Below are 103,479 nucleotides of genomic sequence, written 5' to 3'. Positions count from 1 at the left end.
TAATAATAACGATAAATTTCATGAGAAAAGCCACAAATGACTGATTGTGATAAATATATCAGAAAAGGGAAACAAAGAGGACATACTAGTCGGAAATGCATAAAACAAAAGGCAAGTAACAAATCAGAGAAGTTTTTTCAGAGCCTACAAATTAAATAGTTTGTTTTGGGTTTACGTAACATTATACATTTATGATATATGTTCTTATTTTTGATTGACAAAAAAAAAAGAAATATATTCTTATTTATTTTATGTTTGTTTGTGAAGGGGAGAATGTGAGGAGAGGATTGAAACACGACTGAAGAGAGAAGGAGCAGACAGTTGAAGACAGATCTTATCTCTATCCCTCCCACGACTCTTCTCTTCGGAAACACAAAGCTCCTGTGCCGCTAGATGTAACTTGTTGTTTGAAGTTGAAACACAAAGCTATCTGTTCTTTTATATAAAGTAATTATTATCCTGAACATATTTTATCATTTCACGAAATAAATAGCCAGAGAAACAATTTCGAAATCTTGTGAACTATACGTAGACATTAATGAGATGTGTCATGCACGTGATGGAAAAACTAAATAAGGAAAGGCTGTACATAGAAATCTTCTTGGTTAAGAGACAAAAGATCTTTTCAAGGCTTTGGTCCATGCATGTATCTGCCTTTTTTTCTTCATGATTTTCTACCTTACTATTCGTGGATTTATACATTTCTTCCTACTCTATGAAATTCGTAGGGTCACAAAATTCAAATTACAACGAAAATCAGATAAATAGTATTTAATAAATTTATGTAAAACCAAAAATATAAGAAAACTATATGTAGTTATGCTCAGTTCAAAAAAAAATACTGTATGTAGTTATGCTTACCCCTAATACCAATGTCGGTATGTCAAAATCTAACATATTTAAGAATGAAGTAATTGGATGATTTGTTGGGTGGTGAATGGAATGCACGTGCTTGATAAGTTAAGTTAGTAGTAAGCTAGAAAATGAAGGATAATGCGTTAACATGTGCCTCATCCCGACAAAGAAAATCTCGCAAGTGAATATAGATATGTACCTGCATATATTATAAGAACCAAAATGTGAATCTATACACCTCCCTAGACTACAAGGAAATAGCAATCCCTATATATTAGATTTATAGGTCAAAAGAACACTACAAGAAAACATCGACATACTGAGGGAAAAAATCGTCGGTATGTCGTCGGAATAACGCTATTCCGACGACATACCGACGAAAAAAGTCCTCGGAAATAACTCCTCGGAAATTCATTTTTCCTCGGAAATCCCTCGGAAATTTCCGACGGAATTCCGAGGAAATGAATTTCCGAGGAAATTCTGAGGACCACAAGTTCGTCGGAAAGTCCTCGGAATATTCCGAGGAAGATGTCGTCGGAATATCCCGAGGGATACACTTCCTCGGAATATTTCCAAAATTAAAAAAAAAATATAAATTTATTTTTTTAATTGAAATTCGAAAATATAAAATTTAAATTGAAATAGAAAACATATTTAAAATACAAAAAATAATAAAATAGTTTTTATAAATAAAAAAAATGTTTTATAAATACAAAATTAGTTATAATAAATATAAATATTATTATAAATATGAAATCATCTTTTTATAAATACAAAATAGTTTTATAAATACAAAAAATAATAAAATAGTGTTTATAAATCAAAAAAATGTTTTATAAATACAAAATTAGTTTTAATAAATAGAAATATTTTTATAAATATGAAATCATCTTTTCATAAATACAAAATATTTTTTTTTAAAATACAAAAAATAATAAAATAGTGTTTATAAATAAAAAAATGTTTTATAAATACAAAATTAGTTTTAATAAATATAAATATTTTTATAGATATGAAATCATCTTTTTATAAAAATAAAATAGTTTTTATAAATACAAAAAAATAATAAAATAGTGTTTATAAATCAAAAAATGTTTTATAAATACAAAATTAGTTTTATAGATATAAATATTTTTATAGATATGAAATCATCTTTTTATAAATACAAAATAGCTTTTATAAATACAAAAAATAATAAAATAGTGTTTATAAATCAAAAAAATATTTTATAAATACAAAATTAGTTTTAAAATATGAAATCATCTTTTATAAATCCAAAAATCGAATTTATATACAAAAAACTTTTTTTATATTTAAAAATAGTTTTTATAAATACAAAAATAAAAAAATAGTGTTTATAAATCAAAAAAATGTTTTATAAATACAAAATTAGTTTTAATAAATATAAATATTTTTATAAATATGAAAGCATCTTTTATAAATCCGAAAATCGAATTTATATACAAAAAACGTTTTGTAAAATCGAATTTATATAGAAAAACGTTTTGTAAATACAAAAATAATAAAAAATTTATAAAAAAATTCTAAATCAATTCAACACAACCAAATCACAATTCTAAACCTATTACACAACAAATCACAATCCTACCCAATCACCCTAACAAAATCTATCAAAAAACTTCTAAAATCATCAAATCTACTTAAGAACCTAACAAATAGGACATAAGAGAGTGGGATAAGGTCCTTACATGATTTGTAAGGGAATGGAGAGGATTCGCCGGAGATATCGTCGCGAGAGAAGGTGGAGAACGCCGGAAGGAGAGAGAGATCGCCGGAGAGGAAGAAGAGAGAAATGGGGAAGAAGGTGTGTTTCGAGTTTATAAAACCTAGGGTCCGACGGATATTTTCCGTCGGAATTTCCTCAGTATTTTCAATTTCAATTTTCGCGAAATATTTGGCGGCTTGTTTGCCCGGTTAAATGAAAATATTCCGAGGAAATTCCGACGGCCACTTAAATATCCGTCGGAATTTCCTCGGAATAATTTCATTAATTCGAGGAAAAAGAATATCTTGTGCATGTATTTCTATTAATTTATATTGTTCCTCGGAATTTCCTCGGAATATTCCGAGGAAATTCCGAGGAACACATGTTTGGGGTTTCAAAACATCAAATTTTTTGCCCTATATCATTTCTTATACAAATGCAATGCATACCATTGAGGAATCTTTGTATAGATGATCATAAACCATGAAATAACAAAATTTTAAAACGAATTGTAAGTATTCCCTTTACCGTTCATTAAAGTGTATAAGTGTTTCTCTTATGTTGTGGGGATTTCGTTCATACAATCGGAAAAGTGTTATATAAGTGTTTCACTTAAACAAATTTTGACTTCATAATCAGTCTAAGACACTTAATAGGGGTTATATAAGTGTTATTCAAACCGCAAAACGTTGTTTTCGGTTTAAAAACCCTACTTCCTCGGAAAAGCCTCGGAATATTCCGAGGAAATTCCGAGGAAAAACAAGTGTTCCTCGGAATTGCCTCGGAATATTCCGAGGCTTTTCCGAAGAAACAGAAACCCTAAAAGCAAAGCCCTGAATCGTCGGAAAAGCCTCGGAATATTCCGAGGAAATTCCGAGGAACACCTGTTTTTCCTCGGAATTTCCTCGGAATATTCCGAGGCTTTTCCGAGGAAGTAGGTTTTTAAACCGAAAACAACGTTTTGCGGTTTGAATAACACTTATATAACCCCTATTAAGTGTCTTAGACTGATTATGAAGTCAAAAATTTGTTTAAGTGAAACACTTATATAACACTTTTCCGATTGTATGAACGAAATCCCCACAACATAAGAGAAACACTTATACACTTAATGAACGGTAAAGGGAATACTTACAATTCGTTTTGAAATTTTGTTATTTCATGGTTTATGATCATCTATACAAAGATTCCTCAATGGTATGCATTGCATTTGTATAAGAAATGATATAGGGCAAAAAAATTTGATGTTTTGAAACCCCAAACATGTGTTCCTCGGAATTTCCTCGGAATATTCCGAGGAAATTCCGAGGAACAATATAAATTAATAGAAATTCCGAAAAAATATGATTTCCTCGGTATTTCATCGGTATATTCCGAGGAAATATGATTTCCTCGGTATTTCCTCGGAATATTCTGAGGAAATATGATTTCCTCGGTATTTCATCGGTATATTCCGAGGAAATTCCGAGGAACCCCAAATTTTGGGTTTCCTCGGAATTTCCTCGGAAATTCGTCGGAATATTCCGAGGATCTCATTTTCCGTCAGAATTACGCTGTTTTCTTGTAGTGGAAAAAAACAACCCCCCCCCCCCCCCTTCATATAGTTTGTATGTTTATATTACGGTGAACTTTTTACATTTATATCAGGAATACTAAAATAATTTTCAACGGATGTCACAAATACGTCTAGTTATATACACCATATGGAGTATATCATTGCATATATTACACCAGAAACACACAGATATCAGTAATAGAATGATCGTTCGAAGTAAAACAAAAAAACAAAAAAAAACACACACGCATATCTTACAAATTTACATATATATGATTTATAATAGAATTACGTAAAAAAATTTCTTTGAAACATATTGATACACATATTTGTTCAAAAGACATATATATAGACACATATAAATAGAGGCAGATACATGTAACCTCAGCATTGGTATCTCAAACAAATATATGCCATCTATCTCTCTCTCTCTCATCACTATTCTCCATCTCTTTCTCTCTCATTCAAATGTCAATAAACCAATATTCAAGCGAGTTCTACTACCATTCTCTCATGTGGCAACAACAGCAGCAACACCACCATCAAAACGAAGTCGTGGAGGAAAAAGAAGCTCTTTTCGAGAAACCCTTAACCCCAAGTGACGTCGGAAAACTAAACCGCCTAGTCATCCCTAAACAGCACGCCGAGAGATACTTCCCTCTCGCCGCCGCCGCGGTAGACGCCGTGGAGAAGGGATTACTCCTCTGCTTCGAGGACGAGGAAGGTAAGCCATGGAGATTCAGATACTCTTATTGGAATAGCAGCCAGAGTTACGTCTTGACCAAAGGATGGAGCAGATATGTTAAAGAGAAGCAACTTGACGCCGGCGACGTTGTTCTCTTTCATCGCCACCGTGCTGACGGTGGAAGATTCTTCATTGGCTGGAGAAGACGCGGCGACTCTTCCTCCTCCTCCGACTCTTATCGCTATCTTCAATCTAATGCCTCGCTCCAATATTATCCTCATGCAGGTACCCTTTTTCATTAGTTCTATAGATATGAATTTTTTTTTTCCCTTTAATAACGTAGACTTTTGGACGGAATTCCAGATTATCCCCACAATCTGTGAAAATAGGATATTTTATCACACAAAAAATCAATACCAACTACAGTGCTAATATTAGTGAACCATATAGTTAAATAGTTAACCCACTAGATATTAGCAAGATTTAAGAAAGTCCTTTTTGTCAACGTATAGAGGCATTATCAATGCACATATTGGGTATATAACGAAATTGATAATATTTAACGAATCATGTAATATTTTTTTATTCAAATTAAAAGTAACAAAAAAATCTATTGTGAAAATATTTTTCATGTAATATATGAATTTACGTGAACATTTGAACTACTCTTTTTTACTTGATAAGTTTGTGATGGGCGCGTGAGGGTAGGGGCTCCTTAAAGTAACTAGAAATTTAGAAGAGGAGTACAAATAAAGAAATCATGGAAACCCATAGGAACAGAATCGGATTCGTATTATCAACGCTGCGTGACATCTGTTGCGTATCCTTGCACCTACTCTTTATTCATTTTCATTTTTCATATATATGAGTTATATACTTATACATTCGAACGGTATCTTGGACCAAAACCGGCATGCACTCTCTCGCTACATGTTCCAAATATAACCATTCACTGAAACTCTGTCTAAGACACAAAGTCCAACACCCATCATTACAATAGTCTAGAGTATACATTTATTTGGAAAATATATATACATGTGTGATAACCATCTAAGATACAAATGTAAGTGGATATAAGTATGATGAGTATAAATAAACATGACGTGTCATTGTGATAACGCTTGTCATCTGAGTACCAAATTGGAAAAAAATTCTGATAAAGTCTTGTTCCTTTTGGGAATTACATGTCATAAAGTCTATGTAGTTATCCATTATAGATTCCTAAACCTTTTTTGTTTTAAAAAACCTAAATATATTTTTCTACATTAATTGAGATGTTAATTAACTGGATGGCAGGGGCTCAAGCGGTGGAGAACCAGAGAGGTAACTCCAAGACATTGAGACTTTTTGGAGTGAACATGGAGTGCCAGATAGATTCAGACTGGTCCGAGCCATCCACACCTGACGGTTTTACCACATGTCCAACCAATCAGGACCAGTTTCCTATCTACCCTGAACACTATCCTCCTCCGTACTACATGGTACGTTTCAATTATTATTTTACAATAAACAAATAACTCCATACATTTTCGTTTTGTTAAGAGTCTGAGTAGAGTAGTTATAGATCAAAAGTAAATGTCCAAATCACTCAAACCGACGTTTTATGTTTCTTGTCCACGCGTTTTCATATTGAGATAAAAGTTATTCGAGTTGGTTTGACATTTTCCCATTTATAATTACCATGACGGTACTCTATCTCTCGTCCTTTAATTTATGTGGCCTTATCAAATTAATAAATCAATTTTTGTTTTTTTATACTGAAAGTAAGAAAAGAACAAACGGTATACACAGTTTCTACTTACTGTTAACATATCACGCCGAGTAGTCGTTGTAAACTTATCCTACAAAAAGTTAATAAGCCATTGGTCGAAGAAAAGAAACTTATCCTACAAAAGTGCCGTCCACTATTGTTATAATTATCATGACTATTATTGCTATTACTGTAATAGTTAATTAGTGTTTGTTATTGTTAAGGCACGCACGTTTTACATTTCTGTCATATACTTTTAGTCTTCAAAATAAAAATTTTGACAATTGAAAAATAAAAATTGACAATTCCGTCAATTTTTTCTTCCAAACCGAATTATTCATAAGCAAGCATAATTGACGTGTCGAATTTTCGTGTGTAAGTTGATGAATGATGAACATATAGACATATATGTTTTGATCAAAAAAAAAAAAAATAGACATATGTCTTGTTACCGCATCTATTATTGTTTTGGTACCGTTACCATATATCTACTTTGACAAATAAAATATTTGGATTGGACCCATCCTGCATGAGGTGGTTGCCCCGATAATAAAGACATATCTTTAAGTTGACAACAAAAGTCAAGAAAATGGAAATTATATTTGATACTTTTGCAGGGAATCGTACAGAATTAAGCGTTTTTTATATAATAAGATTTAATGTTATTTTGCAGGACGTAAGTTTCACAGGAGATGTGCACCAGAGCCAACAAGGATAGAACAAATACTTCACATCTGGTCCTTGTGTTTTAGATGTTGATCCAATAAATTAACAAGCTTCATTTTGTATTACTTATAGCAAAATCGTATTGATTCTTCGTTTAACCTTTCTCAGCTTCCACTCTCTTCTTTTTGTCCTTCTCTATGTATTAGATTCTTTCTATTAGTTAACAATTGTACAAAGTTCTGGATATTCCAAAATCATATTTTATATATTAATTCCCAATTATATCGAGGCAAATATCAATAAATTATATCCATATATATCTTGAAATTCGGTAAAACTAGTCTAAAATATCATTGATGTAGCAAAATACACCATGGTTTTAAAATTTGAAGATTATATTTATCTTAAATTAATTGACTGAAGTGTCAGTGATCGACAGAAAAATTAGTACACCTAAGTCAATTTTCTTATAAGAATAAAAAAAGAAACTAAATAGTAGTCAAATTAAACACATTCGCACAACACTCGATTAACAAGTTCCTCTATCTTTCATGGGTACGTCTCGGCGAATTTATAGTTCGCAACATCCAGCTGTGTGATAGTTCTTGTTGCTGGTATAATAGAGGTTACAACAGAATAATTAGAAAGATTTTTAAAAGGTTCGAGAATCCTTTGCTTCTACAACGGCTTCTTACAACTTCTTCGTGGGCGTAGAATTGCATCAAGCCCACTATTCTCTTTAAATATATTATGTCCTTCAAAGCCCATTCTTTACAAAAAAAACCCAGCTAACTGAACAGATTTCAAAAACCGGACTAAACAACTTTAGTTTACAATATTATATATTTTATGCCATGTTAAACTATTGTATATACAAAACACATAGGAAAAATATTCAGGGATAGTACTAAAAAAATTTATGTCACAAATATAGATTTTAAAGATCAAAATATTTTATTAAAGAGGCAAATATACGCTTATACCTATAACGTTAACTAATCTAAATCTTAAGATTTAGAGTTAAAGGAAGAAGATTTGAGATTGAGATTTAAAATTTTATAAAATAAAAATTAAATATTAAAAATTTGAAAATAAAAATTTTAAAAATAGTTTCAAAAAGTATTTTCGAATTAAAAAAAGAAAAATTGAAAAAAATTTAATTTTTTTTATAAAAAAGTTTGAATTTGAAATTTAATTTTTTAAAAAAATTTATTTTATTTTTTATATATCTAGAGTACTATGGTCTTTTACCTATTCAATGAAACATTTCGATCATTGTTCTCCTTGTGGTCTATTTTTGTGACCAAAATTTAAAAATATTCTATTTAGGAGAATTACCCAAACACATATTAATATACTTTTGAAGTTAATATCTCAAATTTACAAAACTAGGGATGAATCAAAAGATTTGAAAACCAATATATTTTGTAATATTTTTATATATTTAAATTTATGTTAAATTACTACATATATATCTTATTTTCTTATATAAAACAAAACCGAATAATATTCTGTTTTTTAGAATCTCTTGTATTTTCATTATTTTATATTGTTGGAAACCGAAGAATCTTTCATTTTGTCTCAAATTTCAACATATAGATTTAGTTTCGCGTGTTAAATGGATCGAATTTGAAATGTTGTTTACCACAAGGACATGGACTTAATTGTCTTTTGTTTTGTTTACATTTTGCTTAGCTTTTACCTAGTTTTCTTTTTGAGAAAAAAGCTTTTAAATATATTCTTGCCAATTTTTTCATTCCTTTTTAAATGCTATATTAGTTATAATGTATTTAATGAGTTGTAGCGATAAATGAGTGTTATCGTATTTATAATAAACACACAATTTAGGGGGCGACTGGTTTTCCCGCTATCACCCGCAAACGCAGTTTTTGCGGTTGGTAGTGGTTGTCGGCGGTTTGCAACAATCACTCAAATCGCTCTAAACCGCTTCAAACCGTTCCGAATCTCATAAATTCAAAAGCTGGCTCCAGCTAGCGTTTGCGGTTGTGGGAGGGTAAATTTTTTTCTTTTTTTAAAACAATATATATACAAAAATAAAAATATTTAATAAAAAATTTAAAATTGAAATTATGAAAATATTAAAATACATCTATTATATTTTAATTAATTTTATAAAATTTTATAATAAAAACAATTTCAATAAATTTTCAAAAATTAAAATTATAACTTTCTAAATATATGTAAATATTGTTAATTTATAAAATGTAAATATCTGTAAATATTGTTAATTTATATATGTAAATATAAAATTTATATTTAGAAAGTTATAATTTTATGATTTTTGATATTTTTATAATTATATTAAATGTAAATATTGTTAATTTATTATTTGACTATTACTGCATTTGGTATTTAACCAGTCATAAGTCACCCGCAAATCACCAATTTTTAACCGCAGTACCAGTCGTACAAATCTCTTAAAACCGCTAGAATCTGCAACCGCCCGCATCCACAAACTCCCGCAACCGCAACCGCTGCGTTTGAATCAGTCAGGCCCAGTGGCGGAGGTACCATACGATCACTTGGGTCAAATGACCCATGTGAATTTTTGAATTTTTTTTTTTGCATGTATTTCCTATAAAAACATATGATTAATTTTGCTTATTGACCCTAGTAAAACTCTTGTATCATCAACTTGACCCCTGTGAAAAACATTTCTCCCTCCGCCACTGGTCAGGCCCTTGGTGTTTTGAATTTTTTTTTACATAATCATCCTGATTTTGTAGAACTATAGGTTTTAAATTTAAAGAAAATGATAAGAGCCACAAATTGAGATAATCTTCTATGTAGTGATCATATTTTAGTTTTTTTTTTTTTTTGCATGTCATTGTTTGTTCCGGTTGAGTCACTCACTGAGCAAATAGAATTCTCACGAATGAATGATTAGAACCACAAATACCTTAGTTAAAATCTTGTAACGACTTTCGATGGGTTACCTAACCACACGGTTCATAAATCGCGCCACCTCATGTCATATCATATATAGAAAGACATTTGATAAAATCATTAGCAACCGATGAATCAATAATATATGATTATCAATTAATAATTTATAAGGAAACATGTAATATAATGCAAGGAATGCATACATACATGACGCAGATGGGTCCATCCCCAAGCCATGCACCCATGTGCTCTTCATTCAACGGAAGGTACGGACGAATTTTGTTTGATTCTTGCTCTGGTAATATGTATCGTTTAAAATATGTAGGTTTTATTCAGAAAGGAATATGCTGGAGTATTCATTTACATGGACGGTTACTACAGAGCAATTAGTAATTACGATTGACTACATTAGTGTGTACTACAGACTGCAATTTTTTTGAGAATTTTTTTTTTGGCATAATTTTTATATTAGAAAATTATCCAACCTAACCCAAATTGTGCTAACTCAAAGGTTTTTAATATTGCTACGTTTTTAATGAAAAACTTAGGATGTCACTTAGATATCATCGGTCTGAGAGAACATTGTATCTCACAAAGTTTTGTTATTAATTATTCCAAGAAACCAAAGATTGGTATTAAAAATCATGCTCAGCTTAGATTTATGAAATGAACAGCGTGAATCATTATGGCCAAAAGCTTAGGGTATAATCGTAACATAACAAATGGACTGGAGTTTAAAACCAGGGTTGTTTCTCTGGAACAGTGGCTAAATTAGATAGCAGCTTAGTTATTTTAGTTAATTTGATTTTCTGCTTAATTACTTAAATTTCTTTGTCTTTTGAAAGATAATTAAATGATGTTTTAATTTGGTGTTCGGACATAATCAAGCTAGATAGATACAAAAAATAATCTTATTTAATTTAACAATATCAAATAATCAATGTTTTCATAAATTTGTTGAGATCTACCGGAAATAAAAGTTAAAAATAGTTTCCTTAGTGTTTATCAATTTTTTAAATAAAATATTAATAATCAATAACAACTTAAATAAAAATAGAGAATATAAAATATATATAATGACTTCTACGACTAGATAAACATTAAGACATTACGAATTTTACGATTTTGCTTCATCTTTTTCTTTTAGGAGATCGTGTTGTTCTTTGAGATCATGTGAGCAGAGGTGTGTAGGTCGGAGGCTCATGTCCAGTTTTCGTATATCATAGATAAAAAGATATCGCATCCAAAAAGGATCCAAAATATTTTTGTCCACAAAGACAAAGGTCCATTATATGTATTTAATTTTCTTAGATTGGTTGTGTGATTCAGTAGATTGTTAGGAGACGCTTGATCAAAACGTCGGTTTCTTGTTACCTCATTATTATGTTTTATATCCCAAATCGAACAAGTTCCGGCTATAGAGGGCATATTGTGAGTGATTTGATCAAGTTTTGTTGATATTATACGGTGCAAGATCCACAACGCATATAGAGCATACTCATCGTCGGATACAGTCGTGTGAAACATTAGTCTTAGCCACCAAAATTTTTGAAATTCTTTTACATGAAAATAGACTCGAAAATTATTTTTAAAAAATGTTGAATTTTTTTAAGAAATATTTATAACCCTGAAATCCCAGATCTGGCACTGGGCACACTTGTTGTTATGAGATGTCTTCGTGATTTTGCCAAAAGCATTTGGGATTGCTTTCATATATTAATCTTAGATTTCTAAAAAAAAACATTCTATATTTTGGTATTTTCATGGATGGAACACTCTCACGAGTGAACTATGTCCATTAGGGCCACTAAAGAGAGACAATAAGTCAATAATGTCCCAAGGAAATAAGGATTAGTTAGATAATGGTCTCTTGAAAGCGATAATCTTAATATTTAATCATTCTTGTATATTAGAAGATCAAAAACATGACATTCTCCAACTTCTGAGCTACAAATATTATATCTTTCCTATTCGTGACACCAACGCACTGTCCCCTCCTCCCCACTTTAGTCACGTCGCTGCAATTTCATGGACCCAAAAACAATAACATTATAGACAATGTCTTAGGATATCTCAATTATTGTTACAACATGTGTGTTCTAGTCATGGATTTGTTTCAGGGTAACTTTTTATGTTAAAACCTCGTTCAAATCCCAAAGATATGTCTGCATGTTATAATGGAGAAGTAATCGGGTTTCGAGCTCGTGTTTTTTTTTTCTAGACCAAAACTATTGATAGAAACACTGGTTTTTGTAAGCATAATATATAATTCGAATTATTTGGAAATAAACTAGTTAATTAACTTATAGAGGAAAACATTTAAATTTAAGTTACAGGATGGAACGAGGTAGTAATTTTTCTGGAGTGTCTTAGAAAACGGTTTTTTTTTTCAAATATATCCAAAATTGGTGAGCTAAGCTGAGAATAATATTACTATATAGGTTTGTAAGTTAGTAGAATCAGAAAGGAATCATGATTTTGATATAGCGATGAAGAGAGAAGGATGATAGATTTCGTAGGAAGTGGACCACATTCTCTCAGCTGGTGCATGCCACCAAATGGTCCATTTCTTCTGCTCGTCTACCACCACCCTCAAACTTTCATAACGAATATTTTCTACTTCCAAACATTTTAATTGTTTACTCTCCTTTTTTTTGTACAAAAAAGGTGGTTTCACCTCTTTTTCGAAAACCTAAACATTGTACATAGATTCTCCCATCGTAAATTGAACCTATATGGTGGTAGTTACGGCCGTAACCCATTTACCACTAGACTACTTCAACGTTGGTTTAATTGTTTACTCTTTGTAAAAGTATGTCGGAACAGTTATGAGTTCACAAAATAAAATAAAAATCAAATCCGAGCATTGATTTTTTTTTTCTCTCTTTCTATTGCCTTCAACCTTATGGACCTAACAAAATGATTTATCTCGAGTCAATTTTTAGGACAATAAAATTATTACAAATCATGATTTATCAGTTTCACTTTTAGGAATTTGAAACTATGATCTTTTTTTTTTTTGAAACTATGATCTTCCGCCACACTATATTCCATAATTATTAAGAACTTAACAAGAGAAATAAAAATACGAAAGTGTAGCCACAAAATTAGCTCATTTACTAGATAACTTTTCTACCAAAAGACAAAACAGAAATCTTCTAAGACATTTAGGATAACAAAACTAATCCGATCATTCTATCCTTCTTGAAAAAAGAGGGTAGCTTTCGTAGAAGCACATCTCATCCTTTTCGAAGGCGTATAAAACATTTCAATCCAAATATATTATAAAAGTGTAGTTTAATAAATACGATGGAAAACATTTTTCTATCAATTACAACACTAATAAATTAAGTATTTAGCAAAAAAAAAGGTAACAAAAGATTCACCTAAAACTTTGCCATTGTACTTCTTTTAGCCTATACGATTCAAATGAAATCCCAACATTTAGCTAATTAGCTCATGGTGAAGAAGAAAGAGATGGGGAGACAGTTTCTTTCGTTGGCACTCAATCTCTTGGCTCTAACAATTTTAGCCTTTATGATGCTTCTCCTGGATTTCATTTAACAAATCGCACTTTTTTAGATAACAGTATTCAGAACTCAATCCCAAGCATAAATGTACATTCGCCACTGGCCTTCCAAGCTTTGTTTTATAGTTACTGTTTCTTTAAGTACTTCACAAACTGTTGAATCCAGAATTTATAGATAAAAAGGAATTTGTTGGTAAATAAATTACAGATTTTAATTAAAAAAAATAATGACAAAACTTTATTAATAAAACGAAATAATATAGTTAAAGCGGGAAATAATGGTTATCTAAAGAAAGTGTGATTTGTTAAATGAAAGCCAGGAGAAGCATCCAAGAAGCCTATGTTATAATTATAATTTATAAGACATACAGCTACGCATCATTATCCTCGTTTTAAGAATCCACATGATTTGTCTAATATCTCAATTATAATTCTATAACTATTTCGAAGCTTCTACTTCTATAATATTAATCGTCTGTTTAGATGGTTTAAACTTTAAAATACAGATATGATCATGATAGAGATATCTATCCTGAGTATCCTCCCGTGTAGCAATCTCCTTTCTAGCGACGCGTGAGAGGCATGTGAGTGAATGGTACGCTCAAAATGGACTTTAGGAGACGCTCACAATCTCACATGGCCCGGCCTTCTATATAATACAACTTCACTGACGAACGATCTATTGTGACTATACCTAATTTTTAGTCATGAATTTTATTTACGTTAACTACTGGCTACTGCATTCTACAGAGAGAAAAAACTAATTCAAATATACTTTTATTATGGAAGGATTAAACCACTGAAAAGACTATCTATTCTAACAATCAATGTAGTTTAGACCATATTCGTTTTGATGCGGCAAATACAATCAGCGATCAAATTTTGTTTTGTTTTTTGCATAGAAAATCTAGTGTTAGTTGATAAATATTTTACTTATCTCCACTTTTGAAGAAGAAATATATGGAAATGCTAAACAAAGTCAGTATGGAAGTAAATAAATTTTTTGAATTGTTCAATATGAAGAAAATTAGAAATTTGAATTGTTTATGGACCAAAATTTAATGTGACCTAATATGTTGTCTTTCCATAGATATACAATTACGTTTCCATGCCCCGTGCAATATAGTATACATTCGTAGCCTCCTACCGAGTACGGAAAGCTTCGATAATCTTTTCGAAACCACGATCATTGACACTTAGCTAACTTTCAAAATAGTTAAAGTACTATTATTTCCATATTTGCCTGTATATTCATCGATAATGTAGCACGGTAAACGATGTTTGGCAAAAATTTACAACATCAAGATTTAGACCCAATAATTTGTACATAATACAATTGAATATGCTAGAATCAACCATGTAGCAACCTTTCAAAAAGCAAAGTTTAAAATATCCAAAAAGAAAGTTAAAATATTTTTAATAAGTCTAAAAGAGTGAAAGCTCTGGAAAAGGATGACGAAAACAAGAAAGTAGTATCATTCATTATAATAAATACGAAAACAACTTAACCGGGGAAAGGTACTGAATTATATTGAATGAACCCCAACCAAACAACATTAAATTTTGAAGACATTAATTTAATACAACCAAATAAAAGAAAGAAAATTAAATAAATTTATAGACGTTAAAATAAGTAAAGAAATAGACCCCACCAAGCCTCTTCCCCTCTTCAAACCCTTAAAATCTTCCCTCCCTCACCCCATTAACTCTCTCAGTTTCTTACTTTGAAACCAATCTCCAAACATACAAAGGAAGAAATAATTTTTTTTCTTGTCCTATTTTTCTTTTATCAAAGAACATAAAAAGAGAAAAAAAAATGAAGCTCCCATTTCTAAACAAGAACAACTCTTCGTTTTCTTGTTCTTCAAATTCAAATTCAGTTTCATCATCAACAAATACCACTTCATGGCCATGGCCTTCTTGTCATCAAAAACCTAAAACCATATCTTTCAGAGCAACCATCACTTTCACCAACCCTATCCATGACCAAGACGAGGATGAGCTCGACCCACCTGAGGGTACTGAGTCGATAGAGAGTGTGATAAAAGGGCTAAGATCATCAGAGAGACTCATCTTCGAAAGTAAAGGAGAATCCAACTCTATACTCGAAGAAGCTACGACTAAGCAAGAAGAAGAAGAAGAAGAAGAAGAAGAGGAAAGTTTCATGCTCTTGTCCTTGGAATCAGACGACCCTTACTCTGATTTCAAGGGATCCATGGAGGAGATGGTTGAGGCACACGCGCTTCACCACGACTGGAAAAGCCTCGAGAAGCTTCTCTTACAGTTCTTGAAAGTCAACGCCAAGACCAGCCATCGATACATTTTCGCCGCTTTTGTCGATCTCCTCTCGAACTTAACACTGCACACGAATGAACCCATCAATATCAACATTTCAAAAGAAGAAGTAGAACGCGCCACCGCCGGAGAAGCAAGCACTTCTTGTTGTAACAGTGTGAGTCTTGGCGAGTCTCCGTTGTCTCCTTTGTCACTCTTCACGTCGTCTTCTTCTTCTTCTTCTTCTTCCTCCGATGAGACTTCCTCGACGTCCGTACGATTCTTGCCGCTGTCTTCTTTGTTAGAGATGGATGAGAAACCTAAAGACATTTTGGTTTAGAATGCTTTTCTTCTTTATTTCTATTTTTTGTATAATTAAAATTTGTGTAGGATCGTAACATTGACTACCCTTAATATTTTATATTGGTATATGTTCTCTTACGTTATAGTTTTTCATTTATGTGGATTTTTGTTTGTTAATGTGAGGATGATGATAGTTGGATCGGACCATTTTATTTGATTCAAACAAAATCAAGTCACTTGAGCGGTAGTTGATATAACTTTTTGACACAATGTGCATAACAAACATATTTATAACATTAGCCTTTATTTTCAATAAGGAAAAAGACAACAAAAGTAATCATAACTATAGCCTAGAGTGAATAACTGTAGTATTAGTTTTTGTTAGTTAATAACTATAGTTGTTGTATTTAACCAATTTCTTAAGACAGTATTTTTCTCCTCTGAGATTTTGGCAATTTTTGGATGAGACCAGACAAAGTTTGATATAATAATAAAAATTTAAAACTTTGTTTGAACGTTTTAGCAAAAAAAAAACTCTGTTTGAACGTTGGATAAGCAAGAACGGAAAACAGCGAAGAGATCTTCGCTTCAACGGCAGGTTGGCCTTTAAGATGAGACATGTGGGACTGTGAACTTGTGACACAATCCTACGAGATTGTCTCCCTAATGTAATTTTATACACACGTAAATAGTGATAACAAATAATGATGATAATAATAGTTGGGATGCTACACTTTAATTAATCTCTGACATCATGTTTTGATAGATCTTATCTGAGCCATTGGTTTTGAATTGTACAGTCGTTTATTTATATGGCAGGGCATTTTTTTGTTTTATAGGAGACTTGGTTCATAGTAAATCCAAAATAATTGTGACTGCAAAGTTACCCAGAAATGGAGAATAATACAAAATATTAGATGCTGTAAGATATACCTGCATCTGTCGTTATAAAAATGGCCCTGCGCATCTCTGGTTCTTTTTAGTTTTAAATCTTCCACGCATGTCTAAAACTTTTAAGAACCCATCGAAGACACTAGTCGGATAGGTAGTTATAGTTTAATTACTATATAATTTTTTTTTGTAACACAATTACTATATAAATAGAATTGAAAAGGTTGTAATGGTTTAGATAACTACCAATTCATCGGTACTTTATATTTGTGTCTGCCTTATTAGTTTTAACCGTTTGTCCCTGCTCCAACTTTTTCAACTCCGTCTACATACCATCTATGAGAAAAAAAAATTAAAACATAAACATAATTTAAGCAAATAAAACTAAACTCGAACTAAAGCGAGAAATGATTCAACACACCATAAATGAGCTGGAGCAGAAGTTCAATTTATGGAAAAAAGGGCATTCTATCTTCGTTTTAAAAGCTCTTTTTAAAATAAAAATAAATCTAACTTTTACCACATCTTGATTCTTGTAGATATCTGTGGACTCACATTAAAGACGTTTATCCACGAAAAAACAGTTTCATAAGTGAAAATATCAAGGTTTAAGTTGCTAAACTTTCTTTTGCATAAAAACAATTTGAAAATTTAAGGCTCGACCCCACGGCTTTTAGTGTTGGAACTATTTTTTGAACATTATGAATAATGTATTCATATGTCAAAAAAGAAGTTTTATTTGAATGAGAAATGGAGGTCTAATGTGTGTGATTTGAAAAACTTGTATAAAGTAGCAAATACACACATTGGATATTTGAAATTGGATTTGGGTTTTTTGATTTGTTAGTTGGACTTCATGTTCATTGACTTAATCTTATAAACCAAATATATGTTGATCTTTTATATTGATAAAATATAAAAAAGAAATCAATTTTAAAGTATATTATTTTGTTTGAATTAGTCAAAACAATAATAATTTTATTCTTTAATTTTTTGGTCAAAATGTGGAATAAATTCACATAATAATGACAAGAATTAAAAACTCCATTAGTGCACTATGGAGGTTTCATTTTTTGTGTTGAAAAATGAAACTTGTGCTTCTCATTATATTTCTATATAAAGGCTTGTGAGCCATTTAGAAAATACACACATTCATACAATCAAGAACATTTCTCCCACTCAGAATAGTTATGCTAGTATTTTTTATTCTTTTGAGTCTGAGAGTACATCACAGAAATATGTTCGATAGATTCTGTTTTTCGGTGATGGTAAACAGAAACAATGCTACAGTTGTATCTTGGGAATCTGAGCGCCATAAAACCGTCACACTACGGGGCGTTTAAAGATTTAAGGAAAGAGATTAACTATCTCGACTCTGCAATTCTTTTTTATTTTTATATTTTGGTATTGAAATTTTAGTTTATGTTCTTATTATTCTTTACAAATATCAGTTGTCCTATGGTAGTAAAATAAGGTTCATACACTCTTAAATCTTTAAATATTGTTTATGCTTTTGCACTAACAATACTGATATTTGTTAAAAGTTATTGTTTTTTTTTTAAGAACAGGTTAATCGACGGTCTCGAAACAAAATCTGGATTTGTGTTTTCTTCAACCAGCTTTTGAGATTGTGTAAAGCTTGTGTTCTTGAGCTAACATTATTTTTTGCAGGATCGGTTGAATTATTTAAAATAATTCTCCTGCACTTACGTGTTTCGGTTGTGATTTGCATGATTTATTGGTTATTAGTTTTATTCCTGTTCAGTCAATAGCAGTGATCGATCTTGTTTTCAGCACTAATGATAGTAACACTGGTTTAAGTTTTATGAAACTAGTCAACAGGTGCTGATCGTGGGTTCTAGCAATCGAACGGGAAGATAAATTGCAGGTTGTGGTGTTTGATTATTGATTATATTAAATTGCAAAATTTGATGATTTAAAAAAAAAAATTATGTCAGTTTTTTATCATTTTCAATATGTTTTTTGAAAAGAAAAAGAGAAAAAAAAAAACTGATGTAGATTTTATATCCAACCGTTACAAATTGCAAAGGAAAAAGGTTTATTGCTTTTGGTCAAAGATATGTTTTAACTATTGATATTTAATTAGTAAAACAATATGTGGAATAAAACGTTTTTCTGGATTACTTATTGTGGAGTTGTTGTTTAAACTTTATTAGTCATATGTTTGGTATTGAGTAGTATATTAATCTGGGTTTGGTTTCTAGTGAACAAACCCATATGACAATATAGCTAAACCAAAGTGATTAATAAAATCTCGATTTTTAAGAGATCGAATGATATATATATGGAAATGGATTTAGTGAGTCGACGCCCCAAATTAAGTTTGGGAGAGGTCTGCCACATATAAATCATTTGCCATAGGAAATAAAATGTTTGTTGATATTGGTCATAAACATTTATATTTCATCAATGCTTAAATGCAAGTTACAAGAAGATTGACCATGCAAAAACAATGATAATTTTCAGACCAATATGATTGAAACTGACATGTGTATTGTAGTTTATAAAGTCAATATGGTTGAAAATAATCATATATAATGGTGGTTTTGATGACACAAATAATATCTTGTGTATATTTGTTAAAAAAGCAAAATATGTGTTTGGAAAAGATCCAAAACATACAAGTTAGATTTATAAATCAACTTGAGAGAACTATGAAAATAGTTGTATGTAAAATGTGAATTTCTAAGAATGAAACACATTTTTTCAAGAAAATTGTAATAATTTTTGAAATTGCTTTTAATTCATTTAAATCTAAAGGAGTTGTAGATTAATTTTCTAAACTCTTAAGAGATGTTAAATGTAATTATGCATGTTTTGAGCTATCTCAAGAAATGTGGGGGAAGGTTTGATTACCATATAAAGTCGTTGGCAAGAGGTCATATGAACTTAGTGATAGTTATCACAATATAATTTTTTTTATTAAAAAAAAAAAACAAGCTAGTGTCATACATTGAGTTTTGTGTATAATGGTTAATTGTATCTTGAATAAAAGATGACAAAAATCATTAGACAATTGATCTCTACTAATCTCAAGAGATTATGTTCACTATGGTGACAACCTAGGATCCTTTAATTAAAGGTGTGTCATGAGATCAAATTGTTATATCATCAAAAGGAATGGGTCGCCTGTGAATTAAGATGAGGTTTCGCGGTAACTCTACCTAACTGACTGGAGATCCCAAGAAATAGGTTCAAGGAGACAACTAAGTGAAACTAAGTCTGTCCAAAGCACTGTAAGACTTCGGTCTATACCCAGTTCCTATGATGATTAAACAGTGCTACATGTAAAGAATACAGGATAAGCATTAGCTTTTAATGATTTGTGTCCATAGCTTTGAGATATGAATGGAGTAGTACATGATACTCCTCTAAACAAAGTTAATGGCAAATCACCTTGTGAGTGTGAAATGGGGCCGTTTCTAGGAGAATGAAGGAAAGGCTATATTCTCCAAGTTCACTCATGATTAACCAAGACTGTTCACGGCCAAAATGAACACAATAGAGAACCTAGTTCTGTGAGAGAATGAAGCTGTGTTATGGCTATTGTCTAGGTTTACACCAAAGCCCGGGAGGTTCAAGACATCATGGCCACCTCCTGGCCGAGTAAATCCGATAGCTATTAACAATGACTGGTTCAAGGCTGAAAAATTGCTACCAACTCATCATGCAGTGGATTTTTCGTTTGTACTCTCAAAAGTCCTTAGTTAGGTCTTGTCGAGTCTTGTCTAGGAAGTTGAATCTTGTCTAGAAAGTCTGTCGAGTCGTCTAGTGTCTAGAGTCATTTCTATTCATGTGGGGGATTGTTGGAACTATTTTTTGAACATTATGAATAATGTATTCATATGTCAAAAAAGAAGTTTTATTTGAATGAGAAATGGAGGTCTAATGTGTGTGATTTGAAAAACTTGTATAAAGTAGCAAATACACACATTGGATATTTGAAATTGGATTTGGGTTTTTTGATTTGTTAGTTGGACTTCATGTTCATTGACTTAATCTTATAAACCAAATATATGTTGATCTTTTATATTGATAAAATATAAAAAAGAAATCCATTTTAAAGTATATTATTTTGTTTGAATTGCTCAAAACAATAATAATTTTATTCTTTAATTTTTTGGTCAAAATGTGGAATAAATTCACATAATAATGACAAGAATTAAAAACTCCATTAGTGCACTATGGAGGTTTCATTTTTTGTGTTGAAAAATGAAACTTGTGCTTCTCATTATATTTCTATATAAAGGCTTGTGAGCCATTTAGAAAATACACACATTCATACAATCAAGAACATTTCTCCCACTCAGAATAGTTATGCTAGTATTTTTTATTCTTTTGAGTCTGAGAGTACATCACAGAAATATGTTCGATAGATTCTGTTTTTCGGTGATGGTAAACAGAAACAATGCTGCAGTTGTATTTTGGGAATCTGAGCGCCATAAAACCGTCACACTACGGGCGTTTAAAGATTTAAGGAAAGAGATTAACTATCTCGACTCTGCAATTCTTCTTTATTTTTATATTTTGGTATTGAAATTTTAGTTTATGTTCTTATTATTCTTTACAAATATCAGTTGTCCTATGGTAGTAAAATAAAGTTCCTACATTTGGTGGATATGTAAGTCACTGGATCTTATAACGAAACTAAAGAGATAATTTTGTAACTTGCTAAACTTGACATCTGCAGTTACCACTAATGGAGCTTCTATATATTGCTTACTATTGACACATGATGCAAATGTGAAGGCACTTTGACTAGTTACCGCAATCCAAGCCTTTTCGGGTGGAAATGCATATGCCATACATAATAGGAAGATCTTGTACATAACTTTCTTTGCTGACTCAATATTTCCACAAGTTATTCTATATATGATCTTAACTTTTTTTTTTATTAATATGATCTTAACTTCTTGTTCTGTTTCATTTACCTCCCATAATAATGTGTATAACACCATAACACATGAAGAGCAGTGATAATTCTAAGTGAGAAAAATGCAAGGGATGTGGTGACATGGTGTTATTGGATGCCGTTGAGATTTTAACGGTGATTCATCAACAATGCCGGTCCAACATTTTCAATTTTTTTCTTAATACTTTACACTCATTTCCAATTTTATGCTTTTAGATATTTGTCTCTAATAGCATTTAGAGGTAAAATCACTCCAACCCTATTCTATTTCTTCCTCTAAAATATAGATTGTTATTTTCATTTTTATATTTAGAGCAAGAAATAACATTCCTCTATAAGTGTATCTCCAACTTCACTCTATTTTCCCCTCTAAAATAGAGTTTAGAGTAAAAATGCTCCAATGATACTCTATTTTCTATTCTATAATAGTGTAAACCTATTTTTTACTCTATATATAGAGTATTTTTTTTTTTGTTCATCACTCTATTTTTCACTCTAAAATAGAGTACCATTGGAGCAACATCCAACTCTATTATAGAGTTACTTTATTTTAGAAGAAAAATAGAGTAACCCCATTACAGATGGTCTAATAGAGGCATACATTTTTATTCACAAAATGATCATTTAACTTTTTACTTTAACAATTATAACCAAAATAAATATTTTTAGTGAAAATATACTGTTTATATAAATATATAATCATCTTTTTTATTTACATAATAGTTTCTATAAAAATATTCAGTGTAAATAATATCATAATTTTATGAATGTTAAACTAAATTGGATTGGTTTTCAAATTTTACAAGTAAAATGTACTATTTGTAAAATTAGAAAAGAATATATTAAGAATATTTCTTTTTAGAGAAAGAAATAGAAGAATACATTGGAGACAAATCCATCTCTATTATAGAGTTTTCCTATTTTAGAGAAAAAAATAGAGAAATACATTAAAGATGGTCTTACTCATGTAATAATTTTATAATGCTTTATTTACAACTAAAATTATCATTTAAAATTATGATGCCCTAAATGGTCCGTTCATTTATCTTATGCTCTGGACCCGCACTACTCATCAATCCTCACTCACTTTGAAAGATCATATACACAGTAGTGGTTTGAATGAAGATGTGTGACAGATGAAAATTATATGTTGGATGAAGAAATTTTTAGGAGTTAAAGAGCGATCAAATGTACATAGTTACAATCTGCACATTCTAATTAGTTTCATAACTTACGGGTTAACGAAAACAAACGGTAAGATAAAGACAAATCATTTGATTGGGGTTTATATTCGATTGGATTGATGTGGAAATAAAATAATATCAACTCTCTACTTTCGAGATTAGTTTTTTCGCAGTAACGATTATTAAAATCTCAACGAAGCTTCGAACTTTTGTATCAGTAGCCATTCTGAACATATTTCTAATGATCCTCATATCAGCCTTCCATTTTAATATTACTTTCACTTTTCTTGGCTTTTTGTTACCATTTCTTAGCATCTGTTAGACTATTAATAGAGACCAAATTTCATTTTTTTTCACATGCATTATACTATTACAGTGTTTAATTAGATGATTCTCGAAGGTTAGGCACCACAAGGAGTAAAATTTTAATTAAGAAGGAATACTGGAAGTAATAAAACTATGAGCGTAATAAATTGATGGGGTCCTAAATTTCAGGCCGTGTTTTGCTCTCTCGAAATATAAAAAGTTGGCATTAATTAGAAAGACCAAATCTCAAGTTAGACATATCACCAAACAACACTCCTTGGTGCTGTGGCTTCTTTTTTTATACTCCACTGTTTCATTAAGATAGAAATTTTAGAAAAAAAAATACAGAAATATATTTTTTATGTTTTTTTATACAAAAATTGTAAAATTCAATAAATTTAATTTAATTTATTAAAAAACTATTGGTTAAAAAGTATTAGAATTTGATAATTTTTAAAAACAATGTATGCTTAATGTGTTTTCTTAATATATGTGAAAACACTAAAACATTTATCTTTAAGAAACAAAAAGAGTACTTCTTTTCTCTTTAGACTATTTCTAACTCAACTCTAAAACATTATTTTAGTGTGATTTTGAAACAAAAATTTTTTTCAACCCAACGCTAAAAATCATACCATTTTAGCGCAACACTGTAATTTCACACCAAATTTGGTGTGACACTATTCACCACACTAAAACACTATTCATCTCACTAAAATACTATTTACTTAATTTTATTAATAAAATAGATAATTAAATAAATGACAAATAAATACATAAATACATATAATATTATAAAAATAGTTTTTAGTGTGAAGTTTGGTGTTATGGTTGGAGAAAAACTTCTTTTAGTGCTGAAATTATATTAAAATAGTGTGGTTTTGATACTAAAATAGTGTTATGGATTGGAGATGCTTTTAGCTCTGAGCTAATGCAAGTAGTTCGTTAGGCCAAACTTACAAAACATAATTTCAGGCTTTTCGGCGACAAATTTTCTTTACATATGGCCCTTTTTGTTTTGTTGTAATTTATCGGATAACGGTAAAACAAATTGGTTTCAACAGAGGCAAACTATTAAACCTTAATTTTCATGATATTTATATCAATGTTATGCTCTTTAACCAAATGATCCTATGGATTTTCTCATTATGTATATACATGCGAACAATTTCCAACTATGATTATCTCAAATATACTTTACTATTTTTGCTTACAAAATATAAAATCTCTATGATAAAAATCGGGTTGTTTCAATCCCCATAATAATATTACTCTAAAATAGAGTAAAAATAAAAATTACTATGTTTTCCTAAATATAAAATAGTTATTTTAATTTTAGAAGAATAAATAGCAAGGAGTATTAAAATAACAGTGGGTTAAAAATACTCTAAATCATGATGGCAATAAGTACATGCAATAATTATAAAATGAATCATACCAAATGATTAAGTAATCATTACTAAATTCTTAAGTGAGCTTTGTTAAATGGCCAGAGACCTTTCTAAACTATTATTCGTTTCGTTTCATAATAAGTGTCATTTAAATTTTTTATATACCGATTAAATTTTTTGTTAGTTTTATATTTCTTATTTAAAACAATTTTTGTTTGATTTTATTAATTAATGAAATTAAAATAAAAGTAAAAATTAAAAAAATTAATATATGCATTCAAAATGTAAAACAACATTTATGATGAAATAGAATTTAAAATCTAAAATGACACTCATATTAAACAAAAGAAGAATTATGTTGTCGGATTTTTCTACCCTTTGAGACAATTAATTACTAACATACAACGATTTATTGAACCAATAAGTTGCATCTTCATTCAAAAAATAAATGGGGATTCATTAACATAAGTTAAATTTCTAGGGAAATGGATAAACAGTGAATGGATTTGTGAGAAAATACGTATTGGGTTTCTCTAAAAGTTTTGGACAAGTAAAAGCCTGCAGTGTGTCTGTTACTTTGTCTGAGCTCCAAATGATCAAATACCAGTAATTTTGAGCTTACCAATGGCCAATGGGAAAGATTTGACTACAACAAGACCAGACCATTAGACGATCTACTTAATTTAAATGGTAATTAAGAAATGCATTCTCGTATATCTTTCTGGACCCGTGGGCTTAAGTACCGGCCGATGTTTCCAAGCCCATAAACAAGTATGAGACTCTCACCGACGAAATACTAGTCCTAATGTTTTATAAATATCTATGATCGAAAGACGCACGACAACATCTATATTAATTATCTCTAGTGTACGAGAAACATATATAATTTAGTGGTATATACAAATATTGCGTGTTATTGATCATCTGTATTATCAAATAACCCAATCTTTTCAAAAATATATTTTGTTTTAGTTAAAATTTTAAAATTATTAAAAACAAATTACAGATTCTAATTTGCTTTATACCATATCATAAAATAAATTATAACATACGATACAACAAATCATATACTTTTATAAAATGAAAAAACTAGAATATGAAATATCATTTATTTTGAGACAATAAAACTCCTAATACATCTCATATTTAAAAATAGAGAGCCTATTTTTCAAACTCTCTATAGTAACATTAATCTTTAAACACATAAACCCATTTGTGAAAAACTATGAACAAAGATGTAGTCCTTATAGTTAGATTTCTAGATTAAGATGTCAGAATTTTTGAGCAATTTGATATCAGAGGCCATTAATGGAGGAGCACAAGAAATCTCATAGCGTTATTCCAGCTTTCATTGTTTTCACTTTTATATTTACAAAATTCTGAGGTTATAATTATTACTAGTTGCGTGTTAGTTTAATCTGAAATTCACTTCAATATTTACTTTTGGTAGTTGGGTCATATATTTATAGCAGCACACATTGATTATTTTGTTCAGCATTAATATGAATGTGGGTGTATTAATACTCATAAACATTATACACATAATATATATATATATATTGGATCAAGTGCAGTGTGCTGATGGAATTATGTATTCCCTCCGTTCTTTAAAGTTATACTTCATCCGTTTTTAATAGATTTATATTCTAGAGAAAAGAATTGTTTCAAAAAAAATACATATTTTATATTTCTAATGTAATTTTTGTCAACTAATAATGAGAAATTATGAAGTTCAAGAACATTAATTGCTTTTCTTAAAATCTTATTGGTTTTAAAATATAGAAAAATATAAAATTACAAAGCTAAGTTTTAATATGTTTTATTAAAAAATGTGAAAATTTTAAAACATAGATCTTTTAGGAACGGAGAAAGTATATTCTAGATTTTTCACACATCTTAATAAAACACATTAAATTTGCATAATTTTTTGTGTTATTTTTTTTCCATAATTTTAAGTCAATAAAAATTTAATTAGTATAATTAAATTTTTTGAAGTTTGCAATTAGTTAATAAAACATGCATTTAAAAAAAGACGAGGGAGTAGTTCAGTTTATGGGATCTTGGTGTTGGACTTGGCTGAAGAACCTGTGTTTCTAAACTGAATCCAACCACCTGTCTAATTCTAATTTTAAAGAATATATGGTTGGGTCCAACTCCACAAATCAATATATCCACGATGCAGAGAAAAACCATAAACATAGCTAGTCGGTTTAAGTTGTGATCCGTAAACATAGTATAACCAAATTAAACAGAAACCGATGATATAAATATAGGTCAAGAAATAAAAATTGCTTAAACAGACACCGATACACATATATAGAACATCAATATACTCAGATATGCATGTCTGTTTTTTTTTTCTTTTTCTTTTTTTCTTTTTCTTTTCTTGATATGCATGTCTTTGGCCTACACAAATGTTGATAAATGATACCCGAAAAAAACTTCTAATCTGAATAATGATCAGAAGTTTGGATTTTGTAGTGGTACCCATCAGGTGATTTAAACAAACAAAGTGACTTTTGAAAGAATGAAAAAAAGGGTGACATATTTGGTTACAAATTAGTATATTTTTAAGCGTGAATATAAAAATAAATGATTCAAAAGACTCTTTTTGTACGCATTAAGTTTAGGAATATCTTAAGTTTGATATGAAATCATTGAATTTTTATTTTTATTTTCAAAATTTGTAAATTTGAAAAGAGCTTCATTACAAGTAGTCAAATACTTACTTATCTAAAGATTTGAATACACGTACACAACAAATTATATTACTAACCAAGTGTCTCATCTACGAGTTTTCATAGTTTTGGTACTTTTCACTTACTAACCATAAAATATTCACTTTTTAATGATGAAAAGCAAACACGGTTATCTGCATAGCGAGATGCAATATTATTTTTTCACAAAAGATTTGAAAATTTCTATTTTTCTTTATATTTGAGATTTACGTGTTGAGATAACGTAATTTAAAATAGATCTGAAATATCATATTAAATAAAAGCTTAAGACAAAAATTTTAACATGGAAAAAGATATATTCTAACTATAACATTAGTATGTAAAATTTTATACATATTCTGCTTACTTGATTAAACAATATTTAATTCGTGACTCACAGAGTTTACTCTTTCAGTGTTTGATTTTGATTCTATAAACACTAGATTTTTTAACCGCGCTACGCGCGGATAAAATATTATATGTATTTCTCAATTCTAAAAAATAATGTATAATATTGTATTATATTATTTAAAGAATATAAAATAAGACTACATAAATATATTTTTTATATTTTCTTTGTGAAAATCATTATGTTGTTTGATTGTTGTACTTAATTCACATATTTGCATAGATATTTGTGATAGATGAATAACTATATTTTTATTATCAGTAAATAATATATATTTATTATATAATATAAGAAAAATGGAATTATTTACTTTTTAACAAACTTGTCTCATGTTGGGGACTCGGTTATAGACATATCATATTCGAACGAAACATTTTTACACTTATCAATCTTCTTAACAATCAAGAAACAAATCTGAATATCAAAACAATATCTCATACGTTCTCTTTGTGGAATAACTGCTCTGAAAAAATTGAATTTATGCATCAAAAAGGACTGGAAACGGATGTGCATATGTGTTATCTAAGTCAGCTTTACAAAAAACTATTTATAGTTCATATATCATTTATGTCCATCCTATTTTTTTGTCCATCATTTCTTAAACATCTTGAAATAAGTAATGCTAATTAATAATAAACTTTTTGCTCACAAAATAAAAATCAAATTTGTCTAATTATCGTTTAATTTTTCTAACTGATATATGTATTTCTCAATTCTAAAAAAATAACGTATAATATTGTATTAAATTATTTAAAGAATATAAAATATGACTACATAACATAAATATATTTTTAAAATTTTCTTTGTGGAAATCATTATGTTGTTTGATTGTTGTACTTGATTCACATATTTGCATAGATATTTGTGATAGATGAATAACTATATTTTTATTATCAGTAAATAATATATATTGGTTATATAATATAAGAAAAATAAAATTATTTACTTTTTAAACAAACTTGTCTCATGTTGGGGACTCGGTTATAGACATATCATATTCGAAAGAGACAGTTTTACAGTTATCAATCTTCTTAACATTGAAAAAACAAATGTACATATCAAAACAATATCTCATACGATCTATTTGTGGAATAACTACTCTGAAGAAATTGAATTTAGGCATCAAAAAGGACTGGAAATGGATGTGCAGATATGTTATCTAAGTCTGCTTCACAAAGTACTATTCATAGTTCATATATCATTAATGTCCATCCTATTTTTTTGTCCACCATTTCTTAAACATCTTGAAATAACTGATGCTAATTAATAATAAACTTTTTGCTGGAAAAAATCAAATTTGTCTAATTATCGCTTAAATATTTTATTAATATGGTCTAAGAAGCTTTTAAGTAATATTTTATTAATATTTTATTAGTTTTTTTGTTAATTTTTAGAGGTTTTTGTATTTAAGATTTTTTTCCATATTAAGCTTCTATTTCTTTCACATAATTGATATATATATATATATCATAAAAATTGCCATCAAATCAGTTTTACTTATTTATTATTTTGTTTTAACGAAAATACACTTTTTAAATAATTTAATTTAAAATAAAATTATATATTAATTTGCTGTATTTTAACAATTTCATTGATTTAATTAATTTGCTTTGGTGGATAACTTAAAAAGTTTTCATATGAATCGGGAAAGCAAGCTTATGTTGTTATATTATATTTATTTTGTGTATATAGAATCTATATACAATGCTAGTGTAATAAAGAAAGAACATTATTTTTTTGTAACTTCAAAAAGATACATTATTACAATTTGAAATGAATCAAAATTGAATAAAATGGTAATTAAATATTTGTAAATCTAATTGTTTAGTTGGATTTTCATGAAAAAAAAATCGATTGGTTAAACAAATGTTTCAAAATTTGTTGTGGTATTGTTTTGTCTATAAATTATAAAATTTATTAAATTAATATATTTAATTATTGCATCCTTAAATAATATTTTATTAAGACATTAGAAAAATATGTTTTGAGTTGTTTTGTCAAATTGTACAAAAATCAATGCTTTTTCATATTTGTAACTTCAAAAAGATACATTATGACAATTTGAAATTAATCAAAATTGAATAAAATGGTAATTAAATATTTGTATATCTAATTATTTTTTATCTTGTTTAGTTGGATTCTCATGAAAAAAAATCGATAGGTTAAACAAATGTTTCAAAATTTGTTGTGTTATTGTTTTGTCTATGAATTACAAAATTAATTGAATTAATATATTTAATTATTACACCCTTAAATAATATTTTATTAAGACATTAGAGAAGTATGTTTTGATTTGTTTTGTCAAAATTTTACAAAAATCTATGTTTTTTCATATTTATCACGAAAATTTATATGTTAAACTTACTTTTACAAAATTCTTAACTTTGTCACGAAAACAAAAATCTATGCTTTTTCATATTTGTCAACGTTCTCACACTTTCTAAGAATATATTAACTTAGTCACTTACTTATTTTTTTTTTACAAAACAAAGTATTGGAGTCTTGAAAGTTGAATTCATATTATTGTAAATGTACATAAGAGTTTGTGATTATATACTTAGTGGTTCTTGTATATGTGTCCAAGAAAGTTTCAATGGCTTAGTGGTAACTGTCCTATATATATCATACTAACCCGGGTTCGATTCTCTCCTTCGCATTGTTTTTTTATTTTTTACGAAAAATAAATGAGATAACATGGCAATTTCGGATTCTATGATTGGTTGATTTTTCTATCCTATGTGGACACCCTCTCCATGGCTTATATCCCCCTTTTAGTATAGTATAGATTGCCTAGTCTTTTTACCAAAAAACTGCCTAGTTTTTCGCTGAGTTTGTCAGTTTGTTAGAAGTTTTCAGCAGTTAAGTTCTTAACATTTTTTAGTTATAGGTGATGATGAACTAGAAAGTAGTGGGGACAGTGAAGACTTAAATAACTTGGGGACCAATCTCAAATCTCAAGAAAGAAATAATGTATTCCCTTCGTTTTTTAATATAAGTCGTTTTACAGCTATGCACGTAGATTAAGAAAACCATTAATTTCTTATATTTTCTAAACAAAAACATCATTAATTATTTACCTAACCACAATTCAACCAATAGAAAAATATAAGATATATTACCATTGGTCATACAACATTAATTATTAATAAATTTTACATAGAAAACCGAAAACGACATATAATTTGGCACAAAAAAATTTCTCTAAAACGACTTATAATAAAAAACGGAGGGAGTAGTTTCTTGTAATGTCTGAAGAATTGAGTGGGACTAGGATCTTTAATTACAAATGTTCAAAACGATGGATCATATCGGAAAATGTAATAAGCGTTCATTCAAAGTAGTATGTATATTCGATCAATAAGAAAAAAGTCATCACGAATAGAAGAAATACACATATACAATACAAGTAATGCTAGTAAGATAAAAATCGTATATTAAAATGTCTGTCTCACTATTTATTCTCTCTTTCTGATTATCACGAATATCAAATCTCAATGCTCACGCATTTCTTTTACCGCCAGAAGCACAGGTTCTCTCATTTTCTGTGACAATGACACTCCTTCCATTTTCTATTATTTAAAGTCTTAAAAAATATTTCTTTTGTTTCAAATTATATGATAATCTTATTTTGATATCAATTTTATCAGTTTTTTTTCTTTATGACCATTTATATTTTAAAATTATTATTATTCTTTAGTTGTATTTAGATAAATAAGTGATAATATTTTTGACTATTAAAACTATTTTTTTATTAATTTGTGTGTTATATTCTAAATCATTAATTAATAAAATTATAAAGAATATTCAACTACTCATTATAGAAATACCCGAAATAATTGAAAATGGTGTAAATAAAGAATAAATTTGGAATAAGTTGTTAGTAATGGACTAGTAGTGAGTGGTAGTGTATTTTCTTTGTATAACATAATAAAAGAAAAATATGAGAAAATGAGTTTCCAAGACATGCACATAGCTGAAGACATATATTTAACATGTTGGATTCTAGTCCTTAATAATACTCTGTCCCTCCGTAAACTACCATTTCAATGGGTTCCCTTTCTAGTTCCCTAGAGACAAAAAAAATATTGGCTACTCCAACAATGCATAACGGCCTATTTGAGAAAAATGAAGTAATGCATTAATACAAGACCATATATTATTTTTGACGTTGCGTACATCCATCATTCTTTGACAGTGTTACGCGATAAATTGTGTGTATTTTTTTTGTAATTTTATCACTACAATCTCAATCTTGTGTTTCCCGCACATCCGTACTTCAGTGATAAATAAACAAAAAGATTTCGCGTGGACTTGATTTCGGAAGCTTCACGTCATCATCGTGATGAGAGAGTCAAGAGTGGCACACGATCTTTGAAATATCTATTGTATTTCTATTTGATTTTGGCCGATTACAACTAAAAAATCAACATAGAAACATGATACTATTATTCTTTTTTTTTTAAATATGATATTGATATTATAATTTATAAATACTCATTCTATGATAATTAACTGTATATCGGTTATTCCAAGAAATTTGCTGTCATATAAGTATCGAAGCATATAATTAAAATGCATTATGTGTATATGTGAATTTGGAAACGACCAAAGACACCTACGTACAGATCTTTTTACTTCGCATTTTCAGTGATATTTTTTCCCAACTTTTTGACAGAATATGTTCACTATATCTTACTTGATAGACTATTAAAAACTGAGTCAAGAAAAAAATTGTTGATTCCTTTTTATCAACCTTTTTAAAATATTTAAGCTAAATCATATATATAACTTAACTATATAAATACGTTAATATATATTATATCATTACCAAAGTCTTATATGTTAAGTATACAAGTTTCAAAATATATGAATCTCATATTAACATATATACACAACTTTTCTTTATGTTGCAAGCAATTATATTCTAAGATAAGTATTTATCCTCTTTTTTTTTATCAACGATAAGTATTTATCCCAAAACGAAAAAATTGTCAGATAATTTGACTAATTCAAATATGCATAATATACGTATATATCTCTAATAATTGAACATAAAGAGTTGTGATATCCGAATAAATATTTTATAATTTAAATAACGAAACATCATTTCACATAACATTCTTACATTGTTGTTGTTACACTTGGTTCAAAGACAAACAAGAAAATCCCAAAGCTAAGAAAAGTAGTTAAAAAAACACAAACCCAATAATATATTGACACGTCGTAGTGGGTGAAATGGATAGTCAACGTGTCAATACATTATTAGTCACGTAGTATGATACTTATTTAAAAGAGTTATTACTAACAACCCGAGTTACATTTTACATCGATCGGTGGTAGAGATTATGGTAACCACGTGACGCACGTGACGTCCCATGATGACGGACGAGCGGAGATTCTTGGACGGCGCCACGGCGTTTGACGGCGGCGGAGAAAACACCTTCCCATATTTCGGAGAAAGCGCGGATGATGATGCCGTGGTAGTAAGGCTCGTTGAGTGAGAGAAAGCAGTTGAGAAGCTCTCTGAGATCGTCTTTGGAGTAAATCTCGTTCTCGAGAATCATCTGGAGCATAGACTGACGGAAGTCAAGGTAAGGGTCGTCGGAGTCTTTCTCGACGGCGACGGCTGCGTGGGAGGGTGTAGCGGAGGAGGAAGAGGTGTTGTCGGAGAACCAATGGGTGGTGGAGGGAATAGCGGAGGAGGAGGCGGTGGTGGTGGTGGAAGAGTGGTAGTGGCCGTAGTTAGAAGAGTAGCGGCGGGGCTTTTTGGAGAAACGGTTGAAAAAAGATGACAAGGTTGGGAACTTACAGTTGCCGCATCCGATGTCTACTACAGAGACTGTCTTAGGAACCATCTTCTTCTTCTTGCTTTTGCTCGCCATTGTTGTATCTTTTGTCACTCTCTGACTCGGACCGCAAAGGTAAAATAGATTTTAGAGTGAGTCTACTTGGGACTGGTATTTAAGGATGCATGTGGGGACTGTGATCGGTAATGAGAAGTAAACTCTTTGCAGTTGGCATTAATGTTTTATTTAATCTTCATAAACAATTGGATACTATTTCTTTTGGACTCGTTTGAACGTTTTAAAACACAGTTATATGTATGTATATGCATGACAGCATGAGTCATGAGTGCATTAATTGGTTAATTATCTTTGCAACATAAATTATATGTCTATATATGCATGACAGCATAACTCATGACTGCATTAGTTAGACATCTACTGATAATTGATTCTATAAAAAGAAGATTCGATTAATTGGTTAATTATTTGCGTTAACTTTACTCTTATCGTATCAAACATTTGATAATTTATTATGTGTCTAAAAACTAAAGTTCAATTATGGTTGGCTAACATGCACTTTTTAAGTAGGTGATGATAAGCCGTGTGAGCGGTTAGGCGTAGCTGATTAAGAGTAGCTTGTTGCTCATCTATCTTTAATCAATTCATCTTATGAATTTTTTGTCCATAGAAGATATATAACATATACTGCCTACATATAATATTTCAACTTGTTTCTCAATTTTGATGAAAAATGTCAAAATATTGAAACAGAAAAATCACTAACATGTTTCCTAAAACGATTAATTTGGAAACTAATAACCTTCCTATTTGAGTAACAAAATCAAAGAGGTGCAAATAATCTGGCACAGACTTTCAGCAAAATAGGTTAATTTCACTTTTTTCCGAAACCATGTCTATAAAGTACAAACGAAGTTATCAATTAAAGTTAGATCTAAAATACCTTCTCGGTAATACTTGTTTCAGTGGACTTGTTCCAGGCCTTTTACGAGCTTGATAAATAGCATTTAGATGACCTCATTTATTTGCTAGTCAGTCCGATTTAAGCCCAAAGGCCATAGTTCCTCTTACACCTTCCAGTTTTTAAGATAGTTGGAGCATTTCCAAATTCCAGTCTATTTTAGAGAGTAAAATATAAAATGTGATTAAAGATATCCTTAAAAATTAGGATTTCACCTTTTTCTTTGTCTAGTTGAGTTGATTAATATTTAATTATAATTTTTTTATTTGTTATTTTCTAATTTTATAATTAAAAAAATAAATTTGAAAATAACAACACAATATATAAGAATTTTTATATTTAAAAAATTTAATATTATGAATAAAAATTCGTTTTTAATTATATAATTTATTATATATAAAATTCATTAAGGGTAACAATGATTTTAATCTCTTAATTATTATAAATAATTTTATATCTTATTTTAAATTTTATAACTGAAAAAATTGTGTTAAGATAACAACACATATCTTTTTGAAAAAAATTATTAATATTATAAACAAAAATTCGTATTTGATTATATAGTTAATTATATATATATTTATTAAGGGTAATAAAGATATTAACCGCTCTAACTTTTAACGTGAGAGCTCTGTTGCTAAAATTCGTTGAAAAAAATATTGTTCGGCAATCTAAATTACGAGAATAACCTTGTAAACAAATATCAGAGATAACGGTCAAACGGTAAACCCGTTCCTCGTACCCCCAAGATTCGAGTAGCGTATGTGGCAAGAAACTACAAACCGTTTACTTTTTTTCTCTCTTTGATTTGTTCTAAACGAATTTTGAGACAATCAAACCACGATTTATTCCAATTATAGAACTCACGCGTTTCATAAGCATCTCATATATATAAAAAACATAGTTTGATCTCATTTGCAGCTTTGATCCTTCTGGGTTCCTCGGGGAAAAAAAAACAAGTCCATTCATTCTTCTTCAGACGTTCAAGAATCCATACGAGGACGAGATCTTCCTAACGTCTTTGATCTTCTTCAACAGGTTCGTAAGCATTTATCTATTATGTCCTAAAATAAATCATCCATCTGGTTTATATAAGAACGCTGAACCAGTTCTGTCATGTTTGCGATGTTGTATAAGCAGGATATAATTCTTGATTTGGTCGAAGATGTTGGGAGATTTCATCATCAGGCTCCTTGTGTATGTCCTGGCCTACCATACTTGTTCTTTGTTATCCATTTCATTCATCATACTTTGTTGTTTTAAATAGGTTAATGTATGTATGTATGTATCTTATTATAAAAGTGGTGATGCTTGCAGATTGATATTAGGGTACACATACCCAGCTTTTGAATGCTACAAAACGGTGGAGAAGAACAAAGTTGATATCGAGGAACTCAGATTCTGGTGTCAATACTGGTATTTTAAAATATCATCCTTTAACATTCATATAATTGATTTTATGTTAACCTTTAAAAAATCTAAAGACCGAAACATAAAAAATCTAAAGACCGAAATCAAGCTTAATGTTGTTTGAAATCAAATACCCAAGCAAAACCTTTTTCAAAAAATGTATTTGGTCGCGAACTAGTATTATATATATAATTTGGGAAGCAATGCTACAATTTTATTAGGATATATATGATTGAGATCTCAATATATGGTATGCACGTCTTAATGTATGATTTAATATAATAATATCAATATCTACTTGAAAGAGAAAAAAAATGTTATTTTACTAATCATTTCTGTTTGAATAATTAGGATATTGTTGGCGCTAATTTCATCGTTCGAGAGGGTTGGCGATATATTTATCTCATGGTAAGAAATATCTTATTCAAGCCCTAAATCATCTGTTTTATTTAATATCTAAATTTTATTAAATAATTGGCATATGCAATTATTATTTGCAGGTTACCGTTGTACGGAGAAATGAAAGTGGTCTTCTTCGTATATCTCTGGTGGCCTAAAACGAAGGGAACGAGACTTGTGTACGAGACATTGTTGAAGCCAGTCATAGCCCAACATGAGACAGAAATCGATAGAAAGATTATGGAGTTGCGAGCTAGAGCTTGGGATTTTTTCATCTTCTACTTCCATAACTTTGCCCAGGTTCATTTTTTTTCTTCCAATACACTTTGTATTATTTAAAATGACTTAATTTTATAACATTTACGATAACAAATTAGTATCTACGCACAGGCTGGTCAATCCACTTTTATCCAGGCTTTTCAATACGTACTTGCCCAATCGGTTCGGTTCTCTGCCGCAGCCGCAGCTAACCAACCGGTACCAACACATCTCTTTTATTTCTGCCTATAATGTTACACTTGCATATATCTAGATTCAAGTTTTGGTATTCAATTTTTTTGTTCCATTTACATTTTTAACTCTTATTTTCATTTGACTGCAAACACATAAAACATTTTTGAAACAATTGAAACGTGAATGATCTCTGTTTATTTATTTTTTTAGAATGTTTCTTAATTCACATGTTTGTGCTACTTAATACACTTTGACACTTTTGTGTACGTGGTGAAGCCAATGGAGCCGAACGTAAACGTGAAAACGCGGTCACCGGTGGAGACTGAAAGTGATACGAACACACCTCCTGGTCCAAGGCCGTTGAACAAATCACTATCTGCGTTGCGATCGCTAGAGAAGCAAACGAGCAGAGGGAGGAAGTGGCCACCACCGACACCACCACCAACACCAGGCCGAGACTCAGCCGGAACATTCAACGGAGAAGATGGTGTTAATATTCCCGATACATTACCGGGATCACCCATTACCGATGCTCGAGCTAAGCTTCGCCGCTCTAACTCCAGGTCTCAGGCCGCAGCATAGTAACGTACATAAACGTGGAGAACCTTTTCTAAAAGGTATATAGTGAGAGAAAATTTCAAGCTTTGAAATGTTTGAGAAGACAAAACAGATTGAATTTTTTGTTTGTGCTCTTGTGTTTTTGTAAATTTAAGCAGAAGTTTTAATACATGGATGATATTTGTGTTTGCTTTCGCTTTAATGTTGCCATAAGGAGCTGGTTTTAACGATGCATTTAAATGGTCAAAAAAGATTATACTCAACTAGTGAACAAGTGCATCCGATGAACTATTATATCTCTCTCTTGAACTTACATTAGTTTCTCTTAACAAGTAATCCTCTACATTGTCACACGCTACACCAACTCTAGATATAAATGAGATCATAATTTAATGGTACACACACTACGCACCTGCCACTGGTTCTGTATTTGATCCCCTCTTTGGCTTTGATTTTGGGGAGCTAAGAGTGTTGTTGTAATGCGTGTTTCATCATCTCGGGGTTGAGTCAATACCGGTTGGAGCTATTTCACCCATTACCGGTGGTGGAGTACTCACATCAGCTATTTCATAATCCCAATCGATACCAGCTTTAGCATGAGTTAAGGATTAGCATATAACACATTGAAGAGAGCTATACGAGCGTAGTAAAAGTTTTGATATATCAAAGGATACAGTCTGTTTTCCAAATATCCGTCATGCTAATATCTGCATTGGAGAGAAGCCAGTAATCCGTATCATCATTCTGCAAAACATTAGACCACATCATCAGAAGGTAAAGCTTCATATAGTTTTTGCGAGTATATCCCAAGACGGCTTACTTCGACGTCAGAGGGAGTAATCTTGAGCATTCCTCCTACTTGCTCCTGTAAATGATTAAGATCAGAGGTATCGCCGGGTTGAGCATGTGCATGATCTTGAGACGCCTGATGCTCATTGGCAGTTCCTTTATTATCAACAGTTAAGGCTTCTATCTCATGGTTTTCTGAAGATCCCGAGCAAGAAGCAATAGGCAAGCATGCTGGTGGTGGTGGTGTAGCTGTCCCATTTGTGTCTTCAAACTTCTTCTCAAATTCACTGAATAAGATGTCAAAGTAAAACATGTTATGACATTTCTTCTATCATTCAATTCATGTTAATAACATTTCTTTCACATATGTACATAAGTAAAAGATACAAGGAATAAATACCTGACAAGGTATACGTCAATAGGTCCCATTGTACTTCTAAGAATGATCCTGTATCGCCTTTGAGGGATGTCAACCGCCTGTCGTGTAGATAAGAAACATATTATCATTTAACGTTTTTGCATCTAGCGATATGTCTTCCTAAGTTGCTGGCAGAGACTAACCTCATCTGGATCAGGGACTTCCAAAGTTGTGCCATGAGGAGCTTTGACGGCTATCAGAGTCTGATTCTGCGGGTGCATGAACGTGAGAGTTAAGATATAAGTGAACAAGAAAGTCTTAAGATCGACATATAACACATACATTCAATCGATTTGATAAAATTCCTAAGGACTAAATGACAGACCTGGAAACCCGGCAAACTCTTGATGTCCTCTTCAGTTACAAAAAGCCATCTGAACATTGGGAATAGATTGGTTAAGTGTCCATCATTAGAATAGCACCATCTCACTGCAAGGAAAAACTAGACTAGAAGGTGATAGATAGACTGAGATTTATACTTCTGGTTCTTTTCATTTTCGCTCAGTTCTCTTAGTCTTTCCTCCGTTTCTCTGCAAAAAAAGTTATTAAACGTCAGCATTGGTTGAATAGATGAACCTCCAACATCCCAAAACTCTCAATATGAATGCTATTAAACCTGATTTCGTTATCTAGCGCCTGCTCCTCAAGAGAAAAGTTTTCAATTTCTGCCTGCAAGGAGAAACAAGATCATATTCTAAGTGCATGCTATTTCAGTTTTACAAGCACAATAACTTTATTAAGTGCATGGTGTTTCAGCGCACCTGTAAGACAGATACGTCAGCATCCACATCGCCAGGCCCTGAAGTATCAAGTCCCCTGGTCAAGTTTATTGATCCACAAGTGAGTTAACATGTATTTAAATGGTTCAAGGAGTATCCCAAAAGAAGCAGATATGAAGAAACACATGATTTGAACTGCATAAGCATATATTAATATCATTAAATCCTCCTCACTTCCAAAGTATTTGATTCTTGAAAGGCTTTTCAATGAGATCAATCCCCTCCAAAACGTTCGTAATATCATATATACGTCGTTTCTGAACCTCCAATGTTTCTGCAGCTTTGTTTAGGTCCAGCATTCCATCTTTCGCTTGTTTGATTAGATTCACGAACTTCCTTGTAAGGAGACCTGAACAGGTTTGTGTCAGCATCTTCAGATACACCACGACATGTATCAAACGTTACAAACATATATAAAGAGTTGTTAATTACCTAAAGCACTGTCATAGCGACAACTTCCAGAAGGAGTTAGTGTGGCAGGAGAACCTACAACTTTATCAGGAAAAAAAAATTCAGCTCTTTGACCATCTTGTTGCTCTAGGCATGAAAAAAAACATATATATATATAGAGCAAGCCAAAAGGATAAGAGCTTGTTTCTTCTTACCAGCATTGGAGATGGGTGTTTGGGGAATTGACTGACTTCCTTTGGCCTTTGACTTGGTGTTGACTCTGCCTCCTTTAGCTGAAACAGGAGTCTTACATGGACTGTTGGATAATGTACTGAAACCAGAACTCGTGAGTCCATTACTATCAGATGTAGCAGCAACCACATCCGTTGTGGTCTTTCTCTTCCGTGACTGCAAGATATTCTAATTGTTATCAACTTGAAAGAGGTTGGTCCATCCCCAATAAATATGCAAGGAGATATCATACAAAAGGTTTCAAAGCCTCTACGTATACAATTCTGATTGTCTATACTTCTAACAGAAAGTTTATCACAACAATGGGAACAATTATACAAGCCAAGCGTCATGAACCATCACTTTGATACTAATTAGCCTATGCTAACTATGTGAGTACTTATATAGGATACATATATGAAAGAGATGGCGAAATGACGGCGGCTGTGAGCATCTCCAACGCATCTCTATTTTACTCCAACTTGTTCCTCTAAAATAGAGGAATGCTATATTTTCGGCTATTTATAGAAGAGATGTTATACATAAGGTTTTCAAATCATCTACTCATACAATTCTCTATACTCTCCAACATAAAGTTCTTTTCACAATCAACTTGGAACAAATTATACATTACTTTGATACTAATTTGCCTATGATAAACAACACTATGCGAGAGAATACTTATATAGGATAAGTAGACTCAAATTCACTGATAAGTGAAGAAGGAGAGAGCATCAATTGAGTTTCAATTTCACAAATTCAAGATTCGCGTTCAATTAGATTGTGCGCCTAATGTACCATCGCGAAGCTACGATTCTGACGAAAATCGAAAATAATCTGACGCTGATGAGCATCTCAATCAGACTGAGAATCATTTTCAGAGAGCGTAATTTCTAATTGCGATTGGTAAAATCGAAGATCGAGCAATCGCTCGAGCCCGAGGGGGGGACTCACGGGAGATCTATGAACCACGACGTCGTCATCTTCCCGATCTACGAGCTCGCAGACGTTCACGAGGCTTTTATCGTTGTCAGTGAGGTGCGAAGGGGCGAATCGGTGGTAATCCGAGGGACTGAACGGCGGTTTCGTTGAGGCGAACGCTAAGTTCCGACGTATTGGTGGCACGACGGGAAGAGACGACGACGGAGAGGGAGATGACGGCGGATGGTGCGGCGGCGGCGGCTGAGATGGTCCCGGAGAGGATCGTGCGCCGCCGGACATGGATCGGAGTTCGATGGGAAGATCTCGGCGGGGAGAAGAGGGACGGTTAGAGAAGGGAGGAGAGAGAAGGGTTTTAGTGAGAGAAGAGGAGGGAGAAGAAGGAAAAAGTGAGAGAGAGCAGAAAACGAGGGAAGTTTATGTTGGGATAGATGTGGAGGGAAGAAGCCTCTGCCTACAGCGAGATTAATTTTGTTTCTATTTGTGCCCCTTTACTTTTATATTTGTTTCTGATTGACCCCACTTCTTTTCTTTTTGTAATTAATTATTTTTTTGGTTGAAGGGTGAATGAAGCTGATATTTGATTTTGATCTAAGAACTTCGTTTTTTTTTTTGAATCTTGAGAATTATTCAAAGGTAGTCGGTAACCAGATTTCTGCAAGAGATTTGATTGAGATGGGATTTGTGTTCTATAATACATGTGCTGCTGTTTCCGTTAGAGCATATATTAATATTTTATTAAACACAGCCTCCCACTGGTTTTGAATTTTTTTTTAATTGTTGATTAGTGGTTGTTGTTGTTGTTGTGTGTGGCAGTGGAAACTGGCTACAGAAGCGTAGTACAGAAGTGTTGATTATTTTGTTACTTGAAAAGATAATTATAATCTAATCTTTCCCAATTCAATGTGAAGGACTGAGAAGAGATATCATTACAATTCCACTTATAGGAGTGTGTTAGGTACCGCTTGGTTTCGTGTTACTTGTCACTAGCACATGTTTAAGCCCATTTGGAGTATACCTCTCAAACATACATCAGAGAAACCAAATGGCCCAACGAAGAGTGAAAACATGTAAAACAGAGATTCAGATTTAGACCAATGGCAAAGATTCAAGGACTTAAAAAGCTCTAGATCCTCAAGATTTAACTCAATTGTCCGGTTAACCAGTACATAATCATACCTTCCTGCCTCCAATTCTAGAACTCTTAAGTGGTTGCATCCACTTGGCTGAACATTTCATTTCATTCCACTGAACTACCAATACAATCCACATTGTAAATGAACATTCCTTCTCCTATCAAGAAACTACCTTCCTTTCTCTCTCAAAATGTAGGCAGAGACTAACGGTTTCTTCATTCTTTTGAGTTCTTCGGAATCATTCAACACAAACTGTACCTAAAATTAAAAACAAACCCATCAATTAAAAAGAGTTTCTCCAGACCATTATAAACCAAACAGAACAAAGAGACTTCTCACCACTTTGCAAAAACTCTAAAAATCAAGAATCTTTCTGTACACAACAAAGTCGAGAGGTCTTCAATGGCGGAGAAGAATCACAACATACCTCCAACGCATCCCGAAACCCATCTTCCTTCGTCTTCAACATAACCGCCAACGGCAGCCTCACCCCTCTCCCCGCGCACGCCACGTGTCTCGGTTTAATCCGGTTCTCCAAGCTGAACGAGAAATACTGAGGAAACTCGAGAACCTCCCTCACGTCTCTCCCCATCTCCCCCATCAAGTAGTTCAGCTTCGGCTCGTAGTTCTCACCGATGCTGTAGTTAAACAGCTGCGGGAACCTCTTGAACATCGCGGCGGCGCTCCGCCGCGAGAACCCGAGCCTCTCGAAGAACTCGATCCTCGGGAGGAGCTTGCCCTCGACGCTGCAGGAGAGGAGGTAAGTGTGTCTCCGCGGCTCGAGGATTCCGATCCCGCGGAGGAAGTAGAGCGTGGGCCTCAGCTGGAGGTCGACGCTGCAGGCGAGGAGACGGGGACGGCGGCGGAGGGCTTGCCGGAGGTCGAAGGTGGAGTCGACGCCGACTTCGCGGAGGAGGAAGGTGATGACGGGGATCGTGTGGGAGGTGAGAGGGGAGGTGAGAAGCTCCGGGCACATGGAGACGAGGCGGCGGAGGTCCGGGAGGGAGAAGTTGATCGGCGGGGTGGTCATGTAGTCGACGACGGATTTGACGGCGGAGAGGGGGGAGGAGAGGAGGGGAGGGTGGCGGTTGAGGAGGGTGAGGAAGTCGATGCCGAGGGTGTCGAGGTAGAGGAGCTTCTCGTGGATGTCGGATTCTAGGGCTCCGGCGGCGGAAGGTGCGGAGGAGAGGGAGTCTGGAGGGTTGGGAGGGAAGAAGATTGATGACGGCGATGAGTTTGGTTTGAAGGAGAGAGAGGGGAAGTTGTGGAGGCGGAGGCGAGAGAACGGAGGAAAGAGATGGTGGTGGTTACGGGGAGGGAGAGTGGAGGAGAGGAAAGAGAGAGCTTCTTGTTGCATTGTTCAAGAGACATCACTCACGACATGAGTTCTCTCTGTTTCTCTCTTTGTCTGAGAACAAAACGATGAAAAGAGGATAAGACGGGGATGAACAAACTGTGATTTGAAGATGGGGATTTTGTTTTGGAGACCATATCTGAATCGATCCGGTTCAGTTCAGTCCTTAACCGGTTTATTTCAATTGAAATTAGACAAAATATGAATTTTTTTTGGGCTATGCTAGGCCCACTGGCCCGTTTCTAAACGGAATTTTCTTGATTAGCCACTAATTTTCAAGTTTACCTGCGGAATTACAGTTTTTATAATGAATTTATAATAAAATAATTATTTTAAAAATCGCCTAAAACTGTAAAACAGGGTGTTTTTTTAAAGAAAACCGTAGAGATTCGGCTAATTCCACGAAACCCGAATCAGCTACGTATTCTATCATTTAAGACAGTTCGAGTGACCAGGAATCGAACTGTGGTTCGCTGTATTGGGATTATTTCTTAAGCGTCACTAGTCTAACCCCGTTAATTGTAAAACAGGGTGTTTGCTATGCCTAATGGCAATATTGAAGGTTTCACTTCACTATTGTTTTAATTTGATTTTATTAGTTTTTTTAAAAAAATACAACCAAACAAATAGGAAAGGCAGATATTATTCTATTCAACAAAATTTCTTAATATAATAAATTTTTAGTTTGAATAATTAGAATTCAAATATGACATACGATTACATAAAGGAATCAATCTTTTGAATAGTGGCCAATGGACAAAAAAAACTTGAGATTCGAGAAACAGCGGACTAATGTATGCAAATCTAACACGAATCGCCTTCAGATGTGGGAGCGTCCGTAATATCGTCCCACACCATTTTGGACACAAAATCATCGTGCTTTGGAACATACTCCTGCAACCACAAAAATAAACTTAACTAGTTTAATCATATCCTCTTCTGAGATTCACGCATTTAATATATAAGAACAGAACTGAAGTTAATGAAAGAAAAAAAATGAAGAAAAAATAAACCTCGAGAAGTTGGAGCAACTGAGAAGCGGTCGGGGCGGAGACGATGATACGGCGGGCCGTGGAGGAGACAAAGCCTTCGTCCACTGCCTTATCTATAAACGTTAATAGGGAATCGTAAAATCCATCCACATTCAGTAGTCCCACCTGCATTTTTGTAACTTCACATTATGTGTATACTCTATGTATAATATTTAAAGTTTTTGCCTTCTTTGACATTGTATAATGGTTTCTTAGTGTATGAATATGTCTTGTTTATCAATATTTATATCCATTCATAATTATTACGTACAATATGATTTTAGGGTACTCTTTAGTTGAGACATTATTCCATGTGACAATATGACTTGAACCCATATGCTTAGATTCTCTTTCCACACATGACACATATATAGCCAATTAAGAAATTAGTTTTAAAAAATATATAATTTAGCAAAATCTCTACTCTGTCCATCAACACATAACAAACATCTTCGTTTTTGTATGACATAACAAATATCTTTAACTATGTTTTGTCGGATAACCGGATTTACCGGCCTGAATGATGTACTTACAATTTCATAACTAAATCTTTTTATTATTAATTACCGGTTTAGTGTGGATCCCAAGCTGGGACCAGGTGATGACTTCCAACAACTCTTCAAATGTCCCGTATCCACCTATATTTTTTTGGTTGTCAAATAACGCCACACATTTATTAACCTTCCATAATTGTGGATACTATGCATATACATAACTTTTACAAGAAAAAAAAAGCCAACCAGGAAGTGCGACGAAGGCATCCGCTTGACGACCCATTTCAGCCTTCCTTTGGTGCATAGTCGATACTGTTATAACCTCTCCAATTGATTCACCGGTGATCTATAAACCAACACATTTCATCATAATAATTTACATACATTTTACTAAAAACTCAAAATTTGGCCAACACAAAATACACAACATTTTACAGTGTTTGGTAAATGTACAAGTAGATTTGTAACTACCTCTCTTGGTGCTAAAGACTTCGGAATGATTCTGCATAACATGCAACACATAATGTCAATATTTATTACAAATATCAAATCATTCACTTTAGTCACCTTTTCGCAATAATTAAAGATTCCTATCATTTTTTAAATTCACTTTCGGTTTTAAGGTTCCAACTTCTTTGAAAGTTCAATTCATAGTTAATAAGTTAAACTAGAACTATATAACTAAAGGCATATGCGGATATGCCTTTTCCCCCTTTGGCCTTAGATTTTGCCTAAAGATATATAGTATAAAAATTGATACCAGTTTCAAATAGTATGTTCCAAGAAAATTATTAGAATTTATCTTGGAGCAGTCGAAACGCTATTTATGATAATGTTACCCATTTGAAAGGCAGGATAAGAACACGGGGAAGACAAAATAAAAAAGAATGATGTATAAATAACTAATGTTTGTTTTTAATATGTATAAATAATCCAAACTTGTAGAGAGAGAGACAGATATAGATACCCAAGGACATGACGACCACCATCATGAACAGCCTGAGATATGAGACCCATTAGCCCCACGCTTCCTCCTCCATACACCAAATCGATCTTTCTCTTCACCTTTCACATTTACGTTAACATCTTTGTTATTGCTTATTAATGCCTAAGCAAGTACAATTTATTAGGAACTTTTAGAACAGTCTTTTTTAGATGACTTGACTAATTCAAAGTAACTTATAATTTTTTAACAAAAAGCTAAGAATGGTGAAGTTTTGCTAGATGAGGAAGTATATTTCAAACTTGACATGCTCATATAACAATGATATGATTATATTTCCTATACACATATTACTCACGACTATTTACAGTCAAGATAACGTATGACCTGTATAATTAGAACTCGTATATCGCTGAAGTTTTTTTTGTCTTTTTTTGGCTATTGCAGAAGTAGAAAATAGACTTAGCATTCAAAGAAATATAGTAGAAACCGAAATCTGTTATCGTAATACAATTCTAAATTAGTTTGTCAACTAAAAAAGCACAAAGTTTAAGATTTAAATACATGTGGAAGTTGAGAGTTACCAGTTGGTGGGCGAGTTGGAGAGCAGCGTCGTGATAAGTGGTCTTGTTGCCGGAACTGCTTCCGCAGAAGACACAGATCCTCCTGAATCTTGATTTTGTCTCTTCCATTTTAGCTCTATCTTTCTGTCCTTTTCTGTCCTGATCTTTTTTTGGTTGTCACTTTCTCAACTTTATAATATATAGATATATGAGGAAGAAGTATACAGATTTGTTTGGCTAAGGATCCAGGTAATAGGCTGGCTATATATACATTTAAATATGTTAGTTTATTTTATTATTGGATCCCGTAGATTTTGACAGCTTTTTTTCTTTTTCTTTTTCAATAGTTTTTGTTTTTGTTGTTGTTGTTGTTGAGAGATTAAATGTATTAATTAACAAAAAGAAATAAATTTATATTAGAGATTATAACTTTGAAGCTCAACAACAATTAGCTTACAAAATAAACCTGAACCAAGTCTATAAAATAGCATTAGCATATCTCGAACATTATTGGATTGAATTGCAACATTCCATCAAATTTTGAATCGGCTGTGTACTTTTCACTAGAAGTATTTCACAATTTCTGGTGAGTATTTAAACATATAAATCAACAGTTGGTAAAAGAACAAAAAAAATCAACATTAACAAAATGTTATCAAATTTTAGTTATGAGTATAATGATTTTTTATTAGTTTATAAGAATATTTATATCTTTATTGATATTTCTAAATTCGTATATGAAAAGAATTACCGATTTTTTTCTATTTACAAGAATTATAGATTTTAGAAAACTATATAGAAATTGGCAATACATATATGAATAGAAAATATGTTAGACAAAAATCTTAGATATCTGTACTATTAAAGCAAAACCATTATTTGAAATCAACCTATAGACATATGTTATATTATTAAAAATGCCATTATTTATATGTAATTTTATTAAGATCTCAGTAAGAGAATAATTATGAAATTACATAGTATAGTATTCTAACTAAATTTATTTCCTTATTAATAGATTAATTAAATAGATTTTCAAACAAATTTTAAAATACTGAATCTCACTTTTTAATATCCTATTTTTTTAATTTAACTATAAATTATTTGACAATGCAAATAAATAATTAAACATATTGATTTTTTTTTGTGAAACAAATGTAGTGTTGATGGGAATGGGGTCAACATGTTAATTTTACCATTTTAGATACGTAAACCAACATAATTTGAACTATAAAACTATTTTAATCAGGATTTTAATAGAGAATGGTCTCTCTGATGCCAATATACCGAGTGTTTATAATCTTATACTAATCCACAGTTTCTTATATTCTTATACTTTTAATTCAACTTTATTGTTTTCATCTAAATATACCTTTTTGGTTCAGTGAGGACTTTAACATCCGAAAAGCCATATACAGTTCCACGAGGTTCCAAAATGTACCTGTTTTTATATGTAACAAAGTTTAGATAAAAATATCGGTCCACCATGTCCACAAGCAAGTCCGAGAGACCATATATCACAACATTTTCACAACCTTAATTCTACTTTTAAAGATTTTTCTTTAAATCACTATACTAATAAAATTGTGATCCAGAGATTGCAATTTGACTTTACTCACACGGTGTTGAACAAGTGTACCACCCACCTTAGAAGAAGCCATGATTCGATCCGTTAATTCCTTATTATGATACTTTTATCATAAATGAATAACTAGACCATATCTTTGATTGAAGAATCGGTCATTCTGCTTATTAGTCACCAAATCTCTAATATCTTTTGTTTTCTTACCTGTAGCTAAAATTGTTCATAGAAATATTGGCACTATTAATTAACTCAAAATCGTGACAAATTAATAAAATAAAATAAAAGAAAGAAGCTCTCAATTGGATCCCCTATGTTTAAACGTTAAACCATCGTTTAAGTTATATATATAACAAGTTGATCACACATATTTATACACAATACCATACTGGAAAAAAAGTATATGAAATAGACATAATTCTCGATATCCAAATTGTAAATCAATATTCATGATCCTGAACCAGCTTCGACAAATCAATGTCTTATACTATTCACATTTGAGATTCGAAAACTCGTGTATTAAAATTAGTATTGTCAAAGGATTTGGTCAGATCTAATATTTTTGATATTCTGCCTATCTCAGTAGATCTTATAGAAATAGCTGGCACATTTACTTTGTTCATATAAGATAGCAAACATTTGATATTCAAAAAAAAAAAATATATATATATATATATATATACAAGAAAAACCGACGTCAGAAATATAAATAGCCCATTTGTTATATTTCAAATGGATATAGGCCACTGATACTTGGATTAGAAAACCCATTATTATTTTAAGTTAGGCAGGGTCCAGCTCTAGAGTTCCAGCCCGGCCCGGATGGAATCCGATTATGTTTTTTTTTGAGAAAAAAAAATCCTGGACAAGAGTTTGTGCCCTATGGAAAGAGAAACGGTCGTCGCCTCGACGGTCTCTAACGATAGTAGGGGTTTTCGCTTCAGCATTTTCTGCGGCGATTCCTCAAGTCACAGATTACGTTTCTTTGCTCTTAAATTTAGAAGAGTGTCATGTCAAAATTAGGACAACTTTTCTCCATTCCTCCTTTAATTATCTTTTTACATCTTTATTTTTAAAAGTTTGGTCGTCTAATGGAAAATTATGTCATAAACTATTCTTTTTGTTCTTCTGTGGTTTCACTTTTATGAAATATGTGCTTTACTTTGATAGGGAGGGTTTTCTCAGTACAAACTTTCCTGCATTCCCATGTAATTCCTGGACAAGAGTTTGATTTGAAAGCAACCACTCTATTGGGAGATCTAGAAGATCGATCCAATCCAATAGTCAATATTAGGATATACATCAATATATTAGAATAGAAAGTTTATCATTATCTATTATATACTATTCCATATTAGTTTAAGAAATTAGTTTGATTTATTCTCTATATAAACTATGCATCTTGTAACATTATTTTCATGAGAGTCTAATATAATTCTTCCATAAACACTTTTGTGTTCTTTATTCTCATCAATTTGTCATGGTATCAGAGCCTGAACAAAACTAAAAACATCAAAAACATCCTTATTCTCGTGTTGTCTTGCAAAATCGCAGAACAATCACTTCTCATTCAAAAACTTCTTTATTCACGACTTGAAGAAGAAGATTTTTATTCAATCATAGTCTTGGTGTCTTTGCAAAATCGCAAATCATCAAACTTATTCTCTATTCCTTTGTTTCTCGATTTGAAGCAAGGAAAATTCATTCAACAATTCACATTCATTCATCAACTTTCGTATGGCTATTAGCTCACGAAGATTCAGATTTCTTGACGGCAGTCTACCGGCAGCCGATTCACCCTACCGTGAAGATTGGAGAGCAAACAATCATCTCATTGTAGGATGGATAAAACAAACATTCAACCAAAACTCAGATCATCTATCTCTGCTTGCAAAATTGCAAGCTATGGGACATTCATCAAGCTTCCGCAACGATTAGTGCATGAGCTACTTCTACCACCTAATTTGAAGATTGTTCAATCTCATACGTGTTACCACGTATGAGCTTGAGGGAGGGTATTGGGAGATCTAGAAGATCGATCCAATCCAATAGTCAATATTAGGATATACATCAATATATTAGAATAGAAAGTTTATCATTATCTATTATATACTATTCCATATTAGTTTAAGAAATTAGTTTGATTTATTCTCTATATAAACTATGCATCTTGTAACATTATTTTCATGAGAGTCTAATATAATTCTTCCATAAACACTTTTGTGTTCTTTATTCTCATCAATTTGTCACACTCGGAAATTTCATGCACAAACACACAAAATTATTTAGAGATTTGGAACCAGTTTCAGCTTAACATGGGACAAGCAAAAATTTTGCAAGTTGTAGTAGACTAGTAGTTTTACCAAGATTTCAGGTTCTTGCCATGTTATTGTGGGGGTTTTCAGTTTTCTACATAACACTTGTTCAAAATATGACAGCTATATTTACAAAATATTTAGCAAGTCGATTCGACCGATTCGAAAAAAGGGTCGATTTTATCAAATTTTAAAATTATTTAGTATATTTTTGACCGGTGCTCTGAGTTAGTGATTTAGTCGAAAGAGTTAGTTTTGTTGTGTTCCTTGTTCGATGCTTTACGCCATGCCATCAGATATTAAAATGATTGGCCCTGGATTTCAGAAAAAAATGAGACCTAACCCAAACTCTTTCTAAGTTTCCACTTAATAAAAAAAAAATTCGTAAATGACTAGAATCATCTGCGAGCTGGCCTGTTTAAAGCATCCGCGTCTAACTGTCATATACTTTTCTTTTAAAGGATTGGTCTCTGCAAGTGTTTTTCCTTTTGTGATAGAGGATGAATGCTTTTGATAGGGAAACAAAGTTGATCGGTTGGATTAAAGGCTAAAAGGGTTTGCGATTGGGTGTGCCCGAAGTAACCATCTCGATTCCTTTTCTTTTCTTTTTCAAAACGCTTTTGCCTTCATGTATTTTTGTCTCTCTTTGTATGGCCTTTTGGTCTAAGCTCATAAACTACACTTGGTATTTACCCTTTACACTCTAAACTGTCCTCTTTGGTCCTACATGTCCTTTGTAACGTTACTGAAGCATGAATTTGTGCACCTTTTCAATATACCAAGATGATTTGAACCTTTGTTCACATTAGAAAGAGAGAAAATATATAGGCTAAGTTTTCTTTTAATCTTAATCTCTTAAAACTTAAAGTTAATTCTTGAAAATTTGTTTTTTATTAATCAATAAAAATCTTTACATCAAACTAATGCAAAAAAAAACACTAATGTAAAATGAAAATATGAATATCTAATTAATAAAACAAAAATAAAGCAATCATAAACTATACAACAAAAGAAGACAACATAATGTAAAGGAAAATTGAATACCTAATTCATAAAACTACCAAAACTCATTAGCTGATTTACCCTAACCATGGTCGTGTATCACAAGACTGGATGTTTTCGCCTTGGCTTGGAGTTAAATCATGAAACCTGGAAATTTAAAGACTTTATTTTGATAGTTTTCTTTCTTCTTGATCATAATAGTATAATCACATCTTTGCTTGTCCTCAATAATAATTGTTGGATCATGCATGTCCATCTTCCTTTGTTGTTTTTCTTCTTCTTTTAACTAAATTTTGAGTAATGACCCTTTACTTTTGTAATAGGAGCCAAAGGCAGTTAGTGTAATAAGGGCATCATTCCATATTTTACTCCAAAATTGAGAAAATTGAGTAGAAAATGGAGTAATGAACAAAAATTAAAAGGATTATTCCATTTATAGAGTAATGATTTTATTTTTTGTTCATCACTCCATTTTTTATTCTATTTTTTCTATTTTTGAGTAAAATATAGAATGATGTTGAAGATGCTCTAAGAAATTTTGTTGATTGTTGATTGATGAGTGGCCTTTGGAAGAAGTATTTAAAATTATAATAAGTAAAGGCTGAAAATATGATTGGGGAATGAAAGGAAGATCTCTTGTACAATCCTTCAGAAATTAATAATTACATTTACCATTTCATTAACCTTTGAGGACTATATATATACAACATTCTCTTATAATATTGTATAAACTAGATAGTAACCCGCCCTTTTCAAGGGCGGAAATTATTTAAACAAATTTTTTTAATTGTTACCGAGATTAGAATATATAAATTATTTATAAAAAATCCATAGTTTTTTATATATATAGTTTTTTTTATAATATTGTTTGTGCCTTTGTGGATATAATATATACAGTTTTTTTTTTAAATTCCAACATCCCATATATATAAATGTTAATATGTTTGAGATCCAAAATTTATAAGCAAATTATTTAAACAAACCTTTTTAACTGTTACTGAGATTACAATATTACATTTAAAAAAAATATTTCCACAATAGAGTTTTTATATATTTTTTAATTATAATATTTTTTTGTGGATATATTATATACTATGTTTTATTATTTAAATTTCAACGTCCATAATATTAGTTTTAGTTGGTTAAGACCCATAATCGTATGTCCCATTTATTTGCAAAGCAACACAATAACGTGTCCTGAAAAAATATTTTCTGTTTTCAAAAATAAATGAATAAGGAAAATATGTTTTTAACATAATTAAGTTGTTAGATCTTTTTTTACTGGTCGAAAAGCTAGTTTAGATTTGATCAAATCTATTATGATGTGGTGGCAAGATATTATAACTGATGGTTCGAAAATAAGAATATTTAGTTTGCAGAACACGTTATTGTATACTTGATCAGAAACTTGAGAACATAAATCTATTGTAACAAATTATATATACTTTGAGGATAAGTTATATTTTCAAAACAATTTAAAAATATATTTAAATATATGAATATAGTAATCTACTATACTATATGTTATACGTTAGTTCTTCTATAGTTCTATGGTAAGTGTAGATTAACATAAGAAAAAATTAAATAAATATAATGGAAAAACAGATATAATCTATATATAAGATTAAAGTTTATATGGTTGACAATATTATGTCATAATGCGAATGAAAATAAATGTTAAAAACTTGCAGGTGTAATGTATGTTTAGATTTCGTGATTCAAGTTATGAAATGAAGCGAAGTAAAGTGTTTGTCCAAGTAGACTAAGTTTGTCTAAGCAGAGTATGTGCGTACGATGTACGAGTTGTGTACTGTACTATTTATATCGAATTTGAATTTGATCTTATGCAGTTATTGATATGAACTAAATCAAAGACTGGAGAAATTGTGGTGCTTCAAGTAATGAAACAAAATGCAGTAAGCATGTTTCTCTAAGAAAAGTATGTATGTAAGATGTAATTTATATATAAGAGTTGTGTATTGCATCTACGTTTATAATAATAGATAACCGGTTTATTGTTAATGAAATCGATAGTAAGAATAATGGTTTGTTTAAATTACCCGATGTGGTGGTACGATTTAAATATGACATCATCGGTTTATTTATTAATCAGCGTATAACTAATGTCACATGTAACTCTCAAGTAATGGGTCTGAAAATTAAAAATGACTTGAAAACGGTAGATATATTTTTGGACTTCATTTTAATAGAGTAGATGTTGTTGAAGATTCCTAGGTAAGGTAAATGGTGGTGCTCTTCTTTTCTCTTCTTTCTATGCAGTGGCATGCTTCATGAAAGAGAGAGACCTATTCATCAAAGTAGAAGTGTAATAGGATAAGCTCCTAATGCCAGTTACTGTAACGTGATTTCATAGATCCATCTTGGATTTTATGCTGCATTCCCTGAATAGCAAATGGATTTTGTATCCTTTGCTAGATTTGAGATTCAGCTGTTCACTATCTAACTTTGAGTGAAATAATGTATCATCAAGTTAAGGTTAGTATATCCTTGCCTTGTGGCATATTGGTTTATGCATACATTTTTGGTCTTTCTTAATAGTAAACACCTTTGTTTCTTATTCTTCTTCTTCTTTGTTTCCTCGATTTTAAAAGAAAGATATATTGAAAAAGCTACACACTTTTCTGAAAGTAATGAAAGGGAAAGATAATTATATTTAATACATTTATTATATGAATTTATATGCCTATGATGGGTCCGCTGCTAAATTTAAAGAAGATACAAAGACCAAAATAGTGATTCTAAGCGAGACCCTTTTGGTTTACACTTACAGAACCTGAAGGGTTAAAACAGCTTCATCAGTTATGATTCTTGATTATATTATGGAACATAGTTCATGTTAATGTTATTCTAGAAACTGTGTGCCAATATTTTCCGCTTTCTTTATTTATCTTGCAGCTATTTTGGTCGCTTACACGCTTGTGACATGGGTTAGCTTTTGCTTGATTGGGTTAAGACCAGGTGTGACTGTTGTCTTAAAAAGGTATAAAGACATGGCTATTAGTTGGTGTAAGGTGATGTATAATTGGAGGTGTTATCTTTGAATATATATATATGTAAATGATATGCATCTTTAATTAGGTCTTTTAAATATAGAAAACAAATGATAAACTTTGCATAAAAGAGAGGTACCCACTTATCAAGCAGTACCCATGATACATTTTTAAAATGTATATGTGAAATTTGAGATAGAAAAACACTATTAGGGGGGAAAGCTGAATTGCCTTTGGCTTTTGATACTGATTTGTCACCACATGCATTCCACTTTGCACTACAAAAACCCACTTTGGACCCTTAAATTCTTGCCTCTACTACAAGAAAAGCATACACATTCCTCATACTCCCCATATAATTTCACCACTCACTTCCTTCCATAGACTTACACAAACATCTTTTGGTAAGCTCCTTTGATTTTTTTTTTTTGTTATCCAAAGAAAAAAAATATCAAGACAAGACTGTGTATATTGAGTATGAGAAGTGGAGGTTGTAGTGTCCAGCAATCCCTCACGCATGAAGCTGCAAACATGGTGAAACAAGCCATGGCCTTGGCTAGACGGCGAGGGCATGCTCAGGTCACGCCTCTCCATGTGGCTAGCACCATGCTCTCTGCTTCCACAGGTTTACTCAGAACAGCTTGCCTCCAATCCAACACTCATCCTCTTCAGTGCAGAGCACTTGAGCTCTGTTTCAACGTCTCTCTCAACCGCCTCCCAACTTCCACAGGGAGTCCTATGTTGGTCCCTTGTATATCTAACGCTCTGGTGGCAGCTTTCAAGCGTGCACAGGCTCACCTGCGGCGTGGCTCCCTCGAGAACCAGCAACAACCAATCTTAGCCGTCAAGATTGACCCTGAGCAGCTTGTAATCTCCATTCTTGATGATCCTGGTGTCAGCAGAGTGATGAGAGAGGCTGGTTTCTCAAGTCCTCACGTGAAGAGCAAGGTGGAGCAATCTGTGTCTTTGATGTTCTCCTCCAAGAAACCTAAACTAACTTCCGCAGTAAGGAACAAAGATATCATAAACGGTGTAGACAATCGGGTGGCTGAGAGGAGGGAGACCTTCAGGTAACGTCTCTTCTTGTGAAACTACTTAGGTTTGGTCATGAAACTTTCACACACACACACACAGACACTGTAAGATCTAACTCAATATCTTAATCACTATACTTTGTTTCAAATAGTGAGATCGAAAACGGGACCGTTCTAGAATGCTCAATGAAGACAAGCAGTAGAGTGACCACTGCTCTCCCAGCGTGGCTTCAGAAGTACAAGAACGAGAACCAAAGTAACAGAACTGTGAGTTTTTTTACCTAACCCTTCTCATTAGAGATACTGGTTCTTGATGTCCTAAGATTTGGTGTTGTTTTGGATTTGTCAGGATTTAGATAACTCAATCTCTGATTCAGTATACATAAGACCATCTGAGAAAACTCTAGACCTTTCTTCTCTGTCTCCTTCCTCTTCTTCCAATACTTACGCTCATACAAGAGAGGTGGAGTATCCCTCCAGGTTTAATGAGTTGAATGATGAAAACCTAAGAACTCTATGCGATGCCTTGATAAGCAAGGCACAAAGCCAGAAGGATGTGATCCCTGCTATCGCAAAAGCTATCTTAAGTTGTAGGTCAAGATCAGCACCTAGGAAGCTAAGCAACGGGAACCGAAAAGAAGAAACATGGTTACTTTTCCAAGGTGTGGATGTTGAGGCCAAAGAGAAGATAGGTAGAGAGTTGGCAGAGCTTGTGTTTGGGTCTCAGAACAGTTTTGTCTCAATTAACTTGAGAGACAAGAAAAGGAGGAGAGATGAAGATAGCTTGAGCTACACTCAGAGATTGTTCGAAGCCGTGTCTTGTGATCCACACAGAGTGTTCTTCGTAGAAGATATAGGTGAAGCTGACTATTTATGTCAGATGGGTTTCAAGAGGGCCATTGAGAGAGGAAGAGTCCAAAGTGAAAATGGTGAAGAAGCTTTGCTTAGAGACGCCATAGTGATCTTGTGCTGTGAAAGATTTATCTCGAGATCAAGAAGTTGTTCACCTCCAGAAGAAGAGAGAAAGATGAGGAGTTCTTGTATATCTCTCGATCTAAACCTCTCTCTCCATCATGATGGTGATGATGATGGACATTGCAGTGATCATATTGGATTACTTGACGCTGTAGATGCACACATTATTTTCAGCAACTCGGCAACATGATCATTTATAGACATGATCTTGCTACATATGGTCAGGGTCATGTGTTACTACTTCTCCTTGGGACATTTTTCTGGCTCAATCGTGTAGTTAGGATGCTTAGGAACTTTGTAGAGGGGGTATGTTAACAAAGTTAATCCAAATCATAATTTAATTTCTCTTTAGATATCCAACTTATTAGTCTAAACCTTTGAATTGATGGTACTAAATACTAAAATTAGTAAAAACAATTCATCAAAAAAAAGAGAGAGTAAAATTTATTTACATTCGATTGTAATTACCAATTTACCATTTACCACTCCATTTTAGTTTTATCAACAAAGAAAAGGCCTCAAGATAGAACAAAAGAATGAACATGTGCCAATATCAATATATTTGACATAGCAAATGGTATCACAATCCTGTTTTAGCTCATTTATCCACTTCCTATTAAATTTTTATATTATCCGACTGATATATAGTAAAGTCCTCGAATATCAACTTTATACTTCCACCGCCGGAAAAGTAAATGGTTGATAAGTATGACGGTATATATTCAATATCTGGCTTTTCTAATTGCTCTCAAATTATAGTATAAAAATGATCCATGACTTAAGAGATGCACAAAGGGGAAGTTAATATTTTTAAGGAACAAATAAAAATGAAGTAGACTAGACCAAAGAAAATCAAAGGATCACTACTTTTTCACATGTTTCGAATAATATTCGACTTGCATAAACAAATAGCTAGGCAAGCAAAAAGGAAATTGTTTACTTCCTTTGGTTCCTCACTTTAGAAAGGTATGGATTAGGCTGAGTAAGATATAATTATTTTAAGAAAAATAATTAAAAGTAAAAGGTTAGCCCATGAAAAGAAGGGTTAAGTAGGAAACAAGAGGCATCTTATGCTTTAGAATATATAAAACATAAATTAAGTGTACTAAAACATTATGGCCAAAGAAGGGGGCTTTGTCGTATATGGAATAATCTTATAAGTTATAACGTATACTGAGGTCGTCGTGACAATATCGAAAATGTGTAATCTATAATATTCATCAACAGTAAGACGCTAAGACCACTTTATATAAACGTAAAAGCATACAATTTGAAATCAGTAGTGGCATAGTTTCCTCTGAAAGCCAAGACAGCTTGATTGATGTTCAAGAATTCAACAATTTCATCAATGTTTCGAGGGATTGTTGATTTTGTCAAACCCATTATTGTAAGTTGTTTCGGCTATTGGTTAATGGCCCATTCTGGAAAATCATTTTAATAAGGGTAGAAAAAACAAAACTAATGTGTAATACTTTTAAAAGGTTCTAAATATTTATTTAATTTTCCCCTATTTAGTCTTGTTTATATTAGGTCAGGGGTGCGGTGGAACCGTGTAAGTTGACGCGTTTATTTGAAGTTAGAAAAAAAAATTATGCAATTTTGTTCCAACTTACGAAAGATAACACTTCACCACAGAACTAGAACTTCCGGATAGTTCTACTGGGCGCTCAATAACTTTTAATGCAAAAAGGGGATAACACTTGCTCATGGCCCCGCCCATAAGATCTTCGTTACTGACAAACGACTGAATAAAGGAATAATTTATCAATAATTCAAAGAATTTCTTAATTAGTCTACTAATGGTAGATAAGCTAAAACAATACCGTTATTATATTATACGTTTTTCTCAAAGAGTACAAAAATGTCAAGTAATCTCCAGTTTGAAATGTTGAGATTCTTAAAGGCTTAAACTATGAATTGGTGGCTATATACATGATTAGTAGCCGACGCTATTTGAAAAATATATATCAATAAACTACATAAAATAATGTTTTATTTATATATAATAATGAACACGGAAGATGAGTACATATGTATACAAAAAGGCTCTGTAGAAAATAAGTCGTAATGTTGCATAAAAAAAATAATAATAAACGAACCAATACGTATGGTGGAATGGAACATGATGAAACCAAAGACTTAAAAATCGAAGTCGCACTTGAGAGGGAGAACGGTAGCGGAGGTTGTAGTTCCGTTGAACGTACTTAAAGGAAGCCTTATATCCTCGCAGTTAACCTTAGGCTTAACCCTCCGAGACTTCAAGTCCCCAAGCTTAAACCTAACCCTAAGCCTAAATTTGATCTCAATATTGTAAACTCCGGCGATACTCTCCTCGTTGTAAGTCCGTAACTCTCCGGCGTTGAACATAACAAGGTTTTGGCCTTGGAACATTGGTCTGAGAACGGTCGTGTTCTTGTGTCCTTGATAGAAAGGAGCTAACGTGGTGGAACTAAACCGCTTTCCATCGTAGTACGCATGAGCGTCGATCCTGTCGTAGTAGACTCCGATCCTCTTGTTAGGGTTGCGGACAGGAACTGTGAGGGCTAGGTTATACCTTAAAATGTTGTCCGGGGAAGTGTGTTCAAAGCGCGTAAGAGACGCTTCGGTCACGTGAAACTTGATGGCGCGAGGACGGACGATGAGCCAGAAGATAAGAGCGGCTATGCCAAGGATGACAATAATGGCTATGATGACTTTGACAACGAAGCTGAGGAGGCAGCAGCCACAACCGCGGCTGTGCCCGGGTCGGCGGAAGTAGCCTTTAGGAGCCGGTGGTGGGACTGATGGACCGTAGAAGGCACCGTTGAGAGGTTGTTCAGCCATGTTTGAGGTTGTGGAGGTTAGAATTAATGGATATACGACTAATGCAAGTCCTCTTTATATACACGTTTTCATTTGCGTTGGTCAAATTAAGGTATTGTCACGTCACGCGGTGAGTTGAATGAATATTTGACCAAAGAATATTATGCAATTGTAGGCTTGTGCTCAATAACTTCCAATAAAGAGTATTTCGTGAAAGATATTTTTTATCACAGAAAGACATATGATATGACTTTTTGATCTCTAGCTCGTCGTACGTACATTGGTTCTCATGTAACATAATTGATATATAAAGTGTTCTAGAACTTAGGGGAGCTTGTGACGATTAGTATTAATTAGATTGCTGCATTTGCTTACAATACTATAAGACAGAAACATGAAACTAAAGTACTTGAAATTGTGATAAATTCTGAAAACTATCTTTGACGGATTCTAATAAAAGTGGTAACAACAAAAGTTTAACATGTCTAGAAAGTAATTAAACTTATGGTTTAGGCAGAACTGCAGACCTCAGCTGTTGATCTGTGTACCCAAATTCGGATCTCAAAGCATCCACAAAAAGCTGTGTAATATCCAAACCTAGATCGGGATTCTGGTGAACAAATAATTTGTATTTACTGGTATAAACGATTTCTTCCATGTGTGTTACGATAAAGAATGTGGCCCAACTCTTCAAACGGTTGTCTGAAGGGATCGTGGACATCTCAAGAATGTCGAGAACGTTGCTCAAAGTCGTAATCGATATTAGATGGGCTCTGCAAAGCTCTTGGAGATTATTTTGGAATTTTTTCATTTTTAATAAAAAAAAATTATTTATAATTTAATTTTAATATTACTTTTTCTTGAACTTTTATATATTTTTTGGAATTTTAAAGATCTTTTTAAGTTTGTAGAGATTTTTTTTATATTCAATCAGTACCAAATAAAATTAAATGTGTTTGTAACCTCATTGAAAGTGTCAGTAGTCCGGTGGTAAAATGCCTTGTTATTTGTCCTAACCAACTTGAGTTCAAAACCAAGGATTTACTTTTTTTTTATATTTTAAAATCATTTGAAAACGACGTCGTTTCATCTCATTTGAAAACGACGTCGTTTCACTTAACGCCAACATTTAACGTCTAGTTAACGTTTTAACTGTTGGTTTACGGTGTATTAATATGACCAATCAAATTCTAAATTTCTTAATAAACTAAAAAAGTCAACAAAAGTAAAGTGTTTTTTTGGTTAAGCTCGAGTACAAATTTTTTTTTGGCAATACGTGCAAAGTTTGTGTATTTTTTGACCGAATTCTCATTTAAAATTCTAAACAAAAGAGATTTGTATCATTTTTAAAAATTTTGTCACAATCTTATCTATAAGAAAAAAGGATTTATAGAATCCTACAAATACAAAAAAATTATTTAATGAATATCTTTAAAAATATAATTATAAAATAAGTAATTTTTCTTTTTAAAAAATCTTAATAAAATAAAATTTTAAAAGTAGTCTTTTATTTTTCTTATAAATAACAATATTTCTTAAATTGCTATTTTAAAATTGTAAATAGTTTAAGGGTAAACATTCTTTAAACTCTAACTTGAATTAAGAGGCAAAGATTTCCGATCAAACAAATAGGAAAGCAGTAATCAAAATATGTAAAATTCACAATAGATATCAAACAAATATGGATATCATATATGCGACAGCCTTAATAATAGTGACGGGACAAATCTCTCCAAATGAAAATGATGGAAAACTTCTTTAAACGTGGAAAAGTTCATATTTCGTGTTAAGAAGTTCCTTATCGAGTTTCTTATATATTGTGAACTTGATCAAGAAAATTTGTGCGGAATTGTTTTAATAATATAGATATAGCTCTGTCAATGGTGGAACTGGTTGAGTTGAAGAGAAACAAATGGAAGGCGAAGATCCAACATACCAAAGGGCAGCTTTTAGCGATTTTGGGCAGAGTTTTATTAGTTTGTCGTAAGAAACAAGAAAATGCAAAACCTAGCTGTATCATCAAGATACCGGATGATTTAATAGAAGAGATTCTTCACCGTCTTCCGGTGAAATCGTTGGTAAGATTAAAATCAGTATCGAAAGAATGGAAATCATTGATGGAATCCGGCTATTTAGCAGAGAAACACCTCCGTCTCCTTGAGAAAAAGTATTATGGAATTGTTGAAGAAGAGATGAAAATCACTGTTCACAAGTCCACATCGAAAAGCTTGTGTATCAAGTTTTTCTCGAAATGCGGTAAAATGAGTTCTGGAGCAAGTTCAGGAGGTCTTCTTCGAGTTGCTGGTTCTTGTAATGGTTTGGTATGCGTACACGAGTTGGATTCTGTCAACGTTTATCTATGCAACCCAATGACAGGTGTGACCCGGACACTTACTCCTCCTCCTCAAGCTAACAACAAACTTTCAGTTGGGTTTGGGATAGATGTTGTGACAGGAACATACAAAGTGGTGCTTTTTTATTATGGCTTGGGAACAGTGGTTTTCGATTTCGGCACTAGCAAGTGGAGGCCAACCGCTGGTCCAATGCCACTTTCTTGCATTCCGCGTCCTGATAGAAACCCAGTCTTTGTAAACGGCTCACTCTTCTGGTTGTTGAAAAATAACTTTTCCGAGATACTAGTCATGGATCTTCACACTGAAAAGTTTCGTACTTTGTCCACACCCAGCGATATGGGTGTGACAGTGGGTGAAATTTACATGTGCAGTTTCGAGGATCGTGTCTGTTTCTTTAATTTCAGACAAATCTATAATTTCAGACAAGGTGTGCGTTCGTACGTGTGGGTCCTTTTAAAGAACGAGAGGTGGGAGAGCACTACAGATAACTTCTTAGGTATCCGTAGTCCTCCAATAAGCTTGAATTCAGCTTGGTTTTCACAGACCTTAGTTTCTCCTTGTCAGTCGTCGTCTAGCACATGTATCCGTTATAGACAAAGACAGAGGAGTAGTGCATCTGCACAATATTGTCAGTAGCTTCTTTATCTTCCTCTCTCTCACATTTATTATTGCTTCTCAATCAAGTAAACAAAAATGGTTAAAAGTATTAGTCTTCTTCACAGTTTCAGGTGATGGAGATACGAGAGTCATGGACGCGCCGATCGAGCTGCATTTGTCTCTAAACTAATGATCCTTTGTTTTTTACTTATGGTCTCTAAAAAAATGTTTTCTTGATTAATTACTTCTAGGTTGACTCTATAGTATATAGTAAGTAACCTTGGAAGAGCTACTAGTTTTCATTGATCGCGTCTAGGGTTTTGATGGTAAAAGTGCAATATGGCTACTATATTTGAACGTCTGCTTGGACTCTTTAGATACTTTTAATTTTGAATTTTGAGGCCTAAAAGTGCTACTATTAAAACCTTTTAGGAGTTTATTCGCTGCGCCTTTCCCTTTCTCCTTGACGTTTCTTAAACGTGCACTGATCAAATCACGTATTGCTGCAACTACTCTTCGACTTTCAAAAAAATTGAATCAAAGTTTTGTAGGCTAATCACAAAACGCCGAAAATCTAGGTTTAGTAGGTTAATCAAGTTGTTTTTTTTTTTTAATTTAAAATTTTAACATGGTGGTAGTTGTATATAACGGAATTGCTTTTTAAAACATGAAAACAGCAAGGGATGAATATTGTAAATGGTAAAGAAGAACAGAATCACGTTTTAAATGTGATAACGTAAATAAGTGATATATCATTCAACACATACGTGCTGATAAAATGGTTTTCAAAACTAAGGTTTGAGGCTTTGAGCTACATGGTTCTTCTCTTTGGAGGCTTTTTTGCTTAGGTAAGGATTCGCGAACCATATCTATGAGCTCAAGTCATGACCTTATCAGTTAGGGTTGCACTTTAATGTTTGTTTAACATCAGTAGATTTGCAAAGGAATTTGTGATTTAGTGTGTTTAATAAAGTCAGTTGTTTGATGAGACGTAGAATATTGAAATTTTGTGCTTAGTGTTCTAGGTCTGTCTCTGCAGATACTATCAACTGCTACTCTGATGGAGCATGGCTCTCAGCGTCTAGCAAAGGGGGAATGGGATGGATCCATAAGAATCAACCTGGCATCACACTGCGAAAGGGTTCCTTTCAGCGCCACTTTGTTGCCTCTGCTGTGATAGCGGAAGCTTTGGCTATGAAGGACTCGATCTACTCTGCTATCTATGCAGGTTTTAAAGACTTAGTCTGTTTCTCAGACTGCAAAAGTCTAACTGACAACCTCACAGGAAAGACTTCTGTGACTGGCCTTGAGGGTATTCTCCATGACATAAGCATGTTGAGCCATTCCCTCTCATCTATCTCTTTTGTTTTCATTCCTCGTTTAAAGAATGTAGCTGCTGATACTCTAGCTAAATCAGCTCTTGTTGTATCTGTTAACTCACCTTTGATGTGAGAAACCCTTTATGTTTTAGCAAGTAATGAATGGTTTGATCAAAAATAAAAATACGGAGATATTACACTTACCCACTTTATAATATTAGATGTTTAAAAATCTGAGAATCGTAAAACTGATATTTCCCGATGGTAATAGTCCCCACCTTCCACCTCATGTTGCGCCCATCTGCACGAATCAACATGAAGAAGTAACAATTTAAGTTGCTGAACACAACAAGAGAAGAAGAAAAAACAAAAGGTGTACTATATAACCTATACTATTGGGACCGTTCTAATATTGTTGTCGTTGTCTTCATTTTCACCGGACATTTCCTCAAGAGACTTTCCCTTAGCTTCAGGCACCAAGAAAGTGAAGAGAAAACCCAAGAAGTTAACCACACCTAACATAATAAGTGAGTTCCTGACCCCAATCCCTGGAGGGTATCCTGCATCTGTCTTGTCCTTGTCAGGACTTTGGGACAAGTACAAGAACCCAAAAGCACCAACTATTGCACCTACTTTTCCTGATGCTGCAGAGATACCATGGCATGTGGATCCAAACCGGGCCGGGAAGATTTCGGCCGGTACGATGAAGGTTGTAGCATTAGGTCCAAAGTTGGCGAAAAAGAATGTTAACGAGTACATGATTACAAAACCGATACGGTTCTCCTTGTGAGTCCAGTGATTGTAAGGTATAGCCAGAGCAAACATAAAGACCATCATGAAGAAGAATCCCATTATCTGAATCGTGAATCTTCCAATAACGTCGATGAACGCAACTGTGAACCAGTAACCAGGCACCGCGCTACACAAGGCTATGATGGTTTGTGCACATGCGATCTTGAACACTTCTTGAATCGCGTTCATGGTTTGAGCCGGAGGAATCCACCCGATTGCGCTGTAAATATCCTTCTGAAAGAGGTTTTGACTGAAGAAAGCAATGTCAAGGAGGAACCAGGTTGATGTAGTGCCGAGCAAATGAAGCCCGTGGCGCCTCATGAATTCCTTGGAAAACAAGGAAAACTCTTTGCTCTCCACTTCCTGCTGTTCTGTCTCTATCTGCACTTGCAGAACCCTAGACATGTCTGAAGCAGCTTGCTTTACGTCTTTAGCAACCAAAGCTGTGTATCTTGCGGTTTCCGGCATCTTGGACCGTGAGTAATACGTCATTGCGGCAGGGATAGCACCAACCATCAAGACTATACGCCATACAAAATCTGCTTGAGAAACCGTGGATCCCAAGGCATCATCCGCATAGGCTGGCGCAGGGAACTTAGCTTCAAAAACAGATGAAATAATTATAGCAAAGATGCCACCAGCCATGATTCCAAACCCTTGCATGGCGAAAACCGCAGCAATAAACGCTCCACGAGTCTTCTTGTTAGCGTATTCAGCCATGATCGTTGCGGATAAAGGATAGTCACCACCGATCCCAAACCCAAGCCAAAACCTAAAAAAACATAGCGTGGACATCACGGCTTTTGGCTCGTGCCCGAAAGAGAGACCGGAAGCTACAGAGCAAGTGACCATGACCATCAACGTCATACCATAAACTTTCTTCCTCCCGAGCTTATCACCAAGCCACCCGAAAAAGAGCTGACCTACGATGGTCCCACAGAAGGCAACGCCGTTAACGGCAGCAGCAACGTTAGGAGGGAGAGTGCCAGGCTTCGGAGAGCCTTCCACGTGGTAGTAAATGCGGCCGAGGAGCTTGGTGACAAGTGAGATGCAAAAGAGATCGTAAGCGTCGGTGAAGAATCCCATTCCGGCAATTATAATCGCTGTAAAATGGTACCATTGCGTCTTTGCTACATCAAGTGCATTCAACACTTGTAACTGATCACTTGCCATTCGTCTTCAGCTCTGTAGTTTCACTAAAAATTCCGTATTAGTAACTTGTAACATTCTTGAGTGTTATAAGATTGACTTATGAATCATATAATTTTAGAAGCAAATAGAATTAAACATTTAAACTCCACTTGAATTTTATTTTGTTTTCTCGTATCGTTGATCCCACACTCACAAGCCATGAAGTTTGTTGATGTAATACTTAAAAGGGCATGTTGACCAAACCTGAAGAATGAAGTAATTGGCAATTTTAGAGCCATGGATAACCTACCTGAGTATACTCTACTCTTGTTACTCCCAAAGGTTGACTCGTGACATCTAAATCTGAACAGAGGATACAAACACCCTTTTTTGGGATACAAACACTAATGTGAGTGAGACTGCAAGTTGTTGTAATTGCTCACAGATTTACTCATCAAACTAAACATTTCCTCTTATTTAATTAGGACATTATATTTTTCCTGTCTATTGTAGTAACATTATTTTCGTCATTGGTTTATTTGTGAATCATTTGATTCATGCACCCAAAAAATGTCTTGTATTCATGAAGAGATAAATTCCAACAAATACGTTTTAAGAAAACTAATCCTAATTAATGATCCAAGAAAGTTGGAAACACACAATTTGATTTAAAAATAATATTACATATGTTTCAATTTAAGTGTCATTTTGAGTTTGTGCACACAAATTAAGAAAACAATTAATTTTGTATATTTCATATATAAAAACACAATTATCTATATATCTAACCATATTTCAACCAATAGATAAATAAATTGTTAAATAAAATTAATAATTTTGCATTAAAAATCGAAAATGACACTTATTTTGTATTTTTTTCTACAACAACACTTAATATGAAACGAAGAGATTAGGTAATAAGAAAAAAACACAAGCAAATGAAGCTCAGATTGATCCATAATCACTACTCGCACCAAACTGAAACAGAGGAGGCAGAGTAAACAACATAAGTCACATAACCAAAGAAAACAATATCGGGCTAACTAACATGATTATGCATCCATACATAAACATGAGTCAAAAGAAATACTTACTTGAATATACACGAACCTTCTATATACGCGCGTGGGATCTGATATGATCTAGTGTTTAAAGTAAATGTCAAAGGAGTGTAGAGACAGAGAGGATCTTTATTTCTGGAGAAAATAGAGAGAGAGGGAGAGAGAGAGGGGGGAAGTGAAATGAGCGTTGAAGCTACTGATGTACACAGACATAGTGCAAGCCTTCTGAAACGGCCATTTATAAGTGACTCTATTCCATTTTACTGGATGCTTCTGTTTTACTGTAATTTATTCTTTTATTATCGAAAAAACAGCTGTTCCACTATAATAACGAGTTTTTATTTTCTTACATGTACAGATGTACTTGACCATGGGTTGTTTTAATATACGGAGCTTTGAAATGCTTGGAAAACGCAAATATTTAAAATTTTGGGATCTTCTCCATTTAATACAACCACTAGATACTCATCCCCTGGCATTCAGTTTATTAAACCATATTTCTGAAATAACTATTGTTAAACCGTGTAGACGGAAGGCATTCTATGCGGACCTATGGTTAGGAGTTATATTCGTTATTTACAACAAGAATAGCCTTTTTGAGAATTAACTACTACATAAAACTTTATAATATATAATGCGTATACGCTTATATACGAGGTTGGCGACAACCGCTGATAAGTTCACACACCCCCAATTTTCTTGCTTATAGAATATTACTTTTTACTTAAAACTCAAAATTGCCTCTTCATCGACCGTTCGTGGCATCAAAAAGGTCACGGAGTCGGATTTTCACGTAGCGAAAGTTATTTGGCTTCCTGATTCTGCAATGTTTTACGTTTACTTTTGAAAAATGTATACTCATGAATATGAAAGTGTGTGATGTATTGGATAACATAGAAGCGTATATATATCTATCATCGATGAACTATTGTCTCTATAGGAAAGTAGCCAAAATAGTTCTATTGAAACTAAACTACTTATTATAATTCGTATAACTAAAAATAATAATTATACAGAAGAAAAAAGGCATACATATACAAAAGAAATTCGTATTTGTTAAGTTGCTTTATATAAAATGTAGAAGATACATTTCTTATAGACCGAATGTAAAACTAAACTGCAGTTACACACTCAAATAAGGAAGCCCAAATAAACCATGATCAGTCCACGAAAGTGGGAAAACATTACACCCACCTGTAGTCAATTGAACCTACAAATATAAAGATCTGATCTAAAATTTAATTTTTTCCCCATAGCATTAAGACATCAACAGATCACACGATAACCAACCTAAGTTGCTAGAAACAAGAGAGAAAAAAATCTCATATTAATCAGAATTAAATATTTTTACTATACATTATCTTTCTGAACTTTTGATTGATATTTCAACAAAATACATATCCAATCAATCTTAAGTAGGTGGACTTATAGTTAAGTGATGATATGTATTCAGCAATGTTCTTAAAACCGGACCGGCAACTAAACCGGATAAACTCTTGGATTATGGTTTAATGTGGTCCACTTGAGTTCAACCGGGTTTAGTATTTTTATTAAGAATAGTATTTTAGTACTATTAAGATGTTTTGTTTATATAACATTTGATAGCCATTTGATCTGGCTACTAAAGAGTTTAATTCATAATTAATTTAGAAGATAAAATCGTGATTAGCTTAAGAGAACAAGTGCTAAAAAGTCATGTGATCATGCTTAAAGTAACGGCTTGGAAAGAAATCTATAAATAGCTTAGAGACCTATATACTTAAGTACTAAGTAATTCTTTTATGGATTAATGTGTCACACATGCCATGCTAAAGAGTCATTGTTAATTGTTATATACTTGCCCTCACACTTCTCACCAATGCCTTCATCTCTACTTTGATGAATAATTGAGATTGAATCCAGTGCAAATCTAATAAAGAATGAGGCCCTATCTTTTTCTATAAATAGATATCCTTCTTCATCACAAAGACTCATTAAAAAAAACAATTCAAATTTTTATTGGAAAGGAATGAGAAACCAAAATTCATATCAAAAGATTAATATTTCTATTTTCGACCAAGGACCCATTATTCAAAAAGCTTCACTTCTACAGTGCATGGAGATATTACATTTACCACTTTATGATTCTAGGTTCGTGTAAGATTACGTTTTATATGAGTGTTTCCGAATAAGTGCAAATAATTTTGTACTTGAGTTCTCCCATTGTTAAACATCGCATAGTTGCGGAATCGTGGAAAAAATAATTAAGTTATGAAAAAAATTAATTAAACTGTAGAAAAATTTAATATTTTCGGAATGGCGTAATACATACTAAATTGATTAAAATACTTTATTAAATGAAAAAAACTATCAATAACTAAAATAATTACTACAAAATTTAAAAGTAACTAAAATCTATTTAAAATACTTTACTTTGTGTGTTTTCAATAATTTTTTAATAATAGATTGACATTTTAAAATATTATAACACAGTTATAGTATATTTTTACTAACAACATAACTATTTATCACTACAAAATTTATTGCTATTTATTTAAAATTTTAAAATGGTATTATTATATAATTTAATAATATGGCAGGGTTGATTTTTTGTCAATAATCAACTAATACTCACTTTTCCACTTAATGAAAAATTTCTTCATATTTTTATCCGTTTGTTATTTTTTTCATTCCAAAATATTTTTATGATTGGTAAAATATTTGCGTAATCTTAGACACGATTTCGTCGTTCCGTAAAGGTTACCATTTTTTTTTTATCAAAGGTAGCGATTTTTTCACCAAGGAAAATAAAGCTTGCAGAGACTAGCAAGATGAGGAAAGGTCTAATCTACTGTTCTGTACAAAAACGAAAATGTGAAAGGGTTGATTTTTGTCAAAATAACTAAAACTCACTTTTCCACTTAATGAAAAATTTCTTCATATTTTTATCAGTTTGTTATTTTTTCATTCTGCAAAATATTTGCGTAATCTTAGACACGATTCCGTCATTTCGTAAGGTTACATTTTTTTTAACAAAGGTAGTGATTCTTTCACCAAGGAAAATAAAGCTTGCAGAGATTAACAAGATGAGGAAAGGTCCAATCTACTGTTCTGTACAAAAACCAAAATGTAAAATATTAAAGTAGGACAAAAACCAAAATGTAAAATTGAAGTTTTATACATTCAAAACTAAAAAAGTGGTTTTTGTTTGTTTTTACTCTTCTTCAAACTTTGTCCTATTATCCACTTCTTATCCTCTTCCAATGAGTTTCCTCCTCAAATTATATTTCTGAAGTTTTATATATATATATATATATATGAAGTTAATTCGTACATCAGATAAATGTTGTTATACTTGATTTTGAATAATTTAGCAACTCTGTAATTAAACGATAATGTCATGAGTGTATAAGTAGACACTGTAATGTCACGAGTATATAGTTTACGAGATGATGATAAAGTAGACAAATTAAACGATACAGAAGCAAAGAGTAGCAGAAAAACGAGTGAATAAGGAAAAAAACAAACTTAACGGCGTCAGAGTTGTGTCCCTTTCCCCCGTCATCTAAACGTTGACACTGCATTGATTGTCCACAGTGTACTTAACGATATTTTCTCCGACAATAACTCCGTTAGATTTATCCGCAAGATTGATGTAAGCATGACAACGAACATGAAGATGATACTTCCCGGTAATAAGAGTCCCGACCTTCCACCTCACGCGCCCATCAGCGCGTATAACCAACTCAACAAACCCACGACTCTGCTCGTCTCCCAAAGCGACGGCATTATAAGGAGCAACGGAGACGGCGTTTCCGTAGATAATAGGAGACCAAACACTGTCTTCTTTATGGCCTTGGTACGTCGGAGGAATGGCCGTAGGGAAAGTGATTTGCTGGTTCCGGTACGTGGCGTAGACGTGAAGACGGTCGTAGTAGATTCCGATCTTGGAGTTTCGGTTTCGTATAACGAGCGTGACTTGGAAGTTTGAGGTGAGGAGGTTAGGCTGCGTGAGGTTGAAGGCGTAGACGGTGGCGTCTTGGAGGATGAATCTTGGCTTTTTTGGTTGGAGGATTACCCAGACGAGGAAGATTGTTATCGAGACGATGATGATGAAGCCGATGATCACTACGCATATTCTCCTGGCGGTTCCTCCTCCGCCTCCGCCGTGCTTCTCACAGTCTCTGGACATTAGTGAAACGGCTTCTTTTATCTTACTTGTTGTGTGATGGATGGAGAAGATGTTATGTGTGACAGAGAGCTAAAGCATGTGCTTTGTATTTATATATGTAATTAGAACTGGTCTAGTTACAAAATGTTTGTACACTTAGCTTATGCTCTAATTAGAAAATGAGTCTATGGGTTACCTTTATACGAAGATAAATTTTCTTTAGGTTTTTGTCACGATAATTTATTGAGGTAATATATTTTTGTCTTTTCCACCTAAAGAAATGTGATTTATAATTTGATAGTTTTGCATTCTAAAAGTTACGTGAATATAGTACATGTGTGAATGTGAATCAGTTTTTAACTCGATATATGTAACATAAATGCGTGGATATGATTTGTAGGGAAACAAAAGGCGTGGACATAAATCAATATTCTTAAAGTAAATGGTATTTAACTTTTAGTGTGGTTTTATCTAACCCACCAATTATAGGAGGGTGGAAGTTTCGGGTTCCTCTTTGATTGATTCAACTAATATTAAATACAAGGAAATGGGTCCATGTGCATATGTTTAATTAATTAAATGTGTAAACTCTAAACGTTTCTGTGTATGCAAACTCTACTATATATAGTTAAAAGTTAAAACCACTTTGCATTGTGCGTTTCCATGCACCTTGAATTCTTTAAAGGACGAGATTACCATTCCCAAACTAATGTGATCCGCTCTTTTCCACCAGAGGTGTGCTTACAGTGTATTGAAAAAGGCATTCGCCTCAGGCCCCCGATTAATATGACTGTTTTTAGGGCCCCAAAATTTAAAATAATTTCTAGTCTAGTGGTTTAGACTTATTTAAGAAAAAAACATTCCTACGAAAATTAATTAACTCACTTTCTGAATTCATGTATTGTTTTTCTATATGACATAATATAACATATTTATGTTATAAACTTATTCTTTTACAGTATTAGACTTGTGTATTTGGTGAAAATAATATAGTATCATATTAGAAAATTGTTTTCATTACGGTTGTAAAAAAATTTATTTTTAAAACTTGCCTTAGGCCCCTAAAACTCTTCGCACGGCACTGTTTTCCACGGTCCAAAACGGTAAAAGCTCAGCTTTATAATATTTTGGACTTGGGTGAAATGATGAAAACACATACTCCAACCAAAAAAGCCAAGAGTTGATGAAAATTGTTTGAAACGTGAGTGAATAGTAAAAACGTGAGTGGATAGTAAAAACGTGAGTGGATAGCAAATTAGTGGCTAAAACGCAGAAGAGAAAAATATCTAAGGGAATAGATAAGACTTTGAAACGTTTTTCAAAAAAAAAAAAGACTTTGAAATGCATCAAGCCTTAACGGGTTTGAAAAATAGTTGGAAAATATCTCCAAACGCATCAGTCATTGCTTCTTTTTTTCATGGAAAATTGCATAAAAAATTTTTTTGTGGAAAAATTGCATTAAAATACTTTTCTTGGAAAATTGAATTAAAAGATTCACCATATGAATTACTAGTACTTTGAACTTTAGAGTTCCATTAGAATTTAATTATAATATGAAAAATTGCATTAAAAGATTCGGCGTAGAAATTCATACTGTAACCAAATGATAAAAAAAACAAGGAAAAGAGTTTGAGTGTTAGAAAGTTTTTATCAATAATTCTTAACATGGTCTTATTTGTGTTCCAATGTTTAGTTCTGATATATGGTGTTTTTGACACTTTGTACATATGTTTTACAATTCGTTTTCAAGTCTTTATCAAAAAAAAAAAAAAATTCTGAGTCATTTCATGTATGAAGTAGGTTGCGAAGTATTTAAAAGAGTGCATGCAGAAAATGATACAAATTAAAGATTTTTACGCGGAGCAGCAGAGCAGAGCACCCAAATGCATGATTCTAAGTGTGAAGCTACTGCTCCAACGGCATATATTTTTAAGGAAGTTTCTAATATTTTGGAATTTTACTTAGAGATCTCATTTTTCCCTCATGCAGCTGCGAAAGACTTGCAAATTATATTTTATTATTATTTTCTGAGACTATGTTATTTGACACATAATTTTTATAGAAATCTTCAGAGAGATACTAGCGATTTGCTTCTTGTAAAGAGAGAAGAATCTTTACACTCTTAAGAAGAATCCTAAACCCTATTTTATCTATTTATTGATTCAACATATTTTCTTCATCTATTATCTCTGTGTTTTTTTTTGTTTATAACTGAGTAATCAGCTTGTTAGGTTTCGGGTGCTATAGGTCATGGATCAGTGACTTAGACACAAATATGATTGTTATTCTTTGATATTTCTATCGATTGATGAACTTACTGCTTGTGTTAAACTGGTCATTTAGCATTTGAATATAGGTTTAATCTATTCATTAAAAGTGTTTTAGGTTTTAGAAAAAACATAGATAGACGAATTTTCCTTAACCAATGAAAGTTGGTGTTAAGGTAAACAATGAACCAATTGAATCAAATCGTAATACTTGTCATCATTCTCTAATTCAAACGACAATTTAGGCATTATGAATTTAGGATTGCTTGATAAATTGGTAGATATGCACTACAACAGTGGGTTTATCTAATCTTGTTGTTCACGTTCTAGATTGGCTCGTGTTGTTTTCTTTGAATAGTTATGTAGCTCATGGTCCTAAATATCCTGATGAATCTCCATGAACCTAGCTCTTTTATAATTTGAAACCAAACCAACTCATTTTCTACTTGTTTATTTTTATTATTTTATTTGCATTAAATCAATTGTTTTATCTTAATATCAAATTCATAAAAGAAAAGTGTAGAACGTTCTCCTAAAATTAAATCTCAAATACTACGTCTACCACTATTAGCCTGTACTAGGAAAACACACAATTTTAGTGTATTGAGTTCGTATAATCAGATGCAGCAACTGTCGGCACGTCAAGAGAAGACGGTTCATCTTTAGTTTATTGACAAATTGATTTGGATATGACTATGAGGAACAAGAACTTGTTGAATTGACGTTTAAAGTGTTCATAGTACAAAACCAGTTGATGATCATAATAGAGCACAAACTGTCTGACCCAAAAACGAGCCCATTAAGCGAATGTCACATGGTAGTAGTAAAAGCTCACGCAACTTGGTGACTGCGAAGGTCACGTGATCCCCTATCTCATCGAAAATTCCCAACCAAATTAACTAAAAATATCTGATTCAAAAGAGAACCAAAAATTTATAAATATTTAATTAGCTCTGAATTTCTTCTGTCCAAAAAAACTGGAACCGAAAAGAACCGATTCGAATGATGTATGCACATCTAAAAAGAGTTCAAATATATTTGATCCGATAAAAATCGATTCATATCCACTTAAAAACATTAGTATCTAAGACTATGATTTCATGTGTTCTATTTATATATTTAAAATTATGATTTAATTGTAATGACTTTTTATTTGCATTCTTCATTATTATTTTTGTAATATTCTTAAGTAATTTTAAACTTTAACTGTCAAATTTAAAGTTCAAAATGTTTAATATCAATAGTTTATCTTTGGTTCTTTTCCAAAATTTTAGATAAATATAATAGACTTCGACTATAATTTGATAGACCAGGGTACCTCATGATCTTTTCGGGTGTTAAATATTAGAACCAGCTCATACTCCTACTAAAAAATTATAGATATTTTATATGTATTTGATTATAGATCCAAACCGATCCAGATATGAATCCGAACTGAAAATTTCTAATTTACGAATTTTTAAAACTTCAAAAACCGACTCAAGCCCAATTTGAAGATCTTAATGCCCACACCTATCACTTGCCCATTAAGGGTGTGACCCCATTTCCACTCCCCCCCCCCCCCCCCCCCCCAAAAAAAAAATCCAATAAGGATCATATATGTTGACATGTATGACTGGTCCAAATTAGGTACTTACATTAGTTTTTTTTTTTTTTTGTAACACTAATATGTGTTTTGCACAAAGTGATGTATTGTATAAAATACTTGTTAAATAAATAAGTTTAAAAAAAAAATCAAAATAGTAACAAAAGATATACAAAATATATTTTAATATTTGTCAAACTAAAATAATTTTATCAATTCAAGTATCATACATATTTCAAAATTAAAACATTTATGTATTGTTATATAGTATGTATTTTAATTTAAACGATATTAATATATATATATATATATAAATATCTATTCAATGAAACTTCTTCTTCATAAGGTTTTATGATCATAAATCTTGTTATAACTAAAGTTTAAATCTTTGATCAAAAAATTTAAATTGTAAAACTTATAACAGTTTTAATAATTTATTGTCATTTTTAAAAATTCAAAATATAACATTTGCGAAAAATTAAACTTTTATTATATGGTTGATGTGACTGTTTATTTTAATAATACAAAATTTAAAAACAATTATAGATGATACATAAATTGTTATCAAAATTTTATTATTCAAAATTATTAATTATCACATATATATATATATATATTAATTATACGTAATTTTTAGTTTTTATTTAAAAAATAATAATGATTTTTTTTTGTAGATTTCTAACCTATTTGATGGTTAGTTTAATGAGAATTGTAATAAATGTTTAGATACCCCAAACTATATTCTAAAAATGACACATAAAATAGTTCACATGTTATTTCTAAATTAATATATAATTTTTAACTTTTAACCGTTGGCGCCTATTTCATGTGTTTTAAAACTTGGGCCCAAACGGGCTTTCTTTACGGGAAAGAAAGAACCTTTTCTGAGGCTCACATGGAGCCGAGTGTGTTGATTGTTACATTTAGCGAAAACGGTCAACATATCACAATATGTTCGATTCATATCCGACTGGTACCACTGTGCAAAAACATATCTAAACTTTCAAAAATTTCAAAAAACATACATGTTGCTTATCTTTTTGGCGAAATCATACACCGGTCGCCACATCAGCTGCCACATGTACAATTATTTTCCAAAAAATAACCAAAATAGTCATTTTATAAAAATATTTTTTTAGAAAATGTAAAATTTATAAATTTGTGTATTTAGTAAAATTAACAAAAATTAATTAAATAATATATTTTAATCTTATATGAGAGATATATTTGTAAACCTTATATAATCAATTTACATCATAAATTCTTCAAATGAAGCATTCGGGTACCCGTTAGGTTCAGATCTGGTTTTTGGATTTTGGTTATATTTTGTAACACGTCCTACGATCCATACTGGTACTTTTGTAAGAATGGATCGGGATCGGATATAACGCATCGGGTTTGGATCGATTTTCTACCATATCCTAGAAACCATAAAATAACCATATATTATTCGAATTTGGGTTATATCGGATCAGTTCGAATAACCCGAAGTAAAATCTAAAATTTCTAAGAAAATCATAAAAATATATACTTATGAAGAACCAGCAGCATTGCATTTGAATCATTACAACACATATATAACTCTTATAAGGACGGTATTGTGATAGGATCAGAAAATTTACAAATATCCCTTGTATAAGATTAATATTTATTGTTTAATTAATTTTTTTTTAAATTTAACCAAATAATATAAATTTATAAAATCTTACATTTTCTCAAAACAATCTTTTTATAAAATGACTATTTTTTTTATAAAAAAATTGTGCACGTGCATTTTCGTCGGCAAAATTAGATGTCGTGGCAGCTGATATGTCGACTAGTGTATGATTTCGCCAAAAAGATAAACAACATGTATGTTATTTGAAATTTTCGAAACTTCAGGTATGTTTTCACACGGTGGTATAAATCGGATATGAATCGAAAATATTGCGATATGTTGGGTATAAAATGGTTGTTTTCCCAATAAACTTACATGTATTAGTTTCGGACTTTCAAATGTTCTTATTGTCCAAATCTAGACTTGGAAAGCAAGAAACAAGTAAGAACTGGGAGATAAATTTACAATTTTAATAAATTGCACGAAGTAGTGTTATAACAGATATGAGAGACTGAGAGCAGATGATAACCGTAATAAATTAAACGACATAGAGATTTAACTCTGTGGTATATCCAATTGATATTATCTATAGACAAAGAGATTTTCCGGTGTTAAAAAAAAAAGACAACGAGATATTTTTTATTATCGAAGGCATGGTGTTTCGAAAACTATACCGAACCGGCTGGTCGAACTGGTCTGACCATGACTCGTTGAAGAAGCTCGATTCGGTCGAACTGGCCTGACCATGACTCGTTGAAGAAGTCGAGTTCGATTCGGTTTAAAACCCAGATTTAAGAAAAACCGATAAAAAACGGCTAAAAGTCGGTAAAACCGGTGACCCGGCATATCATATACATAACTATTTGTTTAGGTTCACATAATGTAAATATATGATTATATATATTTAGATTTTTTTTTAAATATAAAATCCGGTTTGACTGGTTAAACTGGTTCAACCAGTCAACCAGTAGCTATACCGAATATGTATCCGGTCTGGTTTTCAAAACATTTATCGAAGGCAATTTCTGTGTATAATTACAAGAACATAATATATATAAAATATATGTCATTTAAAACTCTATCGCTGACGGATTTGTGGGCTTAGTCTCAATACAACTGACTAAGCATAACACTGCAGCTTATGTAGAAATTATCCTATATCATTTGGGACCTAGACCTCAGACCGGAATGACGTTGTTTCTCTGGACCCTCTAACTCGCTGATCGGGCACTAAAATCTCCATGCTGACTAGTTCTACCGGATCAAACAAAATTCAATGCAAATCAGTGAGTGATTTTGGCCAAATTCATTAGATTTTAGTGGCCAAAAACTCAATATAAGTTAAAAAAACTCATATTCGCTATTGAGTCAACAATAACATTAGTTGATCTAGGGATAGACTTAAACATGATAACATTAAACCGAAGAGAAAGAAGAGAAATATTGTTTAGGATTCCAGCGATCCCGAGATTCCTTGCATTGGAGTTTATCATCTTCTTGATTAATTTCTTCATTTATGTAATCATTCACTTCATTAATAGTTATGGTTGTTGATCCCAAAAATTACTACTTATGGTTATTCAGTCGAAGTTCTTGTTTCCTCAACCACTGTGGAAATAAAGCCCAATACATCAACACAATTCATCTTCTTCTTTCTTCAAGTAATAATTTACGCCAGAAAAAAAAACTCTTTGACCTAGTTTGTATTAAAATATGCTAAGAAAAAGGGGCGACGGATTAAAAGCACAGTTCTATAATAGCCCGATAAAGCCCAAAACATCAGCACAATTCTTCTTTTTTTATTGCCAGCCATCAGCACAATTCATGTTTGTATTGCCTATCTATTGTTAGATTCGGGTTTATTATGGGCTTCCAACTTAAAACCAATTGGTAATTAGTGGATTGGCCCTAACCTTTTATATATTACTTAATGTCCCATTGATTTTCCAATGTGGGATACATATCCCTTAATACCCCTCTTCGAGATGATGACTCTTATCGGCCAGAAATCTCGGAACTTTAAGACAGTTATACTCGGTCGAGCGAGTCAATTACAACCTATATACCCGGTCGGGTAGGGTTAATATTAATTAGGGGTTTAACTGATTAGGATCTGGGCTCTGATACCATGTTAGATTCGGGTTTATTATGGGCTTCCAACTTAAAACCAATTGGTAATTAGTGGATTGGCTCTAACCTTTTATATATTACTTAATGTCCCATTGATTTTCCAATGTGGGATACATATTCCTTAATATCTATCTTTTCGAAGGATAGGATAGGTCAAAATATTTCATCTATAAAAAATTATGCTTTCTTTTTCTTCAAATGTGAGTTACAAAACATCCAAATCGTATACAAATTTTTCATGGGGTTGGACAAAATCATGTGTGCACTTTAGTAGTATGCATTATATACATACACTGATTATTTCACCTAGAGATCCACTAGCGGTATAAACAAAGAAAAGAAATAACGAGGTGTAAGGTGAAAAGCAAAAATCCTTCTGGCAAAGAAAACTTCCAATTATTCGTTTTTTTTTTTTGGCCAAATTCATTAGAATCTATGGTTCGTACGATACGGCAAACGTTTTTTTCTCAGGAACTGACGACAAGAAGTATGACTTTTACAGTTTATAAACATTGGAAGCACATGTTACATCAATATGGAATATAACCTTAGTATATATATATATATATATATATATTAGTGTATTTAGTACATGCTATTCACTTTCTCATGACTTTTTTTTGGAACACATGACATATGTTATATTATGTGAACCATTTGTCCAAAAAAAAAATATTATGTGAACCTTAATCCCTAATCAATTGAAAAGATAGGGGGAAGAGGATGAGGCTATTTTTATGGAAGTGACATTGCGTTTTATTATATTGTGAAAGTTATAAAAATTAATACATAAAGACATGTAGGATACCACACTATGTTGTAGTAATGTAAAAGTTGGAATCTCATAATTGAACAAGAGTATAAGTATATAAAAAGATGCTTACAACTTGCTCTTCAAAAAAGTAACTGCTAAGACCCCATATCCCTACTATTCCCCATTCATGTTTTCATTTTCTAGTTTCCTTACATTTTTTTTAACTTCTAGTTTCCTTACTTTAGGTTTATTTTAATTAATTTCTATAGAAAAGAATACCACATACTTTTTTCACTTACAACTTTGGAACTACATATATATATATATATATATATGTAACATCTTTTGGGTTATGACATGATGCCAAGATCACTTTACTCTTCAAACAAATCGGTAAAAAACCATATTCCTCGTGGGATCGAACCCTTACTTCCTAAATGGATTATTCTTTATCATAGTTATATTATATGTATTTTACTCGATTATGTAGTAGAACCGATCCTTTTTTTTTGTTCAACTAGTAGACCCGATCCTAAGTTTAAGAAGAATAATCTTACACTCAGGATCACACGTATATATATGTGTGTGTGTGTGTGTGGTTGTATGTTCTACTTATCGTTAGAGAAGAGTAATGTTTAGGAAATAAAAATTGTGAATCTTGGCATTTTTCGGAACTCTACATACATAGAATGGGCATGCACTGATTTCAGTAATATCACTGCTTCAGAGTATAGTCCACTATAAAATGTTCAAATATATGTATACGGGTGATGAAATACACCAACACATGCATTATATATTTCGCGAAATATATGTATCTATTAGTTTTAAAGTATCAGATAAGTTGTCTTTTGCTCATTATATACTATTATATATTGTTTGTTGAGTCCTCTCCTTCTAATGATATGAAAAAGTTCATTTTTCAAATTTCATAGCTTTATGAATTTAGTATTATTCTTGAAGTGCTATGCTTGACAAAATGAAACACAACAAAAGATTGATATGAGAGCTATGTATAACAAATGATTCTGATAGTGAAGTGAATATATATTTCATATTTTATATGCACACACATGAATTGATACACACATACATATACCCAGAAGTAGAGAAGATATAGCATATATATCATACACATGGCTTTTATGAGGGACCCTAACTCTATTAAACCAAACTTTCATGCTTCATATGTTGTTTTTATTAAAAACTCCGCACTCAGAATTCTAAACCGATAAAGGATAAACAATATGGACGATCTAACTTTCACTTTTACCAAATGCATGTATGTAGGTATATTAATACCTTTGTTTGCTTTTTGGTTTAATTAGTGTTTGAATATGTTTGTATGTATTTCTCTCTTCAGAATCTTGTGGTCATATCATATACAACAAATATTAATATTTTTAATAAAAATTTCCATAACAGTTCACCTTAGCTCCTCAGCTAAAAATAAACTTTTACATGAATGATGCCTCTGTGACTCTATGTAAATAATATATTTACTATTAGTGCCCCGTAATTTACAATATTTTGTTATTACCGTTTTTGCTAAGAACATATTTACTATTAGACTATTATTCACCAAACTCCACCGGTAATAATATGCACAAATTTAAAACAAGGTTATTTTTTTCTCATATCAAAATATGATAATCACATTTATAATTATAAAAGCCTAGTATATCAGTAAACTGTGAGTGTTAGGCAATTATTGTGGTGTAACCTTTTTGAGTTTTGACCTATTTATTAAAGGACCAATGGTAGCCTTGTCCTTCACCCAAATTTCTGCATCTTAAAATTCAATTCTGTCCCTATGGAACTATGACCTAAAAAGTATGAACGCTTTGGCAAGCATAATTTATGAATGGTCATAACTTTATTTTTATCATGTTATCATATACTCAATATGACTACAAAACATATATCCAGAATTAGAACAAACACAACCGATGCTGACTAATGCAATGTGTATATCAATGTATATGCCACTAAAAAATTGTATAGTAACTAAGGACACCGATAAGATATGTAAAAACATTCATAAATGTTTACCAGTGTTTTGGTTTAAGTGTATATGTTTATGATAGATCTCAGTTTTCCTAAGAATTTTTTTGTGTCATGAGTTTGATTAGAATGGTTATTGGCTAGAGACATGAATGCGTGATAATATGGTACACTATAAAACCCTCTTTCCTACGGCATGTTTCAATGTTGAAATTTATTGGCAACAGCAAGTGATGGGGGGATTTTTCTTGTTCTGCTATATGATTTGTTAAAGAATTGAAGTTATTTGACCGTGATACATTAATGTTCATATGTCAAGAGGACATACCTATACGAAAAATAGAATGCCGTTGCAGTAATTTTTAATTCGATAATATATTCATGATTGTACTCCATTGTTATACATAAATAGTAATATGCCATATTTTTATTATTATAGACTAACCTCATTTTTTTAACAACTAAACATGCATTTCAAATCATGGGGGCGGAGAAATTCGCATAATACATCGGTTTCTAATCTTCAGATTTTACAATATCTCTACAAACTTTAAGAAAAGAAAAAAAAATACATTCACATTTGAATTTTGTATAGCATTGCTATTCTCTTTTCCATATTGGGTTTTCACAATAGGTTAGATATCCGAGCGCCCAATTTTGTACTGAACCGCTGTCTTGATGATATGAGTGTTGTTCAAAAATAAAAACGATATCCGAGCGCCCAATTTTGTTTTTTTCTCCAAACACTCTTACAAATAATCATTATTCACGGTCACTTTCCAGTAATGATAGCAATCTAGTGCAAGTTCTTTTCCTTTTCGTTTCTTACATTACCCCGATTGATGCGGGTAGGCCTCGTAAAAACGATTGGATTAGTTGCGTTAAATTGGAAGTCAATAATCAAAAGCCATGCTTTGCCTACCCTTTGACCGCACAATTATACAAAATGTGATCATGTCTCTTTTTCTTTTAAACTAAAGCTTCAGTGGCATTTACAGCCGCCGGAATAATGACTGATTATCATGATTTTTGGCACTTCGTGACAGCATATAAGTTCATAGACTCATATATATAGTTGGTGGTATATATTGCTTTTCAATGTTATGCTTCTCACAGCGGATTAGTACTCTTTTAAGTTTGCAAGCATGCAAATGTACAATCTATTGGACTACTCTTAATTATAATATGAAAGCCCTAACAAAGTAAAAACTAATGGAAATTTTTACGAGCTAAATCATCCAACCACTCTTGTTGGGTTTATTACTCACTAATAACAATATTATAGTATATTATATTAATAATTTATGGTTCGCGGATAGACCTACCAATATATTTAATCTTCAATGCTAAATATAAATGTAGAGAAGTTGCCACTTGCACGTACATCCTCAAAGCTCCTCCATCTCTATGATTGGGGTTTTCACAGCACTCTCATTATGGTTCATGCTACCCTGACGTGTCGTGTTATCATTGGTTACCTGATGACATCAGATTTGGATTGTTCTTTGTAATGTTTTTAATAGTCTACTGGCTCTTTGGTCGGGTCATGGGCTTGTTCTAATTTTGCATGTTTTTGGTAGACACACGTATTATGGTGTTAGGCACACTTTAGTGAAAAAGTCTTTTTAGTCTTTCTTTATAAAACTTATCTTCATCACAATTAATGCAGGTAACTTTTTTTGTTTCGTTCAACGTGATATACACGCGAGAGAAGCTCACATAAGTTAAGCCAACATATTGGTTTTTTTTTGTCATAGCCTTGTGATGCCACAGTAATCACTCTTGTGTTCTTGTCCTCTTTGAAGCTGCGTAGGCCTTACGTCACGCGCCACTTGCCTCTGCTAAGACGCAACTTCATAAATAACAATACACGCGCATGGGTCGGCCGAGTCTACGCCTTTCGATCAAAGCCATCCAACGGTGTATTGATGAGGGGTGGATCCGTGGATACATAATTTAGGAGGATGGGTCCAGGTGATCTTAGACCATTGGTTTATAAAATGCGGGACAACGTCCAGTGGTACTACTAATTGACACGTGTCTTAAAAACAAAGCCGACAAAGACAAAAGTCGGAGATACAAGCATATCTCTGGCATTAAAAACCACACCCGATCGCCTAATCAGTGTTATTATTAAATAATCGTGATTAATTAATGTGATCATTTTTATGAAACTTTTCTAAATGTAATGTACTATGTTTCATAACATAAGATGTTTTCATCTAAAACTACTTAGTTTAATAAAATTATAAACAAGTTAATCTTGTACAGTTTGTATGTATTAGCATAAATTTCCACGAAATATTGAATAAATTAAAATTCACACCAAATTTTTTTTTTTTTAAATAAACTAATGGGTTGTGAAGTAGTGGTCTCTTTCAACTTGTTAAAAGTAAAAAAAAAAAAACTTATGAACTAGAAGTGTGTAGGGCAGAAGACTCCTGAAATGAGTAGACCCTTAACTATCAAGTCGAACATATAAGAACGAATTCCATAATCTACAAAACTCGATGTACTAGTTTTCTTTTAACTATTTTAAATTGTGCGAAATATGGTTTCCATAAATTTCAGATATCAGTGATGATTTTCGTTCTTAAACTATTTTATTACCAATAATGCGTTGAACTAGTAGTTTAATACAAGAAATTAGTAAAACAAAAAAAAATTTATTGTATCCCTACTTCAATTTCTGCTGAAAAAAATATTACATCATGTCATTTAGTTATTAGCAACGGCTGATCCAGGGTTTTAAAAAAGTAGTCCAAATTCTTTCATGTTAACAAAAACAACCTGTTCCATTTACATATACAATATTCGACAATAAGTTTTAAAAATAAACGGAAGTGTTTACACTGAAACTATTTATGAAGATGAAGAAAAAAACAATATCAAAGTGGGAAATTTCATAAAATGGAGTCGCTGGAGTAAATGAAGAAAATAAATGTATAAAGGTAAGCAAAGATAAAGAGCCGTGGAAAAATGTAACAAGAGTCGGATTGGCTGCTTTCTTGACTTAAGGGGGGACACGTGGGACCCTCCTATTTGTGGAGCTATACGACCCCTATAAAGGATTGAAAAAGCGGGAAGAGTTTTGATTAGGTTGTGGATCCCAGCTCGAGGACGAATCTTCTTCGCTTAAAATATTTTCTTAACGAAATAATAATTTTTATAAAAAAAAAACTTTTTTTTGGAAATATTAGGGAGGAGAAAGAGCCAGCACGTGTGGGGTCCATGTTACTGTACACGCGTCAATTCAACAGCTTCCAGGCTTCTCCTTCTTTAAATTAAATAAGAGAGGGGAAGGTTTTCGTGCGTTTGGCACGTGGGAACCAACTCGTATGGGTCCTCTTTCTTTTTATTTTATTATCAAGGTTGGAGTAAATAAATATTCGGTTCGATCACTCTTTTTTTTTATCGATTAGAATGAAGAAAATGTGTGATCAAGATTTTTTAGGTTGTAAACCTGTTAGGTTTCTATTAGATTCTTTTGGTTGGCTGCATTTGTGTAATCAGATTTTGAATGTTCTTTGAAGAAAATTTAATGAGCCGAGAAAAGTCTCTATATACTTGTTACAAATCTCAATTTGCTTTAAATAATTGCTTCATTCGTTTTTGAATAAACATCATTTTGAAAATTTTCACACAGATTAAAAAAATGATTAAAATATATTTAAATTATTATTAATTATACCTATTTGACCAATAATATTTGAGATAAATAAAGTTATTGAGAAAATCAATGCAGTTTACAATTAATTTTTAGTTAAAAGTAAATATAATTTGCATTGAAATTTTAAAGTGACAATTTTTGTGTAACAAGAATTTTTTTTTAGAATGACACTTATTATAAAACAGATAGAGTACTATTACGTGCCTCGTGGTCTTCTCTGAATCATGAGTTTTTCTCTAAACCTAATTTAGTTGCGGATGATTAGATTCATTGTTTAAAACGAAATAAATAGGTGAATAGTTATATATCAAGAAGTATGGGGTGGAATATTTCATTTTAATTTTGGATTTGGTTTGGTTTGTTTAGGTTCTTCTCGGTTTTACAAATTTAATTATTAAAAACTGTAACTATAATCAACCAAAATTAGTTTGATTTAATTTATGTGTGATTTAGTTGGAGTTTGGTTTGATTTGTGTTTGATTCAGTTTAAATGGATTAGTTCTTTGTTTTATTTTAGTTCAGTTAAGGAAAATAAATTTCTAAAATAAAAAAATAACCATTTAATCACCAAATTATTAACTTTTATGTTTAGACGTAAACATCAAATATCACAATACAATATATAAAAGATATAAGTTCAACATTTCTAAATTATTAACTTTAAATGTAATATAATTACCACAAGTATTTTCTTGTTTTGATTATATAGTAGATATATAATCATTTTCTTTTATTTTGTTTCTTCTATTTATCTAAAAGCAAAACATATAAAAAAAATTAGATTGTTAACTATTTGTATATTTAATGTTATTAATATATTAAGTTAATCTAATTAAATAAAATATTGGATTTTTGGTTCAATTCGGTTTAAAATCAAACCAAACCAAATAGTAACATTGATAAAAAAAAAAAACTTTAATTGAATGGCTGAGACATATATTTTGGTTTGAATTTAGTTGATACATTTCGGTTTTTTTTATATATACTGATTAGGTATGGTTATATTAGTTAAAAAAGAATTATACAATTTTCGGTATAATATAAATAGAATTGTAAGAAATAAAAAAATTTAAGATCGTTTGGCACCGTATAAGTACAATCATCAAACATAAATCTTAATATATGATTTAGAGTGATTAGTTTTACAATTTTCATATAACTTTTTTCTTATAATTATTATTTTTATATAATTTATTAGAAACTAACAAATCTAATATTAGAAACTAACAAATCAAATATATAACTTTTTCTTATAATTATTATTTTAAAATTATTTTTATATAATTTATTAAAAACAAGATGAACGGCTTACCCGTATTGTTGTTAAAAAAACGGCTTACCCCTATTTTTTTTATTGAAACATTTTATATTACTTAATATTCTTTTCAAAATTAAAATCATCTATTATTTGGGTAATAGATGATTATTCGCATAAAATGGAGTTCCTACATATATTCGTGCGAGACTATTATTCGCATAAAATAGAGTTGCTCAAATACATTATTAACGTTTTTTTTTGTCTTAGATATTAACATAAAGTTTGTATCAGGAAATAAATAGAAAATCAAGATCTCAATTATTGTTTATTAAGGGGTCATTAAAAGGCCATTAGCTTGATTGATATAACAGCTTATCTGTTACAACTCCCATCAAACCAAAGGCTTAAAGTATCAATTAGGTTAAACTGACTCGTCTAATTAAAACTTAAAATCAAATCAACTTTATTAGTTATATTAAGAAACTCAAACTTATCAAATTAACTCCCGGTTTATCATTAAAAAAGAAAAGCTTAAGTCGCGGTTTAGAATTAATCATTACAATAGTAACGTAGGATCTCCTATTTAGTTCCTCCATGCATCTTCGAATTGTTTAACTATATATTTCAAATCATTTTCCTCAAATTTGAAAAGGTTACTTTTAATATTACTAACATTGTACGTACAATCTGGATGTGACTACAGTTTTGCAGTTCTTCGAGACCCCCACCCCCAATAAAATATAGTGAGAAGTACATAAATTGAGTAATTTATTAGAGAAGATCATGTTTAAACTTTAAACCAATGACTAATTACTATCTCATAATCAGACTAATATACTAAATCAACGTCGCACACAGCAAAACACAAGACTGGGACACAGAGTCACTGAAATGGATAATGTAGTGATTTGTTATATAACTCGGAGTACTTAACTTGCTAAATAAGGTATATATGAATGAATATGATAGTGCGTTGGTAGCTCAAATGCATATGGAGGCTGAGATTCTTAGTAATTGGAATAAAAACATCCTTTTCATTCAAAAAGGCTGTACAGTTTTAATTTAGGACATACGTATTTTCTTTCACAGAGGATGAGCTTTCACTTGCAGTACAATTTTCTGACTTCCCCTGAAATTTTGTAAAAGCTAAAACTTAAAAAATATTGTAGAAAATCAACAAAAAGCTATTAATTAATCGACACCAATAACGTAGTGGTTTTACTGTGAACTTGGACATTGGATTTTATTACCTTGTCTTGCAACCAATTAAATCGGTGATATACAAATGACTGCACTACATATATATCTTTGTTCAAACAATGATGTATATTTTATGAAATTAGCTGCTTATAATAAAAAAATACAGTTTAAATTTTAAGTTAACATTAGTAGTAAAAATACTTTAGTGATGGTAATTATGTGATTACTGCAATTCTGAGATTCTTTTTTTGAGCAACGTATAAATATTTCTTTAATAATTTAAAAGAGTCTTAAGTTGAACCCAACATAATTTAAGAATAAACATGCTTTTGCTAAACAATCAGCAGGCATGTTGGACTCACGAAAAACAAAAGATACATTGTAATAAAAAAAATAAGGAAGAAACAGACAAAGAAAACGTCCGACATCACTCGTGTAGTTCTGACGATCGATAAGCCGATGATAAAGCTCTGACGAGCACTTGGGAATCTAAGCAGAGACAAATATGAGTAAGCGGAGGTGGATAGCGTGGTGAAGGGCAGCTCTGATGGCGAGAGCCTCTGCTATGCAAGATGAGGAGACATGATTCTGAGATTGAGAGCCCGGGTTCAGCTCGTGTGAAGATTGATCTGTAAAGATCCAACCTAAGCATGTTGCTCTGAATGCCATGCCGCATCGGTGTTGCAGAATATTGTTTGCGAGTGGAGATTCTGTGATGGAGGAGGACGAGGACGCATCACCATGACAGTGGCTTTATTAGGCTGAACAAGCTCCCACTCCGTTAAGGAGATTAACGCTTTCAAGATTGTTTCCGCTGGAATGGAGGTCTTGTTTAGGAATAAGATCTTGTTTCTAGAGATCCATATAAACCAATAAATTCATAGAAATAGTTTGGAGGTGACGCTGTAAAGTGGGAGATTGGCCATGGAGTGAGACGATTGGGGATCCGTTTTGAAAGACTGACAAGCCGATGGATCGAAAGATTGGCTCCAGTGGACTAGATTTCAAATATCTGTAGCGAAGCTGCTATGGAAGAATACGTGAAGAATGGTTTCCGGTTGGCCACATCTGCAACATTTGGTATTTTGAAAAGACCTTTGTGTTGAAGTGCCTCCCCAATGGGTAATGGGTAGTGCGTTTGTGAGAATCCGTACGGCGGATCCAAGCTCACAGTCCTACAAGGCACTGACCCTAATCTCTTACATGTGAGTCCTCACTAACTCTTCCATGTAGGTTATTGGTGCGCTTGGCGTTCAAGGAAGAGTAAGTGAGAACTCACATGTGAGTAACTACTGATGAAATATCCATATGAACTTAGTGGTATTTTTTACAGTTCTAAAAATGTTTAAATCATAATTTCAAATTATGTTATACACCGAGTAGAATTGGCATTCTACGAAGTAGAAAATGAAATCCACTTTTTTTCATTGAATCTACTATATTTAGAATACATGATCTATGTAAATAATAATTAATATTCTAAAAATATTTAGAAAATATATTTCGCGCTTAACCTATCGTTCTAAAATCTGTAGAAATTGGAATTTACATATTAGTAATCTAAAACCTGTAGAAATCGAAATCTACACATTACTATAAATTTAAAAACTTGTAGAAAATAAGTTCTACAGATTTACTGTAAATCTAAAACCTGTAGAAATCGAAATCTATAAATTACTATAAATCTAAAAACCTGTAGAAACTGAGTTCTACAGATTTACTTTATTTTACGGATAAGAATAATCAGTTCCAAAAAATAATTAAAAAAATATTTGGATATATTCAGTTTCTATATATGAAAAAATTAATTTTTCAAAAATAAAAAATAAAAAAATCGTGGGACATAAAGTGTAGGTTTAGGTTTTTTTTTATTTGAGGATTTTTAATGTTTTCCTTTATTTTAATTACTCTAATTATTTGTTATATTTTAATATTTACAATTGTTTGTTAATTGTAATTTCGAATTTATAATTGAATTTGAGGGTATTATGGTCTTTTTAAAAATAATTAGCCTAATGGAACATAAAATATGTGAGATTATTCTAATGGGACACATTTACCAATTTTTTGGCCTAAAACCAATTTTCTCAAAAATATTTCAAATTTTGTTTCAAAATAACTGAAAATTCTGAGCTTTAAAATAAATGAATAAAATAACTGAATTCACATAGATTTTTTTTTTTTGAACACCACTGAATTCACATATAGATAACATACGGTTTTGTGGACAGTGAACAAGTTCAAGTAGATGCTTAAATTTGTCTACGTATAATACAATTTATACAATTAATATAAAAAAATCAGTTTAACTACATACTGTTTTATACTGTTTAAAAATCTTCACTAATTTATTGTCTTACTTTACGAATTAAAACAGCTGTAAATAATTTTTGAAATTTTCATATGAATTCAGAGAGTGCTTAAAATAAATAAAAATCTGATTTAAAACTACGACATTCAGAGCCGGTCCTAGATATGTGGAGGCTAGAAGTCAAAAATAATTATGTGGCCGACTGGGTTCGAACTCATGACCTCTTCGTGGTCGTAACAGTGCGTTTATATTTTAGCACTTTACTAATAAATTCACTACAAATTTACAAAATACAAGTGCACTTACGTGGTTTTAAATGAATTTATTTAAGTGGGGCCATTATTTCCATCATGGTTCATTATCATTATCGTTATCATCTTCTTTCTTCTTTCTTCCTCTCTTTCTCAATAATTTAGATTTTTTGTGTATTGAATATTATAGGTTTTCTGCAGAAGGAGACGTTACCTCGTTTTTGTGCTGTTTGGTTCTTCTGACACACTTCACTTTTCGTATTTCAATTTCTCTAATCCCCTTATGTACATTTAAAATATTAATATTTTACTGAGTTATATATTCTTGGCAGGTAATCCTCAGCGTAATTAAAACAGTTAGGGAACAAAGAGATAGACTGAAAAAAATAAAAATAAAAATAAAAGGGAAAGCAAAGTTAATCCGTTAATTTTTACTCACCTAAACAATAACAAAAACAAAAAGATTACCGTTTCTCATAGGCAGTGTCCAACGTAAAAGACAAAACTTTGCTCATTGATCTTTCTCGCTGTTGAATAATAGAGATATTTAGTTTCTGAAAGAACTTATAAATTGCGCTTTTTTGTTGTTACTGGAATATCACAGTGTTGACGATTAACACCAATGAAACAAATAAGTTTTATGTTCTAAGTAAATTTTCTATAAAAATTTTAGGATGTCTAATTTGTAACTAAAACATTACAAATTTGGTATAATTTTCAAGTTAATTAGATTTATTTGCCATCTTTAGTGTGTCTGAACTTGATGATAAAAGTCTCTTAAGTATAGTAATCTGAAGAATATTTTATGTTCAGGATTGTAGTTATATCAGTAAAGAAAGATTTGGATTCAGATGCGTGTTGGATTTCTTTTTATTAGAAAACATAAACATAATATTAAAATGAAAAAAATTATATGATTGTAAATTGGACACGACATACATGTCACTATGTCTTGATGCGATAATAATGATTTCCTCTATATAAAATTATGTAATGCATAAATATCTAAATAAGGGTGTTTGGTTGTTAGGATATGTGGGTTCATTACCAGGTCAATACATAAAAGGCCAAGGTCATATCATACAAGTTCCTCTGCTATTAATCCATTGCACGTACACGAATTCTAAACCCTTGTAAGATTATATATGTATATATATAGATATATATGTCTATGAAACTGAAAATATTTTTGAAATTTGATTTTATGATTTACCGTCCTGTATGCTAAATTGAATATTAGAAGTAAACAATCATATACAGAAGTATTTGAAATTAAATATTTAACATATTTTATAATGTATGTCTTCGTGTGGATTTTATGTATCAATGTGCTAGACATAGTAATCATTCTGAATCCCCGCTGTTATTACAACATAGTGTAAAACGTTTTGAAAAATAATGAAGTAAAGGTTTTCTTAAAAATATATACATTATGAAAGAAATCTATGCAACTTATTAAAGAAATTATACATATATTCCTGTTTTGTTATTTTATTATTGTTGAAGATGTGAAACCAATGGCTCTAATCTTTCAGAGATGTTTCAAAATTAAGCATATTGTATTTTTATACTCAGTTTTGTTAAACATATTAAAAATATATAATTTATAAATTATGAAAACTTTCTAGTATCCAATTTATTCGGTAAGTATAAGGAAACTAACATATTTTATTACTTTTGCCATCTAAGAAAAAAAATCCAACATGGTTGGATTGTCCATTTAGTTTATTAAACTAAACATAGTATAAAATTAGCCGGTGGCCAACATAAAGTTGTAAACACATGCAGAAGCTTAATTTTTGTGAATACAACATATACAAGTATCAGTATCTGTATCAATATCAATATGAGTTGAAATCAAGTTCTGATGACAATACTACACTAAATTTACATAGTGACTTCATGTCTTAAAAATTTGTTAATGTCATGAAATGAAAGAAGAAACATAATAAAACGTTTTGGTTATAAGATATACCGACCATAACACAAAAGAAGAAAAAAAAAAATAGAGAGAAGATGGTGGCGTACTAAGACTGTAGAAGATTAATGAGTGAAGGGAAAGATGGGTATCTTTTATCTCTCCTTTTCTTTTATCCTCTCTCTCTCTCTCTCTCTAATATAATATACATTCATCTTTCAGCTTTTTAAATGTATTTTATATTTCCCCTTTGAGCGAGAAAAGAGTTGCAGAGAGATCTTTGAGTCTGACACAGAGACCAAACTCACATAGCAATCACACACACACACACATCTCCATAAAACATAGGTATGTATATAAGTGCATATTCTTGTGTGAGTGAGTCTGTCTCTCTCCCTCTTTCTCTTTGATACAAATTCTCTATTGTAACTTTCCTTTTGCAGCTTGAGATGATCATGAAACACGTGCATCATCAGATCTCTATCAATCCAGGTTCTTCATCTTTCTTTTCTATTTTATATAATTTCAGCTTCCCCCTTAACTCTATTATTTTATTATATTATTTTCAATCATGCTTATGTCTTAATTTTCCATATCCATAATTAGTCTCTTCTTTTTCTTCTTGATGGGATCACAATTCGTTCTTTCTTTTCTTTGAAGAGTATATATATATAAGGATCTATATGAACTTATAGTGTTTTTTGTTTTGCTCTTTTTGTTTGTTTCTATGATCAATCAGCTTGGTGAAAAGAAGATCAAGAAACGTCACCTTTTTATTCGTGAGTAACAAGTATATACTAATAAGATGGCTGCCTACTTCCACGGAAACCCATCGGAGATCTCAGCCGGACCTGACGGTGGTTTACAGACGTTGATCCTCATGAATCCAACGACCTACGTTCAATACACTCAACAAGACGACGACTCAAACAACAACAACAATAGCAACAACAACGCTAACAACAACAACAGTTTTGTCTTCCTCGATTCTCACGCGCCGCCGCAAAACGCGAGCCAGCAGTTCGTTGGAATACCACTCTCAGGCCACGAAGCTGCTTCCATTACAGCCGCCGACAACATCTCTGTACTTCACGGATACCCTCCACGCGTGCAGTACAGCCTCTACAACAGCCACCAAGTGGATCCCACTCACCAGCAAGCCGCGTGTGAGACTCCACGCGCGCAGAGAGGCTTGTCTTTGAGTCTCTCGTCTCAACAGCAGCAGCAGCAACAACAACACCAGACTCTCCATCACGTCGGGTTCGGGTCCGGACCAGGAGAGGATATACGGGTCGGACCAGGCTCTACAGGATCGGGAGTAACAAACGGGATAGCGAATCTTGTGAGCTCTAAGTACTTGAAGGCTGCGCAAGAGCTTCTAGACGAAGTAGTCAACGCTGATTCTAATGACATCAACATTAAATCCCAACTCTTCTCATCGAAGAAAGGGACTAGTGGAACTGATAACAAAGCTGTCGGAGAATCCTCCACCGGCGCCGGAGAAGGTTCTGGCGGTGGAGGAGAAGCTTCCGGGAAACGTACGGTGGAGCTAGGAACGGCGGAGAGGCAGGAAATACAGATGAAGAAAGCAAAGCTTAGTAGTATGCTTCACGAGGTAACAACAAAAACACTCCATATACGTACGTATTATATACAATCTATACCTATACTAAGTGATCTTTTATATCACACATGAAGTGGACTTCGAAAAAGCTACGATAAGATTTTAAGTCATTTTCACTTCATATTATATTTATACAATTTCTTATATATATCTTTTGTCTCAAATCAAAGAAATCTTATCGAGTTCCTCTCTTCTAAATAGATAATGATTATAAATGAGCTTTTTCCGTATTTTTGAAAGACTTATCAGTTTTTATAAATAAAATATTGACCGTCAATTATATTGTTAAGTTTATGCGTTTTTAACTTAAAACTAACGATAATTATATTAGTCCAAGTCCATAATTTATAAGCTTCATGTGACCTTATTGCTTGGGAATAGGTGGAGCAGAGATACAGACAGTATCACCAACAGATGCAGATGGTGATCTCATCGTTCGAGCAAGCGGCAGGAATAGGTTCCGCGAAGTCATACACGTCGCTCGCACTGAAGACCATATCAAGACAGTTCCGGTGCTTGAAAGAAGCGATCGCTGGTCAGATAAAAGCGGCTAACAAGAGCCTTGGGGAGGAAGATTCTGTCTCTGGGGTTGGGAGGCTTGAAGGGTCGCGGCTCAAGTTCGTAGACCATCACTTGAGACAGCAGAGAGCTCTTCAGCAACTTGGAATGATTCAACATCCTTCCAATAATGCTTGGAGACCTCAACGTGGTCTACCTGAGCGAGCCGTCTCAGTCCTCCGTGCTTGGCTCTTTGAACACTTTCTTCACCCGTAAGTAACCCTTGCAACATCTGCACACATTCTTAGCAAAAAAAGAAAATCTATACACATCCATTTGTGTTTCAAAAAAAAAAATACACATCCATTTATTTTCACTTATATACTAATTAACTGTTGTATTTGTTTACATTATAGATACCCTAAGGATTCGGACAAGCACATGCTAGCCAAGCAAACAGGTCTCACTAGGAGCCAAGTACGTACACTTCAAGTGATTCTTGTGTTAGTGTGCTAATTAGGGAACGTATTTTTATATGTGAATTAATTAATTTATTTATTTTTTATTAGGTCTCGAACTGGTTTATAAACGCTAGAGTTCGGCTATGGAAGCCAATGGTGGAAGAGATGTACACGGAGGAGATGAAGGAGCAGGGAAAGAACATGGGATCCATGGAGAAGACACCTAATATGGATCAAAACAACGAAGATTCTGCTTCTAAATCAACAAGTAACCAAGAGAAAAGCCCCATGGGAGGAGGAGGCGCTGACAATTACCATATGAATCCTAATCACAATGGTGACCTAGAAGGCGTCACTGGAATGCAAGGAAGTCCCAAGAGGCTACGAACAAGCGAAGAGACAATGATGCAGCCTATAAATGCGGATTTCAGCTCTAACGAGAAGCTCACAATGAAAATTCTAGAAGAAAGGCAAGGGCTAAGATCAGACGGTGGATACCCTTTCATGGGGAACTTCGGACAATACCAAATGGATGAGATGTCAAGATTCGAAGTAGCTGTGTCTGACCAGGAGCTCTTAGCACAAAGGTATTCAGGAAACAATAATGGTGTGTCACTCACGCTAGGCTTACCTCACTGTGATAGCTTGTCGTCCACGCATCATCAGGGTTTCATGCAGACTCACCATGGGATTCCGATTGGGAGAAGGGTGAAAATAGGAGAAGCAGATGATTATGGAGCCGCCGCCTTAAACGGTGGCGGAGGCTCGGCCGCAACCGTGCATTCATCAGCCACAGCAGCCGCTGCTTACAATGGGATGAACATACAGAATCAGAAGAGATATGTGGCTCAGTTATTGCCTGACTTCGTTGCTTAAACCCATGAGCAACCAACAAAGGTTATTTATACATTAGTATATAGTTTTTCTTATACCATTGAACCAAAACAAAGAACAAAATTTAATTTTAGTCTTTGGTTATATATGGCCGACGGTTGTATATCGATTTTTGTAATTTGTTTTTCTTTTTTATTGGGGGATGGATAGAATTATATGTATATGGGATTAGTTACGTGTAATAGCTTGCTTTTGGGTGTATACCAACATATATTTTTACTTTTTATTGTATTGTAATAATAAGATAGTGGTCTGAGTTTCCAATATGCTATGATGATTACAGAATATATCTCTCTTTTTTTTTAACAGACAGAAAATCACATAATAGATCTAAGCTGCATGTTTGACCCAACAATAAAAAAAAACTAAATGTATTAATTCACCAATCAGAAAAATGTATGCAGAGTTGGAACTTTGAATCTTTATTTTTAAGAAGTGGATATGTGTTGGAGACATATTCAAATGAAATTATACAAATATATACTTCAATTACGAAAAAACAAATTCAGAATTTATACTGTAATTAGTTCATTAATTATAAATATTAAAATGTTAAAATCCAAATAATTGTTACATGTACCACCGTTATTTTTATTTTTCCTAATTTCAAAAGCTCAAAAAAAAGATTTTACGAATTGTTGAAAGTTAGTTTAGATTTTTTTTTTTTTGACAACCGTTAGTTTACGAATTGTTGAAAGTTAGTTTAGATTATTAACATCAAATATAATAAGAGAATTATTAATTAAGATGACAACATTGATAAAATGTGTTCTAAATTGTTCTTTTAACATATGTAAAAAAGGAATTCTTTCAAATATTTTATCAAAAAATTGAAAAATATTTCTGCTCTTCTAACTCATCCACACTATGAACCATGCATTCAAATGAGAGCAACAAGTTTATCCCATGCTTGAGTATCAAAATCTCGCACTCGTGAACTTTGTCTATCTAGAAACGTGAGGCACATGGAGCATACGAAATGGGTTGCAACGATTGAAAATTTGAGCCCAATTCATCATGCCAGATGAATAAAAATTACAATATAAAGAATATCTCAAACGACCCGTTTAAAAAACAAACACACAACAACGTTTAGCTATTCAGTGATCACAAACATTACTTCATTGAAGAATTTTTCCAACATCACCGCTTTGTTGAGGCCCAATTTAATGACTTCTACAACGTCATACAACAACTTTGTAAAAGTTGAGATCAATTTGAACTTTAAGCTTTTCCTCCTGTATACAGACTGTACCGCCGATTAAACCAGCTGTGACCAGACTGGTCATGGCCCTCATGGTGCTTATTTACGGATAATTAACGGACTTTAATCCCCACGCCACGATGTTGCATATCCTACCATTATTTCACTTTTACGGTTTTACCACATAGTTTTAGCATCTACATATTATGATGTAATGCAGATTTCAAATACATATACAGGATGAAATACTAGGAGATGTTTCATAAAAATCTCAAAAAAACTTTATACTAGGAGATGTTTCATAAAGGAAGAAATTCTAAAACTATATTTTAAATTGCTACAAGATCTGTAGATGCATTTTATCTAGCAATTGCAACTGTTAGTCGTAAAGTAAGATTATATTATTGATTAAAATTTCTTACAGAGTGTTGTCAAATAAATTAGTGAATTAGCTGGCATGAATATATAATATTATACTTTGTTATTCTAAGACAGTTTCATACACGCAGACACATTCCTGCTACGTTTTTATTTCTGAACAATCATTCATGCTATATTGTTTTTTTTTTTCATGCTATATTATTTATGTATTTTAAACCGTGTTATTTTGCGTAAGGTGTGGCATAAGCTGTTGAAGTTCCATGCTATTTATTTGATTCCAGCCGTAAAATGATACATTTTGTCCCCGTATATGTATATTTGATTGATCTTCTACATAGACGATTGTTGCTTTATACAACTTCATCCCAATAAGAATGATCATTTCATAATCCCCTAATGTGTTATAACTGTATGATTTTATCATCTAATCATACACTTATTTATTTTGCTAAAGCATTGTAAGCTCCTGTCAGAAACTCAATCATACAACACGACCTTTCATGATCTGCCCATATTATATTTTTAAGCCCTACATATCTAGTATAGTGGTTGCTCTCGTAAAATTAAACATTGTCCATATTATTAGACTTTGACACCTAAATAGACAGCCGTTTACAATTATATCATGATGCGCTTCACAGAATTGTCAAAGTAAGTATGAAATCAAGAAAAACGGTTTAGTGAGATGGCAATATTCAAATTTTGAAGATTGTAGAAGAAGTTGAACATTAACTATCTATGAGATATAAGTTTATATGGGTCCAATGGACCGCTAATGGCACTTAATTAGGTCTTGTCGGTAACTAACGAGGAAACAATCAAAGGAAACCAACATTTTCTAAATTAGAAGTAAAGGTCACCCATAAGTTATAACTGCAACCATGGAAATGGTAAACGACGTTAGAATAGCCTATGACACGCCAATCTCTGTTGTTACCCATAACTAACTGCCAACTCCAGTGGATATCCTTAGATTTTGCTTCTTATGATGTTTCCATTAAAGTAGTATGCAACGCCAATCACTGTTGTTGTTGTTTCACCTGCTGTAACTACGCAGTCTACACTCACTCCAGAATCTACATGCGTAGTGGCAGAACCAGCAATCCCTATGACTAGTGTAAGAGAGTTCAATTCTACTACTGGGTTAAACAACAAAAATACTCCCGTGTTGGGTTCTCCTCATGGTAACATTTTCTACTCCCTTTCTTTTGGATTCATTGATTAATGCAATTGAAGGGATTGGTTTTGGTAAAAAATTTACCATTTTAGATATAGAGTTTTCAGAGTTTGAGATCTGGATGATCCTTCTAAAAAACTCATGAAAATTAAATAATAAAACCTACACAAAAATTCCAAAAGATGCAATAGAACATGGTAGAAGAATGAATAAATAGAAGCTGTGACGGATGTGGAGGTTGCAGCTCTTCATCTTAAATGACTTTATAAATTTTCAAGATCTTCCTTTTGCATTTGTGATGATCTTGGCCTGAGCGTCGGTTCAACCTCATCCCACCCCACTATCAAATTCCACAGATGAAAAATTTCTACCATTTTCATGTATTCGCTTTATATATATGTTTTCTTAACTGTAAGATTTACATCAGTCGTAAAGTAAATTGTCTTCTTACTTTTGATTTGATATCAATTTTTAAAACCAAAAAGTTCAAATTGGAGAGCTGGATCAAATTAAAGACATTAACGTCAAATATGTAAAACTTCACCAAAATTCCTATATTTTAAATGACAAGGTACTAACGAATGTGTAACGGTTACTATTTCTTTGCTACGAGGCCACAAAAAAAAAAAAAAGAAGGGACATTTGCTAAAACTAACCCAAATATTCAAGTCAAATGTAAAAGTATACCCCACTTTCAGTCAAATGCAAAACCAACCTAAAGGAGTAATGAAAGTACTATTTAACCCTTATGACCAAACAAAAAACAGAAATGTATTTTACGTTTCTATCCTTTGCAAGTCTACATGTAATAAAAGAAGTCTACATATATATAGACTTCCTACGAAGTCTACATATATATAGACTTCCTACGAAGTCTACTTTATAGACTTGTTTTGTAGTCTACACTCTAATTTGATCTAATAATTTAATTTTGAAAATGTATAAAAATAATTATTGTGATATTTTTAACTAATCATCAATATAATGGATAATATGAAGTAAATAAATTAAAATTTCATATAATCGAACAATTTTGAAGAATATATACTAATTTAGTTATCATGTGTTAGACTATGTTCATAGTTTAGAAACAAAAGGTTCTAACATGTTATGTCTTTTAGTAGTTGATTTCATAGGGTTAGATTTTAGATTTTGTTTTTTTTTTGTTTTATTAGCTTAAATCTGCATACTAATTTTTAGTAGTTTATATTTTGTATAAATGAGACTTTTGATTATCAAGCAAAACATTTAGGGTTTGAGATTTGTGGTTTAGGGTTTCGTAGACCTACAATAAAGTCTATTTATCTGAAGACGTCTTTTTCAGTCTATATTTTTCAATTTGTTTTACAAAAAATTATTATATTTAAACTAAGTTAAGTTCCTTACGAATAAAAAAGTGAAATCATATACTATAACTATTAAAAAATAAAGAAATAAATTTAATAAATCATATATTAAAATTACTAAAATAATAAAGAATAAATAACAATAATTAAATTATTATAGTAGACTTCCAAAAAGGACTACTATGTTATAGTAAGATCTACTCCAAAATTTTAATTTTAGTAGACTTCAAACGAAGTCTACAGTATCGTAAATTTTAACCTAGTTACATTTGTGTCTCCCTATATAAACAAAATTTATACAATCTCTCTCTAAAGTGGCTGCACAAGTTTTTAAAACTCTCTCCCTTCTCTCTAAAACTTTCTCTCTTCTCTCTAAAATTCTCTCAATTGTTTCCAAATCTCTCTCATTATCTTCTTTCTCTCTAAAATTTTCTCAAGTCTTTCTCACAATATTATCTTGTCATTTTAGATATTATGATTCATGGTTTTCATCTTCTCCTTTAAAAAATGTAAGTTTTAGATCTATAGATTTTAAATGTGTATTTTTATGTTTATTTCTCACAATATTATCTTTTTTTGGTAGGTATTATCACTCATGGATTTCATCATCTCCTCTAAAAATGTAAGTTTTAGATTAATAGATTTTAAATATGTATTTATATGTTTATATTCAAATAAATTTATAGATCAAGCTCTCTACATTAATTTGCTACTAGTTTACCTTATAAATTCTATTATGAAAAGTATTTTCAGATTTAAAATTATTTTCACATTTCAAAATATATAGATTTTTTCAGATCTGAAAATTATCAGACAGTGTAGACTTCTAAAGAAGTTTACTAAAGCTTGCAGACTTCATATGAAGTTTACTAAACCACAAAGTTTAAGCATACTTCATTGGAAGTCTACAAAAATATGACTTTAATTTTTTTTCTATGTTTTTTAATATTTTTATCTTATTTTGCAGGTATTTTCTTCCATAGTTGTTCTCTTCTCCTCCTAGAAATGTAAGGTTTACATCTATAGATTTAAAATATGTGTTCTAGTATTTATATTCAAATAAAGTTACATATTAAAATTCATATTAATATGTCTTTAATTTATAACTATTTTGTCTACTAAATAATATTTTTAAAAGTTTTTTAGATTTAAACTTATTTCATATTTTTAGTGTATTTATTTTTCAGATCTATTTTTTTTTATAGAGTAGACTTCATTTGAAATCTACTTAAAACTTACGGCTGGTAGACTTCAAACGAAGTCTACTAGCCTTGACTTTTAAGCATATTTCATTAGAAGTTACTCAAATATGATTTTAATTTTTATCTTATTTTTCATAATTTTATTTTATTTTGCAGGTATTCTCTTCCAATGTTTTCAAATCATCTTCCCAAAAATGTAAGCTTTCCATATATTCATTATAAGATATTTTGTGTTTATAATGAACTAAATTTATAGATTCATACATTATCTTTTTGCTTTGTTACAAGGATGACAAAAAACTATTTTTGAAATATTTTCCAGAACAAAGTATTTTCAAATTTTCTAAATGCACACTTTTAGATATGAAAATTTTCCATTAGTGTAGACTTCAACTAAAGTCTACTAAACAATAACTTTACGTAGACTTAATAAAAGGTCTACTAAAATATGATTTCAGTTTTTATCTTATGTTTTTCTCATAACTCTATCTTATTTTGCAGGTACTTTTTCCAAGACTTTATTTGAAGCATCAAGATTATGAAAAATCAAACATACTCAATAATACTTTTTAATATATTGCTTTGTAATAACTTTCATAATAAAATATTAATTTTTAAATAATTTTTTAATGCATAATCTATAAACATTGTATTCATTTTTAGTTGTTTTCACTTGTATGATATTATTAATTTTTTGTTAGATATCAATTTTTCACAAGATCTAACCAACCAAACAAGTAAAACCACCATAAGCTAAAATAAAAACTAACATACATGTGAGAAGAAGAAAATCTATACAAAATTTTCCCAAAATTTTTCAAGAATAACACTAATCAAAACAATTTGCAATAAGTATCAAGTGTATAATTATAACACATTAAATTGTGAAATTCATCCAAGACCATTAAAATTTTACTAACATACACTGTAAAATAATTAAATCATGAAAAAATATGATGAATAATACACAAATACACTTTTAATAGAATTTACGACGTAGACTTCAACTGCAGTCTACATTTGTAGATTTACAAAAACGTCTACACTTATTATCTAAAATATAGTCAATCCAAAAAAATTTAGTGTATTTGGCGCAGGCTTGATACACAAAGGCGTACAAAGTGTGTCTTAGATAACTCGATCAAGTTCCGTACTTGTCGATTATTCGTGACTGGCATAAGAGGAGTATTTTCCTATTCAGAGTCATTTGTTTTAAATGATGTTTGGTAAGGAATAGGTTAGCACAATCTTCTCAATTTTGTTGTCCAGATCATAATCTTCTTGTGTCATTTCAAGAAGTTTACCATGTGTACAGCCATCATGCACAAGGAACATTCTTCAACCTTTCCGATTCTTCATCCTTTTCGAATATTTTGTCACCCAAAATATCTTTGACCCATGCTTCACACTCGCTCTAAGTTTCCAACCACATCCTTGAACACGATACTTAGCCACATACAGAGTTTTCGTTGTCTTATATGCTGAGAATGTAAATTTATATTCCACAGTCACCGACTTCAGCTTTAAAACAAGTTCAACCTTATTAGCAAAACTATAAACGAAGACTTACAAATACGTCTACAATTATTAGCTAACAACATTGTCAAATTAAATGAATTATACCTTCATAATTATTAAAAAAATTCTTTTCAAAATCACTCAAACCCATTAGGATTAACTAACACACACTGTCAAACAAAAAAACTAGAAAAATTTAATGAATAATACACAAATTCACATTTTTATAGATTTTTCTATGCAGACTTAATATTCAGTCTCTGAAGATGTAGACGTTCTTTTCAGTTTACAGACGTAGACTGTCAAATAGGTCTACTCTTTGGGTTGGTTTTTGCAATTGACCATTTTACGGGTTGCTTTCTATAGTTGAATAAAAGTTGTGATTTTGTACATGTAGACTTTCATTTCAGTCTACAATTTAAAAAGGTTACTTTTTGCAATTGACCAGAATTCATCCAAGATTTGACTTTCAGAACTAGACTTCATATGCAGTCTACATGTTTGAATTTTTTTGAAAGAGGTTAGTTTTGCAATTGACCAAGTTTGACTTCAAATCAGTAGATTGAAATGAACGTCTACGGGTGTGTAGACTTCTTGTGAAGTCTACTCTCAAATCCGACAGGTTGGTTTTGCATTTGACCAAAATAAAAAAGTAGACTTTATACGCAGTCTACATTTTTTTTTTAAGATAAGAAGACTGCATATGAAGTCTACAATTTAATAAATTTTTTATTGCTTTTTAAACTTTTTGGTCAAACACAAAACTAACCTATTCCACGAAGTCAAAGTTTTGGTCAAATGCAAAACTGACCTTTTATAGACTTCGGTGGCAGTCTACATTTTGTAGACTTCCGTTGAAGTCTATTTTGAAAAGTCAAAAGTTCGGTCAAATGAAAAACTAACCTCTTTTAGGTAGACGTCTTAGTAAGTCTACCGAAAATTTTATTTTTGTTGTCAAAGGTAAAGACGGAGACTACTGGGGAAGTCTGCGTTAGAAAAAAAAATTGTCTGGTCAATTGCAAAACTAACCCGTGCGTTGACAAATAGACTGCATCGTAAGTCTCTACGGAGGCGTAGACATACAAAACAGTCTACCGTCGCGACACAGATCTGAAAAAGAACGAAAACCATGTAAATAGTTACCTTTTTCATGTGTAAAGCTCGTTTCCAACCTTTTCAACCGTCCAAACTCCAAATATGAGCAAAAAAAAGCATCTTTAACGATTCACTAATGAAGAAACTCGAAAATATGAAGTTTATGATTATGAAAATGATAGTTATGAGAGTTTTTTAGATGGAAATGTAGAAGAGATGAGAAGAAATGTAGTTTTTTGGGTTAGAATGAGAAAAAAAGTGGTTGAAAATTGAATT

General features: G+C 32.0%; 13 protein-coding genes across 15 annotated transcripts; 6 read left to right on the top strand and 7 right to left on the bottom strand.

Annotated features, from left to right (window-relative positions):
* The first annotated feature begins 4,374 nt into the window (after positions 1–4,374).
* Positions 4,375–7,516, top strand: LOC106450219 (B3 domain-containing protein At2g36080-like). Its single transcript, XM_013891868.3, has 3 exons — positions 4,375–5,106; positions 6,118–6,302; positions 7,245–7,516. Exons 1-3 carry the CDS (start codon positions 4,605–4,607, stop codon positions 7,287–7,289), a joined length of 732 nt encoding a protein of 243 aa, XP_013747322.2. The 5' UTR covers positions 4,375–4,604; the 3' UTR covers positions 7,290–7,516.
* A 7,434-nt stretch (positions 7,517–14,950) lies between these two features.
* Positions 14,951–16,457, top strand: LOC106450220 (transcription repressor OFP15-like). Its single transcript, XM_013891869.3, has one exon. The coding sequence runs from the start codon at positions 15,490–15,492 to the stop codon at positions 16,285–16,287; it is 798 nt and encodes a 265-aa protein (XP_013747323.2). The 5' UTR covers positions 14,951–15,489; the 3' UTR covers positions 16,288–16,457.
* A 16,817-nt stretch (positions 16,458–33,274) lies between these two features.
* Positions 33,275–34,345, bottom strand: LOC106450221 (transcription repressor OFP6). The gene has a single exon (XM_013891871.3). It carries the CDS (start codon positions 33,961–33,963, stop codon positions 33,403–33,405), a length of 561 nt encoding a protein of 186 aa, XP_013747325.1. The 5' UTR covers positions 33,964–34,345; the 3' UTR covers positions 33,275–33,402.
* A 1,386-nt stretch (positions 34,346–35,731) lies between these two features.
* On the top strand, positions 35,732–37,849 carry LOC111215206 (HVA22-like protein j). The gene is made up of 7 exons (XM_022718572.2): positions 35,732–35,884; positions 35,987–36,043; positions 36,164–36,262; positions 36,608–36,664; positions 36,757–36,955; positions 37,046–37,132; positions 37,385–37,849. Exons 2-7 carry the CDS (start codon positions 36,012–36,014, stop codon positions 37,688–37,690), a joined length of 780 nt encoding a protein of 259 aa, XP_022574293.2. The 5' UTR covers positions 35,732–35,884; positions 35,987–36,011; the 3' UTR covers positions 37,691–37,849.
* Positions 37,850–37,933: 84 nt separating this feature from the next.
* LOC111215205 (transcription factor E2FA-like) lies at positions 37,934–42,049 on the bottom strand. Its single transcript, XM_022718570.2, has 13 exons — positions 41,228–42,049; positions 40,258–40,450; positions 40,085–40,144; positions 39,827–40,001; positions 39,635–39,689; positions 39,490–39,542; positions 39,353–39,403; positions 39,199–39,247; positions 39,017–39,082; positions 38,856–38,932; positions 38,487–38,742; positions 38,341–38,410; positions 37,934–38,255 (listed from the first exon to the last, which is right to left on the bottom strand). Exons 1-13 carry the CDS (start codon positions 41,492–41,494, stop codon positions 38,158–38,160), a joined length of 1,470 nt encoding a protein of 489 aa, XP_022574291.2. The 5' UTR covers positions 41,495–42,049; the 3' UTR covers positions 37,934–38,157.
* A 232-nt stretch (positions 42,050–42,281) lies between these two features.
* LOC106391445 (transcription termination factor MTEF1, chloroplastic) lies at positions 42,282–43,825 on the bottom strand. Of its 2 annotated transcripts, none has more exons than XM_013832086.3 (2): positions 42,776–43,825; positions 42,282–42,606 (listed from the first exon to the last, which is right to left on the bottom strand). In XM_013832086.3, exons 1-2 carry the CDS (start codon positions 43,703–43,705, stop codon positions 42,517–42,519), a joined length of 1,020 nt encoding a protein of 339 aa, XP_013687540.2. In that variant the 5' UTR covers positions 43,706–43,825; the 3' UTR covers positions 42,282–42,516. The 2 variants fall into 2 exon arrangements, with proteins under 2 accessions (XP_013687540.2, XP_013687541.2); XM_013832087.3 differs by having other exon boundaries at positions 42,688–43,823.
* A 156-nt stretch (positions 43,826–43,981) lies between these two features.
* On the bottom strand, positions 43,982–48,960 carry LOC111215431 (cytokinin riboside 5'-monophosphate phosphoribohydrolase LOG2). Its single transcript, XM_022718921.2, has 7 exons — positions 46,755–48,960; positions 46,195–46,292; positions 45,699–45,729; positions 45,474–45,573; positions 45,301–45,371; positions 44,716–44,859; positions 43,982–44,596 (listed from the first exon to the last, which is right to left on the bottom strand). The coding sequence occupies exons 1-7, from the start codon at positions 46,860–46,862 to the stop codon at positions 44,507–44,509; spliced, it is 642 nt and encodes a 213-aa protein (XP_022574642.1). The 5' UTR covers positions 46,863–48,960; the 3' UTR covers positions 43,982–44,506.
* Positions 48,961–54,649: 5,689 nt separating this feature from the next.
* LOC111215204 (protein SMAX1-LIKE 3-like) lies at positions 54,650–57,003 on the top strand. Its single transcript, XM_022718569.2, has 3 exons — positions 54,650–55,713; positions 55,830–55,944; positions 56,027–57,003. Exons 1-3 carry the CDS (start codon positions 55,121–55,123, stop codon positions 56,840–56,842), a joined length of 1,524 nt encoding a protein of 507 aa, XP_022574290.2. The 5' UTR covers positions 54,650–55,120; the 3' UTR covers positions 56,843–57,003.
* Positions 57,004–58,628: 1,625 nt separating this feature from the next.
* On the bottom strand, positions 58,629–59,515 carry LOC111215203 (NDR1/HIN1-like protein 10). The gene has a single exon (XM_022718568.2). It carries the CDS (start codon positions 59,473–59,475, stop codon positions 58,792–58,794), a length of 684 nt encoding a protein of 227 aa, XP_022574289.1. The 5' UTR covers positions 59,476–59,515; the 3' UTR covers positions 58,629–58,791.
* Positions 59,516–60,129: 614 nt separating this feature from the next.
* LOC125608232 (putative F-box protein At1g33530) lies at positions 60,130–63,752 on the top strand. The gene is made up of 2 exons (XM_048778225.1): positions 60,130–60,206; positions 61,289–63,752. The coding sequence occupies exons 1-2, from the start codon at positions 60,130–60,132 to the stop codon at positions 62,442–62,444; spliced, it is 1,233 nt and encodes a 410-aa protein (XP_048634182.1). The 3' UTR covers positions 62,445–63,752.
* Positions 63,753–63,956: 204 nt separating this feature from the next.
* On the bottom strand, positions 63,957–68,369 carry LOC106450225 (inorganic phosphate transporter 1-4-like). The gene is made up of 2 exons (XM_013891875.3): positions 64,112–68,369; positions 63,957–64,025 (listed from the first exon to the last, which is right to left on the bottom strand). Exon 1 carries the CDS (start codon positions 65,687–65,689, stop codon positions 64,112–64,114), a length of 1,578 nt encoding a protein of 525 aa, XP_013747329.2. The 5' UTR covers positions 65,690–68,369; the 3' UTR covers positions 63,957–64,025.
* Positions 68,370–70,072: 1,703 nt separating this feature from the next.
* Positions 70,073–71,150, bottom strand: LOC106447352 (NDR1/HIN1-like protein 12). Its single transcript, XM_013889256.2, has one exon. The coding sequence runs from the start codon at positions 70,877–70,879 to the stop codon at positions 70,253–70,255; it is 627 nt and encodes a 208-aa protein (XP_013744710.2). The 5' UTR covers positions 70,880–71,150; the 3' UTR covers positions 70,073–70,252.
* Positions 71,151–91,877: 20,727 nt separating this feature from the next.
* LOC106366949 (BEL1-like homeodomain protein 1) lies at positions 91,878–95,565 on the top strand. 2 transcript variants are annotated; one of them, XM_048778506.1, is made up of 7 exons: positions 91,878–91,951; positions 92,026–92,151; positions 92,247–92,295; positions 92,543–93,418; positions 93,809–94,197; positions 94,342–94,402; positions 94,495–95,565. In XM_048778506.1, exons 4-7 carry the CDS (start codon positions 92,609–92,611, stop codon positions 95,260–95,262), a joined length of 2,028 nt encoding a protein of 675 aa, XP_048634463.1. In that variant the 5' UTR covers positions 91,878–91,951; positions 92,026–92,151; positions 92,247–92,295; positions 92,543–92,608; the 3' UTR covers positions 95,263–95,565. The 2 variants fall into 2 exon arrangements, with proteins under 2 accessions (XP_048634463.1, XP_048634462.1); XM_048778505.1 differs by having other exon boundaries at positions 91,914–92,151.
* The last annotated feature ends 7,914 nt before the right edge of the window (positions 95,566–103,479 follow it).

Source organism: Brassica napus, chromosome A4 (genome assembly GCF_020379485.1).
Source record: "Brassica napus cultivar Da-Ae chromosome A4, Da-Ae, whole genome shotgun sequence".
Taxonomy (NCBI): Eukaryota; Viridiplantae; Streptophyta; class Magnoliopsida; order Brassicales; family Brassicaceae; genus Brassica; species Brassica napus.
Note: the sequence above shows the minus strand (reverse complement) of the source record. Positions and strands in the feature narration are given on the sequence as shown.

What these genes read in the sequence shown, in the direction of transcription:
- LOC111215205 (XM_022718570.2), bottom strand. Translation starts at nt 41,494, where the DNA reads ATGTCCGGCGGCGCACGATCCTCTCCGGGACCATCTCAGCCGCCGCCG. An exon ending in GAAAATGAAAAGAACCAGAA is followed by an intron (nt 39,248 to 39,352) that starts GTATAAATCTCA and finishes CCCAATGTTCAG; the next exon opens with ATGGCTTTTTGTAACTGAAG. An exon ending in AAGTCCCTGATCCAGATGAG is followed by an intron (nt 38,933 to 39,016) that starts GTTAGTCTCTGC and finishes TCTACACGACAG; the next exon opens with GCGGTTGACATCCCTCAAAG.
- LOC106450225 (XM_013891875.3), bottom strand. Translation starts at nt 65,689, where the DNA reads ATGGCAAGTGATCAGTTACAAGTGTTGAATGCACTTGATGTAGCAAAG.
- LOC111215431 (XM_022718921.2), bottom strand. Translation starts at nt 46,862, where the DNA reads ATGGAAGAGACAAAATCAAGATTCAGGAGGATCTGTGTCTTCTGCGGA. An exon ending in AGTCTTTAGCACCAAGAGAG is followed by an intron (nt 45,574 to 45,698) that starts GTAGTTACAAAT and finishes GTTGGTTTATAG; the next exon opens with ATCACCGGTGAATCAATTGG. An exon ending in TGCCTTCGTCGCACTTCCTG is followed by an intron (nt 45,372 to 45,473) that starts GTTGGCTTTTTT and finishes AAAAAAATATAG; the next exon opens with GTGGATACGGGACATTTGAA.
- LOC106450221 (XM_013891871.3), bottom strand. Translation starts at nt 33,963, where the DNA reads ATGGCGAGCAAAAGCAAGAAGAAGAAGATGGTTCCTAAGACAGTCTCT.
- LOC111215206 (XM_022718572.2), top strand. Translation starts at nt 36,012, where the DNA reads ATGTTGGGAGATTTCATCATCAGGCTCCTTGT. An exon ending in GGCGATATATTTATCTCATG is followed by an intron (nt 36,665 to 36,756) that starts GTAAGAAATATC and finishes TATTATTTGCAG; the next exon opens with GTTACCGTTGTACGGAGAAA. An exon ending in ACTTCCATAACTTTGCCCAG is followed by an intron (nt 36,956 to 37,045) that starts GTTCATTTTTTT and finishes ATCTACGCACAG; the next exon opens with GCTGGTCAATCCACTTTTAT.
- LOC106366949 (XM_048778506.1), top strand. Translation starts at nt 92,609, where the DNA reads ATGGCTGCCTACTTCCACGGAAACCCATCGGAGATCTCAGCCGGACCT. An exon ending in TTTGAACACTTTCTTCACCC is followed by an intron (nt 94,198 to 94,341) that starts GTAAGTAACCCT and finishes TTTACATTATAG; the next exon opens with ATACCCTAAGGATTCGGACA. An exon ending in CAGGTCTCACTAGGAGCCAA is followed by an intron (nt 94,403 to 94,494) that starts GTACGTACACTT and finishes ATTTTTTATTAG; the next exon opens with GTCTCGAACTGGTTTATAAA.
- LOC106391445 (XM_013832086.3), bottom strand. Translation starts at nt 43,705, where the DNA reads ATGCAACAAGAAGCTCTCTCTTTCCTCTCCTCCACTCTCCCTCCCCGT. An exon ending in GGTTTCGGGATGCGTTGGAG is followed by an intron (nt 42,607 to 42,775) that starts GTATGTTGTGAT and finishes TTTTAATTTTAG; the next exon opens with GTACAGTTTGTGTTGAATGA.
- LOC106447352 (XM_013889256.2), bottom strand. Translation starts at nt 70,879, where the DNA reads ATGTCCAGAGACTGTGAGAAGCACGGCGGAGGCGGAGGAGGAACCGCC.
- LOC106450219 (XM_013891868.3), top strand. Translation starts at nt 4,605, where the DNA reads ATGTCAATAAACCAATATTCAAGCGAGTTCTACTACCATTCTCTCATG. An exon ending in CCAATATTATCCTCATGCAG is followed by an intron (nt 5,107 to 6,117) that starts GTACCCTTTTTC and finishes ACTGGATGGCAG; the next exon opens with GGGCTCAAGCGGTGGAGAAC. An exon ending in ATCCTCCTCCGTACTACATG is followed by an intron (nt 6,303 to 7,244) that starts GTACGTTTCAAT and finishes GTTATTTTGCAG; the next exon opens with GACGTAAGTTTCACAGGAGA.
- LOC125608232 (XM_048778225.1), top strand. Translation starts at nt 60,130, where the DNA reads ATGTGGCCCAACTCTTCAAACGGTTGTCTGAAGGGATCGTGGACATCT. An exon ending in CGAGAACGTTGCTCAAAGTC is followed by an intron (nt 60,207 to 61,288) that starts GTAATCGATATT and finishes AACTTGATCAAG; the next exon opens with AAAATTTGTGCGGAATTGTT.
- LOC106450220 (XM_013891869.3), top strand. Translation starts at nt 15,490, where the DNA reads ATGAAGCTCCCATTTCTAAACAAGAACAACTCTTCGTTTTCTTGTTCT.
- LOC111215203 (XM_022718568.2), bottom strand. Translation starts at nt 59,475, where the DNA reads ATGGCTGAACAACCTCTCAACGGTGCCTTCTACGGTCCATCAGTCCCA.
- LOC111215204 (XM_022718569.2), top strand. Translation starts at nt 55,121, where the DNA reads ATGAGAAGTGGAGGTTGTAGTGTCCAGCAATCCCTCACGCATGAAGCT. An exon ending in GAGAGGAGGGAGACCTTCAG is followed by an intron (nt 55,714 to 55,829) that starts GTAACGTCTCTT and finishes TGTTTCAAATAG; the next exon opens with TGAGATCGAAAACGGGACCG. An exon ending in AGAACCAAAGTAACAGAACT is followed by an intron (nt 55,945 to 56,026) that starts GTGAGTTTTTTT and finishes TGGATTTGTCAG; the next exon opens with GATTTAGATAACTCAATCTC.